General features: G+C 47.8%; 1 protein-coding gene across 2 annotated transcripts; it reads right to left on the bottom strand.

The window, feature by feature from the left end:
* Window positions 1-20,966: 20,966 nt before the first annotated feature.
* LOC144503037 (vasoactive intestinal polypeptide receptor-like) lies at window positions 20,967-100,041 on the bottom strand. Of its 2 annotated transcripts, XM_078227550.1 has the most exons (15): window positions 99,644-100,041; window positions 92,838-92,940; window positions 76,148-76,255; window positions 70,609-70,709; window positions 65,142-65,239; window positions 62,841-62,973; window positions 50,981-51,134; window positions 47,088-47,148; window positions 44,517-44,583; window positions 43,155-43,246; window positions 40,514-40,643; window positions 36,286-36,327; window positions 32,149-32,195; window positions 30,070-30,088; window positions 20,967-21,063 (listed from the first exon to the last, which is right to left on the bottom strand). In XM_078227550.1, exons 1-15 carry the CDS (start codon window positions 99,704-99,706, stop codon window positions 21,040-21,042), a joined length of 1,242 nt encoding a protein of 413 aa, XP_078083676.1. In that variant the 5' UTR covers window positions 99,707-100,041; the 3' UTR covers window positions 20,967-21,039. The 2 variants fall into 2 exon arrangements, with proteins under 2 accessions (XP_078083676.1, XP_078083668.1); XM_078227542.1 differs by lacking the exons at window positions 20,967-21,063; window positions 30,070-30,088 and having other exon boundaries at window positions 31,455-32,195.
* Window positions 100,042-125,249: the final 25,208 nt, after the last annotated feature.

The following is a 125,249-nucleotide window of genomic DNA, read 5'->3' as shown; positions in this document are numbered from 1 at the left end:
TCGGGGTGGGGGGCGGTGGGGGGGAGGTTTGATGATTGGAGGAGGTTGGGGTGTGTAGAGAAGTGCCAATTCAGATGGGGGGTGGGAAGAGGGGCCCTGAGGCCTCTGTGGTGAGCTGCGGGGAGCTGAGCTGTTGGGTGGGGGAGGGTGTGGTGGAGGTTTAGTCAGGTTTTGATCAGAGTGCCTTTAAACCTGGCGCTTAGTCTCTGTGCATCCGGGGTTTCGGAATCGTGTTGAGGCCTTGATTCTCCTCCTCCCCACCCTCTGTATGATAGCATGACACACATCCCACCTTGATTATTTTTTTGTCAGAGTGTCATAAGACCGGAGTGAAACACGCTACAAACTTCACTCTGCTTTTTGTTTTGGTAAGATTAAGCCCAGCGTTTTTCGAGAAGGAGTCTCCCATTTAAGACGGAGATGAGGGGATCTTTTTTTCTCAGAAGGTGGTTAGTGTTTGGAGTTCTCTTAGAACCATAGAACATTACAGCACAGAAACAGGCCTTTTGGCCCTCCTTGGCTGTGCCGAACCATTTTTCTGCCTAGTCCCACTGACCTGCACTTGGACCATATCCCTCCACACCTCTCTCATCCATGAACCCGTCCAAGTTTTTCTTAAATGTTAAAAGTGAGCCCGCATTCACCACTTCATCTGGCAGCTCATTCCACACTCCCACCACTCTCTGTGTGAAGAAGCCCCTCCTAATATTCCCTTTAAACTTTTCCCCCTTCACCCTTAACCCATGTTCTCTAGTTATTTTCTCCCCTAGCCTCAGTGGGAAAAGCCTGCTTGCATTCACACTATCTATACCCATCATAATTTTATACACCTCTATCAAATCTCCCCTCATTCTTCTACGCTCCAGGGAATAAAGTCCTAACCTATTCAACCTTTCTCTGTAACTCAATTTCTCAAGTCCCGGCAACATCCTTGTAAACCTTCTCTGCACTCTTTCAACCTTATTAATATCCTTCCTGTAATTAGGTGACCAAAACTGCACACAATACTCTAAATTCGGCCTCACCAATGTCTTATACAACCTCACCATAACATTCCAACTCTTATACGCAATACTTTGATTTATAAAGGCCAATGTACCAAAAGCACTCTTTATGACCCTATCTACCTGTGACGCCACTTTTAGGGAATTATGTATCTGTATTCCCAGATCCCTCTGTTCTACTGCACTCTTCAGTGTCCTACCATTTACCTCGTATGTTCTACCTTGGTTTGTCCTTCCAAAGTGCAATACCTCACACTTGTCTGCATTAAACTCCATCTGCCATTTTTCAGCCCATTTTTCTAGCTGGTCCAAATCCCTCTGCAAACTTTGAAAACCTTCCTCACTGTCCACTACACCTCTAATCTTTGCATCATCAGCAAATTTGCTGATCCAATTTACCACATTATCATCCAGATCATTGATATAGATGACAAACAACAATGGACCCAGCACTGATCCCTGTTGCACACCACTAGTCACAGGCCTCCACTCAGAGAAGCAATCCTCCATGACCACTCTCTGGCTTCTTCCATTGAGCCAATGTCTAATCCAATTTACTACCTCTCCATGTATACCTAGCGACTGAACATTTCTAACTAACCTCCCATGCGGGACCTTGTCAAAGGCCTTACTGAAGTCCATGTAGACAACATCCACTGCCTTCCCTTCATCCACTTTCCTGGTAACCTCCTCGAAAAACTCTAATAGATTGGTCAAACATGACCTACCACGCACAAAGCCATGTTGACTCTCCCTAATAAGTCCCTGTCTATCCAAATATTTGAAGATCCTATCTCTTAGTACTCCTTCCAATAATTTACCTACTACTGACGTCAAACTCACCAGCCTATAATTTCCCGCATTACTTTTTGAGCCTTTTTTAAACAACGGAACAACATGAGCTATCCTCCAATCATCCGGCACCTCACCCGTGGATACCGACATTTTAAATATATCTGCCAGGACCCCCGCAATTTCCACACTAGTCTCCTTCAAGGTCTGAGGGAATACCCTGTCCGGTCTTGGGGATTTATCTACTCTTCCCCAGAGATCAGTGGGGGCTGGGTCACTGAGTAGATTCGAAGCTGCGTTAGACAGATGTTTCATTGATAAGGCAGTGGAGGGTTATGGAGGATAGACAGGAGAGTGGCGTAAAGGTCATAACCAGGTCGGACATGACCTTATCGAATGGTGCAGCAGGCTCGAGGGGCCGAATGGCCCACTCCAGCTCCTGGTTCTTGTGTTCTTTTGTTCATGATGGCACAGAAGGAGACCATTAAGTCCATCAAGTCCATACCAGTTCCCTGTCCAGCAGTTCAACCAATCCCGTCCTTCCGTTGTGAGCTTGTTTCACTCAAGTGTCCATTCCATTTCCAAGGTTGTGGGGCTGGATGAGATTACAGATCAACAGAGGGGATTGAAAACAAGGCCAGCAAGAAATGAAAGGCAATTTGGAAGATAAGCGCAATAACCTGCAAGCAAGTTAATGCTGAGTGAGAGGGCGCAAGCAGAATTACCGAGGAATTTGTTGTAATAAATGGGATTGTCAAAGAGATCATGGGGATTTAAGTAGAATTACAAAGGATATCACAGGGGTAGTGGAGAAGGTTGTGAGGATTATTCAAGAGATTGCTGTGTTATAAATAGGTTTATCGAGGAAATGGTCTGGTAATGAATAGGGCATTGGGGTGATTTATAAAGTAAATAGGATTAGTAACTTCACAGAGGTCTGACGGATCACTCAGAGTCATCACTGCATCACGATGAGTACCGAAACTGTGATCCTAAAATGCCACTGTAATTTTTGATCGTAGAACTCTGCTTTAGATCAGACACGTATAAGACAAGACTGCAGAGATTCGAGAAGGACAACTAGGGATGGGCAATAAATGCTGGCCAGCCAGTGATGCCCATATCCCACAGATGAATAAAATAACCCATAACGCTTGCAAGATGGCGCATTCAGAATGCGGCCAAACAGGTAGGCTATCAACCTGCAAATCCTCTCAACACGCACCAATGGCTGGGGAGGTAAGAGTGGGAGAGATTCCTGGTCAGCCGTGTAAGAATGTTGGAGCCTCAACCACCACCATCCATGGCTCCAGGCTACAACATAGAGTCACAGACGTTTACAGCATGGAAACAAGACCTTCGGCCCAATTTGTCCATGCTGTCCTTTTTTTTAACCACTAAGCTAGTCCCAATTTCCCCCATTTGGCCCATATCCCTCCATACACATCTTACCCATGTAACTGTCTAAACGGTTTTAAAAGACAACATTGTTCCCACCTCCACTACTACCTCTGGCAGCTCGTTCCAGGCACTCACCACCCTCTGTGTGAAAAAATTACCCTTCTGGACCCTTTTGTATCTCTTCCCTCTCACCTTAAACCTATGCCCTCTGGTTTTAGACTCCCCTACCTTTGGGAAAATATATTGACTATCTAGCTGATCTGTGCCCCTCATTATTTTATAGACCTCTATAAGATCACCCCTCAGCCTTTTACGCTCCAGAGAAAAAAATCCCAGTTTATCCAGCCTCTCCTTATAACTCAAGCCATCAAGTCCCGGTAGCATCCGAGTAAATCTTTTCTGCACTCTTTCTAGTTTAATAATATCCTTTCTATAATAGGGTGACCAGGACATGTGTGTAAAAATGCCTGTTGCCACAACAACTCGGACTCCCAAAGTGAACTGGGACACACCCCCAGCACGATGAAGGCAAGACATTTAAGGGAAGTAATTGCTTCAGACTGGCACATTCCAAGGTCCAGGTCTACGTGCTGAGGGACGCACCCAAGCTTGGGGCAGCCTCTGCCAAGGCACAATGGGGAAAGGCCACTGTGTAAGGCCTTTCAGCCAATGTACACCGAGGGGCTAGTAAAACCCAGAGTGCAGTATGACCAATATATATATAGTTTGTAATACATTTTGGACATTGTGATATAAATATTGAAATCTATATAATGCTCTCAAACTGAACTCAGCGTGAATTTTGATCTCAGGAGAAAAAGTAAATATCATCGAACTTTATTGTTGCAATAATTTGAAATAGTTTGATTTGATTTTGATTTGATTTGATTTGTTTTATTATTGTCACATATATTAACATACAGTGAAAAGTATTGTTTCTTGCGCGCTATACAGACAAAACATACTGTACATAGAGAAGGAAAGGAGAGAGTGTAGAATGTAGTCTTACAGTCATAGCTAGGGTATAGAGAAAGATCAACTCAATGCAAGGCAGGTCCATTCAGAAGTCTGATGGTAGCAGGGAAGAAGCTCTTCTTGAGTCGGTTGGTACGTGACCTCAGACTTTTGTATCTTTTCCCCGACGGAAGAAGGTGGGAGAGAAAATGTCCGGGGTGCGTGGGTCCTTGATGATGCTGGCTGCTTTGCCGAGGCAGCGGGAAGTGTCAATGGATGGGAGGCTGGTTTGCGTGATGGACTGGGCTACATTTGTAATGTGTTTTTCAGATCTTATATGAATAAAGTGTATTTTTGAAAAAAATGTTATCTGCCGGAATTTTACCGCCTTGCCTGTCTGAGTCTTGTAAGATCCCGCCTGAGAATGCCGTCTTGCGAGCCTCACCTGTCCCGATTTCAGTATAATATATCCCAGTGAGGAAGAAAGATGGTAAGGGGGGTAAAAAATATCCATGGCGAAACAAGGAGGTCAAGGACAATATAAAGACATGGTAAGGTATACCATGTCGCAAAGGCCAGTGGCAGGCCGGAAGATTGAGAAACTTTCAAACATAAATAAAGGGACACTAAAAAAGTAATAAAAACAGCTAAAGTAAATTACAAAAGAAAACTAGTGCAAAATATCAAGAAGGATAGCAAAAGCTTCTATATAAAAGGGAAGAGAGTCGCTAAGGTGAATGTTGGTCCCTTCGAAGATGAAACCGGAGAGTTAATAGAGGGGAACACTGAAATTGCAGAGATGCTAAATCAATACTTTGCCTCAGTTTTCACGGTGGAGGACACTCGTACCATTGCTATAGAAACGGGCAAGTCAGAGGTAATAGAAAGGGTAGAACTTAGAACATAGAACATAGAACATAGAAAGCCACAGCACAAACAGGCCCTTCGGCCCACAAGTTGCGCCGATCACATCCCCACCTCTAGGCTTATCTATAGCCCTCAATCCCATTAAATCCCATGTACTCATCCAGAAGTCTCTTAAAAGACCCCAACGAGTTTGCCTCCACCACCACCGACGTCAGCCGATTCCACTCACCCACCACCCTCTGAGTGAAAAACTTACCCCTGACATTTCCTCTGTACCTACCCCCCAGCACCTTAAACCTGTGTCCTCTCGTAGCAACCATTTCAGCCCTTGGAAATAGCCTCTGAGAGTCTACCCTATCCAGACCTCTCAACATCTTGTAAACCTCTATCAGGTCACCTCTCATCCTTCGTCTCTCCAGGGAGAAGAGACCAAGCTCCCTCAACCTATCCTCATAAGGCATGCCCCCCAATCCAGGCAACATCCTTGTAAATCTCCTCTGCACCCTTTCAATGGCTTCAACATCTTTCCTGTAATGAGGTGACCAGAACTGCGCGCAGTACTCCAAGTGGGGTCTAACCAGGGTCCTATAAAGCTGCAGCATTATCTCCCGACTCCTAAACTCAATCCCTCGATTAATGAAGGCCAGTACGCCGTATGCCTTCTTGACCGCATCCTCCACCTGCGAGGCCGATTTAAGAGTCCTATGGACCCGGACCCCAAGGTCCTTCTGATCCTCTACACTGCTAAGAATGGTACCCTTCATATTATACTGCTGCTTCATCCCATTGGATCTGCCAAAATGGATCACCACACACTTATCCGGGTTGAAGTCCATCTGCCACTTCTCCGCCCAGTCTTGCATTCTATCTATGTCTCGCTGCAACTTCTGACATCCCTCCAAACTATCCACAACACCACCTACCTTGGTGTCGTCAGCAAACTTACCAACCCATCCCTCCACTTCCTCATCCAGGTCATTTATGAAAATGACAAACAGCAAGGGTCCCAGAACAGATCCCTGGGGCACTCCACTGGTCACTGACCTCCATGCAGAGAAAGACCCCTCCACAGCCACTCTCTGCCTTCTGCAGGCAAGCCAGTTCTGGATCCACAAGGCAACAGCCCCTTGGATCCCATGCCCTCTCACTTTCTCAAGAAGTCTTGCATGGGGGACCTTATCGAACGCCTTGCTGAAGTCCATATAGACCACATCCACCGCTCTTCCTTCGTCAATGTGTTTGGTCACATTTTCAAAGAACTCAACCAGGCTCGTAAGGCACGACCTGCCCTTGACAAAGCCGTGCTGACTACTTTTGATCATACTAAACTTCTCTAGATGATCATAAATCCTGTCTCTCAGGATCCTCTCCATCAACTTACCAACCACTGAGGTTAGACTCACCGGTCGGTAATTTCCCGGGCTGTCCCTGTTCCCTTTCTTGAATATAGGGACCACATCTGCAATCCTCCAATCCTCCGGAACCTCTCCCATCTCCATCGACGATGCAAAGATCATCGCCAAAGGCTCCGCAATCTCCTCCCTCGCCTCCCACAGTAACCATCAACATCATTAGAACAACCATCAACATTAGAACAATCAACATCGATAGGGAAAAAGTACTCAGCAAACTATTGGGATTGAGAGCAGACAAGTCCCCCGGACCTGATGGCCTACATCCTAGGGTATTAAAGGAAGTGGCAGCAGAGATAGTGGATCCGTTGGTTATAATATTCCAAAATTCCCTGTACACAGGAAAGGTTCCAATGGATTGGAAATACGCTGATGTAACGCCCTTATTCAAAAAGGGAGGGAGGCAAAATGTGGGAAATTACAGACTAGTTCGTTTAACATCTGTTGTTGGGAAAGTGTTAGAATCAATTATCAAAGAAACAATATCAGGACATTTGGGAAGTCCGAACGCTATCTATCAGAGTCAGCATGGGTTTATGAAAGACAAATCATGTTTGACTAATTTGCTAGAGTTCTTTGAGGATGTAACAAGCAAAGTGGAAAATGGGGATGCTGTAGATGTAGTATATCTGGATTTCCAGAAGGCGTTTGATAAATTGCCACACAAAAGGTTAATTCACGAGGTTAGATCACATGGCATTAGGGGTAATTTATTAGCTTGGATAAGTGACTGGCTGAAGACTGAGATGGAGAGATGCTTGTCCCTACGGACAAGCCCTCCGTATACACAGGATCTGCTCGGATGAGGAGGATCGCAACAGACACCTCCAGACGCTGAAAGATGCCCTCATAAGAACAGGATATGGCGCTAGACTCATTGATCAACAGTTCCAACGCGCCACAGCGAAAAACCGCACCGACCTCCTCAGAAGACAAACACGGGACACAGTGGACAGAGTACCCTTCGTTGTCCAGTACTTCCCCGGAGCGGAGAAGCTACGGCATCTCCTCCGGAGCCTTCAACATGTCATTGATGAAGACGAACATCTCGCCAAGGCCATCCCCACACCCCCACTTCTTGCCTTCAAACAACCGCACAACCTCAAACAGACCATTGTCCGCAGCAAACTACCCAGCCTTCAGGAGAACAGTGACCAAGACACCACACAACCCTGCCACAGCAACCTCTGCAAGACGTGCCGGATCATCGACACAGATGCCATCATCTCACGTGAGAACACCATCCACCAGGTACACGGTACATACTCTTGCAACTCGGCCAACGTTGTCTACCTGATACGCTGCAAGAAAGGATGTCCCGAGGCATGGTACATTGGGGAAACTATGCAGACGCTGCGACAACGGATGAATGAACACCGCTCGACAATCACCAGGCAAGACTGTTCTCTTCCTGTTGGGGAGCACTTCAGCGGTCACGGGCATTCGGCCTCTGATATTCGGGTAAGCGTTCTCCAAGGCGGCCTTCGCGACACACGACAGCGCAGAGTCGCGGAGCAGAAACTGATAGCCAGGTTCCGCACACACAAGGACGGCCTCAACCGGGATATTGGGTTTATGTCACACTATTTCACATAAATATTTCTGCTTTTTTCCTCCTGAGTCTTTATCATGCGATCCTAGAATCAGAATTTATGTCACACTATTTGTAACTCCCACAGTTGCGTGGACCTGCAGAGTTTCACTGGCTGTCTTGTCTGGAGACAATACACATCTTTTTAGCCTGTTTTGATGCTCTCTCCACTCCCATTGTTTTGTTTCTTAAAGACTGGATTAGTTGTAAGTATTCGCATTCCAACCATTATTCATGTAAATTGAGTCTGTGTCTTATAAGTTCTGTTTGTGAACAGAATTCCCACTCACCTGAAGAAGGGGCTCAGAGCCTCGAAAGCTTGTGTGGCTTTTGCTACCAAATAAACCTGTTGGACTTTAACCTGGTGTTGTTAAACTTCTTACTGTGAAGACTGAGAGTCAGGATAAATGTTTTTTTCTGGTTGGCAAGAAGTAACAAGTGGGGTGCCACAGGGTTCCCAGCTATTTACAATCTATATTAATGACTTGGATACAGGGATAGAAGGCCCTACAGCCAAATTTGCAGTTGACACAAAAATAGGTGGGACAGTAAGTTGTGATGAGGAAATAAGAACCTTACAAGTGGATATAGATAGGTTAGGAGAATGGGCCAAAATGTGGCAGATGGAGTTTAATGTGGATAAGTGTGAGCTCATGCATTTTGGTCGCAAAAATGGGAAGACGACTTATTATCTAAATGGGGAGAGACTTCGGGGAGCTCCGGTGCAGAGGGATCTGGTTGTCCTCGTTCATGATTCACAGAAAACTAGCAGCAGGTACAGCAGATAATAAAGAAAGTGAATGGAATGTTGGCATTTATAGCTAAAGGAATAGAATATAAAGGTAAGGAAGTATTGCTGCAACTATACACGGCATTGGTGAGGCTGCACCTGGAGTATTGCGCACAGTTTTGGTCCCCTTATTTGAGGAAAGATGCAGTGGTATTGGAGGCAGTTCAGAGGAGGTTCACTAGATTGATTCCAGAGATGAGGGGTTTGTCGTATGAAGAGAGATTGAACAGTTTAGGCCGACACTCTCTGGAATTTAGAAGAATGAGGGGAGATCAAATTGAGGTATACAAGATGATGAAAGGTGTGGATAAAGTAGACGTGGAGTGGATGCTTCCTCTTGTGGGGCATTCTAGGACGAGAGGTCTTAGGATAAGGGGCAGCAAATTTAAAACAGAGCTGAGGAAAAACGACTTCTCCCAAAGGGTTGTGAATCTGCGGAATTCACTACCCCAAAGTGCGGTGGATGCTGAGACAGTGAGTGAATTTGAGGAGTTAGACAGATTTTTAATCGGTAATGGGTTGAAGGGTTATGGGGATGAGGAGCATATCAGCCATGATCGAATGGCGGAGCGGGATCGATGGGCCAAATGGCCTAATTCTGCTCCTGTTTCTGATGAACTTATGAACTTATGATTCTGGGGCGGGTGTGCCGGTAAAATTCCGGCAATCGTTTCTTGGTGTTCTGGCTTAGATCGAGCCCAAGAAGGCGTGTTGTGCCTTATCTTGTCAGCTTGGATCTTGTTCGTCTTTCGTGTAGGAACAATGAACTGGATTCAATTGGAATTTGAATTTGGTTTTTAGAGCAGGCAAGGAATGGATTTGAGTTTGCCGGATCCATTCTGAGCATTGGCTTTGTAACTTTAAGAATGGAGTGAAAATTAAAAAAAGATTAGCGATAAAAATGGAACCAAGCTGCCAACAAGCAACCTGTCTATCACTTCCAGTGAAAGGTGATAAAACGGGGAATTGTTATTCACTCTGGTGATTGGCTAACGCTGGGCTGTTTTATGATGTAAATTTATGCTTTATCTCCAGGAAGCAGTGATTCCTTGCCAAAATAAGTAACTTGTGGTTTTATTCCCAAGAAGGTGGAGTCCTATAAAATATCCTCAGGTGATAGATATTGTATCTACTCTTAGTCATTGTGAGGTAGATAAGTGTTTGTGCTGAGGATTGAAGGAGTGGACGATTGAACTAAAACAGGAATCATTAAAAAGGGACTTAGATAAAACAAAGAGTGAGCAACCAGGAACGTGTCCACAATGAGGAAACAACTCTTCCCAAACAGTTTGAAAAAGAATCATTCATGGGATGTGGGCGTCGCTGGCTGGGCCAGCATTTATTGCCCATCCCTGAGGGATGGTCAGAGTCAACCACATTGCTATGGCTCTGGAGTCATATGTAGCCCAGACCGGGTAAGGACGGCAGATTTCCTTCCCTGAAGGCTGTTAGTGAACCAGATGGGTTTTTATGACAATCGACAATGGTTTCAAGGTTGACCTTTAATTCCAGATTTTCATTACATTCAAATTTCACCACCTGCCATGGTGGGATTTGAACCTGGGTCCCCAGAGCACTGCAGTTGGGTCTCTAGGTCTCTAGGGAGGCACGGTGGCACACTGGTTAGCACTGCTGCCTCACAGCGCCGGGGGACCCGGATTCAATTCCCGGTTGGGGTCACTGTGTGTGTGGTGTCTGCACGTTCTCCCCGTGTCTGCGTGGGTTTCCTCCGGGTGCTCTGGTTTCCTCCCACAATCTGAAGGATGTGCTGGTTAGGTGAATTGGCCATGCTAAATTCTCCCTCAGTGTACCTGAACAGGTGCCGGAGTGTGGCGACTCGGGGATTTTCACAGTAACTTCATTGCAGTGTTAATGTAAGTCTACTTGTGACTGATAAATAAACTTAACGTACTTAGAACATAGAACATAGAACATAGAAAAACTACAGCACAAACAGGCCCTTCGGCCCACAAGTTGTGCCGAACACATCCCTACCTTCTAGACCTACCTATAACCCTCCATCCTATTAAGCTCCATGTACTCATCCAGGAGTCTCTTAAAAGACCCTATTGAGTTCGCCTCCACCACCACTGACGGCAGCCGATTCCACTCACCCACCACCCTCTGTGTGAAAAACTTACCCCTAACATCTCCCCTGTACCTACCCCCCAGCACCTTAAACCTGTGTCCTCTCGTAGCAGACATTTCCACCCTGGGAAAAAGCCTCTGAGAGTCCACCCGATCTATGCCTCTCAACATCTTATACACCTCTATTAGGTCTCCTCTCATCCTTCATCTCTCCGAGGAGAAAAGACCGAGCTCCCTCAGCCTATCCTCATAAGGCATGCCACTCAATCCAGGCAACATCCTTGTAAATCGCCTCTGCATCCTTTCAATCTTTTCCACATCCTTCCTATAGTGAGGCGACCAGAACTGAGCACAGTACTCCAAGTGGGGTCTGACGAGGGTCTTATATAGCTGCATCATTATCCCTGGACTCCTAAACTCAATCCCTCGATTGATAAAGGCCAGCACACCATACGCCTTCTTAACCACCTCCTCCACCTACGGGGCCGATTTTAGAGTCCTATGGACCCGGACCCCAAGGTCCTTCTGATCCTCGACCATACTAAGAGTCTTTCCCTTTATATTGTACTCCTTCATCCCATTTGTCCGACCAAAATGGACCACGACGCATTTATCTGGGTTGAAGTCCATCTGCCACTTGTCCGCCCAATCTTGTATCCTATCTATGTCCCTCTGTAACTTCTGACATCCCTCCAGATTATCCACAACCCCACCAACCTTCGTGTCGTTGGCAAACTTACCAACCCATCCCTCCGCTTCCTCATCCAGATCATTTATGAAAATGACAAACAGCAAGGGTCCCAGAACAGATCCCTGGGGGCACACCACTGGTGACCGACCTCCATTTAGAAAAAGACCCATCTATACACACTCTCTGCCTCCTTTGGGCAAGCCAGTTCTGGATCCACCGGGCAGCAGCTCCTTGGATCCCATGCCCTCTCACTTTTTCTAGAAGCCTTGCATGGGGGACCTTATCGAACGCCTTGCTAAAATCCATATAAACCACATCTACCGCCTTCCCTTCGTCAATGTGTTTAGTCACATTTTCGAAGAACTCCACCAGGCTCGTAAGGCACTATCTGCCCTTGACAAAGCCATGCTGAGTATTCTTGGGCATACTAAACCTCTCTAAATGCTCATATATCCTGTCCCTCAGGATCGTCTCCATCAGTTTACCAACCACTGAGGTTAGACTCACCGGTCGGTAATTACCTGGGCTATCCCTATTCCCCTTCTTGAAAATAGGAACCACTAGATTACGAGTCTCGTGACAATACCACTACACCACTGCCTACCACTATGTGACTGTAACGAAGGTTCCCTCCTTGTCCTTCTCAGCCAGTCTGAGACCACATCATTCTCCTCCAACGTCCCTTCATTATTGTCCTACTGGGTGGGCAGGCTCTAACGTGGTCCCATTATCTACCTGACAGTGACCATGGTATCACCTGCAATGGCTTCTCTCCCTGCACCTGTATCATTCCTTTTCTATCCCCCAGGGATCTATCCTTGGCCCACTGTTATTCCACATCGACATGATGATGCCTCTTGGTAACGCCCTCCAAAGGCACGATGTTAGTTTTCACACGTATGCTGCTGATCTCCGCCTCCACCTCACCATCACCTCTGTCGGTGCTCGGTAATCAGGCTGCTTATCCAACATCCAGTATTGGATGAGGAGAAATTTCCTCAAATTGTGTATCAGGACACACAGTGCCTTCAAGCTCCACCATTCCCCGGCATCCCAATCCACCCCTCTCCCTGTCTGGACTGAATCAGACCATTTGGGATATTGGGCCTGACAAAGAACAAAGAACAAAGAACAGTACAAAGAACAAACAAAGAACAATACAGCACAGGAACAGGCCCTTCGGCCCTCCAAGCCCGCGCCGCTCCCCGGTCCAGGATTGAATCCTGAATCCAGGATCCCCACCCAATTTTCCAGCCTATCTACATACCAATATCCTATCCACCGAGCTGTCCCTCACAGCTACGATGCTTTGTTCATTACAACCTATTAACTTACCCCCACCCCCCCATTCCAGACCATGTGATCTCCAGGGAGAGGCGAAAACCCAGAGTGAAAAACCCCAGGGCCAATATGGGGAAAAAAAAATCTGGGAAATTCCTCTCCGACCCCCTGAGGCGATCGAAACGAGTCCAGGAGATCACAATGGCCCCGATCGGAAAATGCTTCCCAACCCTAGTCATTTCCACTTCCACGAACACCATATGAATCCCCTGCCCCCGAGACAGGTTCCCAACTATCCGCAGTCTCACTCTGTACTGGCACCAGCAAGATGATCGTAGAATGAAGCCTTGAAACGAGAAACCAGGAACAATTAGCCCGCGCCGCTCCCTGGTCCAAACTAGATCACTCTTTTGTATCCCTCCATTCCCACTCCGTTCATATAGCTGTCTAGATAAGTCTTAAACGTTCCCAGTGTGTCCGCCTCCACCACCTTGCCCGGCAACACATTCCAGGCCCCCACGACCCTCTGTGTGAAATATGTCCTTCTGATATCTGTGTTAAACCTCCCCCCCTTCACCTTGAACCTATGACCCCTCGTGAACGTCACCACCGACCCGGGGAAAAGCTTCCCACCGTTCACCCTATCTATGCCTTTCATAATTTTATACACCTCTATTAAGTCTCCCCTCATCCTCCGTCTTTCCAAGGAGAACAACCCCAGTTTCCCCAATCTCTCCTCATAACCAAGCCCCTCCATACCAGGCAACATCCTGGTAAACCTCCTCTGTACTCTCTCCAAAGCCTCCACGTCCTTCTGGTAGCCCAGTTGACCCAATCTCTCCTCATAGCTAAGACCCTCCATACCAGGCAACATCCTGGTAAACCTTCTCTGCACTCTCTCTAAAGCCTCCACGTCCTTCTGGTAGTGCGGCGACCAGAACTGGACGCAGTACTCCAAATGTGGCCTAACCAGCGTTCTATACAGCTGCAACACCAGACTCCAGCTTTTATACTCTATACCCCGTCCTATAAAGGCAAGCATACCACGTGCCTTCTTCACCACCTTCTCCAGCTGTGTTGCCACCTTCAAGGATTTGTGGACTCGCACACCTAGGTCCCTCTGTGTTTCTATACTCCTGATGACTCTGCCATTTATTGTATAACTCCTCCCTACATTAGTTCATCCAAAATGCATCACTTTGCATTTATCTGGACATATTGCCCCTTGGCCTGCTTGGCCCGGAAGTGGGTACGAAACGTGTTCCTGGCCATGATGGGCCCCAGAGTGCAGTATCTGACTGGCTGGACAATTAACAGCCGCTCAGTGTGAAACACATTCTGTGAAAGGCTGAACACGGCCATGGCGGTCCGGAAGACCGTCAACCTCACAATGCTCCACTTCTCCAGCTTCCACCCTAAACACGTTAAAGAAGCCATCCCCTACGGACAAGCCCTCCGTATACACAGGATCTGCTCGGATGAGGAGGATCGCAACAGACACCTCCAGATGCTGAAAGATGCCCTCATAAGAACAGGATATGGCGCTCGACTCATCGATCGACAGTTCCGACGCGCCACAGCGAAAAACCGCACCGACCTCCTCAGAAGACAAACACGGGACACAGTGGACAGAGTACCCTTCGTCGTCCAGTACTTCCCCGGAGCGGAGAAGCTACGGCATCTCCTCCGGAGCCTTCAACATGTCATTGATGAAGACGAACATCTCGCCAAGGCCATCCCCACGCCCCCACTTCTTGCCTTCAAACAACCGCACAACGTCAAACAGACCATTGTCCGCAGCAAACTACCCAGCCTTCAGGAGAACAGTGACCACGACACCACACAACCCTGTCACAGCAACCTCTGCAAGACATGCTGGATCATTGACACGGATGCCATCATCTCACGTGAGAACACCATCTACCAGGTACACGGTACCTACTCTTGCAACTCGGCCAACGTTGTCTACCTGATACGCTGCAGGAAAGGATGTCCCGAGGCATGGTACATTGGGGAAACCATGCAGATGCTACGGCAACGGATGAATGAACATCGCTCGACAATCACCAGGCAAGACTGTTCTCTTCCTGTGGGGAAGCACTTCAGCAGTCATGGGCATTCAGCCTCTGATCTTCAGGTAAGCGTTCTCCAAGGTGGCCTTCACGACACACGACAGCGCAGAGTCGCTGAGCAGAAACTGATAGCCAAGTTCCGCACACATGAGGACGGCCTAAACCGGGATCTTGGATTTATGTCACACATAAATAACATATAATAATAATAATACACATAAGTAACCCCCACAGCTTGCCTCCTGGACTTGCAGAATCTCACTGGCTGTCCTGTCTGGAGACAATACACATCTCTTTAACCTGTGCTTAATGCCCCCTCCACTCACATTGTCTGTATCTTTAAGACCTGGTTGGTTGTAGAGATTCGCATTCTAATCAGTATTCTGTAACTTGATTTTGTGTCTCTGTATGCCCTGTTTGAGAGCAGATTTCCACTCCATCTGACGAAGGAGCAGCGCTCCGAAAGCTAATGGCATTTGCTACCAAATAAACCTGTTGGATTTCAACCTGGTGTTGTTAAAACTCTTACTGGGTCCGGAAGAGAACAGAGATAAGGGACGGGGTGGCACGGTGGCACAGTGGTTAGCAATGCAGCCTCACAGCGCCAGGGACCTGGGTTCAATTCCCGGCTTGGGTCACTGTCTGTGTGGAGTTTGATGCGGAGATGCCGGCGTTGGACTGGCGTTGAAATCCAACAGGTTTATTTGCAATCACGAGCTTTCGGAGAACTGCTCTGGATTTTAACCTGGTGTTGTGAGACTTTTTACTGTGTGGAGTTTGCACATTCTCCCCATGTCTGCGTGGGTTTCCTCCGGGTGCTCCGGTTTCCTCCCACCATCCAAAGATGTGCGGGTTAGGTGGATTGGCCATATTAAATTGCCCCTTAGTGTCATAGGACTAGCTAGAGTAAATGCATGGGGTTATGGGGATAGGGCCTAGGTGGGATTGTGGCCAGTGCAGACTCGATGGGCTGAATGGCCTCCTTCTGCGCTGTAGGGATTCTATGATTCTATGGTTTGGTATCTCTAACATGCTCCCTCAGGGATACCGCTAATATGGAGCTGTCTCAGGGAGCTGCAGACCTGTAAAACAAATATTGATGTTAAAACTATGCCAGGGGTGTCTAGACAACATAAATGTGCACGGACCTCAGTCCCTCGACACATTTGTTAATTTTATTTGAACCCTGACCTTTGACCCTGTCCTGGATCGAGGTTGCACCTAAAATGTAAAGGCCGCCTTTGTCAATTGACCCACTCGCCAACCATTAAGGCAGACAGGCCTCGTAAAATCCCATTCAATTGGTGTTGAATTAATTTAAATTGGTTTCTTGACTGTTGGTGGGCGTGCTTCTGACTTGTGCATGTGTCAGCAGATCAATGTAATGCATGCGGGCGCGATGAGGCCCAATGTTTTATGTGTAACGTCTGAGCTCAAGATAAGCTTCTGATTACTTATCTGTGCAACCACTGGGACAGCCTGTTTCCACCTCTGTGACATCACCCATCTTCACCTCTGCCTCAGCTTATCAGCTGCTGAAACCCTCACCCATGCCTCCGTTACGTACAGGCTGAACTAGTCCAACAAATCACAACACTGTGGTACATGTACATGAGTCCCGTCTGGGACGATAGAACATTAGACCCGCTCAGGGGTCTGATTTATCAAGGGGTTGGGAGACGTGTTCCACCTGGGTAGGCAATCACCCGTTACCACGGGAACACGTATCCCACAAGTCCCACAGAGGGGTCGATTAGGGATTCCCCATGTAAGTACTGAGGGTTGTCACAATTATGTTATGGGGGTAGTATAAATATAAGTTGTTGGTGATGACTCGTCTCGATAAATAACAAGTTGTGCTGCCAGAGGAGATGGTGGAAGCAGACATATGAGTAACATTTAAGAGGCATCTGGATGGGTACATGAATAGAGAGGGAATAGAGGGATAAGGACCCAGTGAGAAGGTGTTTTTTAGTTAGGGCACCATGATTGACACAGGCTCGGAGGGCCGAAGGGCCTGTTCCTGTTCTGTACTTTTCTTTGTTGTTCTATGAGAGATGGTAATTAGGGGATTCCAGCAACAAGTAATTGGGGAAAGAATGAGAGAATTAAAGAGAGAAATAATTTCAGGTAAAATCACCAATTTCAGCCAGAAAGCCTTTATGAACCTCTTCAGAATCTCAGCTCCTTTTCTTGAGAGTAGGCCTCAGCCTACAATCCCCAGCCGACAGCAGCTGCCAACCAACCCGAGTTCCAGAAATTGGAGCAGAAGGAGGCCATTCGGCCCATCGAGTGTGCTCTGCCATTCAATGAGATCATGACTGATCTGATGTGATAATCCTCAACTCCACTTTCCCGCCTTATCCTCATAACCCTGGATTCCCTATCTGATTAAAAATCTGTTTACCTCAGCCTTGAACATACTTAACGACCCAGCCTCTACAGTCCCCGATGGTAAAGAATTCCACAGATTCACTGCCCTCTGAGGGAAGAAATTCCTCCTCATCTCTGGCTTGGAACACGGGTGGAAAGGAGGGCAAGAACAGGAGAAACATGCAGTGAGAGTGGGAGTGAAAGTGTGGAGAGACAGAGGCAGATGGACAATGGGGAGAATGAGGTGGAAGCTGAGGGCATCTCTGCGGAGAATGGACTAGATGTGGATGAGGTAGAAGAGGGGGCCAAGGAGAAATGCAAGGGGGAGCTCCAAAGGTAAGAGACCGAGCCAGGGAAAGATATAGGTCGGAATTTTCCGGTTGGTCATGCCGGCAGGTTCTTCTGCTCCCGCTGATGCAGCACTGCTACCACAGGCTTCCCGGTGGTGTGGGGTACAGTCAATGAGAAACTATATTGATAGCAGCGGGACCAGAAGATCCTGTCTCCAGTGAACAGCGCACTGCCTCTTGTCGTGGGAAACACTCCGCATGGAGGCCAGAGAATTCCCCCCCCCCGCCACCCCACACCCGCCCCCCACCCCCCACCCATCCCCCACCCCCCACTCCCCCCCACCCCCCACTCCCCCCCCACCCCCTACTCTCCCCACCCCCCCACCCCCCACACTCCCCACCCACCCCCCACTCCCCACTCCCCCCCCCCTCCTGCAACCTCACACAGGGTGAGAAATATCGCCAGGGAAATATTAGAAACATAGAAACTAGAAGCAGGAGGAGGCCATTCAGCCCTTCGAGCTGTTGTGAAAGACACTTGAACAGCTCTTAGTATTTTTAGAGTCATAGGGCCAAGTTTTCCCGTCCCATCCGCCATGCGAATTGTAGCGGGTGGTGGTGGGCGGAGGGGTGGGGGGGGGGGGGGGGTGGACCATGCAAAGGTCTGTTGACTTCGGGCAGGATATTCCAGTATTGGGGCGAGCGCAGCTGGAAAATCCCGCCCATAGAGTCAGAGAGCAATACAGCTCGGAAACAGGCCCTTCAGCCCAACTGGTCCATGCTGACCATGGTACCCTCCCAGCTGCTACCAATTGTACGTGTTTGGCCCATATCGCTCTAATCCTTTCCCATCCACGTACTTATTCAAATGTATTTTAAATGCTGTCATTGTTCCCGCCTCAACCGCCTCCTCTGGCAGCTCATTCCATATACGCACCGCCCTCTGCGCGGAGATGTTGCCCCTCAGGTCCCTTTTCAACCTTTCCCCTCTCACCTTAAACCTATGCCCTCTGGGTTTCAATTCCCCTTCCCTGGCACATTAAATCGAACCAGAAGTTAGCCTTTTCCCACCACAAAGAAACACATTGCACAGAAATGAAGACCCATCGGTCACTTGGAAAAGCACATTTACTTCACAAACTGTTCCGCAAATCAGAATAAATGTTACAATAGCTTCACATTCCACTGACTGGAGGACAAAATGGTTTAGACATAACGCAGTGCGACTGCTGAGAGTGCCTCTGACTGAGCTCAGGCAGTTCAAATGGATCCCAGAGCCTCAGACGCCATCTTGAAATGTGAAGCCATTCAAGAGTGAAAGCAGGAAGGATATTTTCACTCAAAGGGTCGCGGAAATCTGGATCGCTCTCTTCCCCACAAAACCTGCGGGTTCTGGGGATCAATTGGTGAAATCAAGATTGCGCTGGCTCGATTTCTTTTATGTGGTGCGTGTAACGAGGGATATAAAGCGAAGGTGGGTAAATGGAGTTGATGTACAGACCGGCCGTACGCTCACTGAATCTCGAGGGGCTGAATGGCACATTCATAGAATCGCCTACAGTGCAGAAGGTGGCCATTTGGCCCATCGAATCTGCACCACCTCTTACCCAGGTCCTATCCCCTAACCCTACACAGTTTACCTCACTCATCCCCCTTAACCTTTGGCCAATCCACTTAACCTGCACATCTTTGGGCTGAGGGAGGAAACCGGAGCGCCCGGAGGAAACCCACGCAGACACGGGGAGAATGTGCAAACTCCACACAGACAGTGACCTGAGACGGGAATCGGACCCAGGTTCCTGGCGCTGTGAGACAGCAGTGCTAAACACTGTGCCACCTGTTTGAATAATGTGTGCAGGAATTTGTTAACTGTATATTAATCATATTGTTAAAGATACACCAGTGAAAGGCATTGTTTAATTCAGCACTTGGGGCGCATATAAATAGGAATCCCTTCCATGGACTAGAACTGTTAACTTCCTGACCCCCCCTGCTGGTGGGATTTTTTGGTCACGTCAATGGTGACACCATCGCCCCCCCCGCCGTTCCTGCTGACCCCAAACAATGTCGACATTCACAGAACCAGAAGATCCTGTAGTTGGCCAATGGCATCCAGCCTCCGCTGCTGGGAGATACGCTGGGGGGGGGGTGGGGCGGGTGCAGAAAACCCCACCCTCTGTTCCTCTCTCCACAGATGCTGCCAGCCCTGTTGAGCTTTTCCAGTTCATAGAATCATAGAATCCCTACAGCGCAGAGGGAGGCCATTCGGCCCATCGAATCTTCACCAACAACAATCCCACCTCGGCCCTATCCCCGTAACCCCACATATTTACTCTGCTAATCCCTCTAACCTATTCATTCCGGGATACTAAGGGGCAATTTAGCATGGCCAATGCACCTAACCCGCACTCCTTTGGAGTTCTTTCTGCTTGTATTCTGGATAGGCTGGTGTTGCTTTCTTTGGAACGGAGGAGGCGGGCGGGAGATTTCATTGAATTGTATAAAATTACGAGTGGTCCAGATAGCATGGATAACAAGGCCCCCGGTTCCAGGGACATGGATTTGGGTTAGAGGAACGATTGACATGCTGACTTATATCACTGATGAGATCAGAATTCAAGTCAAGCTCATATTAGCAGGACAGATGTTTCTCTCCCTGCTTGCCTGGGCTAGGAACCACCACTTCCCAGAGGCATGGCTACACAGATACATGTGAATTGCTTGGGGCACTCCCGAGATGTTATATATTTAAAAGGGTTGCGGGTTGCTTTAAGAGCTGATCAATGATGTGATGGTGATGTCGTTAGGGTGTTGCACAGGCCGCTGTTATACTTTCAGTTTGTTCTGTGTACAGGCCAGAGCTCTTAGAATAAATCTGTTGTTGTTATTTTGAATCTCCGTGTGCAAACCACATCTTTTCTTTTTGTTAAAACCCATAACCCCTCACTTAGTTCAGACATTACAGGAAAGATTTAAAGGTTATGAAGATGCACTAGCAGAGTGTTTAATCCCTCCTCCCATTGTATTCTTCAAGTGGTTTGAACACATAAAAATTGACATTCACCAATTCACTTTGCAACACAACAAGATTTAAACTCATGGAACAATTTCCAAAATTGTTGGGAAATTGGGAGTTTGCTGCGATATTTCAGCAATGTCCTTTCGAAAAGTCAGCCACGAGGTTTGGGATCTTCCTTCGACAGGGCAGCCCGGACAGGGAAAGATTCTGATCATTCAGCGGGAGTCGGTTGCAGTATTTCCGAAAGAGCGATGATTCAGTTTGATAATGGCATTGCACGCGAATCAAAAGGCGGGCAGGACCTCAGTCCTGTTTGTGGCGGCGTTTGATCAAACACGCAGAGCATCACGGCGTTTACATTCCGCTGCCGTTGTGAAGGGACGCCCTGGTTTTGTTGTGGGTCACCATGTTGAGTCAACAAATCATGTCCATCTGTACCTGCGGGCATTGACACTCGGCTGATTTGAAGGCATTATCATTCCGACAATATCCTATTTTAAGTTGAGGCTATGTTGCCAACAGAATCCTGAAGAAGTAGTAAACTGTTGCTGGTATGTAACTCCAGCAATCTCCAACCAAATCTCAATCTGCAATAATGCACAGATTTTACACAAGGAACGCTACATTGGTATTTACAACCAGCCATCAGCACGCCAAGAACATTCAGTGCAAATTGATATGACAATTAGATGTGTCAATAGACAATCAAAATTGCAGTTATATACACCCATATACATTGATGCTTATTTACAACAGAGTGAATCTACAGCCATGGTACTTCCACTGTTACACATAGACTGATCAAAGGCAGCATCTAGTTAGTGTGCCAAAACATTTCAGAGTGGATATTGACTCTTCTTACACCCACATCCATTCCTCTGAATCATTTATTTTTTACATTCACTTTTACATTCAACTTCTGATTAAATTGAAAGCTGGACTAAGTACTGGTGACTGTGACACTATCCCCAGTTGCTGGAAAAACCCATCTGGTTCACTAATGTCCTTCAGGTAAGGACGGCAGATTTCCTTCCCTAGTCTGGCCTATATGTGACTCCAGCGCCACGGCAATGTGGGTGACTCTTAACTATTAGATCAGGGGTCTCCAAACTACAGCCCGCGGGCCACATCTGGCCCGCAGCCAGTGGGGCGGGATGGGATTCCCGCTGCCGAAAACACTCCCGCTTCCGGAACCCCACCGCTGACTCAGGATCCGGACGCGGGGACGGAAGCCACAGGCCAGACATTTGCTGCCGCTCCGCGCGGTGTCTGATGGACCCATGGGAATCCCCGCCCTCTTTACCGGCCTATTGTCCAATCAGAGCTGCCGTCCTGTGACTGACAGTTCATTAAACGAATCAGCAATTGAGACATCTGTTATCCAATTGCCGCTCTGCATTGACTGAGTGACAGCTGCTTTATCCAATCCGTAAATTCCATCTGTCTGAAATGAGCGAGAACAATGACAATGATGGCGGCAATTCAGACCAATTCAGTTATGGAAGGAAAAAAGAAAAGAAAAGTGGACAGTGAGTGCCGCCTGTTTAATGAAGAATGGGGTGTAAAGTACTTCTTTGTACAAGCAGGTGATAAAGCCTTGTGTGGCATATGCAACGAAACTTGCAGTTTTGAAGGAGTACAATGTACGTCAGCACTATGAGACCAAACATGAACCAAGTTATTCCCAATTCACAGGAACACAGCATTCGGAAAAATTTGAATCAATGCAACGCAGGTTGCTTTCCCAACAAGCTTTTTTTACGCAGAAGATAACTGAAAATGAAGCTTTAACCAGAGCCAGTTACAAACTAGCTTATGTGTTGGCTAAAAGAGGAAAGCCATTCACCGATGGAGATCTCATCAAAGAGTGTATAATGGAAGCAGTGGAAGAGTTATGCCCAGAAAAAGCAAATCTATTCAAAATCATCAGTCTTGCGCCAAATTCTGTTGCTCGTAGAATTGAGGATATAGGAAGCAATATATTTCATCAAATTGCAGACAAAGCAAGAAATATTTCAGTTGTATTCTCTCGCACTTGATGAATCGACTGATGTGTGTGACACATCACAACTCCTAGTATTCATCCGTGGCGTCGACAGTGAATTTAATGTGACACAACAATTAGCATCAGTGCATAGCATGCACAGCACAGTAACTGGAGAAGACATCTTCAAAGAATTGCAAAAAACTGTGTTAGAATATAACCTGGAGTGGAATAAACTGCAATGCGTGACAATTGATGGAGGAAAGAAGATGTCTGGGGGTGAAGAAAGGTTTGGCTGGACAAATCACAAAAGCTTGTGAGGTTGGTGGATTCTCAAAGCCCATGTTTCTGCATTGCATTATCCATCAACAAGCATTGTGCGGAAAATATGTGGATATGTCTTGCGTTCTGAAACCTGTTGTTTCAACAGTGAATTTCATTCGATCTTATGGGCTTTATCATCACCATTTCATTTATAAAACTAATTTTTTTCCTTTGACCCCCCGAAAATGTGTAAAATATACGATGTGGCCCTCGTACTGAAAAGTTTGGAGACCCCTGTATTAGATCATAAAACCAAAAGACATAGGAGCAGAAGTAGGCCATTCGGCCCATTGAGTCTTCTCCACCATTCAATTGGGCCATGAGTGATCTGATGTGATGATCCTCAACTCCGCTTTCCCCATAACCCTTGATTTCCTTACTGATTAAAAATCTGTCTATCTCAGCCTTGAACATACTTAATGGTCCAGCCGCTACAGCCCTCTGTGGTAAAGAATTCCACAGATTCAGTGCCCTCAGAGAAGAAATTCCTCCTCATCTCTATCTGTAATGTGACCCCTTACTCTGAGATGATGCCCTCTGATCCTAGACTCTCCCACAAACAAGGGCAAACAACCTCAGCATCTACCCTGAGAATCCTATATGTCTCAAGAAGGTCGCCTCTCATTCTTCTAAACTCCAACGAGTACAGGCCCAAACCACTCAACCTCTCCTCATAAGAAAATCCCTTCATACCCGGGTTCAACCTGCCCTCTGAAATGGCCTGGCCAAGCCACTCAGTTTAAGGGCAATTAGCGATGGACAACAAATAGGCGCCCACATCCCATGAAAGAATGAAGAAAACAAACTGATTCTGCTACCCTGTGGTGATATCGAAGGGACCTTTGGAACATTGTCACGGTCACTGAGGTAAGAGATGTCTATCGCGGGATTGGGAACACTTGCCTACTCCTGGCACTCACTGCCAGTGAGAAGCGTTTCCAACCTCAGATTCTTTGCGGATCTCCAGCCCACTCAACTACAATATCTGACGTTGGCCCAAATTAGAATTCCTGCTCTGTAATAACTCTGACCTCATGACGAGAGGACTGCATCCATTGGTCACCCTGTATTCTTGATGTTTGAAGTATTGCATATGGAAGGATTTTCTTATGAGGAGAGGTTGAGTGGGTTGGGCCTGTACTCATTGGAATTTAGAAGAATGAGAGGTGACCTTCTTGAGACATACAGGATTCTCAGGGTAGATGCTGAGGTTGTTTGCCCTAGTTTGTGGGAGAGTCTAGGGACCAGAGGGCATTATCTCAGAGTAAGGGGTCGCCTTTCAGACAGAGTTGAGGAGGAATGTCTTCTCTGAGGGCACTGAATCTGTGGAATTCTTTACCACATAGGGTTGTAGGGGCTGGGTCATTAAATATGTTCATAAGAACAGGATATAGCGCTCGACTCATCGATCGACAGTTCTGACGCGCCACAGCGAAAAACCGCACCGACCTCCTCAGAAGACACACAGGACACAGTGGACAGAGTACCCTTCGTCGTCCAGTACTTCCCCGGAGCGGAGAAGCTACGACATCTCCTCCGGAGCCTTCAACATGTCATTGATGAAGACGAACATCTCGCCAAGGCCATCCCCACTTCTTGCCTTCAAACAACTGCACAACCTCAAACAGACCATATTGTCCGCAGCAAACTACCCAGCCTTCAGGAGAACAGTGACCACAACACCACACAACCCTGCCACAGCAACCTCTACAAGACATGCTGGATCATCGACACGGACGCCATCATCTCACGCGAGAGCACCATCCACCAGGTACATGGTACCTACTCTTGCAACTCGGCCAACGTTGTCTACCTGATACACTGCAGGAAAGGATGTCCCGAGGCATGGTACATTGGGGAAACCATGCAGACACTACGACAACGGATGAATGAACACCGCTCGACAATCACCAGGCAAGACTGTCCTCTTCCTGTTGGGGAACACTTCAGCGGTCACGGGCATTCAGCCTCTGATATTTGGGTAAGCGTTCTCCAAGGCAGCCTTCATGACACACGACAGCACAGAGTCGCTGAGCAGAGACTGATAGCCAGGTTCCGCACACATGAGGACGGCCTCAACTGGGATATTGGGTTCATGTCACACTATCTGTAACCCCCACAACCTGCCTGGATGGGGAAAATCTCACTAGCTGTCCTGTCTGGAGACAATACACATCTCTTTAATCTGTGCTTAATGCTCCCTCCACTCACATTGTCTGCACCTTTAAGACTTGATTAGCTGTAAAGACTCACATTCCAATCATTATTCATGTAAATTGAGTTTGTGTCTTTGTGCCCTGTTTGTAATCAGAACTCCCACCCACCTGATGAATGGACAGCCTATTCCGAAGGCCAGTGGCTTTTGCTATCAAATAAACCTGTTGGACTTTAACCTGGTGTTGTGAGACTTCTTACTGTGTTTACCCCAGTCCAACACCGGCATCTCCACATCAGAAGTATTGCAGCACAGAGCTTTGCTCGATGCCAGCACAAGACAAGGGATGGGCTACATCTTGCATTGCTCCATTATAAAGAACAAAAGATCCACATTTAAAGACCAGCTTCCCTGTTAAATGGCAGCTATGCGCACACAGAAAGCTCTCACAAACAGCAAGCTGGTAAATATTCGACAGGGCAGCAAGGATAGGTCACGCACACTTCCTTCAAATAGTGCCATGGGATCTTTAACTCCCACATGAGGGGGCACAGTAAGAAGTCTCACAACACCAGGTTAAAATCCAATAGGTTTATTTGGAATCACGAGCTTTCGGAGCTGGAATCACTCACCAATGAAGGAGCAGCATTTCGAAAGCTCGTGATTCCAAATAAACCTATTGGACTTTAACCCGGTGTTGTAAGACTTCTTACTGTGTCCACCCCAGTCCATCGCCAGCATCTCCACATGAGGGGGCACACAGAAGTGATCCAACTTTTACACCTTACCTGAAAGGCATTAAACTAAGACAACTGGCAGTGCGGCACTCTCTCAGTACTGCACTGCAGAGCTAGCTGAGATTAGGTCAGCAAGGCTCTGGAGTGGGACTTGAACCCACAACCTACGGACTGTGAGGCAAGAGTGCTACCCACTGAGCCACAGAAGTCAACAGTGGGAGTAGGACATAGGAACACGGGACTTGGGAGTCCCTGCTTCACCATTCGGTAGGATCATGGCTGGTCTGGTCTTGGCTTCAGCTCCATTTTCCTGTCTCCCCCCCCCCAGCCCCCACCCCCCATAACCCTCAATGAAAATCTAACTCAGCCTCGAATAAATTTAAAGACACAGCTTCCACTACTTTGTGGGGGAGAGAATTACATGCTCGGATGACTCTCGGAGAGAAAATAATTCTCCTTATCTCATTGAAAGGTAGACCTCTTATTCTTGAACTACGTCTCCGAGTCTATGTCTACTCCACCTCACAAGAAGAAATATCCTCCCGGTACTCACCCCAGCAAGTTCCTTCAGGATCCTACATGTTTCAATGGTTAAGCACTGCTGCCTCACTGGAACCCGGGTTTGATTCCCGGCTTGGGTCACTGTCTGTGTGGAGTCTGCACGTTCTCCCCGTGTCTGTGCGGGTTTCCTCCGGGTGCTCCGGTTTCCTCCCACAGTCCAAAGATGTGCGGGTTAGGTTGATTGGCTATGCTAGAATTGACCCTTAGTGTCAGGGGGATTAGCAGGGTAAATGTGTGGGGTAAAAGCAAATTACTGCGGATGCTGGAATCTGAAACCAAAAGAGAAAATGCTGGAAAATCTCAGCAGGTCTGGCAGCATCTGAAAGGAGAGAAAAGAGCTGACGTTTCCAGTCCAGATGACCCTTTGTCAAAGTTGCTGCCAGACCTGCTGAGATTTTCCAGCATTTTCTCTTTCAAGGGGGGGGGGTGGGGGTGGGGTTATGGGGTTAGGGCCTGGGTGGAATTGTGGTCGGTACAGACTTGATGGGCCGAATGGTCTCCTTCTGTACTGTCGGGATTCTACAATTTTAAGGCCACCTCTCATTCTTTAAATCTCCGATGGCTATAGGCCCAAACAGTTCAACCTTTCTTCATAAGATAAGCCCCTCATCCCAGGAATGAGTCAAGTAAACCTTCTCTGCACTGCTTCTAAAGCAATTAAAACTGCTTTTCAAATAAGAAGACACTGTGCACAGTTTTCTCGCTGTGGTCTCACTAAGGCCCTGTACAACTGTGGAAAAACGACCCCAAGTTTATATTCCATTTCTAATCTAATAACGGACAACAGTCCATTTACCTTCCTAATCACATGCTGTACCTGTATACCAACGTTTTGTGACTCATGCACCAGGACACCCAGATCCCTCTGCACCAGAGGTCTGCAGTCTCTCTCCACTTAAATAGTCAACTATTCTTCCTGCAAACTGGACAAGTTTACATTTTCCATGTTATATTCTATCTGCCAGTTTTTTGTCCACTCACTTCACTTGTCTGTATCGCTTTGCACACTCTCTACCTCTGACTTTCTGATCTCTCTTGGTGTCATCAGCTTATTTATCCACCAGTCCCTTTATCCAAGTCATTAATATCGATTGTAAATAGTTGAGGGCCCAGCACTGATTCTTGTGGCACCTCACTAATTATCCCTACTCTGTGCTTCCTGTTAGTTAACCAATACTTTATCCAAAAGAGAAAATGCTGGAAAATCTCAGCAGGTTTGGCAGCATCTGTAAGGAGAGAAAAGAGCTGACGTTTCGAGTCCAGATGACCCTTTGTCAAAGCTTTGTACAGATGCTGCCAGACCTGCTGAGATTTTCCAGCATTTTCTCTTTTGGTTTCAGATTTCCAGCATCCGCAGTAATTTGCTTTTATTCAATCTTTTATCCGTGCCAATATGCTATCCCTACACCATGTGCCCTTATTTTGTACAGTAACCTTATTAAATGCCTTTTGGAAATATAAAAACACCACATCTACCGGTTCCCCTCTATCCACCTTGGATGATACCTCATCAAAAAGCTTTACCAGGTAAGTTAAGTGTGATTTCCCATTCACAAGGACACATTGAATATGACCTCCTTAATGATGGATTCTAGCACTTTCTCTGTGGCGGGTGTGCGGCTAACTGATCTATAGTTTCCTCCTTTCTTGAAGGTGCGACATTACTCCTTTTCCAATCCACTAGGACTCTTCCAGGATCTAAGAAATTTTAGTAGATTGTAACAATGCATCGTCAGACCCCACTTGGAGTACTGTGCTCAGTTCTGGTCGCCTCATTACAGGAAGGATGTGGAAAAGATTGTAAGGGTGCAGAAGAGATTTACAAGGATGTTGCCTGGATTGAGTGGCATGCCTTATGAGGATAGGCTGAGGGAGCTCAGTCTTTTCTCCTTGGAGAGACGTAGGATGAGAGGAGACCTAATAGAGGTATATAAGATGTTGAGAGGCATAGATCGGGTGGACTCTCAGAGGCTTTTTCCCAGGGTGGAAATGGCTGCTACGAGAGGACACAGGTTTAAGGTGCTGGGGGGTAGGTACAGGGGAAATGTTAGGGGGAAGTTTTTCACACAGAGGGTGGTGGGCGAGTGGAATCGGCTGCCGTCAGTGGTGGTGGAGGCAAACTCAATAGGGTCTTTTAAGAGACTCCTGGATGAGTACATGGGACTTAATAGGATGGAGGGTTATAGGTAGGCCTAGAAGGTAGGGATATGTTCAGCACAACTTGTGGGGCTGAAGGGCCTGTTTTGTGCTGTAGTTTTCTATGTTTCTATCTATCTTTGTGCCACCACTTCTTTTAAAGATGAAAGAAAATTACAGCACAGGAACAGGCCCTTCGGCCCTCCAAGCCTGCACCGACCATGCTGCCCGACTGAACTAAAACCCCCTACCCTTCCGGGGACATCTGTCATAGGATAAGGGGCAGCAAATTTAAAACAGAGAAACTACTTCTCCCAAAGGGTTGTGAACCTGTGGAATTCACTACCCCAAAGTGCGGTGGATGCCGGGACAGTGAGTAAATTCAAGGAAGAGTTAGACAGATTTTTAATCGGTAATGGGTTGAAGGGTTATGGGGAGAAGGCAGGAAAATGGGGATGAGGAGCATATCAGCCATGATTGAATGGCGGAGTGGGTTTGATGGGCCGAATGGCCTAATTCTGCTCCTATATCTTATGAACTTATATCCCTCGTAAGACCTTAGGAGGCAGGTCATCTGGTCCTGGGGACTTGTCAGCCTTTAGGTCGAATGGTTTACCCAACAACTTTAATAAAGAGGCAGAAATCAGAGTAGGGGAGGAAGATAGCTGGTAATAGAAGAGAGAGTAAGTGTTTGAATAGGAGAAAGAGTAACTAAAGCTGGTGTTGATCCTATAGAGAGGGTCTGGGCAATTAATCATGGAAATACAATGGGAATAGAAGCAATGTACCAGGGTTACAGGGAATAGGCAGGGGAATGGCACTGAGTCATGATGCCCATTTGGAGAGCCTGTGCCACCACGATGGGTCAAATGACCTTCCTATGCGCCGTAACAATTCTGTGTTTTAACTTTTCATTCCCGAAGTTGGTGGCACAGTGGTTAGCACTGCTGCCTCACAGCGCCAGGGACCCGGGTTCGATTCCTGGCTTGGGGTCACTGTCTGTGTGGAGTTTGCACGTTCTCCCCATGACTGCATGGGTTTCCTCCGGATGCTCCGGTTTCCTCCCACAGTCCGAAGATGTGAAAGTTAGGTGGATTGGCTTTGCTAAATTGACCCTTAGTGTCCCATGGGCAGCACGGTGGCACAATGGTTAGCACAGCTGCCTCACAGCGCCAGGGACCTGGGTTCAATTCCCAGCTTGGGGTCACTGTCTGTGTGGGGTTTGCACGTTCTCCCCGTGTCTGCATGGATTTCCTCCGGGTGCTCTGGTTTCTTCCCACAGTCCGAAAGATGTGCGAGTTAGGTGGATTGGCCGTGTTAAAATTGACCCTTAGTGTCAGGGGGGGGGGGACTAGCTAGGGTAAATGCATGGGGTTATGGGAATAGGGCCTGGGTGGGATTCTCTGTCAGAGGGTTGGTGCAGACTCGATTGGCCGAATGGCCTCCTTCTGCACTGCAGGTATTCTATGCAGTCTCACTGATCTAACCTCTGTCTCGCTGTCTTTCATTATGGCTTCTCAAGCAGAGATAGGAAATACAGGACATACCCAGTGGGTCCGACAGCAACTGTGGAGGTAAAAGCAGATTGAACATTTCAGGTTGATGGCCTTCCGTCAGAACTGGAATGAAACAAGCCGAAACGTTAACTTTGCTGCTTCCCTCACAGATGCTGCATGATCTGCTGAGAATCCCCAGCGTTTTCGATTTTCCGTTCTCCAGCATCTGCAGCATTTTCCTTTTGCGATTTCCCAAACCCATTTCCATATCAAAGGTAAGGCGGGATTTTCCGTTCCCCGTCCGTCCCGAGACCGGAAATTCCCGCCGAGATCAATGGACGTTTCAATGGTCTGTCAAATTGTCCGCCCTGGCTGCGGCGATTTCCACGTTGGGCGGGACCAGAAAATCTACGCCGAAGACTCTCATCCCATCAGTCTGATTTGTACCTCAGCACAAAGCCCAGAGCGGACGGAGCTGACGCAAGCAGCCCCTTCTCAAGGGCAATTAGAAATGGGCAACAAATATTGACCTAGTCAGCGACGCCCACATCCCCTGAAAGGATCAGAAACGTTATTGAAAATCACCAACGGTGGCACAGTGGTTAGCACTGCTGCCTCACAGCGCCAGGGACCCGGGTTCAATTCCCGGCTCAGGTCACTGTCTGTGCGGAGTCTGCACATTCTCCCCGTGTCTGCGTGGGTTTACTCCGGGTGCTCCAGTTTCCTCCCACAGTCTGAAAGACGTGCTGGTTAGGGTGGATTGGCCATGTTAAATTCTCCCTCAGTGTACCCGAACAGGCACCGGAGTGTGGCGACTGGGGGATTTTCACAGTAACTTCATTGCAGTGTTAATGTAAGCCTACTTGTGACACTAATAAATAAACTTTAAACAATATTACCACTGTAAATTAGGTAGAAGCGTTAAGGGAACACACCCCCCTACTGCCCCTCCCACACTTTTTTGGAGGAGTTTAGAACTCAGGGTCATAGTTTGAGGATAAGGGGTAAACATTTTAGGACTGAGGTGAGGAGAAATGTCTTCACCCAGAGGGTGAAACACAGAATTAGTTGAGGCCAAAACATTGTGTGATTTTGAAAATAAATTAGACATAGCTCTTAGGGCTAAAGGGATCCAGGGATATGGGAGGAAGGAGGGGATCAGGATATTGAATTCGATGATCAGCCATGATCAGAATGAATGGCGGAGCAGGCTCGAAGGGCCGAATGGCCTCCTTCTGCTTCTAGTTTCTATGTTTTACTACTGTTGTTGAATTTGAGTGAAAATCGATACCAAACCCACAACCAGAGATTGTGGAAGGATTATCCGGATTAGAAATGAGCCCACCTTCAGTCTGCGCCTCCCAATGTCACACGTCCTGGTACCAGCGATAATGTGTGGAGAAAACAGATCCCGACTCAAATAGAAAGACATCTCACAGAACAAAACTGGGACCTTGTTTCAATGACTGGCATCTTAAACCCGCTTCATATATAACTTATATTTACATGGTGCCTTCCCGCATAATAAAAGGTCTCAGAACACTTCACGTGGGCATCATCAAGTAAAATACAACACCAAGCCATATAAGGAGACATTAGGTCACATGACTACAAGCTTGGTCAGAGGTAGGTTTTAAGGAGTGTCTTAAAGAGAGAAAGCGCAGTAGAGAGGTGTAAGCAAGGGAATTCCAGCCATTAGGTCCCAGGCAGGTGCACAATAATTCATCAGTCAGTCAATCATTGATACCTATTGGCATTGGTTTGCTAATCTTGACCCATCTGAAGATGCGTGCCCCAACCTTTCCAGCCTGGAAATTCGTAGACAGGAAATATTTGGGAATGTTTGCTTCTTTTTCCCCAGGAACATTGGCTTACAAATCAATTTAGCGTTGTGTTTTTTTTTCTTTTGAAAGAAATTCCTTCTCGGGATGTGTTGGACTTAAAATGTTCAACAGCACCCCCCTCCCCTCCAGGTGAGGTGCCTGGCGTTACGCGTTGGAAGACTCCGCGTGAAAGCTTGACGATTGGGTCTTGGGACTGGACTTGGTGAGCATCGAGATCTGTGTGCTGCAATTGGTGCCATTGCTGCCCAGGGAGGGATGGTGGTACTTCGGGTCTCCTCCCACGTACCTCTCAACGTGCCATCGTCTCCATTTCCTCTTCAGTTCGGACTGAACCTATAGGTGGGTAGAACAACGACACAAATCAGCAAACGGGACAATTCAGATTGCAGCCATTTCCTTCGACTGGAATGACTCTTCTTCCCCAGGCAGTTTGAAGGAATTTGAGTCAATCATTCAGAACTCCAGATCTTTCAAAACTGTTCTGCCATTTAATTAGACCATAGAATCCCTACAGTGCAGAAGGAGGCCATTCGACCCATCGAGTCTGCACCGACCACAATTCCACCCAGGCCCTATCCCCATAACCCCATGCATTTACCCTAGATAGTGTCAGGGGGACTAAGGGGCAATTTAGCATGGCCAATCCACCTAACCCGCACATCTTTCGGACTGTGGGAAGAAACCGGAGCACCTGGAGGAAACCCACACAGACATGGGGAGAACGTGCAGACTCCGCACAGACAGTGATCCGAGGTCGGAATTGAACCCGGGTCCCTGGCGCTGTGAGGCAGCAGTGCTAACTACTGTGCCACCGTGATCACAGGAGATGCGCAGCTCAATTCTCTGTCACCCCCTTTTCTCTGTATCTCTTGATGACCTCTTCCTGAGCAAATCTCTATTGCTATCAGTTCTACTAGAGTAGGATTTGGCTGAGTCGTTAGCACCTCTTGCCACTGCATTTAGATGGCTGGGAGTTCAAGACCTACTTCAACAAATAAGGGTTGGCACGGTGACACAGTGGTTAGCACTGCTCCCTCACAGCACCAGGAACATGGGTTTGATTCCCGGCTTGGGTCACTGTCTGTGCGGAGTCTGCACGTTCTCCCTGTGTCTGCGTGGGTTTACTCTGGGTGCTCCGGTTTCCTCCCACAGTCCGAAAGACGTGCTGATTAGGTGCATTGGCCATGCTAAATTCCCCCTCAGTGTACCCGGACAGGCGCCGGAGTGTGGCGACTAGGGGATTTTCACAGTAACTTCATTGCAGTGTTAATGTAAGCCTACTTGTGACTAATAAATAAACTTAAACATTTATTCTGTAATTTGCTCATCATCACAGTGCCAGTTGTGGGATCTTGCTGTGCACAAATAGGCTGCCACTTTTCTGACGTGACAATAGTAACCACATTTCAGAAATATTAAATTGGTTGTAAGACAAAAAAAAGAGTAAGGGGTCGCCCATTTCACACAGAGATGAGGAGGAATATCTTCTCTCAGAGGGTAGAGAATCTGTGAAATTTCTTTTTGAACAGGATGTGGGCGTTGCTGGCTAATCCAGCATTTATTGCCCTTCCTTAGTTGCCCTTCAGAAGGTGAGCTGCCTTCTTGAACCACTTTACTGCAGAGGGTTGTAGGGGCTGGGTCGTTCAGTATGTTCTAGGCTGGGATAGACAGATTTTTAATCAGTAAGGGTTATGGGGATAAGGTGGGAAAGTGGAGTTAAGGATTATCATATCAGGTCAGAATGGCATAACATCATGGTCGAAGTACTTTGAGACACCTGGTATTTGTGAAAGGTGCTATATAAATGCAAGCCTTTCTTTTAGCAAGTACAGCCTGCACAGATTTACAAACTTAAAATATAAAGAGGTGGCATGGTGGCGGCGCGGTGGCACAGTGGTTAGCACTGCTGCCTCACAGCGCCAGGGTCCCGGGTTCGATTCCTGGCTTGGGTCACTGTCTGTGTGGAGTTTGCACATTCTCCCCGTGTCTGCGTGGGTTTCCTCTGGGTGCTCCGGTTTCCTCCCACAGTCCGAAAGACGTGCTGGTTAGGTGCTAAATTCTCCCTCAGTGTACCCGAACAGGCACCGGAGTGTGACGACGAGGGGAATTTCACAGTAACTTCATTGCAGTGTTAATGTAAGACTACTTGTGACAATAATAAATGAACTTCAATCTTTTAAAAAACTTTAAATTTAAATTTTAAAATATATTCAAACCAGGAATACAGAAAAAGCACAAATACTAATTACTATTCACTTACACACCTATAAGATAGCATACAATAGACTCTTCATCTTCATAGGGTCATCTTTGAGTATAAAGATTCTTGTTCAAAGAATATAAGAACATAAACATAAGAACATATGAAATAGGAGCAGGAGTAGGTTATCTAGCCCCTCGAGCCTGCCCCGCCATTCAATAAGATCGTGGCTGATCTGAAGTGGATCAGTTCCACTTACCCGCCTGCTCCCTATAACCCCCAATTCCCTTACCGATCAGGAATCCATCTATCCGTGACTTAAACATATTCAACGAGGTAGCCTCCACCACTTCAGTGGGCAGAGAATTCCAGAGATTCACCACCCTCAGAGAGAAGAAGTTCCTCCTCAACTCTGTCCTAAACTGACCCCCCTTTGTTTTGAGGCTGTGCCCTCTAGTTCTGGTTTCCTTTCTAAGTGGAAAGAATCTCTCCACTTCTACCCTATCCAGCCCCTTCATTATCTTATATGCCTCTATAAGATCACCCCTCAGCCTCCTAAACTCCAATGAGTACAAACCTAATCTGCTCAATATCTTAATATCTTGAAACTTACCCAAGGAAGGACATAGTTGCCCAGAGGGAGTGAAACAAAAGGCTGGATTTTCCAGGTAGGCTGGGCGCTTTCCAAGGCCTTAGGCCCGGCCATGGAAACAAAGAAACTAGAAGCAGGAGTAGGCCATTCGACCCTTTGAGCCTGCTCCGCCATTAATTTTGATCATGGCTGATCATCAAATTCAATATCCTGATCCTCACTTCCCTCCCATATCCCTTGATCGCTTTAGCCCCAAGAGCTATATCTAATTTTTTCTTGAAATCAGTCAACGTTTTGGCCTCAACTACTTTCTGTGGGAGTGAATTCCACACATTCACCACCCTCTGGGTGAAGAAACTTCTCCTCACCTCAATTCTAAAAGGTTTACCCCTTATCCTCAAACTATGACCCCTAGTTCTGGACTCCCCCACCATTGGGAACATTCTTTCTGAATCTACCCTGTCTAACCCTGTTAGAATTTTAAAGTTTCTACGAGAACCCCTATCACTCTTCTAAACTCCAGTGAATATAATCCTAACCGACTTAGTCTCTCCTCATATAACAGACCTGTCATCCCAGGAATCATCCCGGTAAACCTTTGCTATGCTCCGTCTATAAGCAAGGACATTCTTCCTCAGATAAGGACACCAAAACTGCACAAAGTACTCCAGGTCGCCAGAGTTCCATAGAGGACCATAGGCTGCTCTCCCCTTTTGAGGGGGAGAGCTGACTGGTAGTGATTTAACCGGAGGATCACCACACCTCAGGCGAGGGGCAAGGTTGAGAAGGGACCTTGATGTATAACCTCAACCAGTATGGGAATTCATGAATAACCAGTGCGGGATGGCTCGGTGGCACATTGGTTAGCACTGCTGCCTCACAGCGCCAGGGTCCCGGGTTCGATTACCGGCTTGGGTCACTGTCTGTGTGGAGTTTGCACATTCTCACCGTGTCTGCGTGGGTTTCCTCCGGGTGCTCCGGTTTCCTCCCACACTCCAATGATGTGCTGGTTAGGTGCATTGGCCGTGCTAAATTGACCCTTAGTGTACCCAAACAGGCGCCGAAGTGTGGCGACTAGGGGATTTTCACAGTAACTTCATAGAAATCATAGAAACCCTGCAGTACAGAAAGAGGCCATTCGGCCCATCGAGTCTGCACCGACCACAATCCCAACCAGGCCCTACCCCCATCCCTACATATTTTACCCGCTAATCCCTCTAATCTACGCATCCCAGGACACTTAGGGGCAGTTTTAGCATGGCCAATCAACCCAACCCGCTGCTCTTTGGACTGTGGGAGGAAACCGGAGCACCCGGAGGAAACCCACGCAGACACGAGGAGAATGTGCAAACTCCACACAGACAGTGACCCAAGCCGGGAATCAAACCCAGGTCCTTGGAGCTGTGAAGCAGCAGTGCTAACCACTGTGCTACCGTGCCGCCCAACTCCATTGCGGTGTTAATGTAAGCCTACATGTGACTAATAAATAAACTTTACAAAAAATTGAACACACACTGTTGGCGTCGCTTTGCATTACGAGCTAACTGTTCAGCCAACTGAACTAACCAACCAGTACACATACGTGTATATATACATACATGTATATATACAACTGCCATTGTTTCTCTTACCTCTCCATTCAGGAAACAGTACAGCACAGCAACAATGAAACCCTGTTGAAAAGAACAAGAGGAATCCAATGTTATTGCAAGGGCCGTGTTTCACTGTTTGAGCAAGGTACAATCCACTACTCAACATCATGAGTCTATCACATGCTGATAATGAAGACGCATGATTTAGCAAGTTTCAGTTTATTTATTAGTGTCACAAGTAGGCTCACATTAACACTGCAGCGTTAGTGTGAGCCTACTGTAAGCTTTTTCCCTGGAGCTTAGGAGGCTTAAGATTTATGGAGGTCTATTAAATAATGAGGGGCACAGATCAGCTAGATAGTCAATATCTTTTCCCAAAGGTAGGGGAGTCTAAAACTAGAGGGCATAGGTTTAAGGTGAGAGGGGAGAGATACAAAAGTGTCCAGAGGGGCAATTATTTCACACAGAGGGTGGTGAGTGCCTGGAACGAGCTGCCAGAGGTATTAGTTGAAGCGGGCACAATTTTCTCTTTTAAAAAGCATTTAGACAGTTACATGGGTAAGATGGGTATAGAGGTTTCTGGGCCAAATGCGGGCAATTGGGAAGAGCTTAGTGGTTAAAAAAAGAGCGGCATGGACAAGTTGGGCCGAAGGGCCTGTTTCCATGCTGTAAACCTCTATGACTCTATAACTTCATTGAAGTCACTGTGAAAATCCCCTAGTCACCACACTGCGGCGCCTGTTCGGGGACACTGAGGGGGAATTTAGCACAGCCAATGCACCTAACCCACACATCTTTCGGACTGTGGGAGGAAACCGGAGCACCCGGAGGAAACCCACGCAGACACGGGGAGAACGTGCAGACTCCGCACAGACAGCGACCCACGCCGGGAATCAAACCCGGGTCCCTGGCGCTGAGAGGCAGCAGTGCTAACCGCCGTGCCACCAAACAACTGATGCAGCTGTATCAATAACGGCCTCGAAGATTTTAGCAGGTCAATTCAATTTTAACTGCGTGTTTGACATAACCATAAACTCCCTCATAAGACCTGTGGACTAAAGATCAGAGGGGTAAAGATGAAAAAGTTAGATTTCTCTCCATATGCAACTGCAGTTTTATCTATGTCGACTACCTTGATTGGTCAGTTTAAAGGGTGCGCCCGCTGGTGGGTTTATTCGATGGGCAGTACCTGGCTATACTCAGTACCCAAATGTTACAGCTTTAAACTCTCTGACTGACCAGGGAGGTGCAGAAACAAAAAAGGGTTTTGCGTAACAACCTCACCAAATGTAAGGCACTTGACAAGAGAGGGATGGGGTAGTGGGGAGAGGGGGCGGCATGGGAGAGGGCAGGGGGAAAATGACATTGGAGGGTCGGGGTCAACGTAGAGGAGCAGGCATGAGGTGGGAGATCTGGAAGGGGGGGGATAGGATGTGTGACAATACTGGGCCCTTAAGAAATGTATTTTTTAATCATGTTTCTGGCGAAGGCTGCGTTTATAAGACAGCTCTGCTAACAGTGCCAAATTGTCTGAGCCTGCCAAAAGATAATTGCTCCTAATTCTTGGAGTGTTTGGTTTAATCTATGCTAAATGTATTTTTTGTTATTCTTAAATTTGTCCCCTGGGGTTTCAGAGTCGGGTTTAGTTAGGTTGATTGTCATGTGAAAGTTAAAATGTTGCAAAGTTGAGTTTGCAAAGATGTAAAGAATGCAAAAAAAAATCTAGAGGGGAAAAACATTACATGGTCCCTTTAAAAGCCAGTGTTTTGTTTTAGAGCTTGGAGGTTTAGAATGCAAAGTACATCCAGAGTCCCAGACTGAAACATCTGTATTAAAAAGTCAAGCAGTCGTCTTGACAAGGCAACCTGTTCGTGTTTGAATTTTGCCCAATCAATTTAAAGCAGGCACTCAGCTACCAAGAACCTACAAGATTTGAATTTGATGTTGTTGACAACAGCAGACCAATCCTATTGTTGGAAAATTGATAGGTCATCGCAGGTATAAAAGACAGTGCATGGGGGAGAAACAGGGAGTTAGCAACTGCCATCTCTCAGGTCTTGAGAGGGAGGGAGCAGCTCTCCGCCCTGCCAGCTTTATATATATCTTAAGAGAACACACCACCTAACCAGTGAGAGGGACCAAATCAAAAAGAACTCACAGTCAGAGAAATCAACCGAGAAACTCCAGAAGATTCCGAAAGACACAAAACCTGGTTGTACTTTATTTTTGAGAATGACTAAATTCTATTACTACCTTTTTTGGTTGATGAATACATATTGTATTTATTTGACTAGCATTCCAATAGAATCTTATTTTATTCGGTATGTTACTTGCTCAGTTAAAGTTCCCGGTTAGTTAAATAAATAAATTGTCAGGTGTTCATCTTAAAGTGAGTGTCAGGTATTTCTGTTAGTTAATCACTAAACATTATTGAAGGAGAGTTCACACCTTCCCACACACTTTTAACAGATTACGAGGTGAAGTATCCCTCTTTGGGGGATTTGGCGTTACTTCTCAAAGTTACTACTTCATGTCTTAACACTAGGCTTACAGACAGAAAAAGCCGGCAGTTGCTTTTTAAATTTGATCAGAGCAGTAGCTCTTTTCCTCTCTCTCTCTTTCTGGGCATTGAAGTCTGGGACCTGCTAGAAAATAGGTATCTCTCTCTCCAGAGGGCAAGAGGTGCTTTCTCCCCTTCTCTCTCTGGAGTTCTGTTGCTTGAGAAGACAAGTGACTCTCTCTATCTCCGTCCAGAGGTGTTAAAAGGCTGGAAGACTAGCAACCCATGTAAGCCTGTGTGTCTTTTTAACTGATTCTGAAGAGGAATTTATGTCTATGGGGATACTGCTTAAATTGGAACTAATGGAAATAGCTAGCAATTAAGAATTATACCTGGTCATGCTTAACTATTTCAGTTGGTAAAAATTCATGCCAATTCTTTTTATTATACTTTAACTGTGTTGTGAAATAAAGTTTGTTTTAATAAAAGCTTCCTTTTAGGGTGGCACGGCAGCATAGTGGTTAGCACTACCACCTCACAGCGCCAGGGATTCGGGTTCAATTCCGGCCTCGGGTCACTGTGTGGAGTTTGCATGTTCTCCCGTGTCTGTGTGGGTTTCCTCCCAATGCTCCGGTTTCCTCCCACTATCCAAAGATGTGCGGGGTAGGCTCATTGCCAATGCTAAATTGCCCCTTAGTGTCAGGGGGATAGGGCCTGGGATTGTGGTCGGTGCAGACCCGATGGGCCAAATGGCCTCCTTCTGCACTGTGGGAATTCTATGATTCTTAGTGGGGTCAATAGAATCACACCTGGAGTGATAATAACGCTTTAAGCTCACACTAATGCTAAAATCAAATGCAAAGGTTAGGGTCTGGGCTAACTTCATAATATACCTTGGTGTATCTGATCTGGCACCTCACAAATGGCACTGGAAAAAAGAGTGGAATGGGGATTAGAGGGAAAAAAGGATTAAGAAAGGTTTATCTCGAGAGGGAGGGCACAAGAAAGATGGAATGGCATGAGATGTGGAATTAAAGAAATAGTGTTACAGTAAAGATTCTAATTTCACTGCAAATGTTTTGCTGCTTAGAGCACATATGATGTATATATAATATACTATATTATTTTTCCCTGGTGTAGTTTGCAATGCTGACATTTATTGTTCCTTTCTTGTTGTCTTTGGGAATTCGTTTCCACCGAGCGACCAATGAAATCTACCCACGGAAGCTCGATTTTGGTAGACAACAACAACTTGCATTTACAAAGTGCCTTCAATGTAGTGAAGCATCTCAAGCTGCAGATGCAGGTAATCAAATACTTGGTCAAAGAAGTGGGCTTTAAATAGTGTCTCGACGGGAGGAGAAGAGGTTTGGGGAGGAAATTGCAGAGCCCGGGAGCTAGGCAGGTAAAGGCACGGCCACCAGTGTTGCTGCAAAGGAAGAGGGTCAGGAGGTCAGAGTTGAAGGGATGCACAGTTCCCCTAGCAAGTCTCTCAGTGCAAGGGCAATTAGGGATGGGCAACAGGTGCTGGCCTTGCCAACGACGTCCACATCTCTTGGAAGAATTTAAAAATATTCTCGATGGGGTGGAGGGCGTTACAAAGATAGGGAGGGATAGGGTGATGGAGGGATCTGAAGGATGAGGAATTTGCTGTAGAGGTGCTGAGGGTTGTAGCCCAATGATCAGGGGGGGTGATGTGTGAATGGGCGCTCGGATACAAACAACCAAGTTTAGTTTATGAAATCGTGGGTGGCGAGGAATTCTTACCTGAAAAGATCCAAGGACGAGATCAAAAACCAGCTTGACTTTCACTTCAAAGTTATCCGGGAAAAATGCGAAGACAATATAATTGACTCCAAACAGAGGAATCAGCAGAAGAGTCGACTTTGTCAGTCTCCTGGTTGAAGGGAAAAAGAAGTTATCTGTCAGCTGGAGAAGGCTATCAAGACTGCAAGAAACTTCAAAGGGTCGTGAACGAAGCCCAGTCCATCACTCAAACCAGCCTCCCATCCATTGACTCCGTCTACACTTCCCAGTGCCTCGGAAAGGCAGCCAGCATAATTAAGGACCCCACGCACCCCGGACATTCTCTCTTCCACCTTCTTCCATTGGGAAAAAGATACAAAAGTCTGTGGACACGTACCAACCGACTCAAGAACAGCTTCTTCCCTGCTGCTGTCAGACTTCTGAATGGACTTACCTTGCATTAAGTTGATCTTTCTCTACACCCTAGCTATGACTGGAACAGTACATTCTGCACTCTCTCCTTTCTTTCTCTATGAATGGTATGCTTTTTCTGTATAGTATGTAAGAATCAATACTTTTCACAGAATCCCTGTAGTGCAGAGGGAGGCCATTCGGCCCGTCGAGTTTGCACCGACAACAATCCCATTCAGGCCTTATTTCCATAACCCTCATATTTACCTTGCTAATCCCCTGACACGAGGGTTAATTCATCATGGCCAATCAACCTAACCCGCACATCTTTGGAGTGTGGGAAGAAGCGAGGTGTGCAGGAATATATAACACTCAAATGTTGGGCTATCACCACTCCGCCTATATATTCCGCGCCTGCACACCTCGCTCCACTTCACCTGACGAAGGAACAGTGCTCCGAAAGCTTGTGATTTCAAACAAACCTGTTGGACTATAACCTGGTGTCGTGAGATCTCTCATCTCGTCCACCCCAGGCCAGCACCGACATCTCCACATCACGTTCATTGTTGCACATTTAAAAAATGGGAAATCTAAAAGGATGTATCTTCTTAAATTTTCATTTTTGTAAAGTCTCTTTTTCTCTCTTAAAATAATCCATCTTAAAATCATAGGACGAGATTCTCTGGCCTTCCAGCTGCTTGTTTCCTGCCATAGAACAGTAAAGCACAGAACAGGCCCTTCGGCCCACGATGTTGTGCCGAGCTTTATCTGAAACCAAGATCCAGCTATCCCACTCCCTATCATCCTGGTGTGCTCCATGTGCCTATCCAATAACCGCTTAAATGTTCCTAAAGTGTCTGACTCCACTATCACTGCAGGCAGTCCATTCCACACCCCAACCACTCTCTGCGTAAAGAACCTACCTCTGATATCCTTCCTATATCTCCCACCACGAACCCTATAGTTATGCCCCCTTGTAATAGCTCCATCCACCCGAGGAAATAGTCTTTGAACGTTCACTCTATCTATCCCCTTCATCATTTTATAAACCTCTATTAAGTCTCCCCTCAGCCTCCTCCGCTCCAGAGAGAACAGCCCTAGCTCCCTCAACCTTTCCTCATAAGACCTACCCTCCAAACCAGGCAGCATCCTGGTAAATCTCCTCTGCACTCTTTCCAGCGCTTCCACATCCTTCTTATAGTGAGGTGACCAGAACTGCACACAATATTCCAAATGTGGTCTCACCAAGGTCCTGTACAGTTGCAGCATAACCCCACGGCTCTTAAACTGCAAGCTAACGGGAGGTGGCGCATTGTTTGCGAGCGGTGGGATTCCCTGGTCCTGCCGCTGTCAATGGGAATTCCCATTGATGTTGCCCCACGCAGGCGGGAAAGCTGCAGGCGGGCGACACTGCAGGCAGGACTGGAGAATAATCCCAGTTCTTTGTGCATTAACTTTAGTTCCTGACCATCCTACCAATGGAAAAAGCCTTTCAAAATGTGAATGCCTTCATAGAATCCCAACAATACAGAAGGAGGCCATTCAGCCCATCGAGGCAGCACCAACCACAATCCCACCCAGGCCCTATTCACGTAACCCCATGCATTTACCCTAGCTAGTCCCCCTGACACTAAGGGGCAATTTAACGTGGCCAATCCACCTAACCCGCACATCTTTGAACTGTGGGAGGAAACCGGAACACCCGGAGGAAACCCGCACAGACACGGGGAGAACGTGCAGACTCCGCACAGACAGTGACCCAAGCCGGGAATCGAATCCAGGTCCCTGGCGCTGTGAGGCTAACCACTGTGCCACTCCATGCTTCTTGAAACACTGCAGTGCACGTGGCGTAGGTACAACCACAGTGCTGCTAGGGAGGGAATTCCAGGATTTTGACCCAGCGACAGTGAAGGAATGGTGATATATTTCCAAGTCGGGATGGCGAGTGGCTTGCAGGGGAACTTGCAGGTGGTGGTGTTCCCATGTACCTGCTGCCCTCGTCCTTCTAGATGGAAGTGGTCATAAGTTTGGAAGGTGCTGTCTAAGGATCTTTGTTGAATTTGTGCAGTGTGTCTGGGGTCTCAGGTGGCTGGTTGCCCTTGCAGCGATATCAACTCCCAATTCCAACAAATTACAGCATAAATTACAGTCGAGATTGAATGGACAAGAGCAAGTCTAATCAATGATGACGGATGGATGCTGTTTATTACCCTGCGACTGAACACGATGGACTATTTAAAGGAACACTTACGAGTACTGGCTGGAATCATTCAGTCCGACATCTGGTGAATGGAGTTTCTGGACCAGAATTCGAATGATACAGATAAAGAGAATGAAATTCACCTGAAGAGGGAAAATGAGGTTAGAATTAAAGTACACAGGAAATCGGAGCATGAGGAGGTCATACAGCTCATTGAGTCTGCTCTGCCATTCACATGATCATAGCTGATCCTGGGCCTCAACTCCATTTTCCCACCCTCTATCCATATCAAAGAAGAACAAAGAACAATACAGCACAGGAACAGGCCCTTCGGCCCTCCAAGCCTGCACTGATCATGTGTTCCTAACTAGACCATCCGTTTGTATCCCTCTATTCCCAGTCTGTCTGTTCAGATCCTTCAATTCCCTAAGAGACCGTCTATCCCAAAGTCTTAACTATATTGTCTATCCCACAGTCTTAACTATATTCAGCGATGGAGCTCCTACAACCCTCTGGGAGAGAGAATTCTGAAGATTCACAACCCTCTGAATGAAGAAATATCTCATCTCAGTCCTAGATGTTGATCAAGAACCCGTCGAGTTAACTGAGGCCCCTTAGTGATACAAGTCTGAGGTCACGTACCAACCGACTCAAGAACAGCTTCTTCCCTGCTGCTGGCAGACTTTTGAAGGGACCTACCTCGCACGAAGTTGATCTTTCTCTACACCCTAGCTATGACTGTAACACTACATTCTGCACTCTCTCCTTTCCTTCTCTATGAACAGTGTGATTTGTCTGTATAGCGCGCAAGAAACAATACTTTTCACTGTATCCCAATACATGTGACAATAATAAATCAAATCAAATCTAAGATATATTCCCTGAGATTCACCAACTCCACATTAATGGACAGAGAGGAGAAAGCTGATTCAATCTCTCCTCCTGCGAGCATAAGGAGACTTATCCTGGGCATTAAGGCTGGCAAGAAGATTAACATCACTTGGTACGTGAGTTAAAGGGGGATATTTTAACTCTTCCAACCAGATGGAAACTTGGTGAAAGTGGAGGACGGTATGTATAGAACGCAAGAAGCAATACTTTTCCCAATACATGTGACAATAATAAATCAAACCAAATGACCTTTCCGAGGCCTGGGGGAACAGGAGGGACCCTTCGTCTTAGTTCCACCAAAGGAAAGATTTGGACCACTGCCACATCTCCTCTCCTTCCCACTCTCCACCCCTCACCCCGTGCAGCTTGTCTGCCTCACCACTCTATCCTTGCAGGTCCCAGTGAAGCCTATCTCAGGAGAACAGCTGGCCAGTGGGAAGTTAAGGGGCCCAGGCTTCCCTGCCTTCCCAAGGACTTGGATACAAGAGTTAAAATTCCCATTAGAAAATGGTGCTTCCTTACCAGAATGGAGATGAGAATGGGGGCACGAATGATCCACCAATACGGAGACTCAATACTCTGCCAACATCTGAAAGGTAAAGGATGATCCAATAGTTAGACTAAAAGGGCAGAAACGCAGCAGCAATGCACACCTGATGCTATTGAGCTAAGAACAAAGAAAAGTACAGCACAGGAACAGACCCTTCAAGCCCGTGCTGATCATGATGCCCCAACTAAACTAAAAAAAAACCTTCTGCCCTTACTCAGTCCATATCTCTCTATTTCCTTCCTATTCATGTACCTGTCCAGATGCCTCTCAAATGCTATTGAGTCAAGTTGAATACATCTTCTTTCCATCCATGCCACGCACAAAACTCTCTGACATTGGCCTTTCTCTGCATGCCACGCCCAAATCCACAATTGTCGCAAGACTTCTTTATCCCTGTACCCCAACCCCTTTGCAACAAAGGCCAACACGCTATTTACCTTAGTAAGTAGGCACAGTGGCACAGTGGTTAGCACTGCTGCCTCACAGCGCCAGGGACCCGGGTTCGATTCCCGGCTTGGGTCACTGTCCGTGTGGAGTTTGCACGTCCTCCCCATGTCTGCGTGGGTTTCCTCCGGGTGCTCCGGTTTCCTCCCACAGTCTGAAAAGCGTGCGGGTTAGGTGCATTGGCTGTGCTAAATTCTCCCTCAGTGTACCCGAACAGGCGCCGGAGTGTGGCAACTAGGGAATTTTGACAGCAACTTCATTGCAGTGTTAATGTAAGCCTTACCTGTGACTAATAAATAAACTTTAACTTAAGCTGCTTGAAGTGAGCTAACTCAACATGGGCCAGGTTATTCACCTCATGAATTGTATAAGTCACTGTGGGAACGTAGAAGTGACTGGACTGCCTGTCTCTTCCCTCAGGTTATATTGAATCTGCAGCACGGAAACAGGACATTTGGCCCAACTGGTCTATGCTGGGCATTTATGCTCCATCTCAGCCTTCAATCGCCTTACCTCATTTAACTCTATCAACATGTCCATCTATTCCTCTCTTCCTCACATGTTTATCAAGCTTCTCCTTATCCTATCCACCATAACTATTCCCCTGAGCAGTGAGTTCCACATTCTAAGCACTCTCTGGGTAAAGGTGTTTCTCCTGAATGTCCTGGTGGATTTATTTATGACTATCTTACATTATTGGCCTCTGATTTTAAATTCCTTCACAACGTGAAACAATTCTTGCTGCATCAATTGCAGCACCCGAAATTCAAGTCACTCCTCAGCCTTCCATTTTCTATAGAAAAGAGTCCCAACACCAGAAAGGTAAAGGATGATTAATAGAATAATAGATTCCTACAGTGCAGAAGGAGGCCATTCGGCCCATCAAGCCTGCACCGACCACAATCCCACCCAGGCCCTATCCCCATAAACCCATGCATTTACCCTAACTAGTCCCCCTGACATTAAGGGCCCCTTGCAGAAAACTTCTCAGCAATGAAACCAAACTGAAAAAGGTCTGCTTACAACTGCAGAGAGCAGGATTTAAAAAAAACATTCTTAAAAGGGATAAGAAAGTCACAATGGTAACCCCCAGGATGTTGATAGTGGGGGGATTCAGTGATGGTAATGTCAAGGGGAGGTGGATAGATTCTCCCTTGTTGGAGATGGTGAGTGGCACCTGTGTAGCACAAATGTTCCTGCAATATACTTGGGCCAATGTAGCGTAACCGGGTTTAACCTCTGAATCGGTTAAACTGTGCACAGTGGTTAGCACTGCTGCCTCACAGCACCAGGGACCCAGGTTTGATTCCCGGTTCGGGTCACTGTCTGTGTGGAGTTTGCACATTCTCCCAGTGTCCGTGTGGGTTTCCTCCGGGTGCTCCGGTTTCCTCCCACAATCCATAGATGTACTGCTAAAGTTGATTGGCCGTGCTAAATTGCTCCTTAGTGTCAGGGAGATTAGCAGGGTAAATAGATGGGGTTACAGGGATTGGACCTGGGTGGGATTGTTGTTGGTGCAGACTCGATGGGCCAAATGGCTTCCTTTTGCACTGTAGGGATTCTATGATTCTAATCTATACTAGCTATTAGTTCCAGTTTTTTATTACTTGAATTTAAATTTGAATAGCTGCCATGGTGGGATTTGAACCCATGTCCTCAGAGTATTAAGCTGTGTTACGAGTCCAGTGACATTCTCACTGCGCCATCATATTATACTTACAGGGTCAGATTCATAGCAGGAGTCTTCTGTGGAAATCCAGCGACCCATTCCCTGCTTCCCTTGCTGCCCGCCCCCAACAGCCCTCCCCACTCCACCCTCCTCCCGCAGTGCACCCCCTCCCTCCCCAATGCTAATTCTCCAACGCTCACGCTGCTTCAGTGAAATGAATCAACAAATGTTCCAAGCTCTCGCAATCAGCGAGGGGCAGTGGAGAGCCCCACTTGCCCAGCTTTGTGCGCCCTGTAGCTCACTCCTTGCACCCCTGCTTTCTGAGAACTGGTTTAAGCCTCTTTACAAACATTTCAGATGGAAATGGAAAACCACCATGCTTAAATTTTTAAAAGCTGCCGTGTATCTGAGTGTTTCAGTCTGAACTTACCCAACATCATCGTAATAGACTCGAGTGATGGTCCAAGTGACGATTAACAGCATCGGAGTCCCTGTCAAAAAGTTCAAGATGACTTTACTTCAGACACCATCCAGGACAAAACCGGCTGTTTAATCTTCATCGCATTCACATGTTTAAATCACCATTCCCTCCACCACTGATGAACAGTGGCCGCAGTATGCACCGTCTACGAGACACACTGCAGCAAGGGGCTCCTTCGACAGCACCTTCCAAACCCCTAACCTCTACCCCTAGAAGGACAAGGGCAGCAGATAGGCCACCACCTGCAAGTTCCCCTCCAAGGCACTCACCAACCTGACTTGGAAATATATCGCCGTTCCTTTGCAGTCGCTGGGTCAAAATACTGGAACACCCTCCCTAACAGCACTGTGGGTGTACCTACACCACAAGGGCTGCAGCTGTTCATAAAGGCAGCACATCACCACCTTTATAAGGGACAAATGTTGACCTTGCCAGAGACATCCATAGAATCACAGAATCCCTACAGTGCAGAAGGCGACCATTCGGCCCATCGAGTCTGCACCGACCACAATCCCACCCAGGCCCCATCCCTGTAACCTCATATATTTATCCTATTAATCCCCCGACACTAAGGGGCAATTTAACATGGTCAATCAACCTAACCTGACATCTTTGGAGTGTGGGAGGAAACTGGAGCACCCGGAGGAAACCCACGCCGACACGGGGCGAATGTGCAAACTCCACACACAGCCAGACACCCGAGTCCGGAATGGAACCTGGGTCCCTGGGCGCCATGACATTCCCATCCTGGGAGGCGATGGCCTAGTGGTATTATCGCTAGACTATTAATACAGAAACTCAACTAATGTTCTGAGACTTGGGTTTGAATCCCGCCACGGCAGATGGTGGAATTTTGCGGTGGCACAGTGGTTAGCATTCTGCCTCACAGCGCCAGGGACCGGGGTTCAATTCCCGGCTTGGGTCACTGTCTGTGTGAAGTTTGCATATTCACCCCATGTCTGCGTGGGTTTCGTCTGGGTGCTCCGATTTCCTCCCAAGGATGTGTGGGTTAGGTTGATGGGGTCAATTTAGCACGGGGATTAGCAGGTTAAATATATGGGGTTATGCTAGGGCCTGGGTCGGATTGTTGTCGGTGCAGGCTTGATGGGCCGAATGGCCTCCTTCTGCACTGTAGGGATTCTATATAAAGACATGGGGCGGGACTTTACGGCCTCACTTGAACGAGACTGGAAATTCCCTTCCGAGGTCAACAGACATTTCCGTTGTCTGCCCCTCGCCCGCTCCGATTCGATGGCGGGCGGGGTGGTATAATTCCGGCGTTGGAATCAGATTTATTTTCCTTGTATGTTTTTGTCGGAGTGGCCAGTCGCCATCCCACACCAGATCCACTCGCTGCGGTTACCTGTGACACTGGCATTCCCTTCCCAACACAACTCTTAGCTGTGTACTGTCAAAACCACAATCGAAGCACAGAGACTGAGTAACCTGACTGAGCAATGGAAGAGACTGGGTTTTTATGACAATCGACAATGGGTTCCACAGGTACCATTAGTGAATTAAAATTTAAATTCCACCAGCTGCCTTGGTGGGATTTGAACCTGTGTCCCCAGAGCATTAGCCCGAGTCTCTGGATTACTAGTCCAGCAACATTACCACTACACCACCGTCTCTCCAGGCGGGTTTCAATAATCATTTGAACTCTCCAGATCCTATTGCCCTTTCATTCATTAGAGTCATAGAGGTTTACATCATGGGAACAGGCCCTTCGGCCCAACTTGTCCATGCCGCCCCTTTTTTCATTCATTCTTGGGAGGTGGGCGTCGCTGGCAAGACTGGCATCTATTACCCAACCTCATATTTACCCCAAGACAGTGATGGTTCTTCTGATAGAACTGAGTGGGCTGTGGCGACACTTCAGAGTCGACCACATTGGTGGGGATGAAGTAACAGATAGGCCTGGTCGCCGTGACGATGGCAGAGCCCCTTTCCTGAAGTGAACCAGGTGGCTTCTCCCAGCTCGGTTCTGATAAATCAGCACCTTCGCTGAAAACGTTTTGAACCGATAATGACTTCAGTAAGGCCATTGAGGTTGGACTCTTGGAATATGAGCTCCTTGATTGCGATTATTGCCTGACCAATCAGGGAGTCTTAGTGTGTGTATATACACCACCAGAAGGATGTGGTGGCTTTGGAGAGAGCACAGAGAAGGTTTACCAGGATGTTGCCCGGTATGGAGGGTATTAGCTATGAGGAGAGATTGAATAAACTGGGAATGTTCTCTCTGGAAAGATGGAGGCTGAGGGATGGCCTGATAAAAGTTTATAAAATTATGAGGGGCATAGATAGGGTGAACAGTTGGAAGCTTTTTCCTAGGGCAGAAACGATAATTACAAGGGTGTAATGAATCGATGGAGGTGAAGGTCCCGTCACCAAAAGTTCCTTTATTTACAAGGTATACTATACAACAGAGTGCTCTCTGTGTGCTCCCTACTTCAGCAGGCAGAGAGACTGACACACCTGCTTTAAAAAGGGAACATGAGGCTCCCTGATTGGGCCACAATTAGGACTCAATCAGGGACATCTTTTTGTGCAAGGGCTCAATCAAGGAGTTCATACTCTAACAGGCCAACCACATTTGCCTGACTGAAGTCATCACAAGGGGGCACAAGTTCAAGGTAAGGGGGGGAAAGGTTCAGTGGAGATGGGCGGGGGTGGATTTTTACACAGAGGGTGGGGGGGGGCCTGGAATGCACTGCCAAGTGAGGTGGTTGAGATAGACGTGCTCGTGACATTTAAGAACTATCTAGATAGACAGATGAATAGATGGGGAATAGAGGGATACAGGTGGTTGGTCTAGATAGGACAACGTAATCGGTGCAGGTTTGGAGGGCTGAAGGGCCTGTTCCTGTGCTGAAATGTTCTTTGTTCTTTGTATATAACTGGGACTGTCAGGTCTCCTGGCACTGCTGACTCAGAGCTTGTAACATTCAATGAACTTTACTAGAGTTTGTAAATAAAAGGGAATCTGGTGAAGGGACACCGGTCTCTGTTGACTTATTTCAGAACTGAACCCAAATGTTCAAACTGCCCCGGGTGGGTATTTGAACTCGCGTTATTTGGATTCTTTACTCCAGTAGCATAGCTGCCACACTGCCGTACTCATTCGCCAACGAGCATCCATCTTTAGGCTTCAAGCACTCCCTGAGGGTCTGAGGCCCCCTCCAATCCTATGCACATCAATCACACACAACTTAGCCAGGCCCAAGTGACACATAGAAGGGGAGGTGATGGCCTAGTGGTATTATCGCCAGACTAGCAATCCAGAAACTCAGCTAATGTTCTGGGGACCCAGGTTCAAATCCCACCACGGCAGATAGAATCATAGAATCTTACAGTGCAGAAGGAGGCCATTCGGCCCACCAAGTCTGCACCGACCACAATCCCACCCAGGCCCTATCTCCACAACCCCATGCATTTACCCTAGCTAGTCCCCTTGACACTAAGGGGCAATTTAGCACGGCCAATCCACCTAACCCGCACATCTTTGTACTGTGGGAGGAAACTGGAGCACCTGGAATTTGAATTCAATAAAAAATATCTGGAATTAAGAATCTACTGATGACCATGAAACCATTGTCGATTGTCGGAAAAACCCATCTGGGTTCACTGATGTCCTTTAGGGAAGGAAATCTGCCATCCTTACCCGGTCTGGCCTACATGTGACTCCAGAGCCACAGCAATGTGGTTGATTCTCAACTGCCCTCCAAGGGCAACTAGGGATGGGCAATAAATGCTGGGCCCAGCCAGCGATGCCCATGTCCCATGAATGAATTAAACAAAAAAAAATGGAAGAATTGGTCAGGCTGATTTCTTGACCTTACCCCAGCCGATGAATATGTACCACCAGAAATACTTTCTCTCCGAGAAGAATGATATTACAAGCAACGTATGCAAGTAGAGACCTTCCACGAGAAGCCAGAAGAAGTTTGCCATGATGCAGTATTGAAAGAACACCACTGCAGCCTTACAACCAACCTGGGGTGAACAAGAGAAATGGATCATAAACAGGATGTAACATTCATGCCACACAAGTGCCAGGCAATGACCATCTAACCACCACCCCTCATCATTCAATGACACTACCATTGCTGAGTCCCCGCCACTGTCAGCATCCTGGGGGAAACCCACGCAGGCACGGGGAGAACGTGCAAACTCTACACAGTCAGTCACCCGAGGCTGGAATCTGGGTCCCTGGCGCTGTGAGGCAGCAGTGCTAACCACTGTGCCACCATGCCGGATCTGGAATGTGCCAGCTGAAAGGGTGATTAGAATGCCCCACGAGCGGATGCTTCCTGTGGCATTCTAGGATGAGAGGTCATAGTCTTAGGATAAGGGGTAGCAAATTTAAAACAGAGTTGAGGAGAAACTACTTCTCCCAAATCTGTGGAATTCGCTGCCCCAAAGTGCGGTGGATGCTGGGACAGTGAGTAAATTTAAGGAGGAGTTGGACAGATTTTTAATTGGTAATGGGTTGAAGAGTTACAGGGAGAAGGCAGGAAAATGGGGATGAGGAGCATATAGAGTCATAGAGGTTTACAGCATGGGAACAGGCCTTTCGGCCCAACTTGTCCACGCCGCCCTTTTTTTAAAAACCCCTAAGCTAATCCCAATTGCCCGCATTTGGCCCATATCCCTCTATACCCATCGTACCCATGTAACTATCTAAATGCTTTTTAAAAGACAAAATTGTACCCGCCTCTACTACTACCTCTGGCAGCTTGTTCCAGACACTCACCACCCTCTGTGAAAAAATTGCCCCTCTGAACACTTTTGTATCTCTCCCCTCTCACCTTAAACCTATGCCCTCTAGTTTTAGACTCCACTACCTTTGGGAAAAGATACCAAGCTGATCTGTGCCCCTCATTATTTTATAGACCTCTACAAGATCACCCCTCAGCCTCCTACGCTCCTTATAACTCAATCCATCAAGTCCCGGAAGCATCCTAGTAAATCTTTTCTGCACTCTTTCTAGTTTAATAATATCCTTTCTATAATAGGGTGACCAGAATTGCACACAGTATTCCAAGTGTGGCCTTACCAATGTCTTGTACAACTTCAACAAGACATTCCAGCTCCTGTATTCAATGTTCTGACCGATGAAACCATGCATGCCGAATGCCTTCTTCACCACTCTGTCCACCTGTGATTCCACTTTCAAGGAGCTATGAACATGTACTCCTAGATCTCTTTGTTCTGTAACTCTCCCCAACGCCCTACCATTAACTGAGTAAGTCCTGCCCTGGTTCAATCTACCAAAATGCATCACCTCGCATTTGTCTAAATTAAACTCCATCTGCCATTTGTCAGCCCACTGGCCCAATTGATCAAGATCCTGTTGCAATTGGAGATAACTTTCTTCACTGTCCACTATGCCACCAATCTTAGTGTCATCTGCAAACGTACTAACCATGCCCCCTATATTCTTATCCAAATCATTAATATAAGTGACAAATAACAGTGGACCCAGCACTGATTCCTGAGGCACACCGCTGGTCACAGGCCTCCATTTTGAAAAACAACTCTCTACAACTACCCTCTGTCAAGAAGCCAATTTTGTATCCATTTAGATACCTCACCCTGGATCACGTGAGATTTAACCTTATGCAACAACCTACCATGCGGTACCTTGTCAAAGGTATCAGCCATGATCGAATGGTGAAGCAGACTCGATGGGCCGAATGGCCTAATTCTGCTCCTATCTCTTATGAACTTAAAGCAGATCCCATCAAAAGGAGTTTTGAAGGGATACATAAAAGGATTTGCAGGGTTAGGGAGCTGGAGCCAGGCTAGGGGACTAATTGGATAGTTCTTCCAAAGGGCTGGCAATAGGCTGATGGAACGAATGGCGTCCTGCTTATCTTCTTCATGCTGGGAAGTATGTTTGACAGTGGCTATTTGGATGGTAAATGATGCGTAAAAAAAACCTCCAGTGGCATGGGGGTCGACAATTCTGTGTCACTGCTGTCAATTAATTCGGGGCACCATGCCGTGATAAAAGGAACCACAGCCTACTTTGATCTCCCTCTCCACGGTTTCATCTGGGATATCAAACTTGGAAATTTTGACTGTTTGAATAGGCCTCTGGGAGAACAAAGAGAATAATTTTCCTGCGTTTTTGACAGATCCCGAACCAGGGAGCTGTTGATGAGGCTAATATTTAACTAACCTCGTTCATCCTCCACCAATGAGCAGACTCTGTTATCTGGCTCGCTAGTCAATTGTTTAATTCTCTGCTTCGTGCTTCTCAATGTTTGACAGGAGAAAGAAAATGGCCCCTGGGTTCGAATGGCCACTTGCAGGTCAAAGTTCAGTTAGTCGTGAGTCTTCCAAGCCCTTTTTCTAAGCGCAAATCGGCACGGAGCTGATTATCATATGGAAATTGCAATTTCCATATGAATAATAGGTCTGGAACGTTATTCCCAGGGACCGCTCGGGTCTCTCCCCCATCCCACACTCCACCACCAGGAGTGGTTCCCGCCAGTGGGATTTACAACTGATCCCCATTAATGGGGAACAGGCATCCTCATCAGTGGGGACAGAGGCCATTGAGCACCCCCCCCCCTACCCCCCGGGAGGTCAGAGGCAAGAGGGGAGGTGCCCCTTGGACTTTGCCAGACTGGCACCCTGGCACTGCCCAAGGGACAAATTGGCACTGTCCACCGGGCACCAGGCAGTGCCAAGGAGGTGGGGCCAGAGGGGGTGGGGATCGGTCGGGTGGGGGGGGGGGGGGGGGGGGGGTGTGGGAGAAAACCCGCTGCCACTCTGCAAGTAGGAGCAGTGGGAGGGGGAGGCAGGAGGTGACCGGGGCTGGCCGTAGGGTCAGTATCAGGGCTGGTCATCAAGGTGGGGCTGGCTGGAGGGGCGGGGGGGGGGGGGAAAAGGAGGGTGAGCAGATCGGGGTTGGCCTGGAGATGTCCAGTAGGCTAGCGATCGGGCGGATGGGGAGGTCTGGAAGGCCACCGATTGGGGGGGAATGGGTGGTTGCGGGGCTAGCCAGCGATCGGGAGACCAGCGGTTGTGGAGGGGGAGGGGAGGGGACAATCCGCATGCGCCAATCTCTGCTCTGGCGACACCTGCGCAGTGGCCCGCTCCATGTTATGCTGCCGGCCTCTCGGGCGGGAATAGGCCTCGCCCCCTGATTTTCCCGCTGAGGCACTCTGCAGTGCTCAGAGTGTGGAAGATTCACTCTGGTAAGTATGCTAAAAAAAAAACAGGTGGGAAATACTTGCGTTTTCCTGTCAATTGGATACTTAGTTTTGTTTTGGGAGAATCCTGGTCCAGATTTTTAAAATTTAAATTTCACCATCCGCCATGGTGGGATTTGAACCCAGATTCCCGGAACATTACCCTGGGTCATGGGATGACGAGGTCAGTGACAATACCACCTTGCCACTGTCTCCCCCTAGTGCTGCGCTGTCTTTTGGATGTGATGTTAAATTCTTGGTTATATACAAGTGAGCCTTTTTGAAAAGGGGACCATCTGCAGTGTCAGAATCTATCCCTCAAACAAAATTCACACAAACAGTTTATCTGGACATTAGCATATTGCTGCTTCTGGGAGCTTGCTGTGCACACATTTGCTGCATTGTGTTTCCTAGGTTAGTAAGAAGTTTAACAACACCAGGTTAAAGTCCAATAGGTTTATTTGGTAGCAAAAGCCACACTAGGTTACACCAGTGGCTCAACATAAAGAGTACTTCATTGGCTGTGAAGCGCTTGGAGACATCCCATGGTCATGGCTGACCTTCTACCTCAATGCCAGTTTCCCCCAATAACCCCCCACATCCCTCGATATCTTTAACATTTAGAAATCTATCGATCTCTGCTTTGAACATACTCAGTGACTGAGACTCCACACAGCCCCGCTGGGGTCAAGAATTCCAAAGATTCACCAACTCTCTGAGGAATCCCATGGGATAAAGGGGGAGGTGGCTAGATGGGTGGAGAACTGGCTTGGTCATAGAAGACAGAGGGTGGTAGTGGAAGGGTCTTTTTCCGGCTGGAGGCCTGTGACTAGTGGTGTACCGCAGGGCTCTGTATTGGGACCTCTGCTGTTTGTGATTTATATAAATGATCTGGAAGAAGGAGTAACTGGGGTGATCAGTAAGTTTGCGGACGACACAAAACTGGCAGGACTTGCAGATAGTGAGGAACGTTGTCAGAGGCTACAGAAGGATATAGATAGGCTGGAAATTTGGGCAAGGAAATGGCAGATGGAGTTCAATCCTGATAAATGCGAAGTGATGCATTTTGGTGGGAATAATGTAGGGAGGAGCTACACGATAAATGGAAGAACCATAAAGGGTGTAGAGACGCAGAGGGACCTGGGTGTGCAAGTCCACAGATCTTTGAAGGTGACGTCACAGGTGGAGAAGGTGGTGAAGAAGGCATATGGCATGCTTGCCTTTATAGGACGGGGCATAGAGTATAAAAGTTGGGGTCTGATGTTGCAGATGTATAGAACGTTGGTTCGGCCGCATTTGGAATACTGCGTCCAGTTCTGGTCGCCACACTACCAGAAGGACGTGGAGGCTTTGGAGAGAGTACAGAGGAGGTTTACCAGGATGTTGCCTGGTATGGAGGGGCTTGGTTATGAGGAGAGATTGGGTAAACTGGGGTTGTTCTCCCTGGAAAGACGGAGGATGAGGGGAGACTTAATAGAGGTGTATAAAATTATGAAAGGCATAGATAGGGTGAACGGTGGGAAGCTTTTCCCCGGGTCGGTGGTGACGTTCACGAGGGGTCATAGGTTCAAGGTGAAGGGGGGGAGGTTTAACACAGATATCAGAAGGACATATTTCACACAGAGGGTCGTGGGGGCCTGGAATGTGTTGCCGGGCAAGGTGGTGGAGGCGGACACACTGGGAACGTTTAAGACTTATCTAGACAGCTATATGAACGGAGTGGGAATGGAGGGATACAAAAGAGTGGTCTAGTTTGGACCAGGGAGTGGCGCGGGCTAATTGTTCCTGGTTTCTCGTTTCAAGGCTTCATTCTATGATCATCTTGCTGGTGCCAGTACAGAGTGAGACTGCGGATAGTTGGGAACCTGTCTCGGGGGCAGGGAATTCATATGGTGTTCGTGGAAGTGGAAATGACTAGGGTTGGGAAGCATTTTCCGATCGGGGCCATTGTGATCTCCTGGACTCGTTTCGATCGCCTCAGGGGGTCGGAGAGGAATTTCCCAGATTTTTTTTCCCCATATTGGCCCTGGGGTTTTTCACTCTGGGTTTTCGCCCCTCCCTGGAGATCACATGGTCTGGAATGGGGGGGTGGGGGTGAGTTAATAGGTTGTGATGAACAAAGCATCGTAGCTGTGAGGGACAGCTCGGTGGATAGGATATTGGTATGTAGATAGGCTGGAAAATTGGGCGGGGATCCTGGATTCAGGATTCAATCCTGGACCGGGGAGCGGCGCGGGCTTGGAGGGCCGAAGGGCCTGTTCCTGTGCTGTATTGTTCTTTGTTCTTTGAAAGAGATTCCTCCTCGTGTCAGTCCTCGATGTCCTACTTATTATCCTGACACTGTCCTTTAATTTTCCACATGCACCCTCTAACCAGGGGGAAACACCCTTCCTGGTGCCACCCTGTCGAGCTGTGTAAGAATGTTGCATTGCCTCTCATCACCCAGTTTTAACCACTAAGCTAGTCCCAATTGCCCACTTTTGGCCCATATCTCTCTATACCCATCTTACCCATGTAACTGTCTAAATGCTTTTTAAAAGACAAAATTGTACCCGCCTCTACTACTACCTCTGGCAGCTTGTTCCAGACACTCACCATCCTCTGTGAAAAAATTGCCCCTCTGGACACTTTTGTATCTCTCCCCTCTTACCTTAAACCTATGCCCTCTAGTTTTAGACTTCCCTACCTTTGGGAAAAGGTGTTGACCTTATCTTTTCCCCTAAACCCGATGGGCTGAATGGCCTCCTTCTGCCCTGGAGGGATTCTATGAGTAAGAAGTTTAACAACACCAGGTTAAAGTCCAACAGGTTTATTTGGTAGCAAAGGCCAAATAAACCTGTTGGACTTTAACCTGGTGTTGTTAAACTTCTTACTGTGTTTACCCCAGTCCAACGCCGGCATCTCCACATCGGATTCTATGACCCAGAGAAATGTTCCGGGAATCTGGGTTCAAATCCCACCATGGTGGATGGTGAAATTTAAATTTTAAAAATCTGGACCAGGATTCTTCCAAAACAAAACTAAGTATCCAACGGACAGGAAAATGCAAGTATTTCCCGATTCCATTTCGCATGCCATGGATTTTCACCAATGCCTCGGGATCAGATCCCACTGCAGCACTGCGCTCAGTACATGTTGCCACAACTCAAGATGACATACAGTCCCTGGGCTGAGTGTGCTCTGACTACATCCAGTGGTGGGCCTGGACAGGGTTAAGAAAGTAACAGGTACAAGATTACTCGTCAGGCATAGAAAAATAAGCATAGTGTTCCAGACTTGGAATTTCTCTCCTTGCCAAAATGTCACTTTGCTGCACATTAACACCGGATTGAGTTACCCACAGCTGAAAGGAACAAAACATTCCCTGCGCAAAGCTGCCCAGCTATTCCAATCACTGCAATGGAACAGTGTAGTCTTCCCTCTCCTCACCTCCCTCCGATCACCACCCCTCCCCAGCCACCATCCGGAAAGAAAACTATACATGAATTCGATCGCAGTCTTCTGCCAGTGGCCACTTCCAATTCATACAAACAAAGAAAGACTCATATCATCAAAGAAGAGGGTGGTGGGCCCTTCGGCCCAACTGGTCCATGCTGCCCTTTTTTTTCTGCACTCTTTCTAGTTTAATAATATCCTTTCTATAATAGGGTGAGCAGAACTGTACACAGTATTCCAAGTGTGGCCTTACCAAAGTCTTGTACAACTTCAACAAGGCATCTCAACTCCCGTATTCAATGTTTTGACCGATGAAACCAAGCATGCCGAATGCCTTCTTCACCACTCTGTGACTCCACTTTCAAGGAGCTATGAACATGTACCCCAAGATCTCTTTGTTCTGTAACTCTCCCCAACACCCTACCATTAACTGAGTAAGTCCTGCCCTGGTTCAATCTACCAAAATGCATCACCTCGCATTTGTCTGAATTAAACTCCATCTGCCATTCGTCAGCCCACTGGCCCAATTGATCAAGATCCCATTGCAATTGGAGGTAACTTTCTTCACTGTCCACTATGCCATCAATCTTGGTGTCATCTGCAAACTTACTAACCATGCCTCCTATATTCTCATCCAAATCATTAATATAAATGACAAATAACAGTGGACCCAGCACTGATCCCTGAGGCACACCGCTGGTCACAGGCCTCCAGTTTGGAAAACAACACTCTACAACCACCCTCTGGCTTCTGTCAAGAAGCCAATTTTGTATCCATTTAGATACCTCACCCTGGATCCCGTGAGATTTAACCTTATGCAACAACCTATCATGCGGTACCTTGTCAAAAGCCTTGCTAAAGTCCACGTAGATAACATCAACTGCACTGCCCTCATCTACCTTCTTGGTTACCCCTTCAAAAAACTCAATCAAATTTGTGAGACATGATTTTCCACTCACAAAGCCATGCTGACTGTCCCTAATCAGTCCTTGCATCTCTAAATGCCTGTAGATCCTGTCTCTCAAAATACCTTCCAACAATTTATCCACCGCAGATGTGAGGCTCACTGGCCTGTAGTTCCCAGGCTTTTCCCTGCAGCCCTTTTTAAACAAAGGCACAACATTTGCCACCCTCCAATCTTCAGGCACCTCACCCGTGACTATCGATGATTCAATATCTCGGCGAGGGGACCCGGTAGGCGACACGGTAGCACAGTGGTTAGCACTGCTGCTTCACAGCTCCAGGGAACTGGGTTCGAATCCCGGCTCGGGTCACTGTGTGAAGTTTGCACATTCTCCCTGTGTCTGCGTGGGTTTCCTCCGGGTGCTCCGGTTTCCTCTCACAGTCCAAAGATGTGCGTGCTAGATTGATTGGCCATTCTAAATTGCCCTTAGTATTCAGGGATACATAGGTTAGAGGGATTAGTGGGTAAATATGTAGGGGGATAGGGCCTGGGTGGGATTGTGGTCGGTGCAGACTCGACGGGCCGAATGGCCTCTTTCTGCACTGTAGGATTCTATGACCCGCAATTTCCTCCCTTGCCTCCCACAATGTCCTGGGATACAGTTCATCAGGTCCCGGGGATTTATCTACCTTGATGCACTTTAAGACTTCCTGCATCTCCTTCTCTATAATAGGTATACTCCTCAAGACATCACTATTTATTTCCCCAAGCTCCCTAATATCCATGCTTTTCTCAACAGTAAATGCTGATGAGAAATATTCATTTAGGATCTCACCCATCTCTTGTGGATCCGCACATAGATGACCTTGTTGATCCTTAAGAGGCCCTACTCTCTCCCTTGTTAATCTTTTGCCCTTTATGTATTTGTAGAAGCTCTTTGGATTCTCCTTTGCCTTATCTGCCAAAACAATCTCGTGTCCCCTTTTTGCCCTCCTGATTTCTCTCTTAACTCTGCTCCTACACTCCCTATACTCTTCAAGAGATTCATTTGATCCCAGCTGCCGATGCATGTCAGGTACCTCTTTCTTCTTCTTGACCAGGGCCTCAATATCCCGAGTCATCCAGGGTTCCTGACTTCTGCCAGCCTTGCCCTTCACTCTAAGAGGAATGTGTTTACGCTGAACCCTGGTTAACACACTTTTGAAAGCCTCCCACTTACCAGACGTCCCTCTGCCTTCCCACAGACTTCCCCAATTAACCTTTGGAAGCTCCTGCCTGATACCATCAAAATTGGCTTTGCCCCAATTTAGAATTTTAACTTTTGGGACAGACCTATCATTCTCCATAACTATCTTAAAACTAATAGAATTATGATCACTGGTCCCAAAGTGATCCCTCACTAACACTTCTGTCACCTTCCCTTCCTTATTTCCCAAGAGGTGGTCAAGTTTTGCTCCCTCTCGAGTCGGGCCATCCACAGACTGAATGAGAAATTCCTCCTGAATACACTCAACAAATTTCTCTCCATCCAACCCTCTAATACTATGGCTGTCCCAGTCAATGTTGGGAAATTAAAATCTCTGACCATTACCACCCTATTTTTCTTGGAGCTATCTGAAATCTCCTTACATATTTGCTCCTCAATTTCCCGCTGACTATTTGGGGGCCTATAGTACAACCCTATCAAAGTGATTTCCCCCTTCTTATTTCTCAGTTCTACCCATATAGACTCAGTGGCCGAACCCTCGGATATATCCCCTCTCAGTATGGCCGTGATGCTTTCCGTAATCAAAAGTGCAACTCCCCTTCCTCTCTTACCTCCTGTTCTATCTTTCCTACAGCATCTGTACCCTGGAACATTGAGCTGCTAGTCCTGTCCCTCCCTTAGCCATGTTTCAGTAATTGCTATAGTATCCTAGACCCATGTACCCATCCATGCCCTGAGTTCATCTGCCTTGCCCGTCAGGCCTCTTGCATTGAAATAAATGCAGTTTAATCTGGACTTCCCTTGCTCTCTGTCCTGCTTTTGCCTGATCTGTCTGGTACTAGGATTACTGACACTGCCTTTACTACTTAATGTGCTCTCTTTAACTTCTGTGCTGTCCTCACGCTTCTCTTCTGTCTCCCCACTGCTTTGGGTCCCACCCCCCTGCCAAAATAGTTTAAACCCTCCCGAGTGGCTCTAGCAAATCTCCCTGCCAGGCTGTTAGTCCCCCTCCAGTTCAGGTGTAACCCATCCCTCTTGAACAGGTCAGCCCTGCCCCAGAAAAGATCCCAATGATCCAAAAATCTAAATCCCTGCCCCAGCTCTCAAGCCACGCATTCATCTGCCTAATCCTCCTATTCATACTCTCACTAGCACGTGGCACCGGTAATTGTCCTGAAATTATTACCTTCGAGGTCCTGCCCTTTAGCCTTCTGCCTAACTTTCTATATTCACACTTCCAGACCTCATCTCTTTTCCTATCTATGCCGTTGGTACCAATATGTACAACGACCTCTGGCTGCTCACCCTCCCCCTTAAGAATGTCCTGCGATCACTCAGAGACGTCCTTGACCCTGGCACCAGGGAGGCAACACACCATCCTGGAGTCTCGATTGTTGCCACAGAAATGCCTGTCTGTGCCTCTAACTAGCGAGTCTCCTATTACTACTGCTCGCTTGCTCTTTGCTCGACCCTGTCCCACAGCAGAACCAGCTGTGGTGTCACAGGCTTGGCTGCTGCTGGTATCTCCCCCTGACAGGCTATCCCCCTCAACGGCATCCAAAATGATATACCTGTTTGAAAGGGGAATAGCCACAGGAAATTCCTGCACCACCTGCCTGCTTCTCCTGGCAGTCACCCATCTACCTGTCTGAACCTGTGGTGTGACAACCTCCCTGTAACTAGTGTCTATCACACACTCTGCCTCCTGTATGCTCCGCATATATTTAAAAAAGGTTGCTTCAAGAGCTGATCACATGATTTGATGGTGATGTCATTGTGGTGTGCGCTCAGGCTGCTGTTTTACTTTCAGTTTTGCATTTTGCAGTGGAGAGAGGGAGCAGCTCCTCAATAAAAACCTGTTGTGTGTGTTTGAATCTAAGCGTGCAAACCAAGTCTTTTCTTTTTCTGCTAGAACCCACACCCCCTAACATAACTGGGACATTACAGACCTAACTAATGTTCCAGCATAGTTCCCTTGTTTAGATCTCGGTCAGTGAAGGAAAGTACAAACAGCTGGTATGCCCACATCTGGAGAAAGCAACCACAGTTCAGAATCCCCACTTTTAGAAAGATATACAGCTTGAATTTAGAGGGCTCCCCCATTCACACTCCCCCCGCCCGCACTCCCCCCGCCACAAACACTGACCCTCTTACACTTACTTTTTAATTACTCTTTCTCACCTTAAGAATTTATTGCTACGGCATTGCTGTATTTCTGATCAGCATGTTTTACTTTTCTCAACACAGTTCTGGTCACCACGTTATAGGAAGGATGTGAACGCACTGGAGGGGGTGCAGAGGAGATTTACCAGGATGCTGCCTGGGATGGAATATTTAAGTTAGGAAGGGAGGTTGGGTAGGCTTGGGTTGTTTTCGTTGGAGAAGACTGAGGGGCGACCTGATCGAGGTGTACAGAATTATGAGGGGCATGGACAGAGTGGATAGGGAGCAGCTGTTCCCCTTAGTTGAAGGGTCAGTTATAAGGGGACACAGGTTGAAGGTGAGGGGTGGGAGGTTTAGGGGTATTTGAGGAAAATCGTTTGACCCTGAGGGTGGTGACGGTCTGGAATGCGCTGCCTGGGAGGGTGGTGGAGGCGGGTTGCCTCACATCCTTTAAAAAGTACCTGGATGGGCACTTGGCACATCCTAACATTCAGGGCTATGGGCCAAGTGCTGGCAAGTGGGATTAGGTGGGCAGGTCAGGGCATTTCACATGTCAGTGCAGACTCGATGGGCCGAAGCGTCTCTTCCGCACTGTAGGATTCTGTGATTCAGATTAACTTTTGAAATTCAGTTTCTTGTTGTGCCAAACTTTATCTTTCTGAAATTTGTTGATCAGCTCCTGAGGTGAGAAAGATATGCAAACATGGTCGATCGAGTGAAAGGATTGGGACAGGCCTGAGCCAGAGTGTCAAACCCCTCCGTTACTCTTCACTATAGCCTGCACTCACCGAGACCATCGGGCAAGGGCTTGATTCATGAGCTTTGAACAGGACAAAGTCCTTGATGAAGACAGCGGCGGCTCTCAGGATGAAGGACATGAACAAATGCATGTGGATGTAATTCCGTGTACAGTGCAACTTCCTGCAGGAAAAAACCAAGAGGGATGATTGCATTAGTGGCCAGGATGGAGGGGATAATCGTTAAATAACCACAGCTCCGTAACACGCAACAGGGCAAGTAAACAGGAAACGACAGTGGGCAAACCAGAACCAGGAGGCTAGTGGAAGCCGAGACAATCAGTGCTTTTACAAAGAAATTGAATGTGTTTTTGAAGGAAATAAACTTGCCAGGCTACTGGGATCGAGTAGGGGGATGTAACTGACTGGCTTGCTCCACACAAAGCCAGCATAGCATTGATGGGTGGAATGGCCACCATCTATGCCTGTTTTCTATACCTGAAGTAGTTGATGCCAAAACGTTGAATGTATTCAAGAGGCGGCTGGATATAGCACTTGGGGCGAACGGGATCAAAGGTTATGGGGAGAAAGCAGGATGAGGCTATTGAGTTGGACGATCAGCCATGATTGTGATGAATGGCGGAGCAGGCTCGAAGGGCCGAATGGCCTCCTCCTGCTCCTAGCTTCTATGTTTCTATTTGATGTAATTCTGTGGGGTAATGTTGACTTTAAATGAGAGCAAATGGCCCCATCACCTCCCGCTTTTAGCTCACTCGACTCCAAACTGCCCAAAGTCAAAGGTCGTGTCTCGCACAGATTGATGAAAGCCCCGCCCATCTTTCCCATGAGCATTGATTGGCCTTTGTGGTTGTCAGTCAAGTGTATTTTGAGGTGCTTCAGCTCAGAAATTGCCCGCAGCTGGCATCCTCCGGCCTCGCCTGTGGCTGGCATTTTTGGGGCTTGCCCGCGGCTGGCATTCTCCAGTCCCGCTGCAGTGAATGGAGTTTTGGAGGGCCAAATTCTCTTTTTCCGCTGGCAGTGGAGTGGGCGAGATCGGAGAATGCTGGCTGTGATGGCTCGTGGCGGCTGCAAGGCCTTTGATTCTGCTTTTCTCCCAGCTCTCCTGTGAGTGAGCAACACCCTCCAATACCTCGCTCCAATGGTCATTCTGTATCAGCAAGCCCACCCAGCTGGGCGGCTATTTAACTGTATAGAGCATCACAGTCCAGCCTACACGTGTCTCCACCTGACTGCCCACAAATAAAACATGGCCAGGAGTGAAGGAGATTCTGACTTTCTGTACGGCCTATTGAGGTGGAGTACTCCTTATCACACATTGAATCCTGACACCTGATTTGTCAACCAAGTGAGTTTCCGATCATTAAACAGAATTTTAATTTGTTCTGTTGGGAAGGAACAGTCAGTTTCACACTGGTTTCAAAACTGAGCTTGATGCCAGCGGGCAATTGGGACTAGCTGAATGGTAAAACTGGACGGCATGGACAAGTTGGGCCGAAGGGCCTGTTTCCACACTGTAAAGCTCTATGACTCCATGTGCCCCTCTCAACGGAAACCTCTGCCAGAGATTGGGAAGGAAATTAAAAAAAGTTAAGTTTATTTATTAGTCACAAGTCAGGCTTACATTAACACTGCAACGAAGTTACTGTGAAAATCCCCTAGTCGCCACACTCCGGTGCCTGTTCGGGTACACTGAGGGAAATTTAGCATGGCCAATGCATCTAACCAGCACGTCTTTCAGACTGCGGGAGAAAGCCAGAGCACCCAGAGGAAACCCACGCAGACACGGGGAGAATGTGCAAACTCCATACAGACAGTGACCCGAGCCGGGAATTGAACCCGTGTCCCTGGCGCTGTGAGGCAGTAGTGCTAACCACTGTGCCACCATACAAAATTTGACAGCACCTTCCAAACCCACGGCCGCCACCGTCCAGAAGGACAAGGGCAGCAGATACCAGGGAACACCACCACCTGGAGATTCCCCTCCAAGTCATTCATCATCCCGACTTGGAAATATATCACCGTTCCTTCACTGTTGCTGGGTCAAAATCCTTGAATTCCCTCTCTAACAGCACTGTGGGTGTACCTACACCACATGGACTGCAGCGGTTCTAGAAGGCAGCTCACCACCACCACCTTCTCAAGGGGCAATTAGGGATGGACAATAAATGCTGGCCTAGCCAGCGACACCCATGTCCTATGAAGGAATAAAACAAAAAGGTGTGCATTCATATAGCACCTTTGACAGCCTCAGGATGTCCCCAGAGTGCACGGAGCATTGGTCACTGCTGTAACATCAGAAAGGAGGGATCACCACACCAAAAACTTTCCTACCTGAAAATACAAAGGATGATCATAGCAGCCGTCAGGGAAAAGAGAGACAAGCTGTAGCCAATGGTGTAACTGGTCTTCACTGCTCCGTAGAATTCTCTCTGAGGGGGAGAAAGAAGCATTCACTCAGTCGTATTGTCTTCCATTCTGCTGACAGGGAGAACAGGGAGGTGTCTGCTTCCCACTCCACCATCCCGGGGCATGCTTGACACAACATCAACCGAGTTAGGCTTGGACACAGAAAACGTATGCTACAGAAGGAGGTAGTGGCCTAGTATTGTCACTGGGCTAGTACTCCAGAGACTCGGGTTCGAATCCCACCACGGCAGATGGCGAAATTTGAATTGAATAAAAAAATCTGGAGTTAAGAATCTCCTGATGACCATGAAACCATTGTCGATTGTCGGAAAAACACATCTGGTTCACTAATGTCCTTCAGGGAAGGAAATCTGCCGTCCTTACCTGGTCTGGCCTACATGTGACTCCAGAGCCACAGCAATGTGGTTGACTCTCAACTGCCCTCTGAAATGGCCGAGCGAGACACTCTATTCGAGGGCAATTAGGGATGGGCAATAAATGCTGGCCCAGCCGACAATACCCACATACCATGAATTTAAAAAAAACATCGTATCTGTACTGGCGAAAAAAAAAAGAGTCATCCAGTTTTTTTTTGTACACAGAGGGTGGTTGGTGCCTGGAACTCGCTGCCGGGGAGGTAGTGGGAGCGGATACGGTAGTGACTTTTAAGGGGTGTCTGGACAAATACATGAATAGGATGGGAATAGAGGGATACGGTCCCCGGAAGGGTAGGGGATTTTAGTTCAGTCGGGCAGCATGGTTGGCGCAGGCTTGGAGGGCCGAAGGGCCTGTCCCTGTGCTGTAATTTTCTTTATTCTAATCCCACTTTTCAACCTGAGCCCTGTGAGGTACTTCAAGCCCATCTCTAGATATTGTGCGAACGTCGAGGGTTTGTGCCTGTAGTTTTATTTCAGTAACCCCCCGCTTGATTATTGACCCCTTTGCCAAGGCAAGTGGATTCTCCCTATCCACTCTATCTAGCCGGGGTACCTTGCCTGAACCGGGACTCCCAAGTCCCTTTGTGCTTCAGATATCCTTTCCCCATTTAGAAAATAGACTGTGCATCTATCCTTGCTGCCAAAGTGCATAAACTCACTCTTTTCCACATTGTATTCCATCTGCCACTTCTTTGCTCACTCTCCTAACCTGTCCAAGTCCTTCTGCAACCCCCCGCCGGCTTCCTCAATGCTACCCGTCCCTCTACATATCTTTGTATCATCACCAAATTTAGCAACAGTGCCTTCAGTTCCATCTTCCAGATCATTATTATATATAGTGAAAAGTTGTGGTCCCAACACTGACCCCTGTGGAACACCACTCGTCACCATCTGCCATCCTGAAAAAGACCCCTTTATCCCCACTCCCTCCCTTCTGCCAGTCAGCCCATCCTCTATCCATGCCAGTACCTTGCCTCTAACACCACTGACCCTTCGCTTATTGAGCAGCCTCCTGTAAGGCACCTTGTCAAAGGCTTTCTGGAAATCCAAATAAATTACATTCACTGGCTCTCCTTTGTCTAACTTCATTATCTCAAATAATTCTAACAGATTTGTCAGACATGGCCTCCCTTCAATGAAACCATGCTGACTCAGCCCTATTTTATCATGCATTTCCAAGTAATCCACAATTTCATCCTTAATAATGGACTCCAAGATCTTACCCACGAACGAGGTCAGGCTAACTGGCCTATAGTTTCCCAATTTCTGCCTCCCTCCCTTCTTAAACAGCGGTGTTACATGAGCTACTTTCCAGTCCTCTGGGACCCTCCCTGTCTCCAGTGATTCCTGAAAGATCGCCACCAATGCCTCCACAGTCTCCTCAGTGATCTCCATCCGAACCCTGGGGTGTAGTCCATCCGGTCCAGGTGATTTATCCACCTTCAGGCCTTCCAGCTTCTATAGCACCTTCTCCTTAGTGATGGCCACTACATTTACCTCTGACCCCTGACTCTCTTGAAGTTCTGGCATGTGGTTGACTCTTAACTGCCCTCTGAAATGGCCCAGCAGGTCACTCAGTTGGAGGACAATGAGGGATGGGCAATAAATGCTGGAATAGGAGGGTTGGAGATGGCAGGTCATGTGATGAAACCGCCAGGAAAATGGCAACCCTAATGCACACTCATATGTAAGTTTACCTCACCATCGAACGGAAGGTGTTGAGTCATAGAGGTTTACAGCATGGAAACAGGCCCTTCGGCCCAAGCTGCCCTTTCTTTTAACCACTAAGCTAGTCATAATTGATCACATTTGGCCCATATCCCTCTATACCCATCTTACCCACATAACTGTCTGAATGCTTTTTAAAAGACAAAATCGTACCCACCAATACTACTGCCTCTGGCAGCTCATTCCAGATCTGTGAAAAGATTGCCCCTCTGGACACTTTTGTATCTCTCCCCTCTCACCTTAAACCTATGCCCTCTAGTTTTAGACTCTCCTACCTTTGGGAAAAGATATTGACTATCTAGCTGATCTGTGCCCCTCATTATTTTATAGACCTCTATAAGATCACCCCTCAGCCTCCTACGCTCCAGAGAAAAAGGTCCCAGTCTATCCAGCCTCTCCTTATAGCTCAATCCATCAAGTCCCGCTAGCATCCTAGTAAATCTCTTCAGCGCTCTTTCTAGTTTAATAATGAGTGTTGTTATGTATAATGGTAGCAATCGCTGTTAAAATGGTTCAGATAGATTGCTTCTTGACGCGGTCAGCTGAACACAAAGGAAGAATAATACATGTCCCCTCTGAGCACTCAACAGCTGCTAGTTCGCGATGAGAACATTCCGGACTTTCTCTCTGACAGGGATCAGCAGAAATTGCGTGTGCGGTTGTTCGAAGGTGTGTCTGGTTAGCTAATCCATAAACATATAAACTCCACAGAAATCAGCGCTTGTGCGTAAGTGCTTTCTGCCAGGCAGCTGGGAAAAGCTCGTCACGGCAGTAAATCGTTTAACAAGCGTTATTTTAAAAACTCAGCTGGCTGGGTTAATTTTTTTTTTATTGTTTTGCCTGTGAAGAATCTTTTGGCCTTCGAGGTGAAGCTTTCGCTGATCAGAGTAGGCCCGGATTTTCCATGCCTTCTCTCCCTGCTGGGGCGTGGTGAATCAGCCCTCAAGATTTTTTTTATTATTCTTTATTTTAAGGCATTCAGACTGTTAGCTGAAAAGGAAGCATGCTACGGGGGCCAGGGCGGGGAGGCTGGGAGAATGGCACAAAGTGAATTGCTCATTCGGAGAGTCGGCGCTGACACGATGGGCTGAATGGCCTCCTTCTGGAGGGGAGAACGTGCAAACTCCGCACAGACAGTGACCCAAGCCGGGAATCGAACCCAGGTCCCTGGAGCTGTGAGGCAGTAGTGCTAACCACTGTGCCACCCTAGCTTTTCCATGATTGATTCAAGAAAGCAATAGATAAATATTTGATCAAATGTGGGATAAAGGGCTGTGGGGAAAAGGCAGGGAAGGGGAGTTAGGATGAGATGGAGATCAGCCGTGATCAGATAGGGTGACAGAGCAGGCTCGAAGGGCTGAATTGCCAACTCTCGCTCCTAATTCCTATGTTCTTATGAATAAATTGAGAGACCCAGTCTCCACTACTCCCTGAAGAGAATTCCACGCACCAGCAACCTTTTGGGAGAAAAGATTTTCCTCATCTCTGTCTTAAAAGGGAGGCCTCATATTTTTAAACTGCTTCCCTTCGTTTTAGTCTCTCCCACAAGAGGAAACATATCCTCCATGTATCTGCCCTGTCAAATCCCCTCAGGATGTTGTATTTTCAGTAGATCACCTCTTATTCTTCTAAACTAAAGTGGATATTCATAGAATCACAGAATCATACAGTGCGGACGAGGCCCTTCGGCCCATCAGGTCTGCACCGACACAATAGAAACACCTGAACTCCCTAAACACCCAATCCCATCGGCCAGCACTTGGCCCATAGCCTTGTTAGGATGTGCCAAGTGCTCATTCAGGTACTTTTTAAAGGCTGTGAGGCATCCCGCCCCCACCACCCTCCCAGGCAGCGCATTCCAGGCCGTCACCACCCTCTGGGTAAAAACATTTTTCCTCACATCCCCCCTAAACCTCCTGCCCCTCACCTTGAACCCTTCAACTAAGGGGAATAGCTGCTCCCTATTCACTCTATCCATGCCCCTCATAATCTTGTACGCCTCGATTGACTTCAGGAAGCGTAAAGGAGAACATGCTCCTGTCTACATCAATGGGGATGAAGTAGAAAGGGTCGAGAGCTTCAAGTTTTTAGGTGTCCAGATCACCAACAACCTGTCCTGGTCCCCCCATGCTGACACTATAGTTAAGAAAGCCCACCAACACCTCTACTTTCTCAGAAGACTAAGGAAATTTGGCATGTCAGCTACGACTCTAGCCAACCTTTACAGATGCACCATAGAAAGCATTCTTTCTGGTTGTATCGCAGCTTGGTATGGCTCCTGCTCTGCCCAAGACTGCAAGAAACTACAAAAGGTTGTGAATGTAGCCCAAACCATCACACAAACCAGCCTCCCATCCATCGACTCTGTCTACACTCCCCGCTGCCTCGGAAAAGCAGCCAGCATAATCAAAGACCCCACACACCCCGGACATTCTCTCTTCCACCTTCTTCCTTCAGGAAAAAGATACAAAAGTCTGAGGTCACGTACCAACTGACTCAAGAACAGCTTCTTCCCTGCTGCTATCAGACTCTTGAGTGGACTTACCTTACATTAAGTTGATCTTTCTCTGCACCCTAGCTATGATTGTAACACTACATTCTGCACTCCCTTCTTTCCTTCTTTATGAACGGTATGTTTTGTCTGTATAGCGCGCAGGAAACAATACTTTTCACTGTATGTTAATATATGCGACAATAATAAATCAAACCAAATAAAAGGGGCAATTAGGGATGGGCAATAAATGCTGGCCGAGGCAGCGCCACCCACATCTTGTCAATGAATCTTTAAAAATCACCCTTGTAATTCTGTATTGCACCTTTGCTGGTGCCTCCCTATCCTTCTCGCAATATGGAGCCTAAAACTGTGCCCAAAATTCTCCAAGTGTGGCCTCAGCAAAGTAACACAAGTACTTTGCTTTTCCATTCTAGAAATAAAGCCCAGTGCCAAGTTCGCATTTTCGAAAGTCAGGTTAACCCGATTCACCAAATGGAGGGAAAATCCGGGCCCACTGACGCTCCCCGCGATGGCTGTTGCCGGGGGAGATCGGCACTCACAGGCAGCCATTTTGAATTACTGCGTGCGTCACCCACTGGGGCTGGAGGGAACACGTGCTGAAGAATAGTCATGATGTGGAGATGCCGGCATCGGACTGGGGTAAGCACAGTAAGAAGTCTCGCCACACCTGTTGGACTTTAACCTGAAGAATAGTAACAGGAAGATGACAAACCTCGCGACTGGATGCTGTGCTGTTGTTGTAGCCACAGGCCAGAATGTAGGGGAGGGAGAGATCAGCCCAGCCTTGACTTGTACACTTCCGGCTGACGTTAGCTGGAAGGCAAACATTTTGTGTTTAGTTATAACTCCGGACTGAATTACATGACAGTAATCTGCATTTATACAGCCTCTTCAACATGAAAAATGTCCCAAGATGCTTCACAGTACAACAATAAGACAAATAGTTTGATCAGAGCAGGTAAAGTAAAACATACACTTATATTGTCAAAAAGAGGGACATGTTGTTGAAGCTTTTCATCTTACACTCATCAGGACAAACAAAAATGTCCACTACGACTCTCACCAACTTTTACAGATGCACCCTAGAAAGCATGCTTTCTGGTTGTATCACAGCTTGGTATGGCTCCTACTCTGCCCAAGACCACAAGGGACTACAAAGGATAGCGAATGTAGCCCAGTCCATCACGCAAACCAGGCTCCCATCCATTGACTCTGTCTACACTTCCCCTGCCTTGGAAAAGCAGCCACGGCAGCACAGTGGTTAGCACTGCTGCCTCACAGTGCCAGGAACCTGGGTTCGATTCCCACCTTGGGTCACTGTCTGTGCAAAGTTTGCACGTTCTCCCAGTGTCTGCATGGGTTTCCTCCAGGTGCTCCGGCTTCCTCCAACAGTCCAAAGATATGCGGGTCAGGTTGATTGGCCATGATAAATTGCCCCTTAGTGTCAGGGGGACTAGCAGGCTAAATGCATGAAGTTATGGGGATAGGGCCTGAGGGGGATTGTGGTCAGTGCAGACTTGATGGGCTGAATGGCCTCCTTCTGTACTGTAGGCTTCTATGATTCGATGATAATTAAGGACCCCACGCACCCCGGACATTCTCTCTTCCACCTTCTTCCATCGGGAAAAAGATGCAAAATCCTGAGGACACGTACCAACCGACTCAAGAACAGCTTCTTCCCTGCTGCTGTCAGACTTTTGAATGGTCCTGTCTCTCATTAAGCTGACCTTTCTCAACACCCTACCTGTAGCTGCAACACTATGGGTGGGATTTTCCAGCCGCGCTGGCCCCAGACCTGGAAAATCCCGCCTAAGATCAACGGACCTTTGCATAGTACCGCACCCCCCCCCACTTCCCGGTAAATATATTGCACCCTATCCTTCCCTTTTCCCCTATGTACTCTATGAACAGTATGCTTTGTCTGTATAGCGCACAAGAAACAACAATACTTTACACTGCATCCCAATACATGGGACAATAATAAATCAAATTACCAAATTTCAAACAATCATTCTTCGCACTAAAGGTGAAAAGGACTGCTGATTGGTTGGCAAGTTAACTCTGAGGGGAGGTGTTGTCATGGCGAATGCAATCAAGGAACTCTCAGCTCCTTGTTGCTCTCTGGTAATTGAATAAAAATCCTCATCGCTTTTCCTTTGGAGCTTCATTCAATGTCTTCCTATAAAATAGCAGTAAATGGGATCCTTTCCATCCACCTGAGTCACCAGATGGGGCATCGGTTTAATGTCTCACCTGAAATATGGCATTCTGACAGTGCTGCACTCCCTCGGCACTGTGCAAGGAGCATCAGCCTAAATCTTTGTGCTTAAGACTCAGAATCATAGAACCCCTACGGTGCAAAAGGAGGCCATTCGGCCCATCGAGCTAGTGGTGTTCCGCAGGGCTCTGTATTGGGACCTCTGCTGTTTGTGATTTATATAAATGATCTGGAAGAAGGTGTAACTGGGGTGATCAGTAAGTTTGCGGACGACACAAAATTGGCAGGACTTGCAGATAGTGAGGAGCATTGTCAGAGGCTACAGAAGGATATAGATAGGCTGGAAATTTGGGCAAAGAAATGGCAGATGGAGTTCAATCCTGATAAATGCGAAGTGATGCATTTTGGTAGAAATAATGTAGGGAGGAGCTATATGATAAATGGCAGAACCATAAAGGGTGTAGATACGCAGAGGGACCTGGGTGTGCAAGTCCACAGATCCTTGAAAGTGACGTCACAGGTGGAGAAGGTGGTGAAGAAGGCATATGGCATGCTTGCCTTTATAGGACGGGGCATAGAGTATAAAAGTTGGGGTCTGATGTTGCAGATGTATAGAACGTTGGTTCGGCCGCATCTGGAATACTGCGTCCAGTTCTGGTCGCCACACTACCAGAAGGACGTGGAGGCTTTGGAGAGAGTACAGAGGAGGTTTACCAGGATGTTACCTGGTATGGAGGGGCTTAGTTATGAGGAGAGATTGGGTAAACTGGGGTTGTTCTCCCTGGAAAGACGGAGGATGAGGGGAGACTTAATAGAGGTGTATAAAATTATGAAAGGCATATAGGGTGAACGGTGGGAAGTTTTTCCCCAGGTCGGTGGTGACGTTCACGAGGGGTCATAGGTTCAAGGTGAAGGGGGGGGGAGGTTTAACACAGATATCAGACGGACATATTTTACACAGAGGGTGGTGGGGGCCTGGAATGCACTGCCAGGCAAGGTGGTGGAGGCGGACACACTGGGAACGTTTAAGACTTATCTAGACAGCCATATGAACGGAGTGGGAATGGAGGGATACAAAAGAATGGTCTAGTTTGGACCAGGGAGCGGCGCGGGCTTGGAGGGCCGAAGGGCCTGTTCCTGTGCTGTATTGTTCTTTGTTACACTCAAGAAGCTCAACACCATCCAGGACAAAGCAGCCCACTTCATTGGCACCCCATCTAACACCTTCGACATTCACTCCCTCCACCATTGATGCACAATGGCAGCCGTGTGTACCACCTACAGAAGCAACTCACCAAAGTTCCTTTGACAGCACCTCCAAACTCTTGACCCCTGTGTCCTAGATTGACAAGAGCAGCAGATACCTGGGAACGCCACCACTTGGAAGTTCCCCTCCAAGTCACTAACCATCCTGACTTGGAAATGTATCGCCGTTCCTTCACTGTCGCTGGAACTTGGATCTTGGAAATCCCTCCCTAACAACACTGGGGTGTACCTACACCACATGGGCTGCAGTGGTTCAAGAAGGCAGCTCATCACCACCTTCTCAAGGGGATATTAGGGATGGGTAATAAATGCTGATCTAGCCAGTGATGCCCACATTATTAGAACGAAAAGTAAAATGCCAACATGGTGCCCCAATGTGGAGCGGGTGTTGTGAATCAGCTGACTGTTACAGAGAGTGGGTTCTATAATGTAAAGCCCATTGACAAAATCAGTCTTGTGTCTGGGCAGCCATGTTGAAGAATCACATGCACAGAATCCATTTTTCTCTTTGAACAGCTGTGAAAATCAAACAAAAGTATTATTGATGAGGGTGAGAGCGATCGGCTCTTCTCTTTCCCAGTGAAATGAGAACAGGAGGATCCAAATTTTCCATTCCGTTCAAATTTAAGGTTCAATTTGGAAGACATTTCTTTATGTAGAGATGGATTCCGATGTGTTCGAAACATTGGTGAACCAGGGCAAAAGTCAAAATGTGTCAAGCGGCCCTTGGGACACTGGATGGTAGCTTGTATTTGGGTAGTTCTTTAATGGGAGGGGCATTTAACAGGAAAGGGGCTCTCTGAGAGGTAGCTAAGTGCACTCAGTCACCTTTTAAGAACATAACTAGGAGCAGGAGTAGGCCATCTAGCCCCTCGAGCCTGCTCCGCCATTCAATAAGATCACGGCTGATCTTTTTGTGGACTCAGCTCCATTTACCCACCCGCTCACCATAACCCTTAATTCCTTTACTGTTCAAAAATTTATCTATCCCTGCCTTAAAAACATTCAATGAGGTAGCCTCAACTGCTTCACTGGGCAGGGAATTCCACAGATTCATAACCCTTTGTGTGAAGAAGTTCCTCCTCAACTCAGTCCTAAATCTGCTCCCCCTTATTTTAGAAAGACAGGAGTAGACCACACGGCCCATCGAGCCTGCTCCACAATTCAGTACAATCATGGCTGATCTTGGGCTTCAACTCCATTTTCCCACCCGCTCCCCATATCCCTTAATTCCCTGAAACACAAAAAAAATCTGTCTATCCCACAGCGTGAAATATAGAATCATAAAATCATAGAATCCCTACAGTGCTGAAGGAGGCCATTCAGCCCATCGAGTCTGCACCGACCACAATCCCACCCAGGCCCTATCCCCACAACCCCATGCATTTACCCCAGCTGGTCCCCCTGACACTAAGGGCCAATTTAGCATGGCCGAATCCACCTAACCTGCACATCTTTGGAGTGTGGGAGGAAACCCACACAAACACAGGGAGGACGTGCAGACTCCGCACAGGCAGTGACCCAAGCCGGGAATTGAACTCGGATCCCTGGCGCTGTGAGGCAGCAGTGGTCACCACTGTGCCACCGTGCAGTCCCTAAACGATTGGCCCCTTATCCTGAGACTGTGCTCCCTCAGTTTTAGACTCCCCGACCAGTGGAAACAATCTCTCAGCTGCCACCAGATCAAACCCCTTCCTAATCTTGTAGACTGCAACGAGATTGTCCCTCATACTTCTAAATGGTATGGAGGGTATTAGCTATGAGGAGAGATTGAATAAACTGGGATTGTTCTCCCTGGAAAGACGGAGGCTGAAGGGCGACCTGATAGAAGTTTATAAAATTATGAGGGGTATGGATAGGGTGAACAGTTGGAAGCTTTTCCCCAGGGCACAAGTTCAAGGTAAGGTGAGGGAAGGTTTAGTAGAGATGTGCGGGGGAAGTCTTTTTTACACAGAGGGTGGTTGTGAAGTTGTACGAACTAAGTAAGGGCATGATGGGAAAATTGGTCAACTATTTGTTACAATATAAAGAACAGCTGACCAAAGCTATTTCAAAATGCCAGACCCCTGTAAGAGTTAATAAGACTGTACGAGTAAATAAAACAAGACAAGGTCAGGGAGGAAGGAGTCAACGACCTTCTTCTGTTCCATCAAAGGACAAGATAAGGGTATGAATAATGAGACAAAGAGTTCTAGGAGGTCAGCAAGTTAAAACATGATTAATGACATTGCTTATGATTCTATTACTAATCGAATTCCTGAATATGCTCTGGTCATGAAAACTGATAATGATTATGTATAAATACTGAACTGTTTCTCTGTGTAATTGCGGACTTGTGGAAGAAACAGCAGTTGTACCAACTGCTCTCTGCCCCAAGTTTTAGCCATATACTGCATGCAGTTATTCGTAAATAAATGCTTGTTATATTGTCGGAACGATAGTTGTTTGAGTCTTTATATCACAGTCAGAAGCAGGAAAGTTTCCACTTCAACATGGTGGGTGCCTGGAATGCACTGCCAAGTGAGGTGGTTGAGGCAGACATGTTAGTGACATTTTAGACTTATCTGGGTAGACACATGAAGAGACGGGGAATAGAGAGATACAGGTGGTTGGTCTGGCTAGGACAACATGGTCGGTGCAGGCTTGGAGGGCCGAAGGGCCTGTTCCTGTGCTGTACTGTTCTTTGTTCTTTGTAAATCCAATGCTGACTACCAGCGATGTGAGTTTGCGTGAGGGCTGCCACAGACAGTGAGAGTCACAAACTTACCTTCGATGTCCAGGAATATGGTCGGCAACAACGGGCATGACATCACCACAGTCTCCCCAACCCGGGTGGCAGGCCAGCAGTTGAGGTTGTCCCACATGGTTTGGCATCCTGCAAATGAAACATCCACTCTTAAAATAATCGGACACCAATTCTTTAGTTTCAAAATATTCCACCCTAAACATTGGCTGTCAAGATATTAAACTCTGGGATCCATTCTCCAGGACTTAGTTCCAGATGGAAAAGCTGGCTGGTAGCTCGCTGATTTGATTTATTGTCACACGTATTAACATAGTGAAAAGTATTGTTTCTTGCGCACTATGCAGACAAAGCATACCATTCATAGAGAAGGAAAGGAGGGTGCAGAATGTAGTGTTACAGTCAGAGCCAGGGTGTAGAGAAAGATCAACTTAATGCAAGGTAAGTCTGACAGCAGCAGGGAAGAAGCTGTTCTTGAGTCGGTTGGTACGTGACCTCAGACTTCCATATCATTTTTCCGTCGGAAGAAGGTGGAAGAGAGAATGTCCGGGGTATGTGGGGTCCTTGATTATGCTGGCTGCTTTGCCGAGGCAGCAGGAAGTGTAGACAGAGTCAATGGATGGGAGGCTGGTTTGCATGATGGATTGGGCTACATTCATGACCCTTTGTAGTTCCTTGCGGTCTTGGGCAGAGCAGGACCAAGCTGTGACACAACCAGAAAGGATGCTTTCTATGGTGCATCTGTAAAAGTTGGAGAGAGTCATAGCGGACATGCCAAATTTCCTTAGCTTCCTGAAAAAGTAGAGGCATTGGTGGGCTTTCTTAATTAGTGTCTGAATGGAGGAACCAGGACAGGTTGTTGGTGATCTGGACACCCAAAAACTTGAAGCTCTCAACTATTTCCACTCTGATTGCCTCGGTGTAATTTTACGCTGGGAGTGGCCTCATTAACCTGACAGGGGGAGCGGTGCCCCCTCATAATAGGGAATCCAGACAGTTGCCAACCAATTGGACTGTGCTCCCAGCAGCGCCAGAATCAAGCAGTGGCCATTGCTGAAACTGCAGGCAGCTGCAAGGGGAAAGGGCGTCTCCTGGGGTTAAAGATAAGTCTGGAGATTTTGGTCAGGGAGGGATCGAGGACTCTAATGAGAAGGGAGCTGCGGAGGAAGAGGGGAGTGTTTTAGAGGCTAGGTAGGAGGAGAGTTGGGTGCTTCCAGTGGGTACAGGGGATGGCAAGAGCCTCCCCCCCACCCTCCCTTCGGCCAGAGTTGTCAAACCTGATGGATCAGAATCTTTCGTTCCACCTCCCACCCCTCCCCTCGCAACCACAAATATTATTGTGGCAGAGGCAGCATGGCATCTTTAAAGTTTTTTTAACTCCTTCTTTGGACATGGGCGTCGCTGGCTGGCCAGCATTTATTGCCCATCCTTAGTTGCCCTTGAGAAGGTGGTGGTGAGCCGCCATCTTGAATCGCTGCAGTCCACATGCTGTGGGTTGACCCACAATGCCGTTAGGGAGGGAATTCCAGGATTTTGACCCAGCGAGTGTGAAAGAACAGCGATATATTTCCAAGTCAGGATGGTGAGTGGCTTGGAGGGGAACTTGCAGGTGGTGGTGTTCCCATGTATCTGCTGCCCTTGTCCTTCTAGATGGAAGTGGTCGTGAGTTTGGAAGGTGCTGTCTAAGGATCTTTGGTGAATTGCTGCAGTGTATCTTGTAGATAGTACACACTGCTGCTACTGAGCGTCGGTGGTGGAGGGAGTGGATGTTTGTGGATGTGGTGCCAATCAAGCGGGGCTGCTTTGTCCTGGATGGTGTCGGGCTTCTTGAGTGTTGTTGGAGCTGCACCCATCCAGGCAAGTGGGGAGAATTCCATCACACTCCTGACTTGTGCCTTGTAGATGGTGGACAGGCTCTGGGGAGTCAGGAGGTGAGTTACTCGCCGCAGTGTTCCTAGCCTCTGACCTGCTCTTTTAGCCACAGTGTCCATCGATTGGCCAGCTAAGGACCTCAGTAGGCCTAAAGGTGGGTAGGCACCTTAATGCCTTACTCCCCATAATATGGGGGACAGGTTAAGGTGGGCAAGGGGCTGGCCACTTTATATGTCCACCCTCAGAGGGTGATGTGGGGTAACATTCACCCCACTGGAACAATAGGCCTTAAACTTAAACCGATGAGAGAAGCTCAGGCTCGAACCCACAGATTGCTGCGAGTATGATTCATTCCAGACTGTGGAATCTCCCAGCAATCTTTAAAAACCTAACAGCCAACATGAAGGGGATTGAATATCTTGGCGTTATTTTTGATTAAGGTGTTTGTACCTTTTTTCTACCTGTTATAAGTGGTGGGGGGGCGGTGGGTTTCTTGTAGATTGCAGCTCTTGGCTCAGTGGTAGCACCCTTACTGAGACTAACTCTCAATTCATACTTTTTATTCATTGAAATTAAATTCCAGCGGCTTCCCGCTGAGTTACTTGTCCTGGGGTGACCCAGTCTCTGCACAATCAGTGGGGAGCTCCTTATTAATGTCTCCCCAACACTTATTCAGTATCCTTTCGAGAGGCTGGCTGTGAGGGACCCTGCACCACGATTCTCCGAGGAAGCCCTGACCAAACTCCTGGATGCTGTGCGGCTGAGGTGGGGTGTCCTCTGCCCATGGCCGTGTAGACATCCTTCCAGCAAGGTGACCAGCCCCCCCCCCCCCCCCCCCCCCCAGGAGGCTGTGGCAGCCTTAGTCAGTGCCAGCTCGTTTTAAGTTTATTTATTATTGTCACAAGTTGGCTCACATTAACACTGCAATGAAGTTACTGTGAAAATCCCCTAGTCGCCACACTCCTGTTCGGGTACACGGAGGGAGAATTTAGCATGATCAATGCACCTAACCAGCATGTTTTTTGGACTGTGGGAGGAAACCGGAGCTCCTGGAGGAAACCCACGCAGACATGGGGAGAACGTGCAGACTCCGCACAGACAGTGACCCAAGCCAGGTCCCTGGCGCTGTGAGGCAGCAGTGCTGACCACTGTGCCAACATGCTCACAGGGCGGAGAGGAAAGGGAGGTTGGAGATGGAGCAAAGATTTGCCAAGGCAGAAGGATCAACAGTGGGATTTTTGATCAGGGAGGGAGGTGATTATTAAACAGAACACTGGAAATGTTACAGTTGCTGAAGAGAGGGGAACATGAACATTGCCAGATAACACTGGAGTCAAGACGCAGACTCACATACCAGCCAGCGACCCTACAACCTAGACAAGGCTAGAGAGACCCATAAATTTGCTCAGCAGATAAGACGGACAGTCATTATTCTGTGTTATGTACTTGTTTCTCCCAACAAGCTGCGTAATGGTATCAACATAGCAAACAGGCTGCTGCCACAGGACACCTCCCAATGTCAATAGCAGAGAGAGGAGACCAGCCCAACCCTGTATTTTGGTGTTGTACCGTTTCCCCGTTGCTGTGCTGGAGTTGCTCTGTTGAGGCACAGTTCCGTGACTGTTGGCCAGCTCCCAGTTACTTGCTCAAGTGGCTGCTGCTTGCACTGGCCCTCAGCCTTGAGGCTATTCCACTGCTTAACCCTTTCCTGCCTTCGCTTACCACACACACACACACACACACACACACACACACACACACACACACACACACACACACACACACACACACAATGGGCGCCATCTTACCGGCCGTTCATAAAATCCATCGAATCCCTACAGTGCAGAAGGAGGCCATTCGGCCCATCGAGTCTGCACTGACCACAATCCCACCCAGGTCCTATTCCGGTGACCCCATGCATTTACCCTAGCTAGTCCCCCTGACACTAAGGGGCAATTTAAGCATGGCCAGTCCACCTAACCCACACATCTTTGGAGTGTGGGAGGAAACCGGAACACCTGGAGGAAACCCACACAGATACAGGGAGAATGTGCAAACTTCACATAGAACATTCCACGCCCTTACTACTCTCTGAGTGAAGAACCTACCTCTGACATCTGTCCTATATCTCTCACCCCTCAATTTAAAGCTATGTCCCCTCGTGTTAGCTATCACCATCCGAGGAAAAAGGCTCTCACTATCCACCCTATCTAATCCTCTGATCATCTTGTATGCCCCTATTAAGTCACGTCTTAACCTTCTTCTCTCTAACGAAAACAACCTCAAGTCCCTCAGCCTTTCCTCATAAGACCTTCCCACCATACCAGGCAACATCCTAGTAAATCTCCTCTGCAACCTTTCCAAGGCTTCCACATCCTTCCTATAATGCGGTGACCAGAACTGTACACAATACTCCAAGTGCAGCCGCACCAGAGTTTTGTACAGCTGCAACATAGACAGTGACCCAAGCAGGGAATTGAACCCGGGTCCCTGGCGCTGTGAGGCAGCAGTGCTAACCACTGTGCCGCTCAGGTGCCAGCGAGGATGGAGAATCTGGTGTCCAGCCAAATCTCCATTCATTGCAGTGGGACCAGAAACTTCCGCCCAAGATAGGACTTTCATGGTGAATGGTAGGACCTTGGGGAATATCGTGGAACAGAGGGACCTTGGAGTTCAGGTGCTCGGTTCTCTAAAAGGTGGAGTCACAGGTAGATGGGGCAGTGAAGAAGGCTTTTGGCATGCTGGCCTTCATCAGTCAGGGCATTGAGTATAGAAGTTGGGAACTTATGTTGCAGTTGTATGGGACGTTGGTGAGGCCACATCTGGAGTATTGTGTTCAGCTTTGGTCACCTTGCTATAGGAAAGATGTTATTAAACTGGAGAGAATGCAGAAGAGATTTACAAAGATGTTGCCAGGACTCAAGGGACTGAGTTAGAGGGAGAGATTGGACAGGCTGGGACTCTTTTCTTGGGAGCGTAGGAGACTGAGGGGTGATCTTATAGGAGGTGTGTAAGATCATGAGAGGCACGGATAGGGTGAATTTCCAGGGTTGGGGAATCGAGAACTAGAGGGCATAGGTTTAAGTTAAGAGGGGAAAGAATTAATGGGAACCTGAGGAGCAATTTTTTTACAGAGGGTGGGGTGCGTGTGTGGAATGAGCTGTCGGAGGAAGTGGTGGAGGCAGGGACATTGACAACATTTGGACAGATACATGGATGGGAAAGGTTTAGAGGGATATGGGCCAAATGCAGGCAAATGGGGTTAGCTTAGATAGGCTTTTGGTCGGCATGGACCAGATTGGGCCGAAGGGCCTGTCTCCGAGCCGTAGAATCTATGATTCTATGAATATGTGTCTCACTGGATAGTAATTAGCAGGGGGAACATTGAATTAAAGCCAGCTTTGCACTGTGCAGCAACGAGACAATTCCAGGTCTGCTATGAACGTTAGAGAGACAACGGCCTCAGAATGTGCTGTGGCTCAGTTTGTAGCACCACTGGGTGCTCTGGGTTTAACACGCCTCCAGTACAGTACTGCGGGAGTGCCGCACTGTCAGAGGCACTGCCTTCAGTTGAGATGGTAAGTACCTGTTCAGGGGGGATGCAAAAGATCCCACGGCACTAATTCGAAGAGGAGCAGGGGCGTTCTCCACAGGTTAGCACTGCTGCCTCACAGCTCCAGGGACCCAGGTTCGATTCCTGGCTCGGGTCACTGTCTGTGTGGAGTCTGTATGTTCTCCCCGTGTCTGCGTGGGTTTCCTCCCACAGTCCGAAAGACGTGCTGGTTAGGTGAATTGGCCGTGCTAAATTCTCCCTCAGTGTACCCGAACAGGTGCCAGAGTAGGGGAATTTCACAGTAACTGCATTGCAGTGTTAATGTAAGCCTACTTGTGACACTAATAAATAAACTTTAAAACTTAGAAAGCAGTCACTCGTCTATCCTGTGCTCAGAGATAACTCCCCTTAAATTTGAGCAGAAACAGACCGAGGGTGTTCAATCCCGGAGAGGTCAGCAGTATCCGAGTTCCGAATTCGAGCCGCATTCTGTTTACTGCAGCTGGGATGAAAGATCTGGAGTCTGTCACTCGGATCAATACTGCTCGCTAATAAAAAACAGATGCCCGACACTTCTCAATCCGTGGGAGGCAGCGAGCTCTCAAGCAGCTTCCCAAGAGTTATTGGGGCTCTTTGGATGGTCCCAGTAACTCATCTGGTAATCAGGAAATATCTCCAGGACTATTGCGAAAGAGCGGGGGAGTGCCAAGGATTGGTTAGTTCATTCCGAGTCCTCCGTGTGGCATGATTTGACGATTATAGTTGCATGGTTAGACAAACAACTTTGTGTGTGCATAAGAATATGAATATTTACATATATGGGTGGCACAGTGGTTAGCACTGCTGCCTCAGCGCCAGGGACCCGGGTTCAATTCCCGGTTTGGGTCACTGTGCGGAGTCTGCACACTCTCCCCGTGTCTGTGTGGGTTTCCTCCGGATGCTCCGGTTTCCTCCCACACTCCAAAACTGTGTAGGTTAGGTTGATTGGCCATGCTAAATTGACCCCAGGGGGCTTAGCAGGGTAATTATGTGGGGTTACAGGGATAGTGCCTGGGTGGGATTGTGGTCGGGGCAGACTCGATGGGACAAATGGCCTCCTTCAAAAAAGTAAAGTTGATTTATTAGTCACAAGTAGGCTTACATTAACACTGCAATGAAGTTACTATGAAATTCCCCTAGTTGCCACACTCCGGCACCTGTTCGGGTACACTGAGGGAGAATTTAGCACGGCCAATGAACCTAACCAGCACGTCTTTCAGACTGTGGGAGGAAACCGGAACACCCGGAGGAAACCCACGCAGACACGGGAAGAACGTGCAGACTCCACACAGACCCGAGCCGGCAATTGAACCCGGGTCCCTGGCGCTGTGAGGCAGCAGTGCTAACCACTGTGCCGCTCTGCACTGTAGGGATTCTATATAAAATCTCTTAAAGCAAACAGGATTTTGTTTTCTCTGCAACAGGTGTGAAACTCTCCTGGAACAGTACATCATGTGCCAGCCAGCTGTTTCTGGTGATGTGCTACAGTTCACTCAGGGAGTCCGAGTTACGTATATGTTGTAATCTGGAGCTACGGATGGTGATGGTAGAGGCTCCAACTTTCTCTCCATCACATGGCTGACCAGGAATCTCTGCTGCTCTCGCTACCTGCCATTGGATGGATTTACAGGTTGACACTCGACCCGTTTGGTCACATTATGGACGCACCTTCCTTGGCCATCAGGTCCTGGGCTGGGACTCGAACCCGCAGCTTCTGGCTCAGAGGCAGGGACACTATCCCATTGAGCCACAAGACCTCCAATTGTTTGTAGTTGATTACAATTAATTTATTCAATCATGGGATGTGGGCCAGCATTTGTTGCCCATCCCTAATCACCCTACGAAACTTGCACACAATGAAATCAGGAGCAGGAGGAGGCCACTCGGCCCCTCAAGCCTGCTCCACCATTCAATAAGATTGTGGCTGACCTGATTGTGACCCCAACCCCACATTCCTGCCGACCCCCGGATAACCGTTCTTATTAATCAAGAATCGACCTGCCTTAACAATATTCAAAGACTCTGCTTCCACTGCCTTTTGAGGAACAGAGTTCCAGAGACTCAATCCTCTGAGAAGGAAAATTTCCCCTCCTCTCGGTCTTAAATAAGCGACCCATTATATTTAAACAGTGACCCCTTGTTCTAGATTCTCCCACAATAGGAAACATCCTCTCCACATTCACCCTGTCAATATCCCTCAGGATCTTAAAGGCTTTAATCAAGTCGCCTCATACTCTTCTTTACTCCAGTGGACACAAGCCTAACCTCCTCAACCTTTCCTCACAAGACAACCTGTCCATTCCCGGCATTAGTCTGGTAAACCTTCTCTGAACTGCTTCCAATACATTTCCATGTTTCCTTCAATAAGAAGACCAATACTGTACACAATACTCCAGATATAGTCTCACCAATGCCCTGGACAACTGCACCATAATCTCCCTACTGTTGTAATCAATTATAGAACATAGAACAGTACAGCACAGAACAGGCCCTTCGGCCCACGATGTTGTGCCGAGCTTTATCTGAAACCAAGATCAAGCTATCCCACTCCCTATCATCCTGGTGTGCTCCATGTGCCTATCCAATAACCGCTTAAATGTTTCTAAAGTGTCTGACTCCACTATCACTGCAGGCAGTCCATTCCACACCCCAACCACTCTCTGCGTAAAAGAACCTACCTCTGATATCCTTCCTATATCTCCCACCATGAACCCTATAGTTATGCCCCTCACAATAAACAATAACATCCGATTAGCTTTCCTAATTACTTGCTGTACCTGTCTATTGATCTTTTGTGAATCATGCACTAGGACACTCAGATCCCTCTGCATCTCAGAGCTCTGCAATCTTTCACCATTTAGATAATATGCTTCTTGTTTATTCTTCCTGCCAAAATAGGCAATTTCACATTTTCCTATATTGAACGGAATGGCTTGCTAGGCCATTTCAGAGGGCAGTTGAGAGTCAACCACATTGCTGTGGGTCTGGAATCACATGTTGGCCAGACCGGGTAAGGACGGCAGATTTCCTTCCCTAAAGGACATCAGATAGGGGAAATTTTGCAACAAACTGGGAGTTGCATGGTCATTACCGAGGTTAACTTTTTATTCCAGACTCTATTTAATTAATTCAAAATTAAATTCTCCTACCGACATATAGTGCAGATTTGAACCCAAGTCTCCAGATCATTGGCTTAGGTTTCTGTAATACTAATTCACTCGACTATTAATCCAGAAACTCAGCTAATGTTCTGGGGACCCGGGTTCGAATCCCGCAGATGGTGGAATTTGAATTAAATGAAAACAAAATCTGGAATTAAGAATCTACTGATGACCATGAAACCATTGTCGATTGTCGAAAAAATCCACCTGGTTCACAAGTGTCCTTTAAGGAAAGGCAATCTGCCATCCTTACCCAGTCTGGCCTACACGTACAGGAATGAGATAGATAATCTGGTGAACTGGTGCGGCAACAATAATCTCTCTCTCAATGTCAACAAAACGAAGTAGATTGTCATCGACTTCAGGAAGCCTAAAGGAGAACATGCCCCTGTCTACATTAATGGGGACGAAGTAGAAAGGGTCGAGAGCTTCAAGTTTTTAGGTGTCCAGGTCGCCCCCCCATGCCGACACTATAGTTAAGAAAGCCCACCAATGCCTCTACTTTCTCAGAAGATTAAGGAAATTTGGCATGTCAGCTACGACTCTCACCAACTTTTACAGCTCTTTCTGGTTGTATCACAGCTTGGTATGGCTCCTGCTCTGCCCAAGACCGCAAGGAACTGCAAAAGGTCATGAATGTAGCTCAATCCATCACGCAATCCAGCCTCCCATCCATTGACTCTGTCTACACTTCCTGCTGCCTCGGCAAAGCAGCCAGCATAATTAAGGACCCCACACATTCTCTCTTCCACCTTCTTCCGTCGGGAAAAAGATACAAAAGTCTGAGGTCACGTATCAACCGACTCAAGAACAGCTTCTTCCCTGCTGCTGTCAGACTTTTGAATGGACCTACCTCGCATTAAGTTGATCTTTCTCTACACCCTAGCTATGACTGTAACACTACATTCTGCACTCTCTCCTTTCCTTCTCTATGAACGGTATGCTCTGTCTGGATAGCGCGCAAGAAACAATACTTTTCACTGTACATGTGACAATAATAAATCAAATCAAAACATAAAGTGAGTCCCGTTAACCTGGAACTTCGGAGTTTTAGAGTCAGAAGTTTACAGCATGGAAACAGGCTCTTTGGTCCAAATTGTCCATGCTGCCCTTTTTTTTTTAAACCCCTAAGCTATTCCCAATTGCCTGTGTTATACCCATCGTACCCATGTAACTTTCTAAATGCTTTTTAAAAGAGAAAATTGCACCCGCCTCTACTACTGCCTCTGGCAGCTTGTTCCAGACACTCACCATTCCTCTGTGAAAAAACTGCCCCTCTGGACACTTTTGTACCTCTCCCCTCTCACCTTAAACCTCTAGTTTTAGACACCCCTACCTTTGGGAAAAGATATTGACCATTTAGCTGATCTGTGCCCCTCATTATTTTATAAACCTCCAAGATCACTCCTCAGCCTTCTACGCCCCAGAGAAAATAGTCCCAGCCTATCCAGCCTCTCCTCATAACTCAAACCATCAAGTCCTGGTAGCATCCTAGTAAATCTTTTCTGCACTCTTTCTAGTTTAATAATATCCTTTCTATAATAGGATGACCAGAATTGCACACAGTATTCCAAGTGTGGCCTTACCAATGTCTTGTACAACTTCAACAAGACATTCCAACTCCTGTATTCAATATTCTGACCGATGAAACCAAGCATGCCGAATGCCTTCTTCACCACTCTGTCCACCTGTGACTCCACTTTCAAGGAGCTATGAACATGTACCCCTTGATCTCTTTGTTCTGTAACTCTCCCCAATGCCCTACCATTAACTGAGTAAGTCTTGCCCTGGTTCAATCTACCAAAATGCATCACCTCGCATTTGTCTACATTAAACTCCATCTGCTATTTGTCAGCCCAGTGGCCCTAATCAGTCCTTGCGTCTCTTTGCCTTCCCACAGACTCCCCCCCCAATTAACTTTTGAAAGCTCCTGCCTGATACCATCAAAATTGGCCTTGCCCCAATTTAGAATTTTAACTTTTGGGCCAGATCTATCATTCTTCAAAGCTGTCTTAAAACCAATAGAATTATGGTCACTGGTCCCAAAGTGACGCCTCACTAACACTTCTGTCACCTGCCCTTCCTTATTTCCCAAGAGGAGGTCAGGTTTTGCCCCCTCTCGAGTCGGGCCATCCACAGACTGAATGAGAAATTCCTCCTGAATACACGCAACAAATTTCTCTCCATCCAACCCTCTAATACTATGGCTGTCCCAGTCAATGTTGGGAAAGTTAAAATCTCCGACTATAACCACCCTATTTTTCTTGGAGCTATCTGTAATCTCCTTCCATATTTGCTCCTTAATTTCCCGCCGACTATTTGGGGGACTATAGTACAACCCTATCAAAGTGATTTCCCCATTCTTATTTCTCAGTTCTACCCATATAGACTCAGTGGCCGAACCCTCGGATATATCCCCTCTCAGTACGGCCGTGATGCTTTCCCTAATCAAAAGTGCAACTCCCCATCCTCTCTTACCTCCTGTTCTATCCTTCCTATAGCATCTGTACCTTGGAACATTGAGCTGCCAGTCCTGTCCCTCCCTTAACCATGTTTCAGTAATTGCTATAATATCCCAGTCCCACGAACCCATCCACGCCCTGAGTTCATCTGCCTTGCCCGTCAGGCCTCTTGCATTGAAATAAATGCAGTTTAATCTGGACTTCCCTTGCTCTCTGTCTTGCTTTTGCCTGATCTGTCTGGTATTAGGATTACTGACACTGCCTTTACTACTGAATGTGCTCTCTTTAACTTCTGTGCTGTCCTCAAACTTCTCTTCTGTCTCCCCACTGCTTTGGGTCCCACCCCCCTGCCAAACTAGTTTAAACCCTCCCCAGTGGCTCGAGCAAATCTCCCCGCCAGGCTGTTAGTCCCCCTCCAGTTCAGTGATAGTCTCAGTAACGGTGAGCATGTAATGATTGTTGCAAAAACCCATCTGGTTCACTAGGGAAGGAAATCTGCCATCCTTAACCGGTCTGGCCTACATGTGACTGCAGAGCCACAGCAATGTGGTTGATTCTTAACTGCCCCTTAAAATGGCCGAGCGAGACACTCAGTTCAAGGGCAATTAGGGATGGGCAGCAAATGCTGAGCTTACCGGTGATGCCCACATCCCATGAAACAATTTTAAAAAAGCCAATATTTGCACAGCAAGATCCCACAAACAGCGACGCAATAATGATCAGATAACCTGTTTCAGTGATGTTGGTTGAAGGATAAATCATAGAATCCCTACAAAGAGGCCATTTGGCCCTTCGAATCTGCACCGACTCTCCAACAGAGCATCTACCTCAGGCTCTATCCTGGTAACCCCATTCATTTTACCCCTCCAATCCCCCTAAACTGCACATCTTGGGACACTAAGGGGAACTTTAGCATGACCAATCCACTTAACCTTGAACAGTTTAGGCCGATACTCTCTGGAATTTAGAAGAATGAGGGGAGATCAAATTGAGGTATACAAGATGATAAAAGGTACGGATAAAGTAGATGTGGAGCGGATGCTTCCTCTTGTGGGGCATTCTAGGACGAGAGGTCACAGTCTTAGGATAAGGGGCAGCAAATTTAAAACAGGAGTTGAGGAGAAACTACTCCTCCCAAAGGGTTGTGAATCTGTGGAATTCGCTGCCCCAAAGTGCGGTGGATGCTGGGACAGTGAGTAAATTTAAGGAGGAGTTAGACAGATTTTTAATTGGTAATGGGTTGAAGGGTTATGGGGAGAAGGCAGGAAAATGGGGATGAGGAGCATATCAGCCATGATTGAATGGTGGAATGGACCCAATGGGCTGAACGGCATAATTCTGCTCCTATATTTCATGATCTTATGAACCTGCACGTCTTTGAACTGTGGGAGGGAACCGGAGCACCCGGAGGAAACCCACGCAGACACGGGGAGAACGTGCAGACTCCACACAGACAGTGACCCAAGCCGGGAATCGAACCCTGGTCCCTGGTGCTGTGAGACAGCAGTGCTAACCACTGTGTCACCGTGCCGCCCAACAAATGTTGGTCAGGACACAGGGTGGAACTCTCTTGCTCTTCTACGGAATAATGCTGTAGGTTCCTGGAGTTCAGTCAGAATTTTCACCCAAACGACAGCGCCACTGCCAGTGCAGCACTCCCTGAGAACGATTGGTAGATCTCTGTCGCAGACATTCCTGAAGCATAGGATAGTTTCACTTCCCAGTAAAAAGGGATGTCTGGTAAGTGTCTCGCTTTCAAAAGTGTGTTAACCAGGCTTCAGGGTAAACACATTCCTCTTAGAGTGAAGGGCAAGACTGGCAGAAGTAGGGAACCCTGGATGACTCGGGATATTGAGGCCCTGGTCAAGAAGAAGAAGGAGGAACATGACATGCATAGGCAGCTGGGATCAAGTGAATCCCTTGAAGAGTATAGGGAGTGTAGGAGTAGAGTTAAGAGAGAAATCAGGAGGGCAAAAAGAGGACACGAGATTGTTTTGGCAGATAACGCAAAGGAGAATCCAAAGAGTTTCTACAAATACATAAAAGGCAAAAGAGTAACAAGGGAGAGAGTAGGGCCTCTTAAGGATCAACAAGGTCATGTATGTGCGGATCCACAAGAGATGGGCGCGATCCTAAATGAATATTTCTCATCAGTATTTACTGTTGAGAAAAGCATGGATGTTAGGGAACTTGGGGAAATAAATAGTGATGTCTTGAGGAGTGTACATATTACAGAGAAGGAGATGCCGGAAGTCTTAAAGCGCATCAAGGTAGATAAATCCCCGGGACCTGATGAAGTGTATCCCAGGACATTATGGAAGGCTAGGGAGGAAATTGCGGGTCCTCTAGCCGAGATATTTGAATCATCGATAGTCACGGGTGAGGTGCCTGAAGATTGGAGAATGGCAAATGTTGTGCCTTTGTTTAAAAAGGGCTGCAGGGAAAAGCCTGGAAGCTACAGGCCAGTGAGCCTCACATCTGTGGTGGGTAAATTGTTGGAAGGTATTTGAGAGACAGGATCTATAGGCATTTAGAGACGCAAGGACTAATTAGGGACAGTCAGCATGGCTTTGTGAATGGAAAATCATGTCTCACAAATTTGATTGACTTTTTTGAAGGGGTAACCAAGAAGGTAGATGAGGGCAGTGCAGTTGATGTTGTCTACATGGACTTTAGCAAGGCCTTTGACAAGGAACCGCATGGTAGGTTGTTGCATAAGGTTAAATCTCACGGGATCCAGGGTGAGGTACCTAAATGGATACAAAATTGGCTTCTTGACAGAAGCCAGAGGGTGGTTGTAGAGAGCTGTTTTTCAAACTGGAGGCCTGTGACCAGCAGTGTGCCTCAGGGATTAGTGTTGGGCCCACTGTTATTTGTCACTTATATTAATGATTTGGATGAGAATATAGGAGGCATGGTTAGTAAGTTTGCAGATGACACCAAGATTGGTGAAGAAAGTTATCTCCAGTTGCAACAGGATCTTGATCAATTGGGCCAGTGGGCTGACGAGTGGCAGATGGAGTTTAATTTAGACAAATATGAGGTGATGCATTTTGGTAGATTGAACCAGGGCAGGACTTACTCAGTTAATGGTAGGCCGCTGGGGAGAGTTACAGAACAAAGAGATCTAGGGGTACATGTTCATAGCTCCTTGAAAGTGGAGTCACAGGTGGACAGAGTGGTGAAGAAGGCATTCGGCATGCTTGGTTTCATCGGTCAGAACATTGAATACAGGAATTGGGACGTCTTTTTGAAGTTGGACAAGACATTGGTAAGGCCACACTTGGAATACTGTGTGCAATTCTGGTCACCCTATTATAGAAAGGATATTATTAAACTAGAAAGAGTGCAGAAAAGATTTACTAGGATGCTCCCGGGACTTGATGGATTGAGTTATAAGGAGAGGTGAATAGACTGGGACTTTTTTCTCTGGAGCGTAGGAGGCTGAGGGGTGATCTTATAGAGGTCTATAAAATAATGAAGGGCATAGATCAGCTAGATAGTCAATATCTTTTCCCAAAGGGAGGGGAGTCTAAAACTAGGGGGCATAGGTTTAAGGTGAGAAGGGAGAGATACAAAAGTGTCCAGAGGGGCAATTTCTTCACACAGAGGGTGGTGAGTGTCTGGAACAAGCTGCCAGAGGCAGTAATAAAGGTGGGTACAATTTTGTCTTTTAAAAAAGCATTTAGATAGTTACATGGGTAAGATGGGTATAGAGGGATATGGGCCAAATGCGGGAAATTGGGACTAGCTTAGGGGTTTAAAAAAAAAAGGGGCGGCATGGACAAGTTGGGCCGAAGGGCCTTTTCCCAAGCTGTAAACCTCTATGGCTCTATCACAGAATTGTTACGGTGCAGGAAGAGAGGCCATTTGGCCCATAGGGCGGGGCTTTATGGCCTCGCTCGTCCCGAAACTGTAAAATCCTGCCCGAGGTGAATGGACCTTCCCATTGTCTGCTCCTCGCCCGCTCCGATTCCCGTGGCAGGAGGGGCGGTAAAATTCCAGCCAGTGTGTCTGTACTGGCTCACCAAACAAGCATTATGACTTAGTGCCATGCCCCTGCCTTCTGCCCATAACCCTGCACATTGGTTCCATTAAGGTGATCATCTAATGCCCTCCCGAATGCCTTGATTGAAGCTGCCTCCACCACACTTCCAGGCAGCACATTCCAGGCCCCAACCACTCGCTGTTCTTTCTCACATCACATCTGCTTCTTTCACAAATCACTTTCAATCCGTGCCCCTCTCGTTCCCGATCCTTTTACGAGTGGGAACAGTTTCTCCCTCTCTACTCTGTCCAGCCCCCTCATGATTCTGAACATCTCGATCAAATCTGCTCTTAGCCTTCTTCTCTCTAAGGAGAACAGTCCCAACCTCTCCAATCTATCCTCATCACTGAAGTTTCTCATCCCTGGAACCATTCCTGTAATCCTCTCCTGCACTCTCTCCAATGCGTTCACATCTTCCCTATAGTGTGGCACCCAGAACTGTACACAGTATTCCAGCTGAGGTCTAACCAGTGTCCTGTATAAATTCAGCATAACCTCCTTGCTCTTGTACTCTCTGCCTCTATTAATAAAGCCCAGAATACTACACGCTTTATTAACTGCTCTCTCTGCCTGTCCTGCCACCTTCAATGATCTACACAGATACACCCAGCTCCCTCTGCTCCTGCAGCTCTTTCAGAATTTTACCCTTTATTTTATATTGTCTCTCCATGTTCTTCCTACCAAAATGCATCACCTCACACTTCTCCACGTTGAACTTCATCTGCCACCTCTCTGCCCACTCCACCAATTTGTCTACATTCTTCTGAAATTCTACACTGTCCTCTTCACAGTTGCAACATTAGCTTTTAAATTTCAGATTTTATTCATTGAATTTCAATTCCACCATCTGCTGTGGTGGGAATTGAACCAATGTCCGCAGCACATTGCCCTGAATTGCTGGATGACTGGTCCAATGATAGTCTTCTGAGAAAGTGGTGGTACTAAGGAAATTTGGCATGTCAGCTATGACTCTCACCAACTTTTACAGATGCACCATGGAAAACATTCTTTCTGGTTGTATCACAGCTTGGTATGGCTCCTGCTCTGCCCAAGACCACAAGGAACTACAAAAGGTCATGAATGTAGCCCAATCCATCACGCAAACCAGCCTCCCATCCATTGACTCTGTCTACACTTCCCGCTGCCTCGGCAAAGCAGCCAGCATAATTAAGGACCCAACCCCCCCCCGGACATTCTCTCTTCCACCTTCTTCCGTCGGGAAAAAGATACAAAAGTCTGAGGTCACGTACCAACCGACTCGAGAACACCTTCTTCCCTGCTGCTGTCAGACTTTTGAATGGACTTACCTTGCATTAAGTTGAACTTTCTCTACACCCTACCTATGACTGTAACACTACATTCTGCACGCTCTCCTTTCCTTCTCTATGAACGGTATGCTCTGTCTGTATAGCGTGCAAAGAAACAATACTTTTCACTGTATGTTCATACGTGTGACAATAATAAATCAAATCAAAATCACTAAACCATCATCCTGTGCAGAAAATGGCTGCCATTTTTCCTACATTGCAACAGTGGCGACATTTCAGGGCAACAAGCCCTCCCGACGCAGGTGGCTCACCTGTCTCGGAGCTCTGATTGTGCGTGATGAGCTGTTGGAGACATTCCTCGTGTCGCTGTGTGATCCCCTGTACGATGTCGCAGTCTGAGTGCATACACAAGACCTGGAGACAAGACAGGCCCATCAGAAGCTGCGTCTTTCTAAAGGCTGCAGTTGCAGGCTGCTGCAAGCTATTAACCTGATCTTCCTGTCTCTACATCCACTAATTTCCAACAGGTTTATGTGGCAGCGCAAGCTTTCGGAGCGCTGTGACATGAACCCAAGATCCCGGTTGAGGCCGTCCTCATGTGTGCGGAACTTGGCTATCAGTTTCTGCGTTGTCGTGAAGGCTGCCTTGGAGAACGCTTACCCGAAGTTCAGAGGCTGATCTTGGGTTCATGTCACGCTATCTGTAACCCCCATGACTTGCCTGGGCTTGCAAAATCTCACTAACTGTCCTGGCTGGAGACAATACACATCTCTTTAACCTGTGCTTAACCCTCTCTCCACTCACATTGTCTGTACCTTTAAAACTTGATTACCTGTAAAGACTCGCATTCCAACCATTATCTTGTAAATTGAGTTTGTGTCTGTATATGCCCTGTTTGTGAACACAACTCCTCGCTCACCTGAAGAAGGAGCGACACTCTGAAAGCTTGTGCTACCAAATAAACCTGTTGGACTTTAACCTGGTGTTGAGACTTCTTACTGTGCTTACCCCAGTCCAATGCCGCATCTCCACAACATAAGAACATACAGGCACATTGGCACACCCGGGTACAGATGATGCTCACAGGAGTTTCTGAGCTTCCCGGGGCCTCCCAGTGCCTATGATCATAGTAGTATAGTATCCCTACAGTACAGAAGGAGGCCATTCAGCCCATCGAGTCTGTACTGACCATAATCCCACCTAGGTTCTATTCCCATAACCCCATGCCTTTACCCTACTAATCCCCCTGACACTAGGGCCAATTTAGCATGGCCAATCCACCTAACCCGCACATCTTTGGAGTGTGGGAGGAAACCGGAGCACCCGGAGGAAACCCACGCAGACTGGGAGAGAATGTGCAAACTCCACACAGACAGTGACCCGAGGCCAGCATTGAACCTGGGACCCTGGCGCTGTGAGGCAGCAGTGCTAACCACTTTCCTAACCACCAGTGCCTGGCACCTTCATTAAGCGCCTTCATCTTTAAAATAATTGGGAAAAAGACTAAAGCTGAAGATGAGTTTTAGGTTTATTTATTAGTATCACAAGTAGGTTTACATTAACACTGCAATGAAGTTACTGTGCAAATCCCAGAGTCGTCACACTCCGGCACCTGTTCGGGTACACTGAGGGAGAATTTAGCATGGCCAATGCACCTAACCAGCACGTTTTTCGGACTGTGGGAGGAAACTGGAGCGCCCGGAGGAAACCCACGCAGACACGGAGAGAATGTGCAGACTCAAGCCGGGAATCAAACCCAGGTCCTTGGCGCTGTGAGGCAGCAGTGCTAACCACTGTGCTACCGTGCCGTCCATGGAAAGCTTATTAAAACACAAGTTGCAAGAATCAGGAAATCCCTGTTTCAAAGAGCATGAGAACTGTAAGAAGTCTCACAACACCAGGTTAAATTCCAACAGGTTTATGTGGCAGCGCAAGCTTTCGGAGCGCTGTGACATGAACCTAAGATCCCGGTTGAGGCCATCCTCATGTGTGCGGTACTTGGCTATCAGTTTCTGCGTTGTCGTGAAGGCCGCCTTGGAGAACGCTTACCCGAAGTTCAGAGGCTGATCTTGGGTTCATGTCACACTCTCTGTAACCCCCATGACTTGCCTGGGCTTGCAAAATCTCACTAACTGTCCTGGCTGGAGACAATACACATCTCTTTAACCTGTGCTTAACCCTCTCTCCACTCACATTGTTTGTACCTTTAAGACTTGATTACCTGTAAAGACTCGCATTCCAACCATTATCTTGTAAATTGAGTTTGTGTCTGTATACACCCTGTTTGTGAACCCAACTCCTCACTCACCTGAAGAAGGAGCGACACTCTGAAAGCTCGTGCTATCAAATAAACCTGTTGGACTTTAACCTGGTGTTGTGAGACTTCTTACTGTGCTTACCCCAGTCCAATGCTGGCATCTCCACATCATACGAACATACAGGCGACAGGACGGGTGAATAGGGGGGTTCAGAAGGCATATGGGACACTTGCCTTTATTAGTCGTGGTATAGAGTACAAGAGTGAGGAGGTAATGTTGGAGTTGTACAAAGCGTTGGTGAGGCCACAGCGAGAATATTATGTGCAGTTCTGGTCACCACATTATAGGAGGGAAGTAATTGCACTGGAGAGGGTGCAGAGGAGATTCACCAGGATGTTGCCTGGGCTGGAGTGTTTCATCTATGAAGAGAGGCTGGTTAGGTTGGGGTCGTTTTCCTTGGAGCAGAGAAGGCTGAGGTGATTGAGGTGTACAAAATTATGAGGGGTATGGACAGGGTGGATAAGGAGACGCTGTTCCCCTTAGTTGAGAGGTCAATAACAAGGGGACATAATTTTAAGGTGAGGGGCAGCAAAGGATTTGAGGGAAAACTCTTTCCCCAGAGGGTGGTGGGAGTCTGGAATGCGCTGTCTTGGAGGGTAGAGGTTATTAATGAAGGCCCCCCCATCGCAACCTTGCCCCTCGCCTGAGTTGTGGTGATCTTCAGGTTAAATCACCACCAGTCAGCTCTCCCCCTCAAAGGCGAGAGCAACCTCTGGCCAACTGGGACTGTGGCAACTTTGCCTTTATCTTTAGTAGAGGCGGGAAAACTCAGAACCTTCACAAAGTACGTGGGTGAGCATTTGAAATGTCACACCATTCAAGGCTATGGGCCAAATGTTGGAAAGTGGGATGAGCCAAGATTTGGTGCAGGTTTGTTGCTGCAGATTCGATGAGCCTCTTCTGTACAGTATGACAATACTATTCTAAGGTTCTATGATAATTAGAAATAGGAGTAGGCCATTTGGCCCTTCGAGCCTGCTCTGTCACTCATGGCTGATCATCCAACTCAATAACCTGTGCCCATTTCCCCCCCTCATATCCTTTGACCCCTTTCGCCCGAAGAGCCATATCTAACTCCTTGGAAACATACACAGTTTTTGGCCTCAAACTGTTTTCTGTGGTAAAGAACACAGCAACCAATTTGTGCACAGCAAGATCCCACAAATTGTGGTGCCCCAATGGTCTGTCCGTGTGATGGTACCCGGGGGAAAAACCAAGGTACCAAAGGGGGACTCTATTTACGGATCGCACCACAGGATCTATCATCCTCGCCAGAAAGATCATTGCTTATCCAATTGAGACCTCAAACCCACATACCAGCTGCGCCTCATATCCTTTGATCCCCTTGTTAGTGAAGAATCTATCAATCTTAAACAAATTCAGTGACCCCCGCCTCCCTGGGGAAGAGAGTTTGAAAGACAGGACGTTGGTGAGGCCAACGTGGAGTATTGTGTCCAGTTTTGGTCACCTTGCTATAGGAAAGATGTTATTAAACTGGAGAGAGTGCAGAAGAGACTTACAAAGATGTTGCCAGGACTCAAGGGACTGAGTCATAGGCAGAGATTGGAGCGTAGGAGACTGAGAAGTGATCTTATAGAGGTGTTTCAGATCATGAGAGGCATGGATAGGGTGAATGTACTCAGTCTTTCTCTCAGGGTTGGGGAATCGAGAACTAGAGGGCATAGGTTTCAGTTAAGAGGGGAAAGAATTAATGGGAACTTGAGGAGCAACTTTTTTTTTACACAGAGAGTGGTACGTGTGTGGAATGAGCTGTCGGAGGAAGTGGTGGAGGCAGGGACATTGACAACATTTGGACAGATACATGGATAGGAAAGGTTTAGAGGGATATGGGCCAAATGGGGTTAGCTTAGATTGGCATTTTGGACGGCATGGACCAGTTGGGGCTGAAGGGCCTGTCTCTGTGCTGTAGACTCTATGACTCATGACCCTCTAAGAGAAAAATAATTCTCATCTCTGCATTAAATGGGAGCCCCCTTATTTTTAAACTGTCGTCACTCTCCCCTAGTTCTAGCCTAGCGCTGCTGCCCTCTTTTTAGGTCAAACCAAATAAACAAACTCAGATTAAGTCAGGACAAAGTAAAAGGGGCAGCTCCCCAAAAAGGAGGGGGAACAGCCCGAACAGAAATCAAAGTACAAAGGAAATTTAAAAACATCAAATTAAAATGGGATTGTCAGGGTCAATAACGCACCCCAACCCCTGCAGTGCCCAGCGGGCACGGAAGGCGTCAACTGCGCCCGTGGACACCGCACGCTCCCTCTCCAGGGACACCTGGCTGCGAACGTAGCCGCGGTAGAGGGGAAGACAGTCAGGATGGACGGCCCCTTCGATCGCCCGCTGCCTGGACCGGTAAAATTGCTGTGCCTCGAGAGTAAAGACGGCAGATTTCTTTTCCATAAAGGACATCAGTGAACCAGATGGGTTTTTCTGACAATCGACAATGGTTTCATGGTCATCAGTAGATTCTTAATTCCAGATATTTTTTATTGAACTCAAATTCCACCATCTGCCAAGGCGGGATTCGAACCCAGGTCCCTAGAACATTGGCTGAGTGTCTGGATTAATAGCCTCGCCATAATACCATTCCGCCATTGCCTCCCCTTTTTTTCACAATGCCAGGGACCCGGGTTCGATTCCCGGCTTGGGTCACTGTCTGTGTGGAGTCTGCACGTTCTCCCCGTGTCTGCGTGGGTTTCCTCTGGGTGCTCCGGTTTCCTCCCACAGTCTGAAAGACTGGTTTGGTGCATTTACCGTGCTAAATTCTCCCTCAGTGTACCCGAACAGGCGCCGGACTGTGGTGACTAGGGTATTTTCACACTAACTTCATTGCAGTGTTAATGGAAGCCTACTTGTGACACTAATAAATAAACTTAAACTTAGAACTTAAAAAAGGAATTATCCTTTCAACATCCGCCCTTCAGGATCTTATATGTTTCAATAAGATCACCTCTCAATCTCACGATGTTCCTGATGGTGGGGGGAGTCCAGAACTAGGGGTCATAGTTTGAGGATAAGGGGTAACCCTTTTAGAACTGAGGCGAGGAGAAATTTCTTCACCCAGAGGGTGGTGAATGTGTGGAATTCACTCCCACAGAATGTAGTTGAGGCCAAAACATCATGGGGGGAATTTTTCTGCTCTGCCTGCTACGGTAATCATAGCAGGCGATGCGGGGGGAGGCGGACCATGCAAAGGTCCAAAAGAAAAAACACCTGAAAATCTCAGCAGGTCCAGCCGCATCTGTAAGGCGAGAAAAGAGCTGACGTTTTTAGTCCAGATGACCCTTTGTCAAAACAAAGGTCCATTGACCTCGGGTAGGATTTTTCGGTTTTGGGGTGAGCACGGCCGGAAGATCCTTCCCTGTATGTTTTCAAGAAGCAGTTAGAGATAGCACCTGGGGCAAAGGGGGTCAAAGGATACGGGGGAAAGGTGGGATCAGGCTACTTGTTGAGTTGGATGATCAGCCATGATCATAATGAACGGCTCAAAGGGCCGAATGGCCTCCTCCTGCTCCTATTTCCTATGTTTCTAAACTCCATTGGATAGAGGCCCAAACTGCTCAACCTTTGCCCGGACGACAAACCCTTCATCCCCAGCAGAGGCAGGGTCAATAATAACTTTCAAATGGGGATTTGCATTTAGACCCGCAGGGAAATATTTGCAGGCGATAGGGTAAGGGCAGGGGATGTATTGGATTGCTCTTCCCAGTACAATGGGCTGAATGGCCTCCCTCTGTGCTGAGGGATTCTTCATGAACCTGAACAATCCCTATCTTTACCTGCCAGTGCTGTGAAAAATTCACTATGTAAGCGGTGTGCATCAGTCAGCTTAACCCTTCAATTAACCCAGTTTCATACCCACCAGCAATTCCAAAAATAGGTGTCTGTCTCAAACATGTCTTTTGAAAGCCGCACTGAGATTGCTTTCCAAAAGGAAATGTGCTTCCCACTTACAGAGTTCAATCTTCATCTTTTTATTTTGATTTTCTCCTCATCTTCCTTGAAATTATCGACTGGCTTCCCAGGTAGCTTTTTAAAATGTATTTTGTGGAGGATGGCACAGTGGTTGGCACTGCTGCTTCACAGCTCCAGGGACCTGGGTTCGATTCCCGGCTTGGGTCACTGTCTGTGCGGAGTCTGCACATTCTCCCCATGTCTGCGTGGGTTTGCTCCGGTTTCCTCCCACAGTCTGAAAGACGTGCTGGTTAGGTACATTGGCCATGCTAAATTCTCCCTCAGTGTACCCGAACAGGCGCCGGAGTGTGGCGACGAGGGGATTTTCACAGTAACTTCATTGCAGTGTGAATGTAAGCCTACTTACACTGAGAGAGAACTTAGCATGGCCAAAGCACCTAACCAGCACATCTTTTGGACTGTGGGAGCACCCAGAGGAAACCCACGCAGGCACGGGGAGATACAAGGGCGGCACAGTGGTTAACTCTGCTGCCTCACAGCACCAGGGACACATAAATAAACTTTACAAAACGTGCAGACTAATGGTTAATAAAACGATATACATAAAATTCTTGCCTGTTCCAATCGAATACCAATTAAGTTTCCGACTATATATAGTCAAGTTTCAGATGATACCAGGTATTGTATTTATTAGTGTCACAAGTAGGCTTACATTGACACTGCAATGAGGTTACTGTGAAAGTCCCCTCTAACTTCTGTGTCAGTGGTTTTCTGCCCCTTCACCCTGTGTTTGAGGTTAATGGTAGCCCAGAGGAGGTGGGGAGTAATAATTGGATGGGTTGGCAAGGTGGGTGAAGGCTTGACTTACCCGCGGGATGCCACACTGGGTCAGCAGCGCCGCGACCAGCACGGAAACTTGAGCCAACTTCATTGCGCTCCGGTTGCGCCGCTCGCTGGGCTTTCCGCTGCCGCTTCAGGCGGATGGGGGACGATGCTCCAGCACTCCCGGCTGACCGCAGTCATCCTCCCCTCTGCAAAGGTGCTGCTCCAGCTGGCAAATAAAGAGGGAACATCCTCCCGAACCAATCCTTAAAGAAAGAGCAAAGAAATTGACCTTGTAGCTGAGAAGGAGCTGGAAGCCCTGTAACCTGCCTTGCCAGAATAAAGTTTCTCAATCCCCCGTTGTATTGAAACCTGCTTCCTGCACTCTGTGTGATCTGAGCCCAGGTTTGATACTCTTCACTCCTGTCTGCAGTCCCTGTTCCTGATTGACAATGCTAAACACCAACCAGGAAGCAGACCTGCCTCCCCTCTCACCAATAGCAGTTGCGGAGGGCGGGACCATTAATACATGGATATACTTTCCCTGCTTTGTAACTCTTCTCAAAGAATCATAGAATCCCTAGTGTAAAAGGAGGCCATTCAGCCCATCGAGCCTGCTAGTTTTTTAAAGTCTTATGTATATTAGTGTCACAAGTAGGCTTACATTAACACTGCAAAGAAGTCACTGTGAAAATCCCCTAGTCGCCACACTCCGGCGCCTGTTTGGGTACACTGAAGGAGAATTTAGCATGGCCAATCCACTTAACCAGCACGTTTTTCAGACTGTGGGAGGAAACTGGAGCACCCAGAGGAAGCCCATGCAGACACGGGGAGAATGTGCAGATTCCACACAGACAGTGACCCAAGGCTGGGAATCGAACCCGGGTCCCTGGCGCTGCGAGGCAGCAGTGCTAACCACTGTGCCACCGCGCCGCCCTAACACTGTGCCAAGTTATAGGGCGGGATTTTCCAACTGCGCTCTCCCCAAGACAGGAAAATCCCACCCAAGGTCAATGGATTTTTGCATGGTCCACCTCACCTGCCCCCCCCCCCCTACAATTCCCGTGGCGGTCAGGACGGGAAAATTCCGCCCATAGAGTTTTACAGCATAAAAAGGTGTGTAGGTTAGGTTGATTAGCCATGCTACATTGCCCCTTAGTGTCCAAAGATGTGTAGGTTAGGTGGATTGGCCATGCTACATTGCCCCTTAGTGTCCAAAGATGTGTAGGTTAGGTTGATTAGCCATGCTAAATTGCCTCTTAGTGTCCAAAGATGTGCAGGTTAGGTGGATTGGCCATGGGGAATGTGCCCTTGTCTGACTCTTGTGTTTCAGATATTAAGTGGGCAAGATCTCCACCCAGTCACCGTGAGATCACAGCTCAGAAAACAGCTTCATTCAGCTCAGAATGCAAGCAAGATACTGCAGGTGCAGTTCTGTGGAAGGGTCATATTGGACTCCAAATGTTAACACTGTCCCTCTCTCCACAGATGCTGCCAGACCTGCTGGCACAGACACGATGGGCCGAAGGGCCTCCTTTTAGTGCTGTAAAACTCTATAGGCTGATTTTTCCCATCCCGCCCGCCATGGGAATCGTAGCAGGTTGTGGGGGGGGGGGGGGGGGGGGGGATCACGCAGAGATCTGTTGACCTTGGGCAGGATTTTCTGGTCTTGGAGCGAGTGTGGCTGGATAATTCCGCCCTATAACTTGGTACAGTGTTAAGGCGGTGCGGTGGCACAGTGGTTAGCACTGCTGCCTCACAGCACAAGGGATCCGGGTTCAATTCCCGTCCCTGGGTCACTGTCTGTGCAGAGTCTGCACGTTCTCTCCGTGTCTGCATGGGTTTCCTTCGGGTGCTCCAGTTTCCTCCCGCAGTTCAAAGGTGTGCAGATTAGATGGATTGACCATGATAAATTGTCCCTTAGTGTCCCAAGATGTATAGGTTAGATGGATTAGCCATGGGAAATGTGTGGGGTATGGGGATTGGGCAGCGGGGCGGGTTTGGATAAGATGCTCTTTTAGAGAATCAGTGCAGGCTTGATGGGCTGAATGGCCTTCTTCTGTACTGTAGCGATTCTATGGCATGGTTGAAGAAAAAATAAAAGAAACAACTAGACCCCTCTGCCTCACTTCACCTTTAAGACGCTCCTTAAAACCTCTCTCTTTGACCCAGCTTATTCTAATAGCCTTTCTGTCACATTTCCAGTCTCCTCCCTTTGTACTCGTGAGAATTAAAGCCTTGTGGCTGGATACTCAATGTATTCACCTCACTGAATCGTGCAGTGAGTGCTAGTTCCCAGCCCGCTGGCTGTGTTCAGGCTGATGCAGTGTTAGATCAGGTGTTCCAGCTGAAACTCTGCCTGGTCTGTGTGACTCTCTGAATAAGCACAGCACACCACAAGGGGAGCTACCTGTCCGAGCATTGCTTAATACTGCAGCAGCCTGACACACCACCTTCCCAATCAGTCTGCTGCCCGGAGATGTGGGAGGCAGCCCCAAGAGCAACAGGCTAAGAGGAAAGAGATTTTCAGTAATAAAATAGCACAAAAAAATAACAAAATCTCTCAGCAAATCCCAAAAGAATTAGAGGAAATCAAAGAATCCCAACAGCGCAGAAGGAGGCCATTTGGCCCATCGAGTCTGCAGCTGCCACAATCCCAACCAGGCCCTATTCTCATAATCCCACATATTTACCCTGTTAATCCGTGACACTAAGGGGCAATTTAACACGGCCAATGCATCTAACCCGCACATCTTTCGGACTGCGGGAGGAAACCGGAGCACCCGGAGGAAACCCACGGAGACAACGTGCAGACTCCACACAGACAGTGACCCAAGCCGGGAATCGAACCCAGGTCCCTGGCGCTGTGAGGCAGCAGTGCTAACCGCTGTGCCACCGTGCCGTGAGCTGAATTTGTATAGCCCCCTTCACAACCTCAGGATATGCTAAGAAGGTGGATAAAAGGAAATCACTGGGGATGCTAGGATCTGAAATCTGGAATCTGGAATCTCTTTTGGTTATGCTAAGAAGGTGCTTGCTTTGAAATGTATTGGAGGGAACATAGGAACATACAAACATAGGAGCGGCAGTAGGCCATTCGGCCCTTCGAGCCTACTATACCATTCATTGTGATCATGGCTGATCATCCAACTCAGTAACCTGTTCCCACTTTTTCCCCCATAGCCTTTGACCTCTTTAGCCCTCAAGAGCCAAATCTAATTCCTTTGGCCTCAGACTGTTTTCTGTGGAAGAGAACACAGCAGTCAATTTGTGCACAGGAAGATCCCACATTGTCTAAAGTTTAAAGTTTGGAACATATAGCGGCCCACGTGGTTTGCACTGCTGCCTCACAGTGCCAGGGATCTGGGTTCAATTCCCAGCTTGGGTGACTGTGTAGAGTTTGCACGTTCTCCCTGTGTCTGCATGGGTTTCCTCCGGGTGCTCCGGTTTCCTCCCACAGTCCGAAAGACATGCTGGTTAGATGCATTGGCCATGGTAAATTCTCCCTAAGTGTACCCGAACAGGCGCCGGAGTATGGCAACTAGAGGATTTTCACAGTAACTTCATTGCCGTGTTAATGTAAGCCTTTTTGTGACATTAATAAATAAACTTTAAACATGGGCCTCGGTGAGTCAACAGCATGAGTGGAATGACTTGCATTTATATAGCACCTTTCACAATGTCATTGAGTCATAAAGCGCAGAACATGTCCTTCAGCCCATCGAGTCTGCACAGACAATAACTGCCACTAAAATCGTGCTAATCCCATTTTCCTGCACTTGTCCCATATCCTTGAATATTATGATGTTTCATCCAAATATTTTTTAAAGGTTGTAAGGTTTCCTTCCTCCACTACTTTCCCAGGCAGCGCATTCCAGATTCCCACCAGTGAAAAAATGTTTTCTCAAATTCCCTCTGAATCTCCTGCCCCTCACCCTAAAACTATACCCCCTCATGATTGACCCCTCAACCCAGGGGAACAGCTGCTCCCTATTCACCATGTCCATATCCCTCATAATCTTATACACTTCAGTCATGTCCCCCCTCAGCCTTCTCTGCTCTAGGGAAAGCAACCCAACCCGATGCAGTCTCTCTGTATAGCTCGAATGCTCCATCCCAGGGAGATGCTAGTGTACCTTTATGAGTTTTTAAAAAATCATGGTCACAGCCTTGGGTGATGCCATTGCTGGAAGGAAGAAAAAAAACAGTGGGCAGGTCAGGTGACTGAAGTTTTTCAGCTTCCAGTTTCGTTTTGGCTGCAGTGTTGGAGGCTGTCTTAGGAGCAAGCTGGGCAAGAAGTCTCTGTCTCTCTCTCTGTCTCTCTCTTGCTTTGAAGATTTGCCAGTTAGCTGAAAGAAAGGCTTGTTGCCATGCTGCGGTAAAGAATCCGTGTTTTGGGGAGCTGATTTGACTACAAACTGCTTTGAGTTTTCAAGATCATTTGAAATCAGCAATTGTTCCAGGGAACTGGCTTTCCAGTATCACATGAGCATTAGCCTGTGCTGTGTTAAACCTGTGGAAAGGGTCTTTTGTCTATGGGATTGGCTTGATTGGAACATCTGATATATATTTGTTAAAGGTTATACATTATTGTGGTTGTTTTGTTTTCATTTGTAATTGATAAAAGTCCTCGCTAATTTTTGTTCCGTATATGTTAACTATATTCTTAAATAAACTTTGATGTGGAGTTGCCGGCGTTGGACTGGGGTGGGCACAGTAAGAATTCTCACAACACCAGGTTAAAGTCCAACAGGTGTATTTGGTAGCACGAGCTTTCGGAGCATTGCCCCTTCATCAGGTGAGTGGAGCATTTGTTTCACAAACAGGGCATATATAGACACAGACTCAATTACAAGATAATGGTTGGAATGCGAGTCTTAACAGGTAATCAAGTCTTTACATGTACAGACAATGCGAGTGGAGAGAGGGTTAAGCACAGCTTAAAGAGATGTGTATTGTCTCCAGCCAGGACAGTTAGTGAGATTTTGCAAGCCCAGGCAAATCGTGGGGGTTACAGATAGTGTGACATGAACCCAAGATCCCGGTTGAGGCCGTCCTCATGTGTGCGAAACTTGGCTATCAGTTTCTGCTCAGCGACTCTGCTCTGTTGTGTGTCATGAAGGCCGCCTTGGAGAACGCTTACCCGAAGATCAGAGGCTGAATGCCCGTGACCGCTGAAGTGTTCCCCATCAGGAAGGGAACACTCTTGCCTGGTGATTGTCGAGCAGTGTTCATTCATCCGTTGTCGTAGCGTCTGCATGGTTTCCCCAATGTACCATGCCTCGGGACATCCTTTCCTGCAGCGTATCAAGTAGACAACGTTGGCCGAGTTGCATGAGTATGTACCGTGTACCTGGTAGATGGTGTTCTCACGGGAGATGATGGCGTTCGTGTTGATGATCCGGCACGTCTTGCAGTGGTTGCTGTGGCAGGGTTGTGTGGTGTCTTGGTCACTGTTCTCCTGAAGGCTGGGTAGTTTGCTATGAACAATGGTCTGTTTGAGGTTGTTTGAAGGCAAGTAGTAGGGATGTGGGGGTATGGGGATGGCCATGGTGAGATGTTCGTCTTCATCGATGACATGTCGAAGGCTCCGAAGAAGATTCGTAGCTTCTCTGCTCCGGGGAAGTACTGGACAACGAACGGTACTCTGTTCGCCATGTTTGTCTTCTGAGGCGGTCGGTGCAGTTTTTCGCTGTGGCACGTTGGAACTGTCGATTGATGAGTCGAGCGCCATATCCTGTTGTTATGCGGGTGTCTTTCAGCATCTGTAGGTGTCTGTTATGTTCCTCCTCATCCGAGCAGATCCTGTGTATACGGAGGGCTTGTCCGTAGGGGATGGCTTCTTTAACATGTTAGGGTGGAAGCTGGAGAAGTGGAGCATTGTGAGGTTATCCGTGGGCTTGCGATACAGTGAAGTACTGAGGTGACTGTCCTTGATGGAGATGTGTGCGTCCAAGAATGCAACCGATTCCGGAGAGTAGCCCATGGTGAGTCTGATGGTGGGATGGAACTTGTTGATGTCATCATAGAGTTGTTTCAGTGATTGTTCACCATGAGTCCAAAGGAGGAAAATGTCATCGATGTATCTAATGTATAGCATCGGTTGAAGGTCCTGTGCGGTGAAGAAGTCTTGTTTGAACCTGTGCATGAAGATGTTGGCATATTGAGGTGCGAATTTGGTCCCCATGGCTGTTCCGTGTGTCTGGATGAAGAACTGGTTGTTGAAGGTGAAGACGTTGTGGTCCAGGATGAAGCGAATGAGCTGTAGATGCCCTGTTTGTGAATCCAACTCTCCACTCACCTGATGAAGGAGCAGCGCTCCGAAAGCTCGTGGTACCAAATAAACCTGTTGGACTTTAACCTGGTGTTGTGAGACTTCTCACTGAATAAACTTTATTTGATAAAAGCTCCCTAGTGGGTCATTTGAATCATACCTGAAGTGAAACATCTCAGGCTCATCTTCAAATTCAAGAGTGTAGGGTAACAAAGTTTGCGGATGACACAAAGATGAGTGGGAAAGCGAATTGCATGGAGGATGCGGAAAGTCTGCAGAGAGACTTGGATAGGCTAAGTGAGTGGGCGAGGATCTGGCAGATGGAGTATAACTTTGTCAAGTGTGGGATTATCCACTTTGGAAGGAATAATAGTACAATGGACTATTATTTAAATGGTGAAAAATTACAACATGCTACTGTGCAGAGAGACCTGGGGGTCCTTGTGCATGAATCACAAAAACTCAGTTTGCAGGTGCAGCAGGTGATCAAGAAGGCAAATGGAATGTTGGCCTTTATCGCGAAGGGGATGGAGTATAAAAGCAGGGAGGTCTTGCTGCAATTGTACAAGGTACTGGTGAGGCCGCAACTGGAGTACTGTGTGCAGTTTTGGTCCTCTTATTTGCGAAAGGATATATTGGCCTTGGAGGGAGTGCAGAGAAGGTTCACCAGGTTGATACCGGAGATAAGGGGGTTAGCTTATGAGGAGAGATTGAGTAGATTGGGCCTGTACTCGTTAGAGTTTAGAAGGCTGAGGGGAGATCTTATAGAGACATATAAGATAATGAAGGGGCTCGACAGGGTAGAGGCAGAGAGATTCTTTCCACTTAGAAAGGAAACAAGAACTAGAGGACACAGCCTCAAAATAAGGGGGAGTCAGTTTAGAACAGAGTTGAGGAGGAACTTCTTCTCTCAGAGGGTGGTGAATCTCTGGAATCCTCTGCCCATTGAAGCAGTGGAGGCTACCTCGTTAAATATGTTTAAGTCACAGGTAGATAGATTTCTGATCAATAAGGGAATTAAGGGTTATGGGGAGTGGGCGGGTAAGTGGAACTAAACCACTATCAGATCAGCCATGATCTTATTGAATGGCGGGGCAGGCTCGAGGGGCTAGATGGCCTACTCCTGCTCCTATTTCTTGGGTTCTTATGTTATGATTCAGGCAGGCTCCATAAAACACTCTGGAGTTTCCAACCTGAACCATAACACATGGCAACATCCTGGTGACACTCCCTGCACCCCCTCGAGTGCAATCACATCCTTTCTACAATGAGGTGTCCCATTTGCCTTCTTAAATACTCTATTCACCTGCTCTGCTGCTTTCAGGGATTTGTGAATAAGTCCCCCAAGATCCATCCATTCCTCTGAGCCTCCTCGTGTCCCAAAATGTTTTTATAACCAATTAATTATTTCTGAAGTGGGGTAACTGTTGTAATGCTGTACTGCAGTGGGAAACACAGCAGCCAATTTGTACACAGCAAGATCCCACAGACAACATCGCAAACAGTTCTGGTCTCCATATAATAAAAGTGATACCGAGGCACTGCAAAAATGAAAGATTCACTGGAATGATGCCAGAACTGTTCGCTTATACCCATCGTGAAGACTTCCTCTGGAAAAGGGAAGACTGAGGGATTGGCAAAGTTCTTCACGATGGTAAAAGGGATTGATTGGGGAGGTGCAGCAAAGATTTTTGCGGGAAAGACCAGGGCAGGTTTCATCGGAACTGTACCCCCTGCCGCCGCTGCCAGCGAGAACGGCTCATTTGGCGCTCAGCCAAATCTCCACTAAGTGCAGCGGGACTGGAGAATCCCAGCCTTGTCGAGGTTGGAGAATTCTGGCTTAGAACTAGAAGCTGTAAATATTAGATAGTCACTTAATGGCCGCGATTTTACCGGTTTGCCCCGCCCATTAATGGGTGGAGCAAGCTGGTAAAGTGGCACGAGGGCCGAGAAACCAAAATCACGCCCGATTTCCCGCCTCTCGCATTCTGACCAGAACCGGATTTCTGGCGCGGTTAACCTCTCACCCATTTCCAGTGAGAGGCTGAATAATTTATTAAAATTTATTAAAATTAAGTTTTCCAGGTGTCTAGTGAGCCTGGCGTTCAATCGTCCGGGTTTGCCTGCCTTTATGGCCTCGCCGGGAGAGGTTCTCTCCGGCGAGGAAAACACCTGCTCCCCATAAACAGGGAATAGTCGTGTTGGCCTCGCTGGGAAACCTGGAGGCCGTTGGGGCCCTCTTGGGAGGACAAGGGCAAGGAGGGGTGACCCTCGGGCAGAGCCAGCCTAGCACTGCCAGCCTGGCACCTTGGCAATGCCCCCTGAACACCGTGGCACTGCCCACTGGGCAGGGTCAGAGGGTGGGGCATGAAGAGGACGGGATCTGAAGGGGGCTGAGTCTATTGAGGCAGGGCATATGGGACAGGGCCTAGAGGGGGCAGAGCTAGGCCAGGGTGGCCCGATCGGTGTGGGGTGGTGGGGGGGCGCTGCCGCTCTGCATGTGATCGATTGGTGGGGGAGGGAGGGGGTCCCCTTGTCGCTCTGCATCGCGATCCATTTGAGCGGCAGGGGACGGCAGGGGTGATATTTCCAGGCGATGTGGGGCTTGCAATCGGCCGTAGGCCCCCTTGACCATGGAGGAGGGGGCTGAGTTGAGGCTGTCTGCAGCAGCAGAGGCCTGACAGGTTATCTCTTTCTCTCTCCGTCAGGCCCCTGCTGCTGAAATTGCACATGTGCAGACACAGAGATCTGCACATGAGCAATAGCTCCCTCTGCTGGTTGAAGAAGCTGGCTGGCAAGTTTAATGCTGCCCACTGCCTGTAGAAGCTGGAAGCAGTCTAGCCTATATTTTCATGCACTGTGTGCACAGGATTGGGAGTAAACACTCACCCAAAAAACAGATCTGCGACTCTCCCATTTCCAGCCAGCTGGACACTTGGAATTTTTCTCGTAAACTCCACCCAATAAGTCAGTTCTGTAGAAGGATCATTTGAACTGGGAAATGTTAACTCTGTTTCTCTCTCCACAGATGCCTCCAGACCTGCTGAATTTATTCATTTTTTTTATTGCTTAATAAGTCCAATGGGAATTTGGGAGAATCATCTTGACCCAGCAAATGGGGAGAATGTGCAGCAAGTTGGCACATCGTATAGTTATGATGAAATGGCAGGGATGCATTGAAAAGAGAGCTGGGTGGATGGATGAGAGAGAGAAGATCGAGGATAAAGCTGTTGATAGGGTTGGATGGAGCAGGGTGGGATGAGGCTCAGGTAGAACATAAATACTAACACGGAACAATTGGAAAACTGTTTTCTGTGCTGCGGACACAGAGTTGAACAGATAATCTGTGATTTAGGTGCTATATTGACTGGGTCTCAGTACAATACCTCACCCGAATGGCAAGACAGTGTCGTACTCCCGTAATCTTCAGTCTCCGAGGTGAGATTGTTAGTAACAGAGCTGCAACTGACACATTATAGAGTACTTGTCCTCCATAAGGGCGGCACGGTGGCACAGTGGTTAGCACTGCTGCCTCACAGCGTCAGGGACCCGGGTTCAATTCCAGCCTCAGGTCACTGTCTGTATGGAGTTTGCACGTTCTCCCCATGTCTGCGTGGGTTTCCTCCGGGTGCTCCGGTTTCCTCCCACACTCCAAAGATGTGCGGGTTAGGTGGATTGGCCACGCTAAATTGCTCCTTAGTGTCAGGGGGACTAGCAAGGTAAATAAGTGGGTTATGGGGATAGGGCCTGGGTGGAATTGTTGTCAGTATGGGCTTGATAGGCCGAATGGCCTCCTTCCGCACTGTAGGGATTCTATGATTCTTTGGAAACACCACCTTGCAAGTTCCACTCCAAGCCACTGGGTGGCACGGTGGCACAGTGGGAATTGGACCTGACGCACGGTGGCAGCCATGTGTACCATCTTCAAGATGCACTGCACCAACTGACCAAGGCTCCTTCAACAGCATCTTCCATCATTGTCGGGGTGGCACGGTGGCACAGTGGTTAGCACTGCTGCCTCTCAGCGCCAGAGACCTGGGTTCAATTCCCAGCTTGGGTCACTGTCTGTGTGGAGTCTGCATGTTCTCCCCGTGTTTGCATGGATTTCCACTGAGTGCTCCGGTTTCCTCCTACAGTCCGAAAGACGTTCTGGTTAGGTGGATAAAAGCACTGGATAAAAGCAAATTACTGCGGATGCTGGAATCTGAAACCAAAAGAGAAAACGCTGGAAAATCTCAGCGGGTCCGGCAGCATCTGTAAGGAGAGAAAAGAGCTGACGTTTCGAGTCCAGATGACCCTTTGTCAAAGCTGTGACAATGTGCTAATCCCCCTGACCAGCTTTGACAAAGCGTCATTTGGACTCAAAACGCCAGCTCTTTTCTCTCCTTACAGATGCTGCCAGACCCGCTGAGATTTTCCAGCATTTTCTCTTTTGGTTTCTGGCTAGTGCTAAATTCTCCCTCAAACAGGCGCCGGAGTGTGGCGACTAGGGGATTTTCACAGTAACTTCATTGCAGTGTTAATGTAAGCCTACTTGTGACTAATAAGTAAACTTCACTTTTCACCATCCTGACTTGGAAATATATCACCGTTCCTTCACTGTCGCTGGGTCAAAATCCTGGCATTCCCTCCCTAACTGCACTGTGGCTATACCTACACCACAGCGACTGCAGCGATTTAAGAAGGCAGCTCACATCACCTTCTCAAGGGACAATAAATGCTGGCCAGCCAGCGACGCCCACATCCTATAAAAGAAATGTTAAAAAGGCAAACCTTCTTTGAGCTGCACCGACTCATCTCCAGGTTACCGACTCATCACCTACCGTTACTTTTAACAGAATTTCGCACTAAAAACCACGGGTAGTTGTTCAATAAATAAAACTTTAATAATTTTTTTTAATGGAGCAGTGAATAAATAAAAGTGGATTTCAGAAGCTGAGGTGGCTGGAACAAGTGTTCCCATTTTAAGGTCTGCAATAAGATGAGTGAATCTGCAGAAAAGAATTGAATTTAACCCAACCCTTTTTCCAAAGTTTTCATCTGAAAATTGAAGTGTTGGTGGGACAATATTACTGAAAATCTGGGGGAGGGATAACACCTCTTGTGTTGGAGATGTGTTAATCCCCCCCCCCCCCCCCCCCTCCCCCCCAAATTCTTACTGTTGTTTTCAAGAGGCGTCAGAGAATCTCTACAGTGTAGGAGGTGGCCATTTGGCCCATTGAGGCTGCACCAACTCTCTGACGGAGTTCCGCACCTAGCCCTTTCCCCTACACTATCCTGGTAAACTTACACATTTACCACGGCCAATCCACCTAACCTGCACATCTTTGGACACTAAGGGTCAATTTAGCATGGCCAATCCACCTAACCTGCACATCTTTGGACACTAAGGGTCAATTTAGCATGGCCAATCCACCCTAACCTTCACACCCTTGGACACTAAGGGGCAATTAATTTTGATTTGATTTGATTTGATTTATTATTGTCACATGTATTAGCATACAGTGAAAAGTATTGTTTCTTGCGCGCTATACAGACAAAGCATGATATTGGAATAGTGTAGATTAGAGGGGCTTTAGATTGGTACCACTGGTCGGCGCAACATCGAGGGCCGAAGGGCCTGTACTGCACTGTAATGTTCTATGTTCTATGTTCATACCGTTCATAGAGAAGGAAACGAGAGGGTGCAGAGTGTAGTGTTACAGTTATAGCTAGGGTGTAGAGAAAGATCAACTTAATGCAAGATAACTCCATTCAAAAGTCTGGGAAGAAGCTGTTCTTGAGTCAGTTGGTACGTGACCTCAGACTTTTGTATCTTTTTCCCGACCGAAGAAGGTGGAGGAGAGAATGTCCAGGGTGCGTGGGGTCTTTAATTAGCACGGCTAATCCACCTAACCTGTACATTTTTGGACACGAAGGTGCAATTTAGCATGGCCAATCCACCTAACCTTCACATCTTTGGACACTAAGGGGCAATTAATTTTGATTTGATTTGATTTATTATTGTCACATGTATTAGCATACAGTGAAAAGTATTGTTTCTTGCGCACTATACAGACAAAGCATACCGTTCATAGAGAAGGAAATGAGAGAGTGCAGAATGTAGTGTTACAGTCATAGCTAGGGTGTAGAGAAAGATCAACTTAATGGAAGATAGGTCCATTCAAAAGTCTGAGAAGAAGCTGTTCTTGAGTCGGTTGGTATGTGACCTCAGACTTTTGTATCTTTTTCCCGACGGGAGAAGGTGGAAGAGAGAATGGGATAAAAACGGACAAAGGATATGTTTGGATTTGTTTGTTTTTGGCATTGCGCAGGTGCTGTAAAGCTAAGTGTTATAATGAATGATGGTGATTGCCCCGACACAGTGCGACAAACTCGCTCTCATTCTCTCAGCCCTCACAGGAAATGGTTATTGATACTTCTTATTTATGACAGATAACCTCAGGGTCTTTTTCTCTTCGCTCACTCGCTCACTCACTCTCTGTGGCTGGGCGGCACACTCAGGCAGTAACAAATAGCATCATTTTCCAAGCTGTGATTATTGGAAGCCAAGTGAATTATCTTTCCAGCACACCTGTTTCACTGAGAAGGCGAGGACATATTCAAATCATTCCTCTCCACTCGCCGGGATGGCCTGCAGTTCCGGCAGCACTGAACCATCCAGGACCAAGCAGTCTGCTTCATTGGCACCTCACCCCCCACTTCACCCCCCCACCTCACCCCCAACCTCACCCCCCACCTCACCCCCCACCTCACCCCCCCACCTCACCCCCCACCTCACCCCCCACCTCACCCCCCACCTCACCCCCCACCTCACCCCCCACCTCACCCCCCACCTCACCCCCCCACCTCACCCTCACCATCAATATTCACTCTCTCCACCACTGCGATGAAGTTACTGTGAAAATCCCCTAGTCGCCACACTCCGGCGCCTGTTCAGGTACACTGAGGGGGAATTTAGCACGGCCAATGTACCTAACCAGCACGTCTTTCAGACTGTGGGAGGAAACCAGAGCACCCGGTTAGATACATTGGCTGTGCTAAATTCTCCCTCAGTGTACCCCAACAGGCGCTGGAGTGTGGCGACTAGGGGATTTTCACAGTAACTTCGTTGCAGTGTTAATGTAAGCCTACTTGTGACACTAATAAATAAACTTTAACTTTACTTTAGACACATTGGTGTCATGGTCATCATTAGACTTTTTATTCCAGATTTTTTATTGAATTCCAATTTCACTATCTGCCGTGGCGGGATTCGAACCCAGGTCCCCAGAACATTATCTGAATCTCTGGATTAAGAGCCCAGCAACATGGTGCCACAGTGGTTAGCACTGCTGCCTCACAGCGCCAGGGACCTGGGTTCAATTCCGGTCTCGGGTCACTGTCTGTGTGGAGTTTGCACATTCTCCCCGTGTCTGCATGGGTTTCCTCCGGGTTTTCCTCCCACGATCCAAAGATGTGCGGGTTAGGTCATGCTAAATTGACCCTAGTGTCAGGGGATTAGGGTAAATATGAGGGGTTACGCGATTAAGAGTCCAGCAACATGGTGTCACAGTGGTTAGGTGGGCTTGTGGTCAGTGCAGACTCGATGGGCTGAATGGCCTCCTTCTACATTGTATAGATTCTCTGATTCTGTGATAATTATTTCTCCCGACAGCTGTGACCTTAAAGTGACATCTGACACAATAGCCTTAGAAAATCACAGGATTGTACAGAAAGAGACCATTCAGCCCATCATACCAGCGCCAGCTCTTTGAAACAGCCGCTCCCCTCACCTTTCCCTATAGCCCTGCAAATGTTTCTTTTTCCTTCATAGAATCCATGAATCCCTCCAGTGCAGAAGGAGGCCATTCAACCATTGCCTCACCTCCCTATCCTAGGCCTTGACATCCTTCCTAAAGTTTGGGGCCCAGAATTGAGCAGAAAGCCAGCTGAGGCCTAATCGGCATTTTCCTTTAAAGAATGATGGTTTTAAAGTTTATTTATTAGCATCACGACTAGGCTTACATTAACACTGCGGTGAAGTTATTGTGAAAATCCTCTAGTTACCACACTCTGGCCGGCGCCTGTTCGGGTATTTGAGGGAGAATTTAGCATGGCCAATGCACCTAACCAGCACGTCTTTCAGACTGTGGGAGGAAACCGGAGCACCCGGAGGAAGCCCACGCGGACACGGGGAGAACGTGCAGGCTCCACACGGACAGTGACCCGAGCCAGGAATCGAACCCGGGTCCCCGGCACTGTGAGGCAGCAGCGCTAACCACTGTGCCACCGTGCCACCCACGGTTTCGGTTTTTGGCAGCCCAGAATTCACGGGCTGATTGCCTCCCCGTGGCAAGTGGTAAGACATTGTGACAGCTTCATTATTCAAAGCTGCCTTGTCACTGGCAGTCTGCCTGAAGCTGGGCGCATCTGTGCTTCCAACTGTACAGATTAATTAAAGCGTAATAACTGAGGGGAGAGCATGATGTTCTAATTAGATGGCTCTTGGATGTCGATACGATTGCCCCGGGGGGGAACCGTAAACCAAAATAACCAAATTCACTAAATGAAGATGTGACCAATCAGATTGCACTTTTTGCAACTTTCACTTTAACAGATCCAAACCAGACATCTATTAACAATGCAAATTACAGTTGGTGTGATCTGTAAATTAGTCATGGAATAACAGACTATTTCCTCAAGATTACAAACGAACCCGATGGGCTTTTACAACAATGGTTTCATGGTCATCATTAGACTTTTAATTCGGGATTTTTTATTGAATTCAAATTTCGCCGTCTGCCGTGGCGGGATTCGAACCCGGATCCCCGGAGCATTATCCTGGGTCTCTGGATTACTAGCCCAGAGACAATACCTCTACGCCACTGCCTCCCACTGCACTGGTTGAAGCAGGCAGCTCACCACCACCTTCTCAAGGAGCAATTAGTGATGGCACTAAATGCCAGCCTTGCCAGCGATGCCCACATCCTGTAAATGAATAAATTCACATCGCTCCCCCCGCACAAACGTGATGCCACATGCAGTCTCACAGCCTCCGGTACGTCAGATCTCTTGCTTTTTCTCATACAGTGCAGAAGGAGGCCATTCGGCCCATCGAGTCTGCACCGACCACAATCCCACCCAAGCTCTATTTCCATAACCCCGCATATTTACCCTGCTGATCCCCCTTACACTAGGGTCAATTTAGCACGGCCAATCATCCTAACCCGCACATCTTTGGAATATGGGAGGAAGCAGGAGCACCCGGAGGAAACCCACGCAGACACGGGGAAAATTCGCAAACTCCACACCGACAGTGACCCAAGGCCGGAATTGAACCTGGGTCCCTGGCGCTGTGAGGCAGCAGTGCTAACCACTGTGCCACCGTGCCGCCCCAATGGATCTTGTCCTTGAGTTAACTTCAACAGTAACTTCAACCATTCGAGTTCCCTGGAGATGGTTGTCACCCAAACAGGCGACAGCACAACCCTGCAGAACCTCCTTAGTTAGGTTCATGACAGTTTTGTTTGCACAGATTCCCCAGAGACTCCTTTATCTAACCTCTTTCAGAAACTTCATTAAACAGCTCTGGCAAAATTGAAGCAAGGTAAGGAGATCTCCCACTCACCTGACGAAGGAGCAGCGCTCCGAAAGCTAGTGGCGTTTGCTACCAAATAAACCTGTTGGACTTTAACCTGGAGTTGTTAGACTCCTTACTGTATTTACCCCAGTCCAACGCCGGCATCTCCACATCAAAATTGAAGCAAAGCAGTGGAATTGTCCTTTTCACAATCCTTGCTCTGAGCCTGTCCTCAGCCTGTCCATTTTAACTGCGTTATACACACAAACCTGCAAGAATGTGCCTTCTCTGTTCTTTCCCTGCTGCTGCTTCTTTATAGCAGCAACTTCTATTTCAGTCGTCGCTGTGTTTGCGTCTGCATCCTGATCACCTTCTTCTTCAGCTCTCCTTTGTGCCTAACAACATGGCATCCCTGAATTTCTGTTGGTGTTGCCTCGAGGGCAAGGGTTGCTAGGCCACATGCATCAGTGAATCTTATTATCCAGTAAATGACAACTGATCTCTTTAAAATTGATCCAAACTCTTCAAAGTCCTTTTCAAACATTCGTAAAAGCAACAACAGATTCCACAGCCATTTAAACGGAATTAGATTTTCCTTACTATATTGCTTCAGGGTCAAAGGTCCAGATGTATCACCGGTTGCTATGGCTCCTGCTCTGTCCAAGACTGCAAGAAACAACAAAGGGTCGTGAACGAAGCCCAGCCCATCACTCAAACCAGCCTCCCATCCATTGACTCTGTCTACACTTCCTGCTGCCTCGGGAAAAGCAGCCAGCATAATTAAGGACCCCACGCACCCCGGGCATTCTCTCTTCCACCTTCTTCCGTCAGGAAAAAGATACAAAAGTTTGAGATCACGTACCAACCGACTCAAGAACAGCTTCTTCCCTGCTGCTGTCAGACTTTTGAAAGGACCTACCATATATTAAGTTGATCTTTCTCTACACCCGAGCTATGACTGTAACACTACATTCCGCACCCTCTATTTTCCTTCTCCCCAATGTACTCTATGAATGGTATGTTTTGCCTGTATAGCGCGCAAGAAACAATACTTTTCACTTTATCCCAATACATGTGACGATAATAAATCAAACAAAAAAAGTGCCTCAGCCCACACAAAGTTATCCTAAGATATCAAACACGGTCCCCTCATTGCAGATCTTCCTCTGAGATCCAGTCCGTATCCCTCTATTCCCTCCCTATTCATGTACCCATCCAGATGCCTCTTAAATGTTGCTAATGTGTCTGCTTCCACCACCTCCTCTGGCAGCGCGTTCCAGGCACCCACCGCTCTCTGCAGTCAGAAAACAAAGAACAAAGAACAGTACGGCACAGAAACAGGCCCGTCTGCCCACCAAACCTACTCTGACCACATTGCCCTATCTAGTCCAACCGCCTGTAGCCCTCTATTCTCTGCCTATTCATGTGTCTATCCAGATAAGTCTTAAATGTCGCTAACATGTCTGTCTCAACACCTCACTTGGCAGTGCATTCCAGGCCCCCACCACCCTCTGTGTAAAAATCCACCCCCGCACATCTCCACTGAACCTTTCCCCCCTTACCCTGAACTTGTGCCCCCTTGTCATTTCTACCCTGGGAAAAAGCTTCCAACTCTTCACCTTATCTATGCCCCTCATAGAAGTTATACATCACTATCAGGTCGCCCCCCTCAGCCTCCGTCTTTCCAGGGAGAACAATCCCAGTTTATTCAACCTCTCCTCATAGCTAATACCCTCCATACCAGGCAACATCCTGGTAAACCTTTTCTGCACTCTCTCCAAAGCCTCCACGTCCCAAAAAGGCCACTAATTAAGGTGAGATCTGAAAGATGACATCTTTCTTTAATATATGTGCAGAATTTTAAACCTATAATCTGCATGAAGTGGAGAATGATACCAAGCAAACCAAGCTGTGAAGCTGATGGAAATCAACACAGTCTCCCACTCTGTAACAGCGAGCTTTCACAATGCAGATCTCAGCATCATCCAATGACTCATACCAGATTTTACTCATCTTCCCGTCTCTCCTTGTTAACTCTTAGTGGCATTCTGCCTCTGATCGATACCATTCAGCGAGGTTTCTTAATGAGACACAATTTGAACTTTGACTTGATGGTTTGAGTTATAAGGAGAGGCTGGATAGACTGGAACTTTTTTTCCTGGAGAGTAGGAGGCTGAGGGGTGATCTTATTGAGGTCTATAAAATAATGAGGGGCACAGATCAGCTAGATAGTCAACATCTTTTCCCAAAGATAGGGGAGTCTAAAACTAGAGGGTATAGGTTTAAGGTGAGAGGGGAGAGATACAAAAGGGTCCAATTTTTTCACACAGAGGGTGGTGAGTGTCTGGAACAAGCTGCCAGAGGCAGTAGTAGAGGCGGGTACAATTATGTCTTTTAAAAAGCGTTTAGACAGTTACATGGGTACGATGGGTATAGAGGGATCTGGGGCAAATGCGGGCAGTTGGGACTAGCTTAGTGGTTAAAAAAAAGGGGCGGCATGGACAAGTTGGAAGTGGAAAGGCCTGTTTCCATGCTGGAAACTTCTATGACTTTATGACCCATTGCCGAGTGTGAACTCTTAACCTCTGACCTCAGCTAATGGGTACATAAGAACATACGAAATAAGAGCAGGGACAGGACATTTGGAGACTTGAGCCTGCTCTGCCATTTAGTACGATCACAGCTGATCTGACTCCACACTCCAGCCTGCCTGCCCGTAATAAACTTCCACTCCCTTATCCATCACAAATCTGTCCAACTCAGCTTGTGGCAGCCAATGAGGTTTTATTATTAAATACAAAGAAGAGTACAGCACAGGAACAGGCCCTTCGGCCCTCCAAACCCATGCTGATCATGATGCCCTAACTGAACTAAAAAAAAACCTCCTGCCCTTACCCAGTCCGTATCCCTCTATTCCCTCCCTATTCATGCACCCATCCAGATGCCTCTTAAATGTTGTTAATGTGCCTGCTTCCACCACCTCCTCTGGCAGCGCGTTCCAGGCACCCACCACTCTCTGCGTGAAAAACTACCCCCCGCACATCTCCCTTAGACCTTCCCCCTCTCACCTTGAACCTGTGCCCCCTTGTAACTGACACTTCCACCCAGGGAAAAAGCCTCTGACTATCCACACTGTCTCTGCCTCTCATCATTCTGTAGCCCTCTATCAGGTCTCCCCTCAGCCTCCGTCTTTCCAGTGAAAACAATCCTAGTTTATTCAACCTCTCGTCATAGCCAACACCCTCGAGACCCCGGCAACATCCTGGTGAACCTTCTTTGCACTCTCTCCAAAGCTTCCATGTCCTTCTGGGAGTGTGGTGACCAGAACTACACGCAATGCTCCAAATGCGGCCTAACCAAGGTTTTATAAAGCTGCAACATGTGCCGCGATTCTCCCATTGCGACCCGCAACTTTTCTGTCGGGTCGCGGTGGGAGACGTGCATCTGCGGCGTTGGACAGGGATTTGCGCGTGCGCCGGGAACGCATGCGCATCTCCCCGAGCTGGAGAACAGTCGCCGGCCAGACCGCTGGAAACCGGCGGGAAGGCAGGTGAGTCATTTAAATCTTTCCTGCATGTATTTTAAGAATGTATATTTGTTAATTATCAGGACCTTTCAGGTCCCGATCGAATCTCCCACCCTGCCAGGAGTATTTCATTCCAGCGGGGTTCAGACATGTTCCCCACATTCAGGGAACTGACGGGAGACCCGTCAGAATGAAGGGGGGGGGCAATCGGGGCCCTCCAGGGGTCAGGAGATGGGTGGATGGTGCCCCCTGGGCATGGGCACTCTGGCAGTGCCAGCCTGTGCCCGGGCACTGCCCAAGGGGCAAAGTGCCCATGCCCAGGAGGCACCTTGGCACTGCCCACTGGGCATTGGGCAGTGCCAAGGGGGTGTGGACTATTGTGGGCGGGGCCCAGGGGCAATCGGTGGGGGTGGGGGGAGTCCCACTGCCACTCTGCATTGGGATCGGTCTGGGTTGCAGGGAGGGCAATGATTGGGGTGGGCTTGGAGTGGGGGTGGTGGTCTGCTGGGGGGGGGGCTGCCTCCAGGGTGGGGGGGGTCTGACCCTGGGGGGGTCAGCGGGGGGGTCTGCAGAGGCGAAGGGTGTGGGGGGATCGCCACTGCTGGGGGGTGGGGTCTGGACATTGGGGCGCTCCGAGACAGGGGGGGTCAGGGTTGGCCCGGGAAGTGTTGTGGGGGCCGTGATTGGGCCGTGGAGGGGGCTGGAGGGGCAGCACTGGGGGGGTCCCGGGCTGGCCAGCGATCGAGCTGGCAGCAAAAGGAGATTCTGACAGATTGGGACCATTGTGCATGCAGAACTGTCAGACTCCGGTACAAATAGGCCCTGCCCCCACCACCGGGTTTTTAATGAGATTCACGACTGGGACCTCTTCAATGCACAGAGTGCGGAGATTCAGCTGAGAAGCTGCACTGGCAAAACAGTCAGGATTTAGAACAGTTTTCCTGCCAATTCAGCACTTTTGGGAGAATCGTGGCCCAATGATTTCCCAACTCTTATACTCAATGCCCTGGCTGATGAAGGCAAGCATGCCACATGCTTTCTTAGCCACCTTGGCCCCCTGCGTTGCCAGTTTTAGGGAACTGTGGACCTGCATGCCCAGATCTCTCTGTACGTCAATGTTCCGAAGGGCTCTGCCATTTACAATATAAACCTTGAATATAAAGCAACTCTCAGCAATGGTAACCTTGACAACCATCATCAGTTGTTGTAAATATCCATCAGGTTCACCATACCTTTCTGGGAAGGAAATCTGTCACCTTACCTGGGCGGCACGGTAGCACAGTGGTTAGCACTGCTGCTTCACAGCTCCAGGGACCCGGGTTCGAATCCCGGCTCGAGTCGCTGTCTGTGTGGAGTTTGCACATTCTCCCTGTGTCTGCGTGGGTTTCCTCCGGGTGCTCCGGTTTCCTCCCACAGTCCAAAGATGTGCGGGTTAGGTTGATTGGCCATGCTAAATTGCCCCTTAGTGTCCCGGGATGCACAGGTTAGAGGGGTTAGTGGGTGGATATGTGGATAGGGCCTGGGTGGGATTGTGGTTGGTGCGGACTCGATGGGCCGAATGACCTCTTTCTGCACTGTAGGATTCTATGATTCTATGATTCTAAAATACACCTGCCTTCAGGTCCATTTAGCTGCCCTCTGCAATGGGCTGGCAAGTCAGTCGATTCAAGGGCAACTGTGGATAGGCAACAATGTTGGCCTTGCCAGCAATGGTTAGATCCCATGGAACAATATTGGAAAAAAGTCTATTGTTGAATGTTGCAGTACATAGACGATCAGTCAGTGCTGTCCTTTCGAAAGGACTATCCAATTACTCTCACAACCCTTTACAAAACTGTTTGCTCTTCAAGAATTTATCCAATTGTCTTTTCAAACTTATTGAATTTGCTTCCACCATTATCTCAGGCAGCACGTTCCGGATCACAACCACTTGTTATGGAAAAAAAAAACTCTCCTCATCTTATCCCTTGATCTGTTGACAATTATTTTATCTCTGTGTTTCTTTGGCTTCTGACACTGGAGACAGCAAAGAAACAGAGAACAGGCCCTTCGGCCCACCAAGCCTGCAGTGATGCATGGGGAGGCGATGGCCCAGTGGTATTATCGCTGGGTTCTGGGGACCTGGGTTCGAATCCCATCATGGCAGATCGTGGAATTTGAATTCAATAAAAGAACATCTGGAATTAAGAATCTACTGATGACCATGAAACTATCGTCAATTGTCAAAAAAACCCCATCTGGGCCACTAACGTCCTTCAGGGAAGGAAATCTGCCATCCTTACCAGGTCTGGCCTACATGTGACTCCAGAGCCACAGCAATGTGGTTGACTCTCAACTGCCCTCTGAACAAGGGCGACTGGGAAGGGCACTAAATGCTGGGCAGCCAGCGACGCCCATGGCCCATGAATGAATAAAAAAATACAGCACAGGAACAGGCCCTGTGGCCCACCAAGCCTGCGCTGACACATGACACCTTTCTAAACTAAAGAGCTTTCGCCTCTATGTGGTCCATATCCCTCTATTCCCTACCCATTCATGTATCTGTCAAGATGCCTCTTAAATGTTGCAATTGTACCCATGTACTCTCACTGGCCTGGGAACTCCACTGCTTACCAGGCCATCTACATTTTGGAGAGAAAAGGGGAATTGGCCATTCTCACTCTCAGCTCTGAATAGAGTTTGCGACTGAACATGGAACAAAGAACAAAGAAATTACAGCACAGGAACAGGCCTTTCGGCCCCCCAAGCCTGCACTGACCATGCTGCCCAACTGAACTAAAATCCTCTACCCTTCTGAGGACATCTATTCCCATCCTATTCATGTATTTGTCAAGATGCCCCTTAAAAGTCACTATCGTATCTGCTTCCACTACCCCCCCCGGCAGCGAGTTCCAGGCACCCACCACCCTCTGTGTAAAAAACTTGCTAATCACGGTCACGGGCATTCGGCCTCTGATATTCGGGTAAGCGTTCTCCAAGGCGGCCTTCACGACACACGACAGCGCAGAGCCGCTGAGCAGAAACTGATAGCCAAGTTCCGCATACACGAGGACGGCCTCAACCGGGATATTGGGTTCATGTCACACTATTTGTAACCCCCACAGTTGCCTGGACCTGCAGAGTTTCACTGGCTGTCTTGTCTGGAGACAATACACATCTTTTTAGCCTGTCTTGATGCTCTCTCCACTCACGTTCTTTGTTTCTTAAAGACTTGATTAGTTGTAAGCATTCGCATTCCAACCATTATTCATGTAAATTGAGTCTGTGTCTTTATATGCTCTGTTTGTGAACAGAATTCCCACTTACCTGAAGAAGGGGCTTGGAGCTCCGAAAGCTTGTGTGGCTTTTGCTACCAAATAAACCTGTTGGACTTTAACCTGGTGTTGTTAAACTTCTTACTGTGTTTACCCCAGTCCAACGCCGGCATCTCCACATCATAAAAAACTTGCCTCATACATCTCCTTTAAACCTTGCCCCTTGCATCTTAAACCTATGTCCCCCCAGTAATTGACTGCTTCTAATTGCGGAGCACTAATCCGATCGATCCGGGTTCCCACCTAAATTCTGACTTCCTTCACTGCTCCATTCTGTCCTGGGAATATTGGATGCTCTGAATGTCATAAAAACCTATCTGGTTCACTAATGTCCTTTAGGGAAGAAAATCCGCCGTCTTTACCCAGTCTGATCTACGTGTGACTCCAGAGTCACAGCAATGTGGTTGACTCTTAACTGCCCTCTGAACAAGGATGACTAGGGATGGGCAATAAATGCTGGCCAACCAGCAACGCCCATGTCCCACGAGTGAATACAAAAAAGAACAGTACAGCACAGGAACAGGCCCTTTTGACAAGGGCTGAAGATTTGAGCCGATTTTATGTACACCGGAGAGTTAACATTGTGTTAGCTCCACTCCAAACTGCAAGTAGTTTGAAGAGAAAATGGGAGCATGGCATCAGGTGGGGAATCGTGAGGATGATTACGTACTCACTACACTCCAGACTCGGTGCGGTTGGGGTCAGTTTGGGGTTGCCAGCAGGGGTTAGGTGGGCACTGCCAATGAGAGTTGCGTCAGGGCTGCTAGCAAGTGTTGCGGGGGGGGGGGGGGGGGTGGGCGGGGGGTGGTGGCACCATAGAGTCATCGTGCGGGATTTTCCACCTGCGCTGGCCCCGAAGCTGGAATATCCCACCCGAGGTCAATGGATCTTTGCATGGTCCGTGTCCCACCCGCTGCGATTCCTGTGGCGGGCGGGACAGGAAAATTCCGCCTATGGAGTTCTACAATGCAGAAAAGGCCCTTTGGCCCATCGAGTCTGCACTGACAAATCTACCACTAAAGTCGTGCCAATCCCAGCTTCCTGCACTTGTCCCATATCCTTGGATGTTATGATATTTCAAGTGATCATCGAAATATTTTTTAAAGGTTGTAAGGTTTCCGGCCTCCACTACCTTCCCAGGCAGCGCATTCCACATTCCCGCCGCCCTCTGAGTGAAAAAATGTTTTCTCGAATTCCCTCTGAATCTCCTGCCCCTCACCCTAAAACTCTGCCCCCTCGTGATTGACCCCTCAACCCAGGGGAGCAGCTGCTTCCTATTCACCCTCCCTATCCATACCCTGATGCACTATCAATCAAGCAAAGACTAGTTTGTATGCAAGAACAAATAGGCTTTTATTCGCAAAAGACTTGGAGCACACCCATGCTGATGAACTGGTCCAGAGACTGAGGCAGGGGGGTGGGGAGCAGTCACCTTTATACCGGGACCAGGGGGGAGGAGTCTCAGGCAGGGCTGGCAGGGGCATGCCCAGGCATGTCACACACACACAGGCAATAAGCTTAACAGTGGTTTACCACATACCCCTCATAATCTTCCACACCTCAGTCATGTCCACCCTCAGCCTTTTCTGCTCTACAGCAAACAACCCAACCCTATCCAGTCTCTCCTTCTCGCTCAAATGTTCCATCCCAGGCAGCATCCTGGTGCTTTGGGATACCGAGGGGATGCCAGTGATGCCCCTCCAGCCTCCCCTGAATGAGCCAGTCACTGCTTCTTCAGCTGTGACTCAGTTGGCCATGTGCTTGCCTCTAAGTCACAAGGTTCTGGGTTCACGTCCCACTCCAGGGTTTGGGCAGAAACAGCCTCGGTTGACACTGCAATGGAGTACTGAACGTGTGCTGTCATTCAGATGTGCTATTAAACTGACGCCCTTGTGAAAGAGCCTTGTGACACCCCAAAAAAGAGGGGATTTATCCCTTGTGCCCCAGCCAATATGTACCTCCTAATCGCACATAAATTTTATTGATCGTTACCATGTTGTTATTTGCGGGATCTTGCTGTGTGCAAATTGACCAGCATGGACGCGATAGGCCAAAGGGCCTTTTCTGTACTGTAGCCCTCTATGACTCTATGTTTCCTACATTGCAAGCAGTGACTATGCTGCAAAAAATACTTCACTGGTTGTAAAGTGCATTGAGACAACTGGTGGTTGAGAAACATAGGGGGCGGCATGGTGGGCACAGTGGTTGGCACTGCTGCCTCACAGCGCCAGGGACCCGGGTTCGATTCCCGACTCGGGTTGCTATCTGTGTGGTGTCTGCATGTTCTCCCCGTGTCTGCGTGGGTTTCCTCCGGGTGCTCCCGTTTCCAGCCGCACTCCAAAAATGTGCGGATTAGGTTGATTGGCCAGGGTAAATTGCCCCTAGAATCAGGGGATTAGCAGGGTAAATATGTAGGGTTACGGGATAGGGCCTGGGTGGGATTGTGGTCGGTGCAGACATGATGGGCCGAATGGCCTCTTTCTGCACTGTAAGGATTCTAAAATTCTATGATTCATAGAAACTGGAAGCAGGAATAGGCCACTCGGCCCTTCGAGCCTGCTCCACCATTCATTTTGATCATCAAATTCAATATCCTGATTCCCCCGCCTTCCCCCAATATCCCTTGATCCCTTTAGCCCCAAAAGCTATATCTAATTTCTTCTTGAAATCAGACAACATTTGGGCCTCAACTACTTTCTGTGGGAGTGAATTCCACACATTCACCACCCTCTGGGTGAAGAAATTTCTCCTCACTTCAGTTCTAAAAGGATTACCCCTTATCCTCAAACTATGATCCCTAGTTCTGGACTCCCCCACCATTGGGAACATTCTTTCTGAATCGACCCTGTCTAACCCTGTTAGAATTTTATAAGTTTGTATGAGATCCCCTCTCCTAAACTCCAGTGAATATAATCCTAAAAGCATTATGCAGATGAAAGCCTTTTGCTTTTTATTCTGCCGTAACCTCCTTATAGA

The sequence above is a fragment of the Mustelus asterias genome, chromosome 2 (genome assembly GCF_964213995.1).
Source record: "Mustelus asterias chromosome 2, sMusAst1.hap1.1, whole genome shotgun sequence".
NCBI lineage: Eukaryota > Metazoa > Chordata > Chondrichthyes > Carcharhiniformes > Triakidae > Mustelus > Mustelus asterias.
Note: the sequence above shows the minus strand (reverse complement) of the source record. Positions and strands in the feature narration are given on the sequence as shown.

Coding starts and splice junctions, on each gene's coding strand:
- LOC144503037 (XM_078227542.1), bottom strand. CDS start 99,706: ATGAAGTTGGCTCAAGTTTCCGTGCTGGTCGCGGCGCTGCTGACCCAG. Junction 76,256..92,837: donor CAATCAGAGCTCCGAGACAG/GTGAGCCACCTG, acceptor TTTCATTTGCAG/GATGCCAAACCATGTGGGAC. Junction 40,644..43,154: donor AATGATTCCAGCCAGTACTC/GTAAGTGTTCCT, acceptor CCCTTCAACCAG/GAGACTGACAAAGTCGACTC.